This window comes from Aquarana catesbeiana, linkage group LG02 (genome assembly GCF_042186555.1).
Source record: "Aquarana catesbeiana isolate 2022-GZ linkage group LG02, ASM4218655v1, whole genome shotgun sequence".
NCBI lineage: Eukaryota > Metazoa > Chordata > Amphibia > Anura > Ranidae > Aquarana > Aquarana catesbeiana.
This window is the reverse complement of record NC_133325.1, coordinates 182787055-182931233: the sequence shown is the minus strand read 5'-3', so window position 1 is coordinate 182931233 and position 144179 is coordinate 182787055. Positions and strand designations below refer to the sequence as shown.

Sequence of the window (144179 nt, the reverse complement as noted above, 5' to 3'; positions counted from 1 at the left end):
TCCCTGGCAACCATCCCCATTATCAGCTGTGTGCAATCTACTGCGCCAGCTGATTGGGGTCCAGCTCACTCCCAAATCAAGCACTTTGTAGCTGGATGTTGGGATGTGCGGCTGGTCTTTTCAACCTCTCTCTTACTAAGGTAATTACCTTCTCTAGCATACCACTCCTATTCACTGTTAGCCTATATGGTAGCTTTAAGGAACAAATGGGAAATGGAGCGCTGACAGGTGCTAGTATTGAAATGAAAAATGGGACAGTGCAAACCGTTGAGGTGGTCATTAGACCTACAGTACTGGGTTCAGATGGATGGGGTAGGCGGCAGCCGGCTTTTCAGAGCAGAAGGGACTCTGTGGGGAGGACCAGCAGAAAAAAAGAGCAGCGCTGCTCTAAGGGTAGTAGTGTGTATAAAAGACTTTAATAATGTTTAAAATATGCACTCACATTTAGGCTGATAAAAACAGGCATGTAGTGTTACTCTTTAACATCATGAGATCACATCTGGTGGACCGCTGGGCTGTGGAGGAGTCATTCCCCGGCCGCTTCCGGTGGCGTCCGAAGCTCTGAGGTATGTAGTCCCGTCAAACAGTGCTTCAGCTGGTCCGTGGGTGGAGATGACAGATGCTGGAGAGCTGGGGGGCGTGGCCGGGGGCGTGGCCACCTATGTAGCCAGTGGCCAGCACTTTGTCTTAGCTTTCTCTTGAAGACAAATCTAAATTTTTGTATTAAACTTGATAATTATCTTACATTTTATATATATATCAATATATATTTTTTTTGCTTTGCCTAATCTGTCTGCTATAGTGTCTAAGCATTTCCTTTGGCTGTTGCAATCTTACACCATAGCTTAAATAGCATTCATATCAATACACTGCTGGTCACTTTAGCCCCTGGATACATTTCCAGGCACTGATGACAATGTTTTGAACTTCATTCATTTTTATCATTTATATCATAATTATTACTCCTACCTTTAGCTGCACGATCAGCAGGTGTGTGTGTATATATATATATATATATATATATATATATATATATATATAATTTTTTTTTTTTTTATTTCATTGAATTATATGAATACAATCTGGATCTATATTCTCAGCACACTTTTCTTTACTCCCAGGGATTACATTTGCCTCAGTATATTCTTCTGGTCGTCTCGCTGCCGTGGAGTGCGGGGGAGACCTCTTACTCCTGAGGACAACACTATTCAGCTTACATTTATAGATCTCTCTGATGCCCTTTTGCCTTAAGACAGCTATCCCACCGACTCAGTTACTCGCTGCTATCTTAACTGCAAGCTTTTAATGTGATTTAACGAAGCATTGTAAAACTACCTCATCATTCAATATTATGTAAGTGCTTTATTGTAATACTCTAAGCATGTATTTTTGTATCCCTACATGTAATGGTAAGTTACTGATTATATATCTTTAATTACATCTTAGATGAACCTCTCCCATTTTCTGTACTCCTGAAGAAGGACTAAACTATATCCCGAAACGTGTTGGGTGTGAGGAGGTTTTTTCATGTATATACTTTGTATGGTGATAGAAACAAATTGCTTAGATAAATCAATGTTTCGTTACAACTTTTTAACCCTGTTTATTCATAAATAAAATGTATTTACTATTATATTATCTTGTATATTTCGGTACACTTTTTACATAAGATACTACTGAGTGCCTTAAAAGTCCACTTAGGGGAACCTCTCTTGTCTCTGTCTTGAACATTGGATGTGGCACTGTTTCAAACTTAGGTTAGCCATTTGTTTTCTTCTTCCCTCTCCAAGGTAATTTCAATCTGTCGATGCCAACAAACGAGGTCCCCCTAGGGTCCTGTTTGTGTACTTCTAAATAGTGTTTTGAAACTGGGTGGCCTTTGAAGCCTCTCCTGATATTCCCAATGTGCTTGTTTAGTCTGACACACACTGAGCGGCTCTTACAAGCCCCAATATCTGCTCTGTGTTGTGTATCTTCTTACCTGTCCATGTGGCCTTCAGTACATGGGATGTACTGTTCGACCCCTACAGGTCTGACTAAACGAGCATATTGGGAATATCAGGAGAGGCTTCAAAGGCCACCCAGTTTCAAAACACTATTTAGAAGTACACAAACAGGACCCTAGGGGGACCTCGTTTGTTGGCATTGACAGATTGAAATTACCCTGGAGAGGGGGACCTAAATGAGGGGCCATCTCCGATTTAGAAATGGGGTGGATTTACAAAATTAGATGTCTTCGACCCCTTGGACTTAATGTAGACATTGAAATAAATGCGTTTATTGATAATGCATAAATTATGCCTACAGTTCAATCTGGTATTGGTATTTTGTAATCAAGTTGGGAGAACACTACCACGATATGATGTAACCCATCGCATACATGTCTCACGATCTATGCTGACATTATGATGCCTGGTCGTTATCACTTCTAAAAAATATAAATAAACGTGCCTGCGCTGAAAAAACAGATATATCCCAATAGTTGGGAGGTGCATATATAGTGTAAAACTATACTACAAAATTTCAATATAAAAAAAAAAATGCTAGTAATATATAAATTATAGAATGAATACAATCCTTATATAAAAGTATCCCATAAAGTGCCACATGCAAAAAAACAATATATATATGTGGTTATAAATATAAGATCAAAGTGCAAAATCAAGTGTCCACATTTAAAAAGTTCAATTCATTGATATCAACATATAAAGTGCAAGTAAGTGGTGTCCACAAAAAACAGTGTTCCTCATGCTCCTCCTTAATGGTGTTCACAATCCAGAATGCTTCAGTGCTCTCCTGTGACCCCCCACTTGTGCTTGCGCTCACCTCTGAGCGTGTGACACGGTAATTAAACGGTGTCTAAACACGCATTGGAGCCACCCCTTGGGCTCATACAGGGTATGCTGGTATAAACTCCACCACTCTCAGATGTCATCAGATAGTCTCACATACAAGAAAGAAAAAGCTCCATAGTGTGATACAGTAGGGATTTATTTAAAATATATTAAAACTTCCCTCCAGAAGGGTACTCACAATATGTAGGTGCGTGAGTGCACCAATCTTTCCAGAGAGTGTTTGTATAAAACAAGCGTTTGTATGGCGTGCAGTGTGTCGTTCCTCATCTACCTCTGTTGCTGACAGCTCCGTCCTACCCCTCCCCGACGCGTATTCGGCACAGGGATCACGTGCCTTCCTCTGGGGGATCTAATTGGACGGATGCTCTGTGTGTGTGTTTATATGCTGTCGGTGGCCATTTTGCCTAGGACCGCTGACAGCTCTAGTAATAGGCTACATCGATATAAGTATATCCTGTCGGCGGCTGTTTTGCCTAGGACCGCCGACATCTCTAGTGTTAGGCTACAACCGCACACGGCGGCCATTTTGCCTAGAAACGTTATCTCCTATAATCATAGGCTACATCACCATGCTCCTTTATTAAACAGCTGTGATAACTACAAGAAAAATTATAACGAAAACTAGCAGTGATAATTACCATTAATCACTGTCATTATTATGTATATGTTACCTAATTAATAATCCAGGATGGAGCTGCACCCTTCAGATGACGCCACACCACACCTCATAGATCATTAAATCATATGCAGAAATAAAAAAAAATTTTTTTATATACTTCAATAAGCCGCCAAGAAAACAGTGAACATAAATAATATTAAATTAGAATAAAAACTGGATCCCAGCATACAATCCCAATTTTAATGCATACTTAATTAATACTCAATATGGAGTCACATACCGAGTGTTAAAATGATAGGCATGTGCATTTCGTTTAGTTCCGAATCGAAATTCGGACAAATTTTTCATTATTCGGAAATTCGGATGCATCCGAATTTCCGAATTACAAAAGTAAAGAATTTAAACGAATCCGAAAAAAAACGAACGAATTCGAAAACATATTCGAATCGAATTCGAAAACATATTCGAAAACATATTCAAATCGAATTCGAAAACATAATCGAATTCGAAAAAAATAGAAAACGTGTATATATATATCATTTTTTTTTTTTTATTATTCTCTTCTATTGTTTTTTTATGCTTTTCTTTTCTATTATTTTATATTTTATAATAGTCTTTTCAATTCAAATTCAAATTCATTCTATACGAAATTCGAATTTCGGTACATGGCTTCTGAAGTTTGAATTTCGTATAGAATGAATTTGAATTTGAATTGAAAAGACTATTATAAAATATAAAATAATAGAAAAGAAAAGCATAAAAAAACAATAGAAGAGAATAATAATAAAAAAAATTTATATATATATATATCTATATATATATATATATATATATATATATATATATATATAAATAAATAAAAAAATTGGAATTTGGTACAGAATGAATTTGAATAGAAAAGATTAAAATAGAATATTTTATATTTTTTTCTATTCTGTTCTGTTGTTTTTCTATGCTATTCTTTTATATTATTCAAATTTCGTATAGAATGACTTCGCATTCAAATAGAAAAGATTAGAATAAAATAGAGAAGAATAGAAAAGAATAGAAAAACAATAGACCAGCATAGAAAAAAATAAAATAAAATAAATATATAAATATATATATATATATATATATATATATATATATATATATATATATATATATATACCGTATTTATCGGCGTATAACAAGCACTTTTTTCCCCTTTAAATCAGGGGAAAATCACGGGTGCGTGTTATTGCGATCCTGAGCTCGGCTCTTCTCGGCCACTTTCGGCTTCACTCGAGCGCCGCCCGAACCTAGCCGAGTGTACTCGGCTAGGTTCGGATAGCTCCGCTCACAGTCACGCCCATCCCGGACGGGACTACAAGTGGAGCCAAAAGTGAACGAGAGCTGCCGAGAAGAGCCGAGGACCGGCTCTGTGTATTTTGGCTCCGGCGGCACCATTTTCAAATCGCGGTCGGCGATTTTGAAGCTCAGATCGCAGGGGATCACAGGATTTTGCGAGCTGCAAGGCTGCACTGGGGCAAGGCTGCACTGGGATAAGGCTGCAATGGTCACTGGGGAAGGCTGCACTGACAAGGCTGCACTGACATGGCTGCACTGGGGCAAGGCTGCACTGAGAAGGCTGCAATGATGGGCATTTAAATGTAAGTTTTTTCCCTTAAACTTCCCTCCTAAAAGTTTTTTTTTCCTTAAAATTCCCTCCTAAACTTGGGGTGCGTGTTATACGCCGGTGCGTGTTATACGCCGATAAATACGGTACTTTTTTTTGTTTTATTCTCTTCTATTGTTTTTTTATGCTTTTCTTTTTTATTATTTTTAATATAGTATATATTTATTATATTTTCTTCTATTCTGTTTTCTATCTTTTCTATTCAAATTCGAATTCATTCTATACGAAATTCAAACTTCAGAAGCCATGTACCGAAATTCGAATTTCGTATAGAATGAATTTGAATTGAAAAGAGATAGATAGATAGATAGATAGATAGATAGATAGATAGATAGATAGATAGATAGATAGATAGATAGATAGATAGATAGATAGATAGATAGATAGATAGATAGATAGATAGATAGATAGATAATATTTCTTTCTATTCTGTTCTTTTCTATTAGAATTTGATTTCATTCTATTTCTATATAACTATTTTCCGAAATTCGAATTTTGTATAGAATGAATTTGAATTCAAATAGAAAAGATCAGAATATAATAGAAAATAATAGAAAAACAATAGAACAGAATAGAAAAAATAGTATATATATATATATATATATATATATATAAAACCATCTTCCAACATTGGAATGTCGTATAAAATGAATTTGAATAGAAAAGATTAAAATAGAGTAGAAAGAATAGACTAGAAAAACAATAGAACAGAATAGAATAAGATATAATATATATATATATTATATTTTATTCTGTTCTGTTCTATTGTTTTTCTAGTCTATTCTTTTCTATTCAAATTCAAATTCATTCTATACGAAATTCGAATTTCAGAAGCCATCTTCCGAAATTCGAATTTCATATAGAATTAATTCAAATTCGAATAGAAAAGTTTAGAATAGAATAAAAAAGAATAGCATAGAAAAACAATGAAACAGAATAGAAAAAAATATAATATATATATATTATATTTTATTCTCTTCTGTTCTATTGTTTTTCTAGTCTATTCTATTTCTATTATTTTCTATTCTAATCTTTTCTATTCAAATTCGAATTCATTCTATATGAAATTCTAATTTTAGAAGCCATCTTCAGAAATTCGAATTTCTCATGGAATTAATTCAAATTCGAATAGAAAAGTTTAGAATAGAATAGAAAAGAATAGCATAGAAAAACAATGGAATGGAATAGAATAAAAATATAATATATATATTTAACCATCTTCCAAAATTGGAATTTGGTACAGAATGAATTCGAATTCAAATAGAAAAGATTAGAATACAATATATTATATTTTTTTCTATTCTATTTGTCAGGAACTGGTGTGACCAGAACCGTGTGATCTGCGACAGAGGACACCCAAACGTATATAAGTGAAAATATATATTAATTTATTAAGGAAAGTGAGTAATAAATAACAACCAACTCCAATATGACACAGTGCAATAACCAACCACAGACAGAGACCTACAAATAACAATAGACAGATAAATGCAATAAATGGGAAATACCAGGTTCATAAACAATAGCCAGGCCAGGGTCATACACAGCAGATCAGCAGGGAATGTTCCAGAGATGTAAACATAAGCCAGGCCAAGGTCATACACAGGGAAGTCAGTAGATGGGGTATGGAACACAGGACAGGGAGAGGATGGATGGGTCAGACTGCAGGCAGGGACCCAAGGTAACAGGTGGGACAGGATAGGGTCCCAGACAGGGAGACAGGATCAGGGCTCAGGTTCAGGATCAGATAGCTAGCAGGTCAGGAGGCAATGACGAAATCAAGGCAAACATGTGAATGTTTGCCAGGTATTTATAGGCCTGTGATTGGCCTCAAGTGACACCTGATTGTAGGAGGTACTGTCTGCTCCACACTGCCAGGATCCATCCGCTGGTGGACATCAGTACTGCAGCCAAAAGATGACAGGACACCAGCAGGGAAATATTCTCCTGACAGTTCAACACTGCCAGGAGACACCTGCTGGTGGACCCCAGTACTGCATGCCAAATAATATAACTTACCAGCGAATGGACCCTTTCCTGACAGTACCCCTCCCTAAAGGAGCGGCCTCCGGACGCTCCAACTGGTCTTAATTGTCCATGGTCTATGGCATCAGGCAGAATGGTGGAGGAAGGTATGTCAGGCTGGTCATCAGGCACATCTGGGCAGACGGCTGGCATGTCAGAGTCATTAAGCTGGGCAGCAGACGACAGGAACCACTCAAGCTGGGCAGCAGACGACAGGAACCACTCGAGCTGGGCAGCAGACGACAGGAACCACTCGAGCTGGGCAGCAGACGACAGGAACCACTCGAGCTGGGCAGCAGACGACAGGAACCACTCGAGCTGGGCAGCAGACGACAGGAACCACTCGAGCTGGGCAGCAGACGACAGGAACCACTCGAGCTGGGCAGCAGACGACAGGAACCACTCGAGCTGGGCAGCAGACGACAGGAACCACTCGAGCTGGGCAGCAGACGACAGGAACCACTCGAGCTGGGCAGCAGACGACAGGAACCACTCGAGCTGGGCAGCAGACGACAGGAACCACTCGAGCTGGGCAGCAGACGACAGGAACCACTCGAGCTGGGCAGCAGACGACAGGAACCACTCGAGCTGGGCAGCAGACGACAGGAACCACTCGAGCTGGGCAGCAGACGACAGGAACCACTCGAGCTGGGCAGCAGACGACAGGAACCACTCGAGCTGGGCAGCAGACGACAGGAACCACTCGAGCTGGGCAGCAGACGACAGGAACCACTCGAGCTGGGCAGCAGACGACAGGAACCACTCGAGCTGGGCAGCAGACGACAGGAACCACTCGAGCTGGGCAGCAGACGACAGGAACCACTCGAGCTGGGCAGCAGACGACAGGAACCACTCGAGCTGGGCAGCAGACGACAGGAACCACTCGAGCTGGGCAGCAGACGACAGGAACCACTCGAGCTGGGCAGCAGACGACAGGAACCACTCGAGCTGGGCAGCAGACGACAGGAACCACTCGAGCTGGGCAGCAGACGACAGGAACCACTCGAGCTGGGCAGCAGACGACAGGAACCACTCGAGCTGGGCAGCAGACGACAGGAACCACTCGAGCTGGGCAGCAGACGACAGGAACCACTCGAGCTGGGCAGCAGACGACAGGAACCACTCGAGCTGGGCAGCAGACGACAGGAACCACTCGAGCTGGGCAGCAGACGACAGGAACCACTCGAGCTGGGCAGCAGACGACAGGAACCACTCGAGCTGGGCAGCAGACGACAGGAACCACTCGAGCTGGGCAGCAGACGACAGGAACCACTCGAGCTGGGCAGCAGACGACAGGAACCACTCGAGCTGGGCAGCAGACGACAGGAACCACTCGAGCTGGGCAGCAGACGACAGGAACCACTCGAGCTGGGCAGCAGACGACAGGAACCACTCGAGCTGGGCAGCAGACGACAGGAACCACTCGAGCTGAGCAGCAGACGACAGGAACCACTCGAGCTGGGCAGCAGACGACAGGAACCACTCGAGCTGGGCAGCAGACGACAGGAACCACTCGAGCTGGGCAGCAGACGACAGGAACCACTCGAGCTGGGCAGCAGACGACAGGAACCACTCGAGCTGGGCAGCAGACGACAGGAACCACTCGAGCTGGGCAGCAGACGACAGGAACCACTCGAGCTGGGCAGCAGACGACAGGAACCACTTGAGCTGGGCAGCAGACGACAGGAACCACTTGAGCTGGGCAGCAGACGACAGGAACCACTTGAGCTGGGCAGCAGACGACAGGAACCACTGGAGCTGGGCAGCAGACGACAGGAACCACTTGAGCTGGGCAGCAGACGACAGGAACCACTGGAGCTGGGCAGCAGACGACAGGAACCACTGGAGCTGGGCAGCAGACGACAGGAACCACTGGAGCTGGGCAGCAGACGACAGGAACCACTGGAGCTGGGCAGCAGACGACAGGAACCACTGGAGCTGGGCAGCAGACGACAGGAACCACTGGAGCTGGGCAGCAGACGACAGGAACCACTGGAGCTGGGCAGCAGACGACAGGAACCACTGGAGCTGGGCAGCAGACAGGAACCACTGGAGCTGGGCAGCAGACAGGAACCACTGGAGCTGGGCAGCAGACAGGAACCACTGGAGCTGGGCAGCAGACAGGAACCACTGGAGCTGGGCAGCAGACGGGAACCACTGGAGCTGGGCAGCAGACGGGAACCACTGGAGCTGGGCAGCAGACGGGAACCACTGGAGCTGGGCAGCAGACGGGAACCACTGGAGCTGGGCAGCAGACGGGAACCACTGGAGCTGGGCAGCAGACGGGAACCACTGGAGCTGGGCAGCAGACGCCCGGACATCAGGCTGGAGGGCCGACACCCGGACATCAGGCTGGAGGGCCGACACCCGGACATCAGGCTGGAGGGCCGACACCCGGACATCAGGCTGGAGGGCCGACACCCGGACATCAGGCTGGAGGGCCGACACCCGGACATCAGGCTGGAGGGCCGACACCCGGACATCAGGCTGGAGGGCCGACACCCGGACATCAGGCTGGAGGGCCGACACCCGGACATCAGGCTGGAGGGCCGACACCCGGACATCAGGCTGGAGGGCCGACACCCGGACATCAGGCTGGAGGGCCGACACCCGGACATCAGGCTGGAGGGCCGACACCCGGACATCAGGCTGGAGGGCAGACACCCGGACATCAGGCTGGAGGGCAGACACCCGGACATCAGGCTGGAGGGCAGACACCCGGACATCAGGCTGGAAAGCTGGAACGTCAGACTGGAAAGCTGGAACGTCAGACTGGAAAGCTGGAACGTCAGACTGGAAAGCTGGAACGTCAGACTGGAAAGCTGGAACGTCAGACTGGAAAGCTGGAACGTCAGACTGGAAAGCTGGAACGTCAGACTGGAAAGCTGGAACGTCAGACTGGAAAGCTGGAACGTCAGACTGGAAAGCTGGAACGTCGGACTGGAAAGCTGGAACGTCGGACTGGAAAGCTGGAACGTCGGACTGGAAAGCTGGAACGTCGGACTGCAAAGCTGGAACATCAGACTGCAAAGCTGGAACATCAGACTGCAAAGCTGGAACATCAGACTGCAAAGCTGGAACATCAGACTGCAAAGCTGGAACATCAGGCTGGAAGGCTGGAACAGCAGACTGGACGGCTGGAACATCAGACTGGACGGCTGGAACATCAGACTGGACGGCTGGAACATCAGACTGGACGGCTGGAACATCAGACTGGACGGCTGGAACATCAGACTGGACGGCTGGAACATCAGACTGGACGGCTGGAACATCAGACTGGACGGCTGGAACATCAGACTGCAAGGCTAGAACATCAGACTGCAAAGCTGGAACATCAGACTGCAAAGCTGGAACATCAGACTGCAAAGCTGGAACATCAGACTGCAAAGCTGGAACATCAGACTGCAAAGCTGGAACATCAGACTGCAAAGCTTGAACTTCAGACTGCAAAGCTTGAACTTCAGACTGCAAAGCTTGAACTTCAGACTGCAAAGCTTGAACTTCAGACTGCAAAGCTTGAACTTCAGACTGCAAAGCTTGAACATCAGGCTGGAAGGCTGGAACAGCAGACTGGAAGGCTGGGACATCAGACTGGAAATTGGGAGCAGGTTGGGTTACTGGCAGGATTGTATGAGTAGGGAAGAACTTCCGTTTCTTCTTTGGCTTAACTGCTGGAGATCTGTAGGTGGCTGTAGGACTGTAGACAGGAGGTGAGGCATACTGAAAGGAAGGGCTGGGATATGGCAAGGAAGGGGGAACAGCAGCCAGAGGGAGTTCTTGTGGGAAAGTTGCAGGTATTAGAGAAGAGGCAGGTGGGTTAAAGGCAGGATAGGTACAGGAAGGAGAAACAGGGCATTGATACTTGGTGGGGAGCAGGGTATATTGGGCTGTAGCTGAGGTTGCCATGAGCGATGGGGGAATAGATTCTTGGGAAGGCAGGTGATTAATGGCAGGGCTGGGTTGTTGTGGCTTGGCTAAATTAAAGAGATCTGACCATGCCTGTAGCACAGGATGAACAAACATTGATTTACACACAGCCTGACTAACCAGAGATTGCACTGAATGGATGCAATCAGACAACACCTGCGGGGAACAAGAGGCATAATGTTCCTTGAAAAAGGCTGGGTCATCCTCTAATAACCACACCAGAGACTCAACCTGATCAAAACTGAAGGGGGGAGAAAAATCATCCCTGCCCTCTGGAGTACTGGACAAGGCTTGCTCTGCACACAGCTGGATCAGAGGCTGAACATTTTCAAATAGCAATCTACCCTGATCAACCAGAGAATGGGCCAGATGGATACACTCCAGGAGCTGATCCCTGGCCCACTCTTTCAATACCAGACGACAGTAATTGTTATCCTCCAACACCAGTGAGGCAAGGAGAACAACTGTTTCTGATTGCATTTTCATAGCACTACAATGGTTCCTTTGCGCAGTCACTTCTGGTCAGAGATGGCCTTGATTTACTGTCAGGAACTGGTGTGACCAGAACCGTGTGATCTGCGACAGAGGACACCCAAACGTATATAAGTGAAAATATATATTAATTTATTAAGGAAAGTGAGTAATAAATAACAACCAACTCCAATATGACACAGTGCAATAACCAACCACAGACAGAGACCTACAAATAACAATAGACAGATAAATGCAATAAATGGGAAATACCAGGTTCATAAACAATAGCCAGGCCAGGGTCATACACAGCAGATCAGCAGGGAATGTTCCAGAGATGTAAACATAAGCCAGGCCAAGGTCATACACAGGGAAGTCAGTAGATGGGGTATGGAACACAGGACAGGGAGAGGATGGATGGGTCAGACTGCAGGCAGGGACCCAAGGTAACAGGTGGGACAGGATAGGGTCCCAGACAGGGAGACAGGATCAGGGCTCAGGTTCAGGATCAGATAGCTAGCAGGTCAGGAAGCAATGACGAAATCAAGGCAAACATGTGAATGTTTGCCAGGTATTTATAGGCCTGTGATTGGCCTCAAGTGACACCTGATTGTAGGAGGTACTGTCTGCTCCACACTGCCAGGATCCATCCGCTGGTGGACATCAGTACTGCAGCCAAAAGATGACAGGACACCAGCAGGGAAATATTCTCCTGACAGTTCAGCACTGCCAGGAGACACCTGCTGGTGGACCCCAGTACTGCATGCCAAATAATATAACTTACCAGCGAATGGACCCTTTCCTGACACTATTCTATTGTTTTTCTATGCTATTCTTTTATACTTTCTATTCTATCCTAATCTTTTCTATTGGAATTCGATTTCATTCTATACGAATTTCAAATTTCGCAAAATGGTCATATATAGTTTACTTTTCAAATTCAATTATTGTTTTTTTCGAATGCGGTAGAATTTTTTCGAATTTTATAGTTTTTTTCGAATGTGGTAGAATTTTTTCGAATTTGATATTTTTTTCGAATGTAGTAAAATTTTTTTTGAATTTGATAGTTTTTTTCGAATGTGGTAGAATTTTTTCGAATTTGACAGTTTTTTTCGAATGTGGTAGAATTTTTTCGAATGTGGTAGAATTTTTTCGAATTTGACAGTTTTTTCGAATGTGGTAGAATTTTTTCGAATTTGATAGTTTTTTCGAATGTGGTCGAATTTTTTCGAATTTGACAGCTTTTTTCGAATGTGTTAGAATTTTTTCTAATTTGATTTTTTCATCCTGCACATGTCTGTAAAATGAGGAATCTAAATCCTATATTATTTAATTAAAAACAAAATATTGTCCTCATCTACCAGAGGGGCTACTTGTAATAGAATATACCTATCAATAATACATGATGAGATATACCAGCCTATTCCTATACCATCTGTAATACTGGTATATATATATGGGGTATATTAAAAATTACTAAGAAAATTACAATTATCAAAAATTATCACTTCTGCCTGCAATGTCTCTGTGGCATTTTGATTTGGTTTTGTTTTTTATTTATGCTTAATTTTTGCAATTTAATATATCCACACTTTTGGCTGTAATAATATTTACAGATATTTACGCTTTTTCCGTATACACATCGGGGCTTTGTATGGTAATGCAACCCCACACACATCCATATCTGTTTATCTGTCCATATAGTTTTCCTCTTTTCCTCTTCCGTGTTTACATCGTTCTATCCACGTGGGCCACATCAGATCGAGGCTTGGTGTTGTTCCTGCGTGGTTTGTGCTATTGCATGCTGCCTAGCGGCGCCCAGACGAAAACGAGGTCTGGTTGCCGCTTGGTAGTATAAAGGTGATGGTTCAGTGCGTCGCCCATGCCCCTTTGAAGACGTAATTTATGACGAAACATGTAGGGCGTGGCTACGCACTGATGCCATTACGCCCCATGTTCCTTCGGTACACGGGTGTCTGTTCTGTTTTTTACTTGCTGGCTTGATTTTACTTGTATTTTATGGCAGATTTTTGTTTCCAGCCTGCATCTCCCTGAGCAATAAAGGCTTTTTATCGATCTTACTACACCATTAGAGTTTCTTTTCACTTTTTACACTCACGGTCTCCCCGACCAAGGATTGTTATTTCCAGATTGGGATTCCCGTTTTGCCTGCCCTGGAACGCCACAAAAGCTCGAGGCTATAGACGAATAGGAGGTTCACCTGTCCCTGCAGAGGGCTGTATCTTGCTATTAAGGAGATCCACCTTTTCCGGTAAGGGCACAGATTTTTCAACTGGGATTCACCTCCAATCCGGGGACCCTCTTCACATCCCTGTTTCACTCTTTCTTCCCTTCTGGGTGAAGGTTGATGAACTTAGGATGCTCGATTTTTCACATTTGTATTGTCTCCCCTTAGCACAGTGATGGCGAACCTTGGCACCCCAGATGTTTTGGAACTACATTTCCCATGATGCTCCACTACACTGCACAGTGCATGAGCATCATGGGAAATGTAGTTCCAAAACATCTGGGGTGCCAAGGTTCGCCATCACTGCCTTATCAAATAGATTTTTTCTTTGAGTGATGTATGGACATTCTTTTCTTTCTCGTACATCACGGGACACAGAGCCTCAGTAATTACTGATGGGTTATATAGGGTATCACTAGGTGATAGGACACTGGCACACCCTAAACAGGAAGTTCAACCCCCTATATAATCCCTCCCCTTACAGGGATACCTCAGTTTTTTTCGCCAGTGTCTTAGGTGTTGGTCACGTGTAAAGATGTCCTGTGCTAAGCTCCAAAGGGAATATCCTATATCCCATACTGGGGCAAGCCAGGCGAACCGGATCCATTTCAAAGTGTCCTTTCTAGACCGAATTGGATGGTACCCAGGCCTCGTGTCCGAAGAAACGAGGTTTTACCTGTAACGCTTCTCTTTTTAGAGAGCTGGACCCCGCGTTTCAGAATTTGGTTTTTCTAGCCTTATTCTTGGCAGGGTGCTTTACAGGCCCAGAACTGTGGATCCCCCTATCCATAGGGAGCCCCAGTCTCTGAAGGTTTTCCAAACGGAGCCCACCGTGAGAGGTGAAGATTGGGTCTTTATAACAGAACCCTGCAGCTGGATAAGGTAAAGGAGATTCCACAGAATTTTTTAATTCTAGTAGGTTTCTCCTTTAAGTAAATATATGCTATGCCTATTGTCGCCACCGGGGCTGCCAAGAGCACATACCTTCACATGCTTGATTGTCTGTCTCAGTGTTCACGCTGCACAGCTCCTCCAGCCGAGCTCCAGGTAGGATGGGATGGGGGGCTCTTCCTCAGGGATATTCCCCCCAAGATTAGGGGGGCCGCGGTGGTCTGAAAGGCGGTAGTATACCGCACTGCCGCCACCGCCGCCATTACTATTGGCAGATCCCATCATCTGCTGGTCTCTCTCCTCCTCCTCCACCCCAGCCTCCCCTCCATGCTTGTCCCGGAGGGTCAGCTCATGCGGGAAAGCGCACATTTTTAAAAAAAATTTTTAAAAAATGAGGAGAGGGGCGGGAGGGGTGGTCAGAGGAGGGGGAGCAGAGCATTAGCGCGACGTCCGGCGTGCTTAGATGCCCACATCGCCGGCTGCACAGGCTACAAGAAGCACACTCTTTCAGGTGCACTCAGCCTATGGAGGGACACAGAGCTGACGGTCGCATGTTAGGTGGGACACAGGCATTCTCCTAGGCAGCATTTACTTTGAAACATTTGACTGGGCATTGGTAGCAGCGACAGTTGCTGTACTACATTGCTCAGCAGTCAGTGTTTTATTTGTGTGATACCTCCACCTTGTATGCTTTGCACTATGGGTACAAAAGGTACAAATACCCCAAAAACCAGAGGCTCTAGGGGATCTCCCTCAGGCTCTGAGGACCCCCCTTCTGCAGCGCCTTCCCCCCCTGAAGGACCTGGGATGGCCGGCCAGGGAGAGCCATCGGGGTCAGGGGCTGCATCTGCTTCTGGCACTTCAGCCCCTGTATATATTACGCAGGAGGTTTTTTCCTCAACCATTAATGGACTATAGGAAAGATTAATGGCCTTAATCGCATCTTCACTCAGTGGAAGAAAACGCACTAGGTCTTCCTCTGTTACCCAGGACCCTCAGGCAGAGGAACTCTGGGAAAAGGGAGAAGAATCCCTTTCAGAGGATCAACGGATGCCAGTCTTTCGGGTTGGGGAGCAGTTCTGGAGCAGTCTGCAGTCCAGGGGGAATGGTCCGAAATCGAGAGGACCTTACCCATCAACATTCTGGAGATCAGTGCAGCATATCTAGCCCTAAGGGCCTGGACTCTCAGGCTACAGGGTTGCCCTGTCAGGATCCAGTCCGACAATGCCACAGCAGTGGCTTAGATCAGTCATCAGGGAGGCACCAGCTCAGAAAGAGGTGAACCAGATTTTAGTCTGGGCAGAAAAGCATGTGCCATGCATATCGGCAGTTTTCATTCCAGGGATAGAGAACTGGCAGGCAGACTATTTGAGTAGCCAGCGGTTATTCCCAGGGGAATGGTCTCTTCACCCCGATGTCTTTTGGGCCATATGCCAAAGATGGGGGATACCAGATGTAGATCTCTTTGCGTCCAGGATCAACAACAAGGTCGACAAGTTTGTGGCAAGAACAAGAGATCCTCTTGCATACGGACAGATGCGTTGGTGATTCCGTGGCATCAGTTCTCACTGATCTATGCGTTTCCTCTGATTATGCTACTGCCACGGCTCCTTCGCAGGATCCGGCAGGAAAAGAAGTCAGTATTTCTGGTGGCCCCAGCGTGGCCCAGAAGAGCTTGGTATGCAGAGATAGTAAGAATGACAGTGGGTTCCCCGTGGACCCTACCGTCACGTCCAGACCTATTATCTCAAGGTCCAGTATTCCATCCTGCCTTACAAATGCTAAATTTGACAGTTTGGCTGTTGAGACCCACGTTCTGAGGAGTCGTGGGCTTTCAGGTCCTGTGATCTCTACTTTAATCAATGCTAGGAAGCCATCTTTCAGAGTGATTTATCATAGAGTTTGGAGGACTTATGTATCTTGGTGTGAAGCCAGGGGTTGGCATCCCAGAAAATATGTCATTGGTAGAATTCTTGACTTTCTACAAATGGGATTAGAGATGAAGCTGGCCTTGAGTACCATCAAGGGCCAGGTCTCGGCCTTATCAGTGTTATTTCAACGACCACTTGCTTCTCATTCCTTGGTCTGAAGCTTTATGCAAGGGGTGACGCGTCTTAATCCTCCAGTTAAAGCGCCCCTAAACCCCTGGGACTTGAATTTTGTTCTGTCGGTTTTACAGAAACAGCCTTTTGAGCCCATACGTCAGATTCCCTTGGTCTTATTGACAAGGAAGTTAATTTTCCTGGTAGTCATTTCTTCTGCTAGAAGAGTATCAGAGTTAGCAGCCCTTTCCTGTAAAGAGCCTTTTTTGGTCATGCATAAGGATAGAGTGGTATTGCGCCCTCATCCTAGCTTTCTACCAAAGGTGGTTTCAGATTTCCATCTAAACCAAGATATTGTTCTGCCTTACTTTTTTCCATATCCCTGTTCCACGGAAGAAAAGTCACTACATTCTTTGGATGTAGTTAGGGCAGTCAAGGCCTATCTGGAAGCAACTGCTCAAGTTCGCAAAACGGATGTTTTGTTCATACTACCAGAAGGTCCCAATAGAGGGCAGGCAGCATCAAAGTCTACCCTTTCGAAGTGGATTCGACAAATGATTATTCAGGCTTACGGTTTGAAACAAAAGATTCCACCTTTTCAAATCAGGGCACACTCCACAAGGGCGATTAGTGCCTCTTGGGCGGTGCATCACCGGGCCTCCATGGCTCAAATCTGCAAGGCCGCAACCTGGTCTTCAGTCCATACATTCACCAAATTTTATCAGGTGGATGTGGGAAGGCATGAGGATATCGCCTTTGGGTGTAGTGTGCTGCAGGCAGCCAGTACGAGGTCCTCAGGTCAGATTACACCCTACTTGTGTGGTCCCCTCCCCTCAAATAGCATTGCTCTGGGACGTCCCATCAGTAATTACCGAGGCTCTGTGTCCCATGATGTACGAAAAAGAAAATAGGATTTTTTATAACAGCTTACCTGTAAAATCCTTTTGTTTTGATGTACATCATGGGAGACAGAGGTCCCGCCCCTCTTCTAATACACTTATATTGCTTTGCTACAAAACTGAGGTATCCCTGTAAGGGGAGGGATTATATAGGGGGTTGAACTTCCTGTTTAGGGTGTGCCAGTGTCCAGTCACCTAGTGATACCCTATAATAACCCATCAGTAATTACTGAGGCTCTGTGTCCCGTGATGTACATCAAAAGAAAAGGATTTTACAGGTAAGCTGTTATAAAAAATCCTATTTTTTGCACTATACCGTATTTATCGGCGTATAATACGCGCCGGCTTATAACACGCACCCCAAGTTTAGGAGGGAATTTTAAGGAAAAAAACTTTTAGGAGGGAAGTTTAAGGAAAAAAAACTTACATTTAAATGCCCATCAATGCAGCGTTACCGTGTCCATCTGCAGCCTTATCAGTGCAGCCTTGCCCCAGTGCAGCCTTGCCCCAGTGCAGCCTTGTCAGTGCAGCCTTGCCCCAGTGCAGCCTTGTCAGTGCAGCCTTGCCCCAGTGCAGCCTTGTCAGTGCAGCCTTGCCCCAGTGCAGCCTTGTCAGTGCAGCCTTGCCCCAGTGCAGCCTTGTCAGTGCAGCCTTGCCCCAGTGCAGCCTTGCTCCAGTGGTCAGTGCAGCCTTGCCCCCAGTGTACATTACATGATCGCCGCCGACATACACAAGTTTAGTGTGTAGTTTTAAATATGGCACCGCGGAGTTCTGAGGGACTCGGCGGAGCTGAACGAGCGCCGCCGAGAACACAGTGACTGGGCGGAGCCAAGATACACATAGCCAAGGGTTCTCGGCTCTTCTCGGCGCCGTTCACAGTCACGCCCAGTCCCTATGATGGACATAACACAGGTCCAATGGCGGGACTGGGCGTGACTGTGAACGGCGCCGAGAACCCTCGGCTATGTGTATCTCAGCTCCGCCCAGTCACTGTGTTCTCGGCGGTGCTCGTTCAGCGCCTCCGAACTCCGCGGCGCCATATTTAAAACTACACGCTATGTGAATGTCGGCGGCGATCGCTCCGATAGATCACAAAATAGCGGGGATCGACGTATAACACGCACCCAAGATTTTCCCCTGATTTTAAGGGGAAAAAAGTGCGTGTTATACGCCGATAAATACAGAATTTACATCACATTTCATTTGACTTGTGTATGAATTCAGTTCACTTTTTTCTTTATTTGTCACTTTTTTTTATATATTTTATTTTTTATAAGCACTATTCATTATCAATGTATTTATTATCATTGCTGTATGTCATATTTAATTGTGTTTCACTGCAAGCGCACTTATGATTGTATATATGTCTTTTGACAGCACAATAATCCTCTGAGGAAGACTTTGACCACGCATGTTGAAACGCGTTGGTAATTTGCATTTTTAACATTGATAAAACATTGTTGCATGACTGTAATACTGTAAAATAGAATATTCACGTTTATCTCTGACCGGAGCTCATATTTTAAATGTTTGTGTGTTCATGACCTGTTGTTCATAATTCTAAATAAAATCTTTTAAACCATTTAATTTTCTGAGTTTTTCTGCGGAAAAACCCCGCTGGGGGAGACTTTTCCATATTATTACACAACTTTGTTAACAAACATCAGCTTCAGCTGGCCATACACTGTTAACTTTTTTTGTCAGTAAGCGCAAAAAAAACCCAGATTCCTCCATCCATACAAACATAGGTGTGTGCCTGGGCACACACTAATCACCCATGCAGTGTTTCTGTATCCCCATGCTTGCTGTCTCCCGAGATCTGCCTGGGCTGCTGTGAAAGGCTGCAACCCAGCAATGTGTACCCCGCGCTGCCTGTGAGACAGTATCGCATTGAGCAGATATTGGGGCTAGGAAGAGACGCTCAGGGCCCATCAGTGCTGCCTGTCAGTGCCGTCAAATGCTGCCTATCATTGCCACCAAGCAGTGCAAATCAGTGCTACCTATCAGTGCCCATCAGTGCAGGGATGGGGAGATGAACTCAGCAGCTAGGCACATTTTCCATGGGGGGGCTGGCCTGGTGGGGCACAACTGAAATCTTTTGACGTTTATTAATTCCACATGCCGATCCTTAGTTTAATATGTAATCACCACACTACTATTTACAATAAACTACTGGAGGTAAAATTTAAAAAGTGTCATTAAAAGGCCTGCTGGTAAACACTGTTATGTGTTCCCACACCACAAAAAAAAAGTGCAGCACTAACTTACTAATCAATAACTTAACAATAATGGTAGAACTCTCCAATGTATGGAAATCTCAATAAACGTCAATATTACCACAATACCGGTCTCTATGATACGTAACTTCACATATAATACACATCACACTGAAAATAAGACATAACAAATGAAACTTAGCAGGGATGGTGGAAACCCCTCCTATAGATATTTGCCATACAGATTAACCTCAAGTGCAAAAACTTTTTAGTTGGGAGCTTCCCACTATTATAGCACTTTGGAATTTTTTAGATTGTTACACTTAATTTTATATGTTTTATTATGTGAATCTTCCAAAACCCTTGCTAAGTCCATGTCTTTATGGACCTTGCTTTGTGCACTGGTGTGCAGTAGGGATGAGCTTTGTGTTTGAGTCGAACCCATGTTCGACTCGAACATCGGCTGTTCGATCGTTCGCCGAATTGCGAACAATATGGGCCGTTCGCGCCAAATTCGTGTGGCCCATAATTCACTGCGGCATCGCAGTGCATTGCTGGCTGATGATTGGCCAAGCATGCACTATGACCCGCATGCTTGGCCAATCACAGCGCCGTCTGCAGAGAGAGCTGTAATTGGCCAAAGCCAGGGTGGCTTTGGCCAATTATGGCTCATGGGATTCACCCCCCCCTACTATATAAGGCCGCCTGCACGGCGGCCCTGTGTAGTGTGTTCCCGCTTGAGAGAGAGCTAGACAGAGAGAGAGACAGTGTCATTTGATTTAAGTTAGATAGATTAGGCAGGACAGTCAGTCAGTTAGCTGCACTTAGTGTATTGGGTATATATATGCATCCCAGGTGTTGTGTGTGTGTGTGTGTGTATATATATATATATATATATATATATATATATATATATATATATATATATATATATATACACACTGTATTCAGTTTAGCTAGATCCGTTCCTGTTATCTTCCTACTGACAGGCAGGCTTGTGTTATTACAGTATTTCCAGCTGAAGAAAATTGCTGATATTCTTTTGATCCTATTAGTACCACAGTCAGGCAGCTAGACTATTTACAGTTAGTGTAGTGCATCCTCCTCACAGTGTTCAGCTAAAGCTACAAGTTAGTTTAGTGTGACCTCTGCACAGTGTTCAGCTAAAGCTACAAGTTAGTGTAGTGCGTCCTCCTCACAGTGTTCAGCTAAAACTACAAGTTAGTGTAGTGCGTCCTCTGAACAGTGTTCAGCTAAAGCTACAAGTTAGTTTAGTGTGACCTCTGCACAGTGTTCAGCTAAAGCTACAAGTTAGTGTAGTGCGTCCACCGAACAGTGTTCAGCTAAAGCTACAAGATAGTGTAGTACACAGTGTTCAGCTAAAGCTACAAGTTAGGCCCCTTTCACACGGGACGGATCTGTGTTGATCCGCCCCGTGTTTATCCGCTGCTCAGCGGGGATCGCTCCGTTTTCCCCAGCTGAGCAGGCAGATGACAGGGCGGGACCCGCACACTGTGCAGGGACCGCCCTGTCAGATCTCCGCTCTCCCCTATGGGGGATCGGAGGAACACGGACCGTCTGTCCGTGTTCATCCGATCCGCTCTGCAGATGGATAGAAAAATAGGATTTTCTTCCGTCCGCAGAATCGGACGAGAGCGGAGCCGGACAACATCGGGTGTTAGCGGATGTACATCCGCTGACACCCGCTATCCCATAGGGATGCATGTATGTCCGTATTTCATCCGAAAACGGATGGATGAAATACGGACATACTGTCCGCATGTGTGAAAGGGGCCTTAGTGTAGTGCGTCCTCCTCACAGTGTTCAGCTAAAGCTACAAGTTAGTGTAGTGCGACCACTGTACAGTGTTCAGCTAAAGCTACAAGTTAGTGTAGTGCGTCCTTTGAACAGTGTTCAGCTAAAGCTACAAGTTAGTGTAGTGCATCCTCCTCACAGTGTTCAGCTAAAGCTACAAGTTAGTGTAGTGTGACCTTTGCACAGTGTTCAGCTAAAGCTACAAGTTAGTGTAGTGCGTCCTCCGAACAGTGTTCAGCTAAAGCTACAAGTTAGTTTAGTGTGACCTCTGCACAGTGTTCAGCTAAAGCTACAAGTTAGTGTAGTGCGTCCTCCGAACAGTGTTCAGCTAAAGCTACAAGTTAGTGTAGTACAGTGTTCAGCTAAAGCTACAAGTTAGTGTAGTGCGTCCTCTGAACAGTGTTCAGCTAAAGCTACAAGTTAGTGTAGTGCGACCACTGCACAGTGTTCAGCTAAAGCTACAAGTTAGTGTAGTGCGTCCTCTGAACAGTGTTCAGCTAAAGCTACAAGTTAGTGTAGTGTGACCTTTGCACAGTGTTCAGCTAAAGCTACAAGTTAGTTTAGTGTGACCTCTGCACAGTGTTCAGCTAAAGCTACCTGTAGAAGGTTGGTGTTGTTTTCCTGATCCTATCACTACCGCAGGCACAAATCAAATTGGAAAAATTCTGTGAGCCACAATGATCTTATGCCTTGCTTGTGCTACCTCCAGCTGCATTCGCTAATCACGCTTCATATAACGTGCATGGGATAAATTTATAAGTTATCCGCTGCGCTTGGGTGACCCCAAAAACAAAATTAATAATAACCAACTCTGTGCTTACTAGTGCGATAATATTAAATACAAATAATATGAATGTTGAATAAATAATGTGTGAAAAAACAAGTGCTTGTTACACCATAAATTAGTGCTTAATAGTGCTTGTTACACCATACATAGTGTCTTAATCAACATAAAAAGTGCTTAGTGCTCAATATAAAGTATCTTTTTTTTTTTTAAATGAAAAAATTAATAAATAATAAATAATGAAAAAAAGTTCTCTTTGACACTCTAAATGTGCGTGCAAATAATGTCCAGCAGTGATAATAAAACAATGCGTGCAGGTGGTGTTCAGCTGTGACAACAATCCAACATCATGCCGAAGATATCCTGAGTGCTGCAAAACATGCTCCTGTGCTCCTTCGTGACCCCCTTAAGCTAATGTGCTCACCTCAGAGCGTGTGACTCAGCTTCTACCCTGAGTCCAAATACACTTTGGAGCCACCATCAGTCTCAGTGTCTGCTGCACTCCTCCAGCTGGAAACAATGTGGCTCCATACATATAAATGAAAAGGAAACTATATAGTGTAATATAGTCAAAATACTTTTATTAAAAGAAAACGCTCCCCACACTGGGGTACTCACATGGCACTGGTGCGTCAGTGCACCATGCTATAACGGCTTTCTATGCAAAATCACTGGATGTTTGGTGCGGTATGCTGTGCTGGGACAGCGCTGGTGTAAAGTCCGTGTCAGTCTCTCCGTCCTGGCCCCTCCCCTACGCGTCTTCGACACAGGGATCACGTGTCATCATCAGGGGGAGCTAAATTAGGCTAAATTATTTACATGTTAGTGTAGTGCGACCTCTGCACAGTGTTCAGCTAAAGCTACCTGTAGAAGGTTGGTGGTGTTTTCCTGATCCTATCACTATCGCTGACAGCTAAATTATTTACACGTTAGTGTAGTGTGACCTCTGCACAGTGTTCAGCTAAAGCTACCTGTAGAAGGTTGGTGGTGTTTTCCTGATCCTATCAGTACCGCAGGCAGCTAAATTATTTACACATTAGTGTAATGCGACCTCTGCACAGTGTTCAGCTAAAGCTACCTGTAGAAGGTTGGTGTTCTCATACTACAGGCAGGCAGTTGATTTTGCTAGCTGCAGTATCAGTATATACAGTATATATATATATCCCAGCTTAGTGCAGCTACAGGCCATTAGTATGTCTGGAAGGCCAACAAGGAGAGGCAGACAGTCACAAGCCAATAAAAGAGGGCAAGCAGGCTCTGTGTCTAGAGGCAACAGTGTTGGTCGTGGTCGGTGCATCCTCATCAGCACATGGCCGTGGGACATGCTTGGCCTTTTTTTCGGCAGCTGGCCGTGTTGAGCCGCAACATGCGGAATACTTGGTCGAGTGGATGACCAAGCCGTCCTCATCCTCCTCATCCTCTCTCACCCATGCTCAGGGTACTTTGTCTGGCAAAGCAGCTGCCAACGCGGCCTCTTCCCTCGGCTCAATGGCATCAGTGACTCCTTCCCTAGCCCCACCATGTCCTCCTGAGGAGTCTCTCGAACTGTTTGACCACAGTGTTGGGTACATGCTCCAGGTGGATGCCCAGCGTTTAGAAGGCTCTGATGATGATACTGAGCTATATGAAGGCAGTAACGTGAGCACGGACAGAGGGGGTGCCCAAGAAGGACAGTAATCTGGCAGTCAAGCTCCCCCTGCTGCAGCATACTGCCAGGTTTGCTCCAGTGATGAGGAGGGAGGGGATGATGAGGTCACCGACTCAACGTGGGTGCCTGATAGGAGGGAGGAGGAGGCACATCATCAACGAAGCAGGATGCCCTCCAGGGGCCAGCCTAAGGGCAGCACACTGACTGTATCACAACGCAAAGCTCCGCATGTGCAGGGCGCTGCTGTCTCTGCGTGTTATTCTAAAAGTTCTTTGGTGTGGGCCTTTTTTGAGACGAGTGCATCAGATCGCACCGCTGCTATTTGGAACATATGTCTCAAGCGTATCTCACGTGGCCAAAACATCTCCTGCTTGGGCACCACATGCTTGACCAAACATATGTTGACCTGCCATGCAGTTCGTTGACAAGCATTTCTAAAAGACCCACACCAAAGAACAAAGAGGACCTCTCCTTGCTCCTCATCAGCTGAGATCTCCAACCCCACTATCCCTTCAGTCCTCTCTGAGACCTGTACTGAGAGGAATGAAGGTGTAGAATTAGGTGTGTCACAGCCAAGTACTTATGGGAAATCTGCTTTCGGTACACCGACATCAGATTGTACCAGGCAAATTTCCCTGCCCCAGCTGCTGCACCGCCGAAAGAAGTTCGCTCCCAGCCATCCACATGCCCAGCGGTTGAATGCTAGCTTGGCAAAATTGCTAGCACTTCAACTACTACCTTTTCAGGTGGTAGACTCTGCCCCCTTCCGTGACTTTGTGGAATGTGCGGTTCCTCAGTGGCAGGTACCCAAACGCCACTTTTTCTCACGGAAGGCGATTCCGGCTCTCTACCAGCATGTGGAAGGCAATGTTTTGGCCTCGCTGGACAGGGCGGTCAGCGGTAAGGTGCATTTTACCGCTGACTCATGGTCCAGCAGGCATGGACAGGGATGTTACCTAAGTTTCACGGGCGCATTGGGTCACTCTGCTGGCAGCTGGGAAGGATGCAGGACAAGGTGCAGTAGTGTTGGAGGTTGTTCTGCCACCACGCTTCCAAAATGCTACTACTAATGATTGTGACACACCTCTCTCCTCCACACCCTCCTCTTCTTCTTTCTCCATGGCTTCTTCCTGTGCTTTGTCCTCGGAACCAGCAGTGCTCCGTAGGCTTTCAAGGGGCTACGCATGTACGCAGGCCAAAAGATGCCATGCGGTGCTTGAGCTGGTGTGCTTGGGGGACAGGAGCCGCACTGGGGCAGAGGTTCTGTCAGCTCTGCAGGGGCAGGTTCAGAGGTGGTTGACGCCACACCAACTTAAGGCAGGAATGGTGGTTTGAGACAATGGCACCAACCTCCTCTCCGCCCTCCTACAGGGACAACTGACCCATGTGCCCTGTTTGGCTCACGTCCTTAACTTGGTGGTGCAGCGGTTCTTGGGGAGGTACCCAGGCTTACAGGATGTCCTGAGGCAGGCCAGGAAAGTCTGTGTGCATTTCCGCCGGTCATATAATGCCAGTGTTCGGCTGGCAGACTTCCAAAAGGAATTTAACCTGCCCAAGAACCGCCTAATCTGTGACATGCCCACCAGGTGGAACTCAACGTTGGCCATGCTGCAGCGGCTGCACACGCAGCAGAGGGCCATCAATGAGTACCTGTGCGACTATGGCACCAGGACAGGGTCAGGGGGGCTTGTTTTTTTTTTTTCCCCACGCCAGTGGGCCATGATCAAGGATGCATGCACTGTCCTGTCACCATTTGAGGAGACCACGAGGAAGGTGAGCAGTGACAGTGCATGCATCAGTGACACTGTCCCCCTTGTCCACCTGTTGGAGCACACGCTGCGTGGAATAATGGACAGGGCACTTGAGGCAGAACATAGGCAAGAAGAGGAGGACTTCCTTAGCTCTCAAGGCCCCCTTTATCCAGACAGTGTTCCTGCGTGCCCGCCGATCACACTGGAAGAGGACGAGGAGGAGGAGGATTGTGTCGGTATGGAGGTGGAGCCTGGCACTCAGCATCAGCAGCAGTCTTTAAGGGATCAGTCCCAAGAAACACATGGACTTGTACGTGGCTGGGAGGAGGTGGCTGCGGACCATGTCGTCCTTAGTGACCCAGAGGACTCCGGACCGAATGCCTCAGCAAACCTGCGCTGCATGGCCTCCCTGATCCTGCAAAGCCTGCGGAAGGATCCTCGCATTCATGGTATCAAGGAAAGGGATCAATACTGGCTGGCAACCCTCCTTGATCCACGTTACAAGGGTAAGGTTGCGGACCTTATCTTGCCATCGCAGAAGGAGCAGAGGATGAAGCATCTTCAGGAGGCCTTGCAGAAAGGTCTATGCAACGCGTTCCCAGAGACTGGGAGGGTACAAACTCCTGTTTCTGGACAACGTGTTGCTGAGGCTTTGGTAAGTCAAAGAAGGAGCGGTGGAGAAGGTGGCTGTCTGACCGATGCGTTCAGACAATTTTTTAGTCCGCAGCCCCAAGGTATGATCGGTTCCAGCAACCATCGCCAGCATCTGTTTTACATGGTGCAGGAATACCTAGGGGCAAGATCTGACTTGGACACCTTTGCCACCGAAAATCCTCTGGGTTACTGGGTCTTGAGGATGGATCACTGGCCAGAGCTTGCACAGTATGCAATTGAGCTGCTGGCCTGTCCTGCATGCAGCGTTCTTTCGGAACGCACATTCAGTGCTGCTGGAGGCTTTGTAACGGATCACAGGGTGCGTCTGTCCACCGACTCGGCCGATCAACTGACCTTCATAAAAATGAATCAGTCTTGAATCACCACCAGCTACGAAGCACCTGATGCTGATGTAACCGAATCATTTTTTTTTTAAATGCCTGATCCCTTCAAAGACTGCCTATGCTGATGCTGAGTGACTATCCTGTTATGCTGAGTAATTATCCTCTTCCTCCTCAATGATCATGCTGATAGCTTGTAAGAACATTTTTGGTTCTGGGCACCGCCACCAGTGCCTAAGGCCCAATTTTTAAGCCCCTGTTTAACAGGGGCATGTAATTACAATTTTTGATGCAATTCTTTGCAGCAGGGCTCGTTCCTGCATTCAAACTAGAGTATCTGTGAGGGGTTGCAGTGTTGTGGCAACAGAACCAGTGCCTAAGGCCCAATTTTTCAGCCCCTGTTTAACAGGGGCGTGTAATTACAATTTTTGATGCAGTACTTTGCAGCAGGGCTCGTTCTGCGTTCCAACTAGAGTATCTGTGAGGGGTTGCAGTGTTGTACCACCACCACCAAAGGCCCAATTTTTCAGCCCCTGTTCAACAGGAGCATGTAATTACAGTTCTTGATATAATATTTCACAGCAGGGCCCGTTCCAGCGCCCACCAAGAGTAACTGTGATGACTTACAGTGTTGTGCCACCAGCACCACCACCACCACCAAAGGCTCAATTTTTCTGGCCCTCTTCAACAGGGGCATGTAATTACAATACTTGATCGAATATTTCACAGCAGGGCCCGTTCCAGCGCCCATCAAGAGTAACTGTGGGGACTTACAGTGTTGTGGCACCAGCACCACCACCATCACCAAAGGCCCAGTTTTTCTGGCCCTGTTCAACAGGGGCATGTAATTACAATTCTTGATCTAATATTTCACAGCAGGGCCCTGTGAGGGCTTACAGTGTTAAGGCCACAACAACACCTAAGGCCCAAATTTCTGCTGAGTATATAGGGCAGGCCCCTACTTTCAAACATCCAACTTACAAACGACTCCTACTTGCAAATCGAAGGAGACAACAGGAAGTGAGATGAAATCTACCCTATAGGAAGGGAAATTCTCTCCTGTAAGAGTTAATATGGGAAAAACTTTTCTCCTTTCCACTGATGCTTTATCACCAATCCTTGTTTCACTAAAACCCCCAAATTTTCAAAAAACATTTGTCATTGGGACAAAAAGTGAGGTGAAATCTTCTGAAGAGGAGCACAGACAGCAAAACAAATGTCACAGGGGTGATAACCCTTCCCTATGTTTTCCAAAAAGCTTAAAAACAGATTTTTTTGGCTGGAGCTTCACTTTAAAAAATGTACCAGTTCAAAATTACAAACAGATTCTACTTAACAACAAACCTGCAGTCCCTGTCTTGTTTGCACCGCCTGTATACTGGAGTGACAAAACTTCTAATCCCTCTGCAGTCTATCCCCAAGCAAAAATAAGATAAAGCCTAAACCTGAAGGACAGTTACACCTGGAGTGGAAGCCCCCTAAGGATAACCCCATTGGACAACCACATCGGATTCCAAGAAAGTATCGAGGATACCAGATGCTTTTTACCCCTGCAGGGGTGCAGGGAGCGGGTGAGTGGGGACCCTTGAGGGGGAGCACCTAAGTCACTGGATTTCAACTGTCATCACCACAGTCACTTCACGCAGGAATTTTTTGAATGAAATATCTTCAAGATAGAACTTTCACAATATTGATTTTTATCCACAATTTTTTATATATTACAACTGTGTTACAACTGGTATATTTTTGAAACAACGGATCACTTTATATACACATTTTTTTCTTATTTATATATATATATATATATTGGTTGGTCACGTTAATTGTGCACAATGGATATTTAGTGGCAATATGTAACCAGTGGATGGCACTGGATGTGGACGGATAAAAGACTCTATATTAGCCACTGTAGGAAGTATAAGAACGAATTGTAAAATAAGGTTAATCCTTTATAGAATAGGAGAGAGTTGTGTGCAGTCATATTTATTTATTATTTACAATTAATGGTACTGATGATATTTTCTGTCACATTTGTATATACATATACACTTTGGTGGTAAACTGGTTTTCTTGTTACGGGATAATTATCCCATTGGGCGTATATACACTTTATTATACGGGTTTTACCCAAGCACACTTATTCACTACTAGGAGAGCACACAAGTAATTTTGAGCTATATAGCTAATACATAACCGATACGTACCCATATAGGTAGCGCCACTTGCCCCTACCCACACATATCTTCACTTTCTATCTCATCCCTGCGGGGGTGAGCAAGGGGAGGCTGCAAGCCTTGGTCTGTGAGCGCGGAAATCTTAATCCTACTTAACAACAAACCTGCAGTCCCTGTCTTGTTTGCACCGCCTGTATACTGCTGTTCAGAGTATATAGGGCCCGGGGGCTCCACGCCTTTCCTTTTTTTAATTTGGGTGTGGGGTTCCCCTTAATATCCATACAGGACCCAAAGGGCCTGGTAATGGACTGGAGGGCACCCATGCCGTTTGTCTCACTGATTTTCATCCATATTGCCAGGACCCGACATTACATTAAAGCCGCAAGCAGTTTTAAATAACTTTTTTTTCCTTTAAAAATTTCATTTTGTGCAGGGACTGTTTTAAGCACGGGAAACACGCGCCACTTTACAGGCATACTATAGACACCCCCCAGGTACGATATTTAAAGAAATATTTCACTTTTTTTTTTTTTTTACTTTAAGCATCATTAAAATCACTGCTCCCGAAAAAATGGCCATTTTTAAAAGTTTTTTTTTGCATTGATACATGTCCCCTGGGGCAGGACCCGGGTCCCCAAACCCTTTTTAGGACAATACCATGAAAATTAGCCTTTAAAATGATCACTTTTGATTTTGAACGTTTCAGTCCCATAGACATCAATGGGGTTCTAACGTTCATGCAAATTTTCAGTCCGTTCGCAGGTTCTGGTGCGAACCGAACCGGGGGGTGTTTGGCTCATCCCTAGTGTGCAGTCATTTGGAACAGGAAGGGTCAACCCCAAACTTTTCCCTCAAAAAGCATGAAATTGTCCAAAATGTATTGGTATGCTGATGCCTTAAGGCCGTGTACACACGAGCAGACTTTTCGACAGCAAAGGTCAGACAGAACAAATCCGCCGGACAATTCGATCGTGTGTGGGCTTCATCGGACCTTTGCTGTCGAAAAATCAGACGGACTTTAGAAATAGAACATGTTTCAAATCTTTCCGACAGTCTCGAGTCTGGTCGAAAAATCCATTTGTCTGTATGCTAGTACGATGGACAAAAAGGGACACAAGGGCAGCTATTGGCTACTGGCTATGAACTTCCCTATTCTAGTCGTACGTCAACACGGTCGAATCAGTCTGACTTTGGTGTGATCGTGTGTAGGCAAGTCCGTTGCGTCGGAACTCCGTCGAAAGTCCGTCAAAAAGTCCTTTGGAGTTCAGTCTGTCGAAAGTCCGCTCGTGTGTACACGGCATAAGGGTTCCCTTCACTGGAACTAAGGGGCCAAGCCCAACCCCTGAAACACAACCCCACACCATAACCCCTCCACCAAATTATTTTGAACAGTGCACAAAGCAAGGTCCATAAAGACATGGGTGAGCGAGTTTGGAGTGGAGGAACTTGCCTGGCCTGCACAGAGTCCTGACCTCAGCCTGATAGAACAAACACCTTTTGTCAGAGTACCTGACCTCACAAATGCGCTTCTGGAAGAATGGTCAAACATTCCCATAGACCCACTCCTAAACTTTGGGGACAGCCTTCCCAGAAGAGTTGAAGCTGTTATAGCTGCAAAGGGTGGGCCAACTCAATACTGAACCCTATAGAATAAGACTAGGATGCCATTAAAGTTCATGTGCGTGCAAATGCAGGTGACCAATAACGTATGTGTGTGTATACACACAAATACACAGACACACACGTATTTGTGCTTTGGGGTGCACACTCTAATGCAATAGGCTGCGCACGCCTATGCATACAAATGAGATAATTGGAGGAATCTTCTTCACCGCTGTCAGTAAACACTGATCAACAACATTTTTCCAGCATGTCCCTTTGACAGAAGTTAATCAACGTAAAGCTTGGTTCACACCTCTGCATTTTTCTTAGCGCGTTTTCACTGTTGCAGAAACACACTACAGTCCATTTAACATGATTTCCTATGGATGTAGTTCACATTTGTGCATTTTATGGAAAGGGCCAGGGACTTTTTTCTGGTTTTTGGTTCCATAGACTTCAATGGATGAAAAGCATGTATTGAAAAATGCAAACTGCACCTGCAATATGCAAACTGCAACCTGCATAGGTGTGAATCAGGCCTAATAATTCGACTTCGACTTCCGTTGGAACATCAAAACGCCAATTTAAATTTGGCTGGTTCAGCAGGTTTGATTTTAAATGGGCAGCTTAGGGTTTGCTCCCAGAAAGTGTTGGTATTTGCCATCACAAAAAGTTTACAGCTTTCCTATCTCCATTTGTTATTTTTTAATTTTTTTGTGTTTTTTTTTTGTTTTAATGAGAGACTGCCATGTTCTGTTAGACACTTAAATTAAGATTCTATATAGTTAAAAATCCACAAATAAAGCAAGCTTAGTAAAAAATGTTTTATTAATAGTAGAGAACATGCAGGAGGTTTCATGTTTTTAATAGTCCTACTGCACCAGGCAGGGCCATCTTTAACGCGGGGTAAAAGGGGCAGTTGTTTAGGGCCTAGTCATTGTTGTGGGTCCCAAAGCAGCTAAGCTGCCTCTGGAGCCTGCGCTGCCTGCAAATAGTTGAGAAGTGGATTTGGCTAATACTCAGGAGATGAGGGCAGAATTGAATGCTGGGGGTGCTGGTGATTGGTTGGGTGTTATGTCTGCAGCCTATGCAGCGATTGGCCAGCTCGGCAAGGTAAACCTTGTCCATGAAGAGTGGTTGTCCAGGGCACAGTCACACGACCCTTCTGCCTCCCCACGTCTGACAAGCCACAGACCCTTGGCTCGCTGAAGATAGTCTTCGCCGGAGGGTTCGGCGGTGTGTGCTGGTGTTCGCCTGACATCCTCTGGACACTATCAAGGTGAGACTGCTGTGGGGGGGCGCAATGCACAGGCCTGTGGAGGGAAGGGAGGGGGTCTTGTGCAATGATTGGGGTAGTATGGGGGAAGGGGGGCCTGTGTAACGATGGGGGCAGGGCCGTCTTTTAGGCAGGGCAAAAGGGGCAGCTGCCCTGGGCCCTGTCATTGTTGTGGGGCCCAAAGCAGCTGCCTTATACTTGCCAACTATCCTGGTTTAAATTCCCTCGTCCCTCAAGGTTTTAGTCCCGTGCTGTGTCCCAATATCTCAGTGTGAAGTGCTGCTACTAATGCTGCCCAGCTCTGCCCTATTGTTGTGTGCAGATGACTCACCTGCAGACCCTGTGTTTACATGTAAATACCAGCATTCATATGTAAATAGCGGCAGCTGGCAGCTTTGATATGTATATCATGCCCCCCCTGAGGTCATATCCACAGTAATCTCTAGCAACCAATCAACAAACAGAAATAATATGCTGTAACCTCTAGCAACTAATCAGTGAGCCGTAATGTGTGCTGTAACCTCTAGCAACCAGTCAGTGAGCGGTAATGATACTGTAACCTCTGGCAACCAATCGCAATAGCTGCCTGATCTGATTCAGTAAACTGATTTTGAGTCTAGCTGCTATTTATTGTATGTCTCAGAGCAGGTAGAGAGCGAAACTGCATGGGGGGGGCAAGAAAAGTTTTGCCCAGGGTCCAATCAATATTAAAGACGGCCCTGGATGGGGGTAGTATGGCCTATTAAAGTTTTTTTTTTTTTTTTTATCTTTTTTTTTTTTTATCTTTTTTTTTTTTTTTAGATAAGTCTGTGTGTTTGTTTTTTGGGATGTTGGGGTGGAGAGTGAAGTTGCATGGGGAGGGGGGGGCACAAAAAATGTTCGCCCAGCTTCCAATCAATTTTAAAGACAGGCCGGGCACCAGGTGACTTAACCTGAGTAAGAGAGATGCATGTCCTGTTCTGCTGTGTAAGAGGTAAAATGGTATGAGGAGTGCTACAAGAACAAACTTATCTCCCATAGGTATATATATACAACCCTTTTCTATTTTACACTGAGAGAATTATAAAACCTAGTATGTTATGAATTTGGCACCAGTTCACGTTTCCAAAAATGCTATGACTTGGTTAGAGCTTTGAGTTAGGTTTTAGGATAAAGAAAAAAAAAATCCTAAAAAATGTTTGCTGATCCACTTGACAGTTCCTGAGATCCACTGTCCTTCTTTTCTCTATAAATTGAGAAACACCATCTGGTCCACGAACAGGGCAATGCACAGCATAATGCCGCATCCAAACAGGAAGCCAGTACTGTGGAGGACGCAGTCTATTCCTTGGCAAAGGTCGGAGCTCTCGCGGTGTAGCATTTGGGGCAGCTGAATACAAAGATGACACAATGTAGTTACTGTACGATTTGCTTTGCTGGCTACTTAAAATTCATAAAATAGCATTACACATTTTACAATAAGGGTCATTAAAGTGATAGACTAACATTGCTTATTATTACCTTTTTTTGCCAAAAACATACAGGTGGGTTAATCAGATTTCACTCAAAAAGTAGTCCTAGTTTGTGCAGGTTTGCTTAGGCTGGGTTCACATCGCATCCAATTTGCATGACATTTTAAAATATGTCCATCTGAATGAGGCTGGTTCACATATGTGCGTTGCATTCGCACTCCGCATTGCCCAAAAAAGTGTGTGTTTTCTGGGCATTGCGGTGCAAATTGCAAGCACATTCTCTTCTACGGGAACGCATCTGATTCGCAGATGCGTTTAGTTGTGAACAGGATAAAATCCTGACCTGATGTAAACCTGACCTGATACTGATCAAAAACTGACGTGAAATGCTGAACGACTACTTTGTCAATTAGCTGTGAAAATGGAGCTTTAATTCGCACCGCACATGTGTGAACCCAGCCTAAAGATGTAAGATCTGGCACACAGGTGATATGAATGGCTTTATATACTCTGTAAAGTAGCATAGTATTTCTCAGCACGATCTACAAAAATAAAGTTCTAACCCCTCTGACACATAAAATGTTTTGGCCCTCACCAATGCCACCATCCAGAAAACTTTCAGTTCCAGATTAAAAAAAAAAAAAAAGGGAATGGTATATCATACTAATATTATTACAATTTAAAGGCTAAGGCCTCTTTCACACGGATGATCCGTATGTCCGTTTTTCATCCATCCGTTTTCGGATGAAAAACGGACATACAGTCATCCCTATGGAGCGTCGGATGTCAGCGGTGACATGTCCGCTGACATCCGACCCCGCTCCGATCCGAAAAGTGTAACGGAGGAAAAACCTACTTTTCCCTCCGTTTTCGGATCGGATCGGATGACGACGGACACTACGGACCGTCATCATCCGATCCCCCCATAGGGGAGAGCGGCGCTCTGACAGGTCCGTCGCTGCACAGCGTGCAGCGATGCACCTGTCATCTTCCTGCTCAGCGGGGATCGGCGGAGCGATCCCCGCTGAGCCAGCGTGTGTTCACGGGGCGGATCATGACTGATCTGCCCCGTGTGAAAGAGGCCTAAGTAAGTTAATCTTTGGAACAGGTTACATTTTCCACCCTACAAATTGAAAAGCGCACACACCTAGTGCATTACCAGTGACAATTTAATGAATAATAAAATCTATAAAAAGTGGGTACTCACAAAACACAACTCTCAATTGAGCCATAAAAATCACACAATGTATGGACATGTGCAGGACCATAACAGGGTAAAGCTGAAGCGGTTCAGGGGCACACCCCCCTTGCTCAGAGCTTGGCTAATGGATTTTATTATTCATTAAATTGCTGTTGGTAATGCACTAGGTGTGCATACCTTCCATTTTGTCTTTTTTTTGTAGTTTTGATCGGATTACCCCATCTGAGGAAGGCAGCATCCACCCAGTCTTGGAATACCAATGTCCCTGTTGCCTTTCACTTTAGAAGACCCCTTAGCGATGGAAGTGATTGTGTGTCTTTTCACATTTTCCACCCGTTTTTAGGGCAGAACATGTAACATGTTCAAGAATCAAAGTCTCCCCCCTCCATTTCCTCCTCCCTGTGACAGTGGGGGATCCTCACCCCGCACCTGCTGTTATAATTTCAAAACAGCGCAGTTGTGTCGGGCTCCGCCCACATGGCCGTATCATTCATTCACCACTTCCTGTAAATGAATGCCTACAAGTATCCATTTCGGCCGATGGCTTATAGTTCTCAATGAGCTGATGAGTGCTTTTAGTCCATTATTTTCCTGCTCTTCGGTAGCTGCCTGCCTGTATGAGGTATGAGCAGACAGCTATGCTGAGACTCTGCAGAAGCCTAAGGTTGCAGATTGCGGGTGTAATGCTCTGCAGGGTCCTTAGAAAAAAATAAAAATAAATGCAAATTTTTTGCCTGAAAAAAATGTGCATTTATTATTTATTCTTCAAATGGAGAACTTATCCTTTAAGGTCAGACATATATGGGCCACATATAAGCGTAATAAAATTTCCACATGTATGGACATAAAATCAGTAAATAGCATACCATATCTACAAGTGCCACATATAGAAATATCCCAGCAGTGGCAGCAAATATCCAAGGAGTTATATGAGCAGAGCTCCTACTGGCTATAATTCCAACCACCATTCCCAGATATGAGAGAAATGATGAAATCAGACTGAAGCAAAGGACCCTCTTTACTGGAACACCAGTCTGCAGCAAGACAGCAAAATCACCTAAAAAAGAGAAAACAATCAACTTTTTCTGTAGCGAGTAAATGTTTTACACAGATGTCTTAAATACATACATCATTAAAGTACCTAATTCGTCATTCAAAATCTTTCTGATATCTGTTAAAACATCATAGCAGTTTGGGTGGGATAGCAAAAGGTTCAAATGAACAACAAAAAGCTATATAAATACGCAAATAAGTGAGATGTGATACATATGATCCTCCCGATCTTCCTGTGCTGTATGGTATGAGAAGCTTTGGTCATACTTCTCTTGTGGGTAACAGGAATGCACTTTTAAAAATAAAAATAAAGCTACTGAAGCGCTGAAATAAATATTTGAAATAGGTGACTGAAAAAAAAACTAAATAATTAAGCTGCAATCATTCCAAAAGTGATTGGGCACCTTGAAGTGAATATATAGTGTAATAATGTGCTCTAATTAACCTTTCAATCAGTGCATGGATCCTCTACTTAAAAAATACTAAATCCAAGTCCCATAAAATCAAACAAAATTATATGCAAAAAACTATCTATATTAGTGCCGTATAAATAATCTCATGTATAATAATCTCAATATATAGGTGGTGATACTGGTGGATAAAATTGATCGCTAGCAGCAATCATGAACCATATCTAACAACAGCATAAACCAACTCTGTGGGTTCACCATATGTGATGATATCTCAACCAAATTATCTGGTACACAATTAATAAACCAATATTGCTGTAACATAAATTATATTGTCCAACCCAATTCACAGTACAAGTCCGTTCCACATATTTTTATTGCTTGTTACTGTTTATGACTGGGGTCTAATTGCCGCTTTCAGATGCAAGTAGATTCATGCAATAAAGCAAAGGTATACATCATTGCGCAGTGATTAAAATGCACCGGGATATTGCACAGCAAGAATTTCACTCACATATCTCTGGATACTCTGCACTTAGGTAAAAACAATCAGCCGCTCAGTGCGTGATACCTCCTCACACCGCTGCTATCGTGCTGATGACCAGCCTCAATAGTGTACGTCACTGGCTCCTCTTACGCCAGTCATAAACAGTAACAAGCAACATCCCAGAGTGAATAGAAATATTTGGAACGGACTTGTACTGTGAATTGAGTTGGACAATATAATTTATGTTACAGCCATATTGGTTTATTAATTGTGTACCAGATACTTTGGTTGAGATATCATCACGTATGGTGAACCCACAGAGTTGGTTTATGCTGTTGTTAAATATGGTTCACGATTGCTGGTAGCGATCAATTTTATCCACCAGTATCACCACCTATATATTGAGATTATTTTACATGAGATTATTTATATGGCATTAATATAGATAGTTTTTTGCATATAATTTTGTTTGATTTTATGGGACTTGGATTTAGTATTTTTTAAGTAGAGAATCCGTGCACTGATTGAAAGGTTAATTAGAGCGCATCATTATTACACTATATATTCACTTCAAGGAATGCACTTTTGTTCTCCTGTGACCTGGACCCAGCAGACTATAGCCGCTATCAGCAGGAGTGGTGAAACTGCTCTTGGGCTCTGGAACCCAGCTGCCTAATTGACAGCTGGCTGCACCTCTCAGTGCATGGCTGAGAGTCGAAACCAGTTTCGCCCACCACCGCTCCTGCCCAGCACTCCAGTGAGTGGTGACAGACAGTCCTTGCTCCCCACTCCTGACAAAGAATTGAGTGATCAGTGGTCATGTGATCACTCTGTTCTTAGAACCAACGGAGGAGAGCTGCAGCATCAGTGTAAGTATATATGTAGAGGTGAGTATATACCGTATGTTTTTTTCAATCATTTTTTTAAAGCTTAACTCTACTGGAACCCCCCCCCCCCCCAAAAAAAAAATGTAACAGTTGACAGCATGTTTAGTCTAGGGATAGAGAAATAAGAAGTAAAGACTTAGTCCTCACTCCAAGCAGGCCTGCCTGTAAAGACACAGATAAAAGTTTTGCAACGCTAGATAAAAAAAAAATAGCTCTCACTGCAATACTCACCTTCTGCCCAATGCTATCCAAATTGACAGCTCTGTGGTCCAGCACCTCTTCTACATTAAACAATGTTTAGAATCCTTCAAGTCACTTCCTGTGAGTGCAGAGTGTCATCACAGAGCCCTACACAGGTCAGCGATCGGTTCTAGTAATTGTGCCCCAATTATACTGATCACCCTTCCCGTCTTCAATCCTTTCCCAGGCCCCCGTGTGCCCCTTTCCCCTGTAGCGCTGCTGGCTACACCTCCTTTCCCTCCCACTGGCTGTCAGCTGCTTGGGGAACACAGGGGGATCATTTCAGGATAGAGAGGGGGGCTGGTAAATATATAATATATAACTGTGTTTACTTTGTTTCAGTTTGTGAATGAACAGGATGCCTCTGTACAAAAAAGCTCCCTGTTCATTCATCTGGAGTGCAATAAATGCTGCTGAGAGAAAAAAAATTGGGGAACTATATCCTCAGTTCATTTTTCTGTCTCAAAAGTGGGACATTAGGGGTCTGTTTACCCCCTTGGCGCCAAGCCACTAATGTGCGTAATTTTTAACCACTTCCCGCCCGGCCTATAGCAGATTGACGGCTGGGAAGTGGTTCTGTTATCCTGACTGGGCATCATATGACATCCAGCAGGATAACATGCCAGCGCGTGCCCCCAGGGGCACGCATCGCAGCAATTGCGAGTGCAGCGTGTCAGTCTGAAGCGCCGCATCTACGATCGTGGTAAGAAGCCTTTGACAGAGGCTTCTTACCATGTGATCAGCTGTGACCAATCACAACTGATTATCGCGTGAACCAGGAAGTGCCGGTAAACTGCATTTCTCGGTTCGCGCTGACAGGGAGAGCCGATCTGCAGCTCTCCTTGTCAGAGGGGGGGTCTGTGCTGATAATCAGCACATTGATTATCAACACAGCCCCATCAGATGTGCCATCACAGCTGCCAAAAAGGTGCCCCATCAGAAACAGCTGTAGGTGCCCATCCCAGTGCCAGTCAGTGCCCACCACAGTGCCAATCAGTGCCCTACATTAACACCTGTCAGAACCTCATCAGTACCTCATCATCGGTGCTGTCCATCAGTGCCGCCAATCAGTGCCCATCAGTGACGCCTGTCAGTGCTGCCTATTGGTGCCCATCAGTGCTACATATCAGTGCCCATCAATTCTACATATTGCCTTATGAGTTTATGTGAAATCTCCATTAATAGCTGTAAAATATTGTAATTAGGAATATTTATAATTTATTTTGTATCTATGCAGGCCGGAAGATATTATCTTCATATATATCTCAGAGTAGACCAGATAAGTCAGTGCCCAGGCTTTTGTGTACAAACAATGGGAGTCAAACCTCATTGTTTTTACACATACTCACTTCAAAGGATCCCATGCTGGGATATGCAATGAAGGAAGGCCAATACTTAACTTCCCGGGAAAGTTCAAGTCAATCTCCTGCCTTAATAGTCACAAGGATTTGCATTAAAGAGGGCTGACTTATGCAAAGTATAGGGAAGCTCACCAATCAGAAGCCATGCTATGCCAACGAATGAGGCATCAGCCTGTATTGATATACACCGACTAGATGGGAGGAAACTTTCTCTTTATGGGAGAGCAGCCATCAGAATGGAACCTTGGTGGAACGGGTAATTATGGGAAAGGTCTGCCCTTTACTAATTATTATTATTAATCTACAATTATAGTAACTATGTTTGTAAATTAATGTTTTAAGGAATATACTCTGTATTCCTTCATGTAATTCTCTTATTTTACCTCATATTTTCTTCCTTGGTGTAAACTATAGATAGATGGATGTGTATTATATAGACTTTCAACTACTCACCAATAAATGTTGTTATTGTGTTAAAGCTTTCACTCTTGGTCAAAGAGCTCTCATTTAACCCACATCATATCTTTGAGATATTAAATCTTAAATATAATAAACGGGTAATAATATCAGTGCCTCCTCATCAGCGCCATCTCATCAGTGCCGCCTCATCAGTGCCCGTCAGTGAAGGAAAAAACTAAATTTTATAACCAAAAACTAAGAAAACCGTTTTTTTTTTTTAAATTCGGTCTTTTTTAGTTTTTTTTTTTTTTTGCTAAACAAACAGTGGTGATCAAATACCACCAAAAGAAAGCTCTATTTGTGGGAAAAAAATGGTAAAAATTTTGTTTGGGTACAGTGTTGCATGACCATGCAATTGTCATATAAAGTGCAACAGCACTGAAAGCTGAAAATTGTCCTGGGCAGGAAGGGGAGAAAGTGCCTGGTATTAAAGTGGTTAAAGCTTGACATGTGACGTATCTATTTACTCATAACATCATCTTTTATATAAAAAATGGATTATATATTGTGTTTTTTTTAATTCATTAAAGTGTATTTTTTCCCCCCCAAAAAGAGTGAGTTTGAAAAATCACTGTGCAAATACTGTGCGACATAACAAATTGCAATGATCGCCATTTATTCTCTACAGTCTCAGCTAAAAAAACATATATAATGTTTGGGGGTTCTGAGTAATTTTCTAGCAAAAAAATACAGATTTTTGCACATAGGAGAGAAATGTCAGAATTGGCCTGGGTGGGAACTGGTGAAATATCTTTTTCCTCTTGTACTTCAGTGAAGGCAGGATTTATGTACAGAAATGTCACTATTACCTTCCGGGAAATCCTGCACCTAAACTGCGCGATATCGATGTATTGTCATACTGCGCATGCGCAAGATGAAGCCCATGATGTCATGTGTTTCACCTCGTGCAGGTATTATACAAAATAACATTAATTTGCTGGGGGAAAAAAATCTACTCTCCAAGATCTCGGCAAAAGGACTTTTTTCCCACCAGATGCCAGTAGTGTCGTATGGCGCATTCCCAAGATGAAGCAAATTATGTCATGCTCTTCATCTCCCATGTGCTCTGTATCATGGACATTTTAAAACTGGCAATGCAAGAACAGGGGAGGACCCAGGCTGCACAAAGGCAGGAGAAAAATAGAGAAGTATGAATGTTTATTTACTGCCTATACAGCAGGGATATGCAATTAGCGGACCTCCAGCTGTTGCAGAACTACAAGTCCCATGAGGCATAGCAAGACTCTGACAGCCACAAACATGACACCCAGAGGCAGAGGCATGATGGGACTTGTAGTTTTGCAACAGCTGGAAGTCCGCTAATTGCATATCACTGCTATACAGGTTTATACAGCACTTTAACAACACTTTAGGAGAAAGTTTCCCAATGGGAAACTGACAGCAAACCTTACCTACTCTTCCCAAAAAATATATAAATAAATAATGTTTTGAGTTTTAGGCTGAACTCTGAAAAAAAAAAATAAATAAACAACAAATTTTGAAATTTGCAACATAAGAATAAGCTAACAAACTTTAAATAGGTTATCAGCAGACAAAACAAATATTCTAACTAGAGATGACGGATAGCCCCAACAAATGTCCATATTTGGTGAGAAATAGTAAAAAACCCTGGGGTTGCTTAAAGAACCCCAAGGGCCAGAAAAATATCTTCAGGAATGAGTCACCAAAAAGACCAAATGTACGAATATTATAACAGCTTAGAACTGGAGATGATATCTCACACAGTTACAAAAGAGAAAAAAAGGAGGGTAAAGAAAGGGTGACAAAATAGAGGGTGGGGGAGGATCTTTCGCCCAGGGTCATAGTCTAGCTAGTGCCAGTAGTTCAACTGGGTTGCAAAACCTCCTGTAGTTAGGCATCAGTGTATATAAAATGTTACCATGGCCTCCAAGTGTCACAAAAGGTCTCCTCTCGATTGTATAAGGTGGCCGTAAGATCCTCCATGTCCCTGAGTTCATTAATTTTGGAATGCCAAAGAGACCTCGAAGGTGGAGTCACAGATCTCCAGCGCGAAGGAATACAAGCCTTTGCAGCATTCAACAGCTGGATCGTGCAAGAGGCCTTATATTTATTGATGGACTGTTTTGTGAGGTGCAGCAGGCACGCCACCGGGTTTCCTACTAGATGAAAAATTGGTCAGATCTTTGATGGTACAGGCTACCCCCTGCCAAGCAACACAATATATAAATATATTGTACCATACTAACTGTACCTAGCCTGGGGCTGAAATACACCCAGTAATTGTTTGGGGACGTATTGTACCCTAATACCTCTTTTTTTTATTCCAGCTCTGAATGAGCCCAAAATACAGACAGTACTAGTTTCATTACTTACCAAGCTCATGGGGCAATTCATGGCAAAACACTGCAATGGTTGTGCTGAAGCCCCCAGATATCCCTGCAGAAAAAGCAGCACCTATAGAGAAAAGTATATATTAGTTCTGTTTTGGCAACTTCATTTCACCACAGCAGTCCACAGGAAAAGAAATAATTAACTTTTTCTTCCCTGCCCTGGCACATGAGCTCTTAATCAGCTTAGCAGTGGAAGACTATACTGTGAATTAACTAAAAAAATTGCAGGTATAGAGATTCTGTATGACATTGCCCTAACCCAGGAGCATAACAACAAATTATGGGGTCCCATATCCAAACTTGGATGGAGTCCCTTGGCTAATTCTTGCTCTGTCACAACTTACAACAATGTAGGGGGAGTTTACTAAAACTGGAAAGTGCAAAATCTGGTGCAGCTGTGCATGGTACGCAATCAACTTAAAGCGGAGTTCCACCCAAATATGGACGTTCCGCTTTAAGGACTCCTCACCCCCTTACAAGCCACATTTGACAAGTCACTTTTTTTGGGGGGGGAGCGGGTACCTAGTTTTGACAGGTACCCAGCTCCCACTTCCACTTCAGCCGCTTAGGCAACTCAAGCAGAAGTTCTCCTCCCCCCTCCTGTCACAGCCGGGTGCCCACACTTGTGATGCCGGCGATGGCTGGAACTCCATTTTAAGTTTGTTCAATTAAAGCAGAGTTCCACCCAAAAATGGAACTTCCGCTTTAAGTGATGGTGACCCCCTGACATGCAACATTTGGTATGCAATTTTTTGGGGGGGAAGCGGATACCCTCTTTTTAGAGACATTCAGTTCCCGCTTCCTCCCGGGGCTCCACGGCACCGGAAGTTCACCTCTCCCCCCTCCCTCCCTGCAATCTTCTGGGACACATCACAGGTCCCAGAAGATTACCTGGCCATTCACAGCACGCAGAGTGGGTCATGCATGCGCCCAGTAAAAATGCCTACACCGTTGAGAGGAACAGGGCTTCGTACGCCCGCATCGCTGGACCGTGGGACAGGTGAGTGTCCGATTATTAAAAGTCAGCAGCTTCACTTTTTGTAGCTGCTGACTTTTAATTTTTTTTTTTCGGTGGAACTCCGCATTAAGCTTTGACAATAAAACCTGGAACCTGATTGGTTACTATGCAGAGCTGTGCCAGATTTTGCATTCTCCAGTTTTAGTAAATCTCCCCCTATGTGTCATTGATTTTAACATAACAATGCCTAAATCAAGGACAGGCAGCAGGAATGCTGTCAGCAAGGTGGGCCCAGTGCTGGGGACAAAATGTATTAGCAGTAATAACTATAATGATTGCAGTCCTGCAAGGTTTTAGCTGATAAAAAAAAAAACTCTGGGATTTGTGACTGAATTAGGAACACATGGATCATATCAGTCTGCATTGCGTATCACTATATTGCAATAAACAGTGCAATGTACTGAAACATGCATGCATCAACATACTCCTTCCTCGCTGCAGCGCGCTGCAAGGAAAAATCTGACAGCAGTGTGAACAAACAATTAAGCATAAACTCCAGGGACGTGCAGTCAGGGGAGGCAGGTAAGGCAGAGCCTCACCTGCAGTGAACATAAAAAAAAAAAATTTGGTTGGTAGCTGAAGTTCTACCCCACCAATGGTCAAAATTTAGGGCTCCTGCCACCTATAGTTTCGGAAATACAGGGCTTCTTGTGGAGTCTGTCAGAAGCTACATACAGAGCCGACAGTTTACGGTAAATACAAGCTGGCACACTCTGTATGCAGCAGACTGAGAGGATGAGCTCACAGTGCCTCTCCTCACTTCTTGCCAGAGGCACTAAGCTTAATGGACAGCTTGGAGCTTTGGACCAATGGTAAAGCACTGTTGGAACAAGCTGTCCAATAAAAATGCTGCATTGGAGGTTCGCCTCTCACTGCAGTGTCATAGAAGGGGGCATGTGTCTGAAAGACACATGCCCCCTTCCAGCCCAGCCCAGCCCAGCCCTCTAGAAGGAAAAAGCATGGCTTTATGGTATAAGATTTACCCATAATCCCATGTTTTTCTCACAGTTAAGAGGGAGAATGAGAATCTGCTGCCTGCTGAAAAGGTACTGTTTTAACTTATAGCATAATAATATATGATTTATCTATTTACTGTGAAATTACTGGTTTGAAGTTATAACTTCAAGCTTCGGTAATTTGTACGTTAAGCCACCTGCTTGAGTACAGTTTTTGAAAATATAGTAAACTACCTTAAAAACAATATATAATAATTATTTGTATATTACTTTCTTATGGTAATTAACCACTTGGCACCCAGGCCAACTCTGACACTTCTCTCCTACGTGTAAAAATACTCATTTTTTTTGCTAGAAAAATACTTAGAACCCCAAAACAATATATATATATATATATATATATATATATATATATATATATATATATATATATATATATATTTTTAGCAGACACCCTAGGGAATAAAATGGTGGTCATGGCAAATTTTTATGTCACACATTATTTGCGCAGCAGTTTTTCAAATGCGTTTTATGGAAAGAAATATTCATGAATATAAAAAAAGAAAACACTAAAGTTTGCCCGATTTTTTTGTATATTGTAAAAAATGATGTTACGCCAAGTAGATAGATACCTAACATGTCATGCTTTAAAATTGCGCACACTCGTAGAATGACGCCAAACTTCGGTACTTAAAAATCTCCATAGGCGACACTTTAACATTTCTTACAGGTTACATGTTTAGCATTACAGAGGAGGTCTAGTGCTGGAATTATTGATCTCGCTCTAACATTTGCGACGTATGTAACCTGTGTGTATCTGGCTCTGATACTAGCCAGTGCCTCACCAGCCACTGACCTCTCCATACGTCCCTGATAAGTGCCTAGCAAAGGCTCAGCCCTGGTTCACACCAGTGTGGCTTTGAAATCGTGCTACTTCGATGCATTTTCAAAGCTGCAGATCAGTACGGTTTGGATCTCCAATTTAATTGCGGCTTGCAACTTCATTTAACAGAAATCAATGAAAGTCGCAATGAAATCACAGAAACGTAGTGCAGGAATCTTTTTCAAAGTCACTGCGACTTGAGTCACAATGATTTGAATAGTTCCATTGCTGAAAATAGGGTGCGACTTGCCATGTGATTTTGAACTATCAAATCGCATGACAAATTGCATTGTGAATGAGGGCTTAGGCAGTTGCGGAGTTCATATCAGCTCACCTATTGCCAAGCCATCTGTGAAGTTGTGTATTCCATCTCCGAGTAGAACCATCCATACAAACTCTGCAATGCCTCCACTGGATGCACTGTGTGAGTGTCCTGAGTGACCGTGATGACTGCTTCCTATTTCTTCCACCAGAATGTCGTGTCTTTGCTGACAAATAGTCTGCACTCCAGAAGACTCACAAAACGCAGAGTCTTAAGAGAAAAAAAAAAAACATATGTAAGCCATTAATTCTAAAATTACCTTAAAGAAGAACTCTGGAATATGTTTAAATGATGAATGCATATTTTAAATTGATCCCATACACCAGTTATTAACCAAAGTGGCACATAATTGTGAAGAGGAGGGAAAATGATCATTTTCAATTTTTTTTACAAATAAATATGTGAAAAGTGTGGCGTGCATTTGTATTCAGCCCGTTTTACTCTGATACCCCTAACTAAAATCTAGTGGAACCAATTGCCAGAAGTCACCTAATTAGATTACAGAGTCCACCTGTGTGTAATTTATCTCAGTATAAATACAGCTGTTCTGTGAAGCCCTCAGAGGTTTGCTAGAGAACCTTAGTGACCAAACAGCATCATGAAGGCCATGGAACATGCCAGACAGGTCAGGGATAAAGTTGTGGAGAAGTTTAAAGCGGGGTTAGGTTATAAAAAAAATAACCCAAGCTTTGAACATCTCATGGAGCACTGTTCAATCATCACTACAAAGTGAAGGAAATCCCTAGTTTTCAACAGGGTTACTAGAACTAGTGTCCCATTGGAAGATTTTCCCTATATTCCCGTTCAGGTGACAACCCATAATTTGGAATTTTATTTTATATTCACTTTTAGTGAATAATGGCAGCTGGAGAAATATTCCTGGCTCCAACCTTTTGGCGCTACTGTGGTTAACAGCTTCAGACAGATGGCCTGATGGGAACATGCCTTCTTCTCCCTCTTCCTCTATTGAGAAATGTTCTTTCATTGACTACTGCTGTTCTGTCTGAAGACCTAAAGCCGTTAACCATTGCAGCACCAGAAGTTCAAAAACATCAAGAGGACCAGCATCCCTGCAGTGACATTTTCTCCAGGATCCAGATACTTGCACAATGTCCAGGTAAGTGATGTAAAAAAAACAGTTTTTTTTTTTTTAATGTAAACTTCAGCTTTAATATTAACCACTTAAGGACCGAGCCTCTTTCTAAGATTTGTTGTTTACGAGTTAAAAAAAATATTTTTTTCTAGAAAATTACTTAGATCCTCCAAACATTATACATTTTTTTTTATAACAGCCTAGAGAATAAAATAGCAGTCATTACAATACTTTCTGTCACACTGTATTTGCGCAGCGGTCTTACAAGCACACTTTTGGAAAAAATACACTTTTTTAAATTAAAAAATAAGACAACAGTAAAGTTAGCCCAATTTTTTTTATATTGTGAAAGGTAATGTTATACAGAGTAAATTGATACCCAACATGACACGATTCAAAATTGCGCACGCTCATGGAATGGCGACAAACTTTTACCTCTAGAAATCTCCATAGGCGATGTTTAAAAAAAATTCTACAGGTTGCATGTTTTGAGTTACAGGGGTCTATGGCTAGAATTATTGCTCTTGCTCTACCAATCGTGGTGATACCTCACATGTGTGGTTTGAACACCGTTTTCATATGCAGGCGCTACTCACGTATGCGTTTGTTTCTGCACGCGAGTTTGGCGGGACAGGGCGTGTTTAAAAAAAAAAATTTGTTTTCTTTTTTTTTTACCTTTTACTTTTTATTTTTACACACAAAAAAAAAATTGTGTAACTTTAATTCTTATTACAAGGAATGCAAAATCCCTTGTAATATAAAAAAGCATGACAGGACCTCTTAGATATGAGATCTGATGTCAAAAAGACCTCAGATCTCATATTTACACTAAAATGCAATAAAAAATAAATACATTTTGTCATTTGAAAAAAAAAAAAGGCCCTTTAAGAGCTATGCAATGGTATGGAGACGGGTGGGGGCCATCTTCCCCTCACTCGTCTCCATACCACACACGGAAGAGGACCGGATCGCCTCCGCCACTGCCGACGGCTCCAGTAAGTGGCGGAGGGCACCGGAGAGCAGCAGGGGGGCCCTCTCCCACCACCGATAAAAGTGATCTTGCGGCGAATCTGCCGCAGAGACCACTATTATCGGAAACCAGACCACCCGCTGAAGAAGAGGATACCGGGGTTATGGCAGCTAGCTGCTGCCATAAGATATCCCTCTTCAAACAGCCGACTTATATCGGCGTGCGGTGGTCCGGAAGTGGTTAACAGGCTTGTTTAATAATTACAAGATGCAACAACTATGTGCAAAGACCCACAACAATCAGATGTGATCTTTTTTATAATATATGATGATTATAAATATATGATGATTATATATATATATATATATATATATATATATATATATATATATATATATATATATATTTATATTTATTATATGATATCTGACTGTGATGAATATATTACACTTTGCAGTCAAGATAATAAGATTGGTAGGCAGAGCTTAATGTAATTTTGGTATTCTGTTTTTATAGATTGCAGTAATGTAGCTATTCTGCATAACACTGTGTGCAATCAATATTTTTAGAATATTAATTCAATTATATCTATTTAACTGCCCATAGAAGCTACATCTAGCACAATACTCAAAATCAACCAAGTTTTTAAAATATTGTCATTTTATATTCTCACCAAACACTAAACTTATGACACCTACCACAACCGCAATTCTAAAAAAGTTGGGGCGCTGTGTAAAATCTATATGAAAACAGAATGCAATGATTTGCAATTAGATGGTTGATGGATATTGTACTCTACTCTTTATTCTTACTCTATTAACTACGGTAAGTTGCTGTGCTAATTACAGTATCTGAAGATTATACAATATCCTAATTAATGTGCACTGTGCTAAGCTACTTTGCAAAGAAGAATGGGCAAAAATGTCACTCTCTAGATGTACAAAGCTGGTAGAGAAATCCCCAAAAAGACTTGCAGCTGTAATTGCAGGGAAAGGTGGTTTTACAAAGTTGGCTGAATACAAATGCACACCGCACCTTTTCACATATTTATTCACAAAAGAAATTGAAAAACATTTATTATTTTCCTTCCACTTCACAATTATGTGCCACTTTGTGTTGGTCTAGCACATAAAATACATTTACGTTTTTGATTGTAACATGACAAAATGTCAAGGGGTATGAATACTTTTTCAAGGCACTGTAAAATACAATCTACCAAAATGTGTACTTTTCCTGGGTTTAAACAAAGCTTGCGTGTGTTTCCTTCAGGTACTCTTGTTTCCTCCCACACTCCAAAAACATGCTGGTACGAAAATTGGCCCTAGTGTGTGTATATATGGATGTGAGATAGGGACCTTAGATTGTAAGCTCCTTGAGGGCAGGGAATGATGTGAATGTACAACATATGTAAAATGCTGTGTAATTTGTCAGTACTTTATAAATACCTGTAGTAAATAAATAAATAAACAGGCCCTTTGGGTCTGGTATGGATTTTGAGGGGAACCCCATGCCAAATTTTTTTTTTTTAAATATGGTGTGGGGTCACCCCCAAAATCCATACCAGATCCTTATCCAAGCATGCAGCCTAGCAGCTCAGTAAAGGGAGAGGACAAGCTAGCGCCCTCCTCCCCTTCCTGCTTCTAAACCACGCCAGGTCACATGCCCTCAACAGGACCTGGTATGGATGGGGGGGACCCCACGCCATATTTTGCAGATTTTTTTTTTAGCTGGAAATTCTTGTTTTTACATTCAGTTGTCAGTGAGGAAGCCTGCTGGCAGCTGATGACTCATCGATTGGTAAGGATGCAGTGGCCGGCTTCCCAGACCCACTTCTTAACAACTAGCCATACACAGTTTGCTAAAGTGGAAACCAATGCAAAAGGCATCAAAAATGCATGTTTCAAAACGCCCTGCAAAACATGTCTGAAAACCGCATCAACCGCATAGATGTGATCCTAGGGTTAGTTATAAACTAACCTAGGGTTAGTCATAAACTATGAACTCAAAAAATACACTGTACATTTCATTTAGTTCACATAAACCAAAGCAAGTCACCTGTTATATGATGTGTTTGGAAGTGTGTTACTTACCAACAGGTTTTCCAAATTCACATAACATGGTGGTGCATCCTTCATCCTGAGCAAGCTTTTTCACATGGGGAGGTTTCTAGTGATGGAAAGGCACTTAAATGTAAATGAATGAATAACTTGCTTACTTAAAGGGAATTACCAGCTTACACCATGTTGTCTGTAAACAACACAAAAGGGAAAATTTGTCCCTTTGTGGTATACACTTACAGTAACTCAATCTTGGAGTTAACCGGTTGGAAATATATAAGAAAAGACAGACAACTGCATTCACCCAGAAAAAAATTATGTTTCCTAAAGATAAACAGTGCGTTCTTGTGAAGATGAATAGCATGTATAATACTGCACTTGTGTTCCACTGAGATTTACAAGTCTGTCTTTTGCGGAGGAAGACAGAACTTGTAGTTCATTCATTCACAGAGATCTGTAAATAAATGACACGGCTGTGTGGGTGGAGCCCCACACAACCGTGCCAATTTAAAAAGTGACATCTGCAGGGGAGAAGAACCCCTACATGCTGTCAAGGGGCGGGGGATTTGCACCATGTTACACCCTGAATACAGGTGTAACATGGTGCAAAAGGTGGAGTTAGCCTTTAAAGCTCAACTCCAGGCACAAGCTTTTAAATATATTCCTCAGTAGTTGCAAAGGATGGAAGTCCACATGTGTGCACCAAATGTTAAGAGAAATAAACTTTATTTTGCATCCAAGAAGTGTCTGGCGCCCAATAACTTTTAACAGCTATACACCCACCATGCCTCACAACCCACTACATAGAGAAGGATGTCAGCTGGCCCTGGAGATTCTCTGGGACCTTGCTACACAGGATACTGACTTAGCAGGTAAAATGATGAAGGTAAAGGATATTATGTCTGAGGAAATTATTTTTACTAACATATTGATAAATCAGACCAACCAACTGTGAGAGTTATCAGCTGTGAAATATACAGAATAGTAGAAGGGCATTTTAGCAGATGGGATGCCATGAGGGTCTGTTCAATTAGTTGCTAAAGCTGCCCATACACTGATCAAAATTCGTCTGGTTCAGCAGGGCCTGGATGATTCAGTCAGTCATTTTTTTTACTTCTGTTGAAGGGACAAGTTGGAATGTTTTCATCGATTAGCTGATCGGCCAAATAGCTGCAGCCACATATCAGTGAATACAATGTCCCCGGTAAGGGGATTCCTCCATTCACCTCATTTGTGTGGATGGAGGTACAAATAAAAAGTACAGTATATGGGCACCTTAAAGTGGTTGTTAAGCCACTCTAACCTGTATACACCATTAGCACGGCCTCCTATTGTGGTATCCCCCTCTGTGTGTGATTTATAAAAATAAATGCTGCAAATACCTAATTTCACTGCTGAGATTGCAATCACATGATCGTCCAGCTTCCTCCTTTCCTCCTCTGAGAGATGCAGTGGGCGGGGCTGAGATTCCCCTGATGTCAGTCTGGAGGGGAGGAGGAGAGAGCTGGCTGGTCATGTGATCGCAATCTCGGCTCTTAAATGAGGTATTTCCAGCATTTATAGTTATAAATCATTCATGGGGGGGACACTGCAATAGGAGGCAGTGCTGATGGTGTATACAGGTTAGCGTTATGAGAGCAGCAGCAGGGGGGAGGGGCGGCTCACACACACACAGACAGGGAGGGGGGAGGAGGACACAGGAGTAGAGAGGAGAGCAGATAGCAGGCTGCTGATGACGGAGGCACGTAAACTGACCACGATGTCTGGTTTCAGCAGCCATGATACACCGTGGTCAATTTACAGTGGGGTGGGGAGAAACTGGCAGGATCAGCCAGGTTTTTTAGGTGTTACAGGGGGCCAAATGAACAGAACAAGCACTGAGTGATATAACATGCTTTAAAAGAGCAGGATTTTTTATTTTTATTTTTTTGGGGTTAACAAACGCTTTAATACTGAAGTCCTTAAATGTATGGCTAGTTTGAGTAATATTTAAAAAGTTATATTTATAAAATAAGTCACCTCATGTCTTCTCTGCTTCAGGAGTCCCAGGAGATTTTCAATAAGGAACAATACATAGATACCTCCAAGCACACACAACCCTTTTAGTACTGGTTCAATATGATGATCAGGCTTTGTGTGATCTTCCTGAGACTGCAGAAATGATTAAATAAAAGTTCATGGACAATATAGGCACAACAGTAAAGTCAAGCCAATCAAAGCACACACTCAACAAGCATACTCCAAAAACAGAGAAATGCACATGCGACGTGCATTAATTTCACTTACCACTCTCATCCTCCTGCTCTCCTCCCTCCTCCTCTGCCTACCTTCCCATCCACCAACTTTCCTGATACTTCACATCCCTTCCTTCTACTCCTCCGCCTACCTCTCTCATCCTCCACTCCCCTATGTCCCCGACCAACCACCTCTGTCATCCTCCACTCTCCTCTCTCATCCTCAGCTCACCTCCCTCATCCCAGCTCACCTCTCTAGTCCCCAGCTCACCTCCCTCCCCCTCTATTCACTTCCTTGTCTTCCACTAACCTCGCTCCTCCTCAAATCACCTCTCTCCTTCTCTACTCACCTCCCTCTTGTTCCATTTATCTTCTTTGCCCTCCACTTACCCCTCTTCTCCTCCATTATCCTCCTTCCTCAGCTCACCTCCCTTGTGTTCCTTTTACTTTTACTCAGCTCCCCGTAACTCCACTTGGCTCCCTTGTGCTGGACTCGCTCTCCTTCCACATACCTCTCTTCTAGTCAGTTCCCAACACCCTATGCCAAAATATTTTACTGTAGATTGTCTAAGGGCTTGTCCATATCAGATGCATTGTCGTGAATTGTGGTACAATTTCAAACACGAGCATAATGCACAGACAAAAAAATATCCATTGTTGTTAAGAGTCTGCTCATATCTCTATTGAAGTGTGTGGGGAAAAATTAGCTGTATTCGGCACTTGAGGTGTGTTGACCTGCAGTTTCCCATTCAAGACTATTTAAATTGAATCTTTCATATATAACACAACACATCTAAAACATGTCAATGCACAATAAAGCAATGCACATAGCCACACCTGTTCTGACGTAAATACCAAGGACTGATCAATAAGCAAGAAAGACCATATCAGACCTTCTCCAGGTTTTTGACAACTATTATTGTCAACAGATATCTACTAAGATACAGAACAGCCAGCAAAGAAGATAGAGTTCTACAAACAACAGTCACTAATCTCAGTCATATTTATTCATTATTACAGGGGAGGAATACATTTGCTGGGCTTTCCTTAGTTTTTTGGGATTTCAAAAATTCTGTAATTCAACCTAACATTTATTTTTAATTATTCAACACTTCTGAAATATGTATACTGCCAATATCTCACAAAGTAGAATCTCTTTAGTAGAGTATTGGTGGAAGAACTTCATCCACCAATAAAGGAAGACTCTCTACAATAAATGACCATGAGCTTGATTCCTAAAAGCATTACGTAGGCATATGTAGGTTACTTTTGCTTTTCAGTTTCCCCCAAGCTGGCCTTTTCAGAGGGGCTTGAGTGTGGAACAACCGTACCTAACAGTAAACCACACTTAGAACCAGAACTCAACCCTCCTATCCTTTACAGCCAAGGGAGCTGCCATCTTAGCCTCTGTTTGATCTGCAGTTGCCATGGTGCTGCACAGTGCTGCCAACCGCAGTAAATGCCAGTGACAGGAAAAGATCAGTGTCACTGTGAGTGTCAATTTCATCTGTGCGTGCCCGTCCATTCCAATCCCTTGCCTTCCACTGTCCCTGAGCTACGTACTTTCTTATATGAAAAATAAAATAAGAAATAGGTTTTAAATAATAAATTTTGCTTTAATATCTACCTTAAATCACACTGCTAATTGCATATTGTAATTGATTGTAGCCTAAATACTGAAATTTGCATCGAAAACTGTAATTTTGTAACCTTTGATAATGCCAGTAAAAAAAAAATGGCTGTGACAAACATTCCCATAGACAGACATACTCCTTGAGCTTGTGAACAGCCTTCCTAAAAGAGTTGAAGATGTTATAGTTGCAAAGGATGGGCCAACTCAATATTGAACCCTACGGCTTAAGCTCGGGATGCCATTAAAGTTAATGCTGTTAAAGTGTGCGTGTAAAGGCAGGCATTCCAATACTTTAGGTAATATAGTGTATTTTAGACATTCTATGACAAATGCTTGCATCTATACATAATGATGTACCACTATAAAATACTTTTTCCTACATGGGGCAGGAGGTGCAATAAAGCATCACCGCAGAGCGTCCCCACAGCCAAGGCCACCAGGAACCTGAGCAGGTAGCGGAAGAGTGGACGCCTCAGAAGTGGGACAAAAGCTACTGCAAGGAGTGTCGGGGCGCTGATCACAGTGACAGCAAGAGTCCCCCAGCCCAACACTGAAAAACAAAAGAGATTGTTATCAAACAGTAGAACAAACAATCACACCAATTATACAGTTTTTATTATATAGAGGACAGAAAATAGTTAAGAAGAGTGTTTATTATATGCATGTGTATATGGTTGTGCACCAACTATTTTCTATCCCTTCTGCCTTCAAATTCTGCTTCCAGAAGATACAGGGATAGATACATACAGGGCTCGAGTCCTGAAGGAACGCATGGGAACGATGTTCCTGTACTTTTTACACAGCAGGAACGTCATTCCCATTAGCAACCGCATCCTGCAGGATTGGCCTCAAGTATGCGAGCTGTGGTAGGCAGGCAGTGTGGGTCTGCAGGAAGGGGAGGACTTCCTTGCCAACTTGGGAGCGGTCCGCCCCATGTGCCACACATTGGGGCAGTGTCATCCCGGCGCAACTGTCTTCCCCTCCCTCCTTGTCCTGGCAACCAATAACATCACCTGTGCTCCCTGCCCTCTTCAGCAAGTTCCTCCGCCCAGCTCCTGCCCCCTGCAGCAGGCTCCTTCTTCAAGCTCTGCACCTGCCCCCTGCCTGCAAGGACTTATGGTCAGGGCTCGGGTCCTGCAGGAACGCATAGGAACAACGTTCTTGTACTTTTTATACAGCAGAAATGTCGTTCTCGTTAGCAACCGTGTCCTGCAGGACTGGCCTCAAGTATGCGAGCTGTGGTAGGCAGGCAGTGTGACTGTGCGGGAAGGGGAGGAAGTCCGTGCCAATGGGGAGGCGGTCTGCCCCGTGTGCCACACATTGGGGGCGGTGTCATCCCGGCATGCCCGTCCTCCACCAGTGGCCGCTATACTATACAGGACCGCGCCTGCCAATCTGCCGTGCTAGATCTCGCTGCAATACTGTCATTGGCTCCTAGAACTGCCATTGTCATAGCAACCAATCACATCACCTGTGCTCCCTGCCCTCTTCAGCAAGTTTCTCTGCCCAGCTCCTGCCCCATGCAACATGCCCCTTCTTCAAGCTCCGCACCTGCCCCCTGCCTGCAAGGACTTATGGTAAACTTTTCTACTTTGTGATGGTTCACAACTCGGATGGGGACACTCTGACAGCTGATGGGGACACTCTGATGGGGGCTCTCTGATGGAAACACTGATGGGGGCTCTCTGATGGGGTCACTCTGATGGGGACACTCTGATGGGGACACTCTGATGGGGACACTCTGATGGGGGGAACGCTGATGGGGAAAATCTGATGGGGGAACTCTGATGGGGACAATCTGATGGGGGAACGCTGATGGGGACAATCTGATGGGGTCACTCTGATGGGGGGAACTCTGATGGGGACAATCTGATGGGGACAATCTGATGAGGACAATCTGATAGGGGCACTCTGATAGGGTCACTTTCATGGAGGGAACGCTGATGGGGGAACTCTGATGGGGACAATCTTATGGGGGCACTTTGATGGGGTCACTCTGATGGGGGGAACTCTGATGGGGACAATCTGATGAGGACAATCTGATGGGGGCAATCTGATGGGGTCACTTTCATGGGGGGAACGCTGATGGGGGCATTCTGACGGAGACAATCTGATGGGGTCACTCTGACGGGGACACTTTGATGGGGTCACTCTGATGGGGACAATCTGATGGGGGCACTTTGATAGGGGCACTCTGATGGAGACAATCTGATGGGGTCACTCTGATGGGGACAATCTGATGGGGTCACTCTGATGGGGACACTCTGATGGGGACACTGATGGGGACACTCTGATGGGGGACACTCTGATGGGGACACCTTCTCTCTATGCACTGATGAGGCTGCATTTGATGGGCACAGGTAAGGCTGCATTGATGGCCACTGGTAAGGCTGTATTGATGGGTACTGGTAAGACCGCATTGCTGGGCACTGATAAGGCTGCATTTGATGGGCACTGATCAGACTGCATTTGATGGGCACTGGCAAGGCTGTATTTGATGGGCTCTGATCAGGCTGCATTTGATGGGCACTGATCAGGCTGCATTTGATGTGCACTGATCAGACTGCATTTGATGGGCACTGGCAAGGCTGCATTTGATGGACACTGATTAGGCTGCATTTGATGGGCACTGATCAGGCTGCATTTGATGGGCATTGAGGAGTGAGCGTCCCTGGGCCCCACTTTGCACAATCAATACAGGCAGCCTGAGGAGATTTTATTTTGTTGTTACATCTGTTCTATAATTGTTTAATGCATGTGAATTTTGGAGGTGTCCCCGTAAACTGGCACTTTACAGTAAATGTTGCACTTTATTTGTTAAATAAAGGAGTACGTACTATATACAGTTGTGCTCATAAGTTTACATATCCTGGCAGAGTTTATGATTTCTTTGCCATTTTTCAGAGAATATGAATAACACAAAAAACATTTCTTTCACTAATGGTTAGTGTTTGGCTGAAGCCATTTATTATCAATCAATTGTATTTACTCTTTTTAAAACCTAATGGCAACAGAAACTACCCAAATGACCCTGATCAAAAGTTTACATACCTTGGTGATTTTGGCCTGATAACATGCACACAAGTTGACACAAATGGGTTTGAATGGCTATTAAAATGTAACCATTCTCACCTATGATCTGTTTGCTTGTAATTAGTGTGTGTGTATAAAAGGTCAATGCGTTTCCGGACTCCTGACAAACCCTTGCATCTTGTATCCAGTGCTGCACTGACGTTTTCTGGATTCTTAGTCATGGGGAAAGCAAAAGAATTGTCAAAGGGTCTGCGGGAAATGGTAGTTGAACTGTATAAAACAGGAAAGGGATATAAAAAGATATCCAAGAAATTTAGAATGCCAATCAGCAGTGTTCAAACTCTAATCAAGAAGTGGAAAATGAGGGGTTCTATTGAAACCAAACCACGGTCAGGTAGACCAACCAAAATTTTTCAGGATGCAAAGAAAAACCCACAAATAACTTCAGGTGAAATACAGGACTCTCTGAAAACATGTGGCGTGGCTGTTTCAAGATGCACAATAAAGGAGGCACTTGAAGAAAGATGGGCTGCATGGTCGAGTCGCCAGAAGAAAGCCATTACTACACAAATGCCAGAAAGCATCCCGCTTACAAAACGCCAAACAGGACAAAGACAAGCCTCAAACCTTCTGGCACAAAGTCATTTGGAGTGATGAGACCAAAATTGAGCTTTTTGGCCACAACCATAAACGCTCCATTTGGAGAGGAATCAACAAGGCCTATGATGAAAGGTACGGAAGTGGATTGCTGATGTTTTAGGGATGTGTGAGCTACAAAGGCACAGGAAATTTGGGCAAAATTGTTGACAAGATGAATGCAGTATGTTATCAAAAAATACTTGAGGAAAATTTGCATTCATCAACCAGAAAGCTGCGCATGGGACGTACTTGGACATTCCAGCATGTCAATGATCCAAAACACAAGGCCAAGTTGACCTGTCATTGGCTACAGCAGAATAAAGTGAAGGTTCTGGAGGCCATCTCAGTCTCCTGACCTCAATATCATTGAGCCACTCTGGGGATGATCTCAAACGTGCAGTTCACGCAGGACAGCCCAAGAATTCACAGGAACTGGAGGCTTTTTGCCGAGAGGAATGGGCAGCTTTACCATCTGACAAGATAAAGAGCCTCATCCACATATACCACAAAAGACTTCAAGCTGTCATTGATGTTAAAAGGGGCATTACACGGTATTAAGTACTGGGGTATGTAAACTTTTGATCAGGGTCATTTGGGTAGTTTCTGTTGCTATTATGATTTAAAAAGAGTAAACACAGATGATTGATAATAAATGGCTTCAGCCAAACACTAACCATGAGTGAAAGAAAAGTTTTTGTGTTATCATTCCTATTCTCTGAAAAATGTAAAAAAAAATCATAAATTCTGCCAGGGTATGAAAACATACGAGCACAACTGTGTGTGTATGTATATATATATATATATATATATATATATATATACACACACACACACACACACACACACACACTTGAGGTGGGGGGGCTTCTTGGGTGAGTTCCCACACTTTTTTCCCAGGACTTGACCCCTGCTTATGGTACACTTTTCTACTTTGTGATGGCTCACAACTCGGATGAGGACTCTCTGATGGGGGATACACTGATGGGGGCTCTCTGATGGGGGACACTCTGATGGGGGACACTCTGATGGGGGCTCTCTGATGGAGATAATCTGATGGGGGCTCTCTGATGGGGGCTCTCTGATGGGAATACTCTGATGGGGGCTCTCTGATGTGGACAATCTGATGGGGGAATTCTGATGAGGGCTCTCTGATGTGGACAATCTGATGGGGGATTCTGATGGGGGCTCTATGATGGGGCACTCTGATGGGGGAACTCTGATGGAGATAATCTGATGGGGGAAACTCTCATAGGGGCTCTCTGATGGAAATAATCTGATGGGGTCACTCTGATTGGGGAACTCTGATGGGGACAATCTGATGGGGACACTCTGATGCTCTGTAGGGGACACTCTGATGGGGACAATCTGATGAGGGAACTCTGATGGGGACACTCTGATAGGGGCACTCTGATGGGGACTATTTGATGGGGGCATTTTAATGGGCTCACTCTGATGAGGACACTTAGATGGGGACACCTGATCTCTGATGGGGACACTCTGATGGAGAAACTGTGATGGGGTCACTTTCATGCTGGGGACATCTGCTTTCTGATGAGGGCACTGTGATGGGGTGACTCTGATGGGGGCACTAGTAAGGCCGCATTGCACTGAAACGGCTGCATTTTCGTGCACTGGTGAGGCTGCATTGCTGGGCTCTGGTGAGGCTGCATTGCTATGCACTGATGAGGCTGCATTTGCTGTGCACTGGACCGGTAAGGCTGCATTGATGGACACTAATAAGGCTGCATTGATGGGCACCGATCACACTGCATTTGATGGGTACTGGCAAGGCTGCATTTGATGGGCACTGGTAAGGCTGCATGTGATGAGCACTGGTAAGGCTGCATTGATGGGCACTGAGGAGTGAGCGGCCCGGGGCCTAGGCCCCACTTTGCACAATCAATACAGGCAACCTGAGGAGAGGGGCCCCGGGCTGGCCCACTCAGCACTCCTGACCTCACTCCTCTGCACAGACCAACACATGTGTGCAGACACCTTGGGACAGGAGGGGCCCCACATATCGGAGTCTGCATAGACACATGGTGCAGAAGGGGCCCCCAGTCATTGCAACTTGTTTTAGAAATTCCCTGCAAGGGAACCATTATCACACATTGTGTTTTTTTTTAGTATAGCATACAGGTTAAATTATTTTGTTGTTACATCTGTTCTATATTTGTTAAATGCATGCGAATTTTGGAGGTGTCCCCATAAACACACAATTTACAATAAATGTTGCACTTTATTTGTTTAAAAAAAAAAGAGTATGTTATATATATATATATATATATATATATATATATATATATATATATATATATATATTTTTTTTTTTTTTTTCACACACACAAACACTTGAGGTGAGGGGTCTTGGGTGTGTTCCCACACTTTTTTCCCCAGGACTTGACCCCTGGATGCATAGAATGATTTAAATTTGTTGGCAGCTATTTTGTTCTGCAGACATTTAGAGTTACCTACAACTGTCAAAGCAATACTCTTATAGTCATGGCAGGTTATATATGGAAACATTCTGTCGTCAGCTGCAGGCTGTATCTAATTGTTCACAATGGAAAAATACAAAAAAGACGTACTAAACACCACCCAAACAATTAAGCAGTGCACACAGATGGACAAACTGGCTTTCCAAGGATTTTAGCCATACACTATTCGATTTTGTTTGTTTAGCCTCCTTGCTGGACTATTGTATTCTGACAGCTGCCACAGTCTGTCCCAATACCTGCACAGTAACTGAACCTGATTGAATGCAACCACTGGGCTCTTTCAATTTTTCATTCAAAGAATGTCAGGGAACCTATAGGGCCACTCACTTAGTGAATTTCAGCCGGTTTATCAGTAAGGCCATGTTCACACTGGTGCGGCACAAAAGTCGCATGACTTCGGATTCGACTTTGCCCTGTGACTTCGGATCTGACTTCCATGCAGCTTTAATGAACAGGATCCAATTTTGATCCGACTAAAATGAGTGTGACTTGTCCTTTGACCAATCAAAACAATTCCTTTGGCTCTGGAATGGATGAAACCTCACGCCAAGTTTATAAAAATGTATGCCCCCCGATCCATACCAGGCCCATTGGGTCTGGTATGGATCTTGAGGGGGAACCCCACACCAAAATGTAAGAAAAAAAAAAACGGTGTTGGGTCCCGCCCAGAATCCATACCAGACCCTTATCCAAGCATGCAGTCTGGCAGGCCAGTAGGGGGGGCGAGCGAGCGCCCCCCTCCATATCAGGCCACATGCCCTTAACATGGGGGGGTGGGTGCTCTGCCCCCCCACCACAAAGCACTTTATCCCCATGTTGATGGGAACAAGGGCCTCTTCCCCACAACCCTGGGCTGTGGTTGTAGGGGTCTGCCGGCTGGGGGCTTATTGGAATCTGGAAACCCCCAGATCCTGCCCCTCCCCCCCAAGTAAATGAGTATAGTACCCCTACCCATTCACCCAAAAAACACTTTTTGACAAGCCCTTTATTAAAAATCACTACTGTCCCCTGTGGTTGCTCCAACGTCAATCACAATGTCTTCCTCCGACCCGCTGGAAAAAAAACCGCGGACTCCGGTGTCTGACAGCTCTTATATTACTTTGGGGCGTGGCCATCTGGTGACCCCACCCCCTTGTGATGGCTCGTCATGCCTGGGGCAGTAATGTCACAAGGGGCGGGGTCTCCGATTGATGTCACCTGATGGCCACGACCCATAGTTATATATGAACTGTCAGACACCGGAGCTGACAAATGGTGGGAGGATCTGGTATGGATCTTGGTGGGGGACCCCATGCCATTTTCTTTTTTTCGCTTTGGCGTGGGGTTTTCCCTTGAAATCCATACCAGATTCGAAGGGCCTGGTATGGATTGGGGGGACTCCCACACCATTTTTTAAAGTTTTTAAACACATTTTGCATTGCTAACATTGCCTCTGAGCACAAGTCACATGTCACAAGCGGGATCAGATAAGATGCTGATCCAACTTGGATGTGATTTCAATTAAATGCAGTGGTCTGAAATCGAACCCAAGTTGGACCAAGGTAGTGCAGGAACCTTTTCTAAAGTCAGACTCACAAAAGTCAGACCAGTTAAGACAGCTCTCATGGGGAAACATTGATTTTTACATGTCATGCGACTTGTGCTCTCTAAGTCGGAGCGATTGTCGCACCATTGTGAACCGGGCCTTACTGGCTAAAATTCAAACAGTGTATGGCCAGATTTAGTAACTAGGGCTGAATATTCAATTAAAGATGGAGCCCCATTTTCCTCTTGCAGTTCTGATTGCTTATGTTTGGTTGCTGTTAAGGAAAAGCTATTCAAAAGGTCACGCTTATAAACCCAAAACCACTGCACTATTGCCACAGCATACATGGTGTGGTGGGCTTTGAAAGTGAACTCTTTACTGGTTTCCCATAGAGCGTTAAGTAGAGACCAAAGGACTGTGGAAGGCCTTTCCTCAGATTTTCTTTTGTAAGTGCACTAAGGAAGGATCCGGATTAAATTCACTCAGGGGTTGTCCTGTTAGTAGGGTTGCCACCTCATCCCTTTAAAACCAAACACCTTAATCAGCCATGTAATTAATATGTGTTCGGGTTTTAAAGGGATGAGGTGGCAACCCTTCCTGTTAGCCCTGCTCAGTTCACCCAAAGTTGATCTAACAATCGAGTTTTATCATAGAAGTCTGATGGAAAATTTTTGGTTGAACAGTGGCTGCGTACAGGTATTTTGACATCTGTGAAAATATAATAGCTGCAGAGGGAGATTGATTTGTCTGTATAGTGTGGATGAAGGAATCAGTTAATTTTTTTTTATCTATCAGTGTATGGGCAGCTTAAAGTGAGTGTAAAGGGTATTTTTTTTAAATAACTAACATGTCTATACTTACCTGCTCTGTGCAATAGAATTGCACAGAGCGGCCGCAAACCTCCTCTTTTTGGGTCCCATGTCGGCACTCCTGGCCCCTCCCATCAATCCAGTGCCCTCATGGGAAGCTGCTTCTCATGGGGGCACTTGTGCCGGCTCGCACCTGAGGTCCACTGCTGCATCCATTGACACAGACAATGGGACTAAGCCCCACCTCCCCTTGCTCCCTCGTCATTGGCTTTGATTAACAGCACTGGGAGCCAATGGCTCGCAATGCTCCAGCAAAGCCAGCGAGACCTGGAAGTGAGAGGAGAGAAGAGCTGCACATCGCTGAATCGAATTAGGGCTCAGGTAAGTAAAAGGGTGAGGTTACATGGGGTGAGAGGGGAAATGCTGACATCTAAACATTTTTTTACCTTAATGCAAGGAATGCATTAAGCTAAAAAATGTTTAGGCTTTACAACCACTTTAAGTCTTTAACATTATTTGTTTGTTAAAATATATGGCACTTTGTTGGTGCACTTAGCATATATTTTAGACAGTAGATTGAAACTATGGGGAAAAGTTTACTAAAACTGGGGCACACAGACTATGGTGCAGCTGTGCATAGTAACCAATCAGCTTCTAACTTCAGCTTGTTCAATTGAGCTTTGGCAATAAAATCTGGAAGCTGACTGATTACTATGCGCAGCTGCACCAGATTCTGTGTTCCCCAGTTTTAGTAAATCTAAAATCTAAATCTAAAATCAGATCAGGTTTTAGATAAGATTTTCAAAGCACCTTCAGCTTTAGTGCTTTTGAGAGTAATGTGAGAACATTAAATACTTGTACAGGAAGAAAGGAATTTACTATATACGACACCTTTTAGCAGGGACTGTTGGAAATGTGTTTCATCTAGGGTTAGCTGATCCTTGTGTTTGATGCACACACGGCTGTCAATCTGATAGAGAAGTGCTGGGCACAACAGGGTGAACTGCTCTGGTGTGATTTCTGACACCCCACCAAGGCCAAAGTTCTGCAGCAACTGTGTTACGTTCAAACACTGTAAAGGAAAAAAACACACTGATTACTACAATAAGGAGAGAAATATTAATTCTGCACAGGAGCATATTTCCTTATGCATGAAATCCACACACGTAGGACAGTATGAACAAAAGGAATAAGCGCAAAGATTTTCTATATTTTACAACATCAGTATATTTTGGTTTATAAAAGTCAAAACTAGAACCTTCAGGGCCCCGGTGCAAGAGACCATGAAGGACCCCCCCCACCTTGGGACCCTTTCCATTCGTCTTGGGCCCTTTCCCCTGGTCCCAGGGTCCTTCCCTCTGAGCCCGGAGCCCTTCCCATTGATCCTTTACCCCCCCCCCCCCCCCCCCCCGTTGCAGAGCCCTTTGTTACAGTACTGCAGCAACCTTTGCAACCCTGGTAGCTCCGCCACTGTCTATCACTATTGGTGTCCATTGCATTGGAGAGTTCTGAGGACTTCTGAGGTCTCCTCCACTGATTGCTCTTACGTGGTGGACCTTCTTGTCTTATATCAGCATCTGTGACAGTATACTCCTATCTGCAGAAAACACTGCTTCCTGCTTTGTGGAGGCACAGCTGCCCTTGGCTTGCATTGCCTGTGTGTTGTAGTCAGTTTATATCAGCACATGTGACCACCATGTATATCCTCTGCAGTCCTCAGGCAGCTCACCTCATGCAGAGTCTGAGCTCCTTTCGCAAGATATAGAAGTCTCCCTCTCTGCTGCCTACACATTTCCCCAAAGAACTCAGCACTTCCTGAGCTCCGGAGGTTGCTCTCCACTCTGCCTGCACCTTGCGCTGCATCTTATGACTGTACACCCACACAAAGCATCATGGGAATTGTAGTCCATCCCCTACCACAGTGTCCTGTCCTGTCTGCAGGAAAAGACTACAACTCCTGGCCCGGGAGGAACAGAGTTTACTTTTCCCCAGTGGCACAATGTAATAGGGACAAAGTGCTTGCAGAACATCAGGGCCCAGTCGCAAGTGCAACCTTTACGACTGGTAGTTCTACCACTGGGTCAAACACATACAACATGCCGTGTCATACACACGCACACACACACACATACACGATTGAATGAGTATCCTGGTTCTGCCATCTATCCTAAAATTAGGACTAGCCCGACCTCCCCCCTTTGTTTATTTTCTCAATTTGAGTTGGTAAACCATTGTTTGAAGAAGTCATTACTAAACTTTCTAACATTAAAATGACAAGGGTAGACAGTGCACATAATCTTTGACAGTTGGAACATCTTTTGAATTAATAAAATAAAAAAAAGGATTGCATAGATGCAAGAAAATTGTCAGTAATATCCCTCCAGCAACATACTCATGGAAATGAACAGTAAAAGAAGACACAGATAAAAAAAAAGGAAATGGAAAAGGAAAAAGGAGAAGGCTGTTGGCTGGTTTCGTCAGTCCGATCAAAGATAAAAAGTAATAAACAGGATTCGGAGCCTAGTCCCCAACCAGGCTGCCACAAGAGCTTGGGGGCAATTGGACTATCGCAGTACAGCAAAGCAATACAATTTTGAATGATAAAACAGATATAAAAATATATAAGAGATTTTATTGATGCATGAGAGAAAATCAACAATTACAAATTAAAACAAGGTAGTAGTTCATACATATCACCAGAGAAATAATTTAACCCCAGAGGGGGAGAGAATCACAGTAGGACAATTGATCACAGATGTCATCTTTCTCAACTAGTTTTGCGGACAATAGCCGCTTCGTCAGGAGGGTATCTGCAATTTAGTTAACAATTTATTCAGAAAGACAGTGTAATTGGCGGAAGGCATAAACAATGCAAAAAACAATAAGAAACTTACAATACAACATCTGGGTAAACAATATGATTATATGGATAGAAAAGGGGAAAAAGAGCCAGGCTGCTTACCCATGTCCCGGCAGGCAACAGGCACAGGGCGCCACCATCAAGGGTACAAGTCTTTAATAATTCCTATATTCAGTAACTCATTACAGAGGCCACACTCAACTTTCCCAAAGATAAAAGGAGAAGGAAGCTGGCTGGTTTGGTCAGTTTGATCAAACTGATAATAGCTCTTGAGCTTGTAAATTTGTTTCTGGGGTAATTTAAATTCTAAAGGTCATGCTCCCACACGCCAAAGACATGCTGGTAAATGGCCCTAATATGTACAGTATATGTATGAATGTGAGTTAGGGACCTGTGTGAATGTATAATACTGAACTGAAAGAAATGTAACATTTGTAGTTTAATTGATTATTGGGTTTGAATTGCATAAACCATATTTGTATATATATTTTTTTTGGATCATGTGACTGAACTAAGTAATACTAGTGGAAGCTTTTTGGATTTCCAGTAGAGAGTCAAGTGACTTTGCAATATTGACTAAAGGGATGATTAAAGCAACCCTGTCAGGGTGAAATAAAATCCAGAAGACGTGTCCCTGTTACACGCTTGTACTCAACATTAATCAAGGTCTTCACATAGTGTTTTTAGTCAGGGGACTTTCAGGGACTTTCTGTCAGCAAGTTCCTGGGTAAACATAAGGAAATTATGATGCCCATGTGCAAGGGGCTTAATAGAAGAACTTTGTACCTCTCTGGTGACCCATGTCTTCTACATTCCCTCTGTGTAAATGCTACTGTAAAGGGAGCGATCAAGGTGTTGTCTTTGTCCAATGGGGAGTTGTGTCACACAATGAGAAGTGAATGAAGATCTCCCCAAATTAAGAGAAGTCCTCTCTTAGACAGCTGTTGAAAGCCCCGTACACATGATCAGAAAATCATACGAAAAATACTGCTTTCGAAGCGATCGTACGATAATCTGATCATTAGTATACAGCTTTCGAGAGCTGATCACGACAATTCATGCGAAATTATCCGATGGGACAAGCATGAAAATTTTTCTTGTATGATACCGGAGTGTACAATTTTCTTTTAATCAGTACAGTTTTCGTCCCAAAATACAATACATTACATCACTTCCGCATTTTTTTTCTGTCGTACAAGAATTTTAGTAAGTTTAGTAACTTCTTCATTTTCGATATGAGACTAGCATGCAAAAAAAAGGACAATCATTCGTCTGATAATCTCATCGTGTGTACTAGGCATAAGGAATAAGTATCCCCGCTGGATGATTTTATCTCCATTTCTGTTCCAGTGGCAACTTAAATTTTGCAGTTTCCCTAACTTTTTGTCTTGATGACAGTGGTCACCAGCACAAATAAAGCTAGAGAACACAGACAGCAAAAAAAAAAAATCCCCAGAGAGGTTTTAAAACATTTGCTACTCTTTCCAAAATGGAGAAATGGCTTTTGATAAAATTTAAGCAACCGACCACAACATACAGGGATATACAAAGTAATATCGATATAAAAGCTCACACACACAGGTTGGACTTGATGGACTTGTGTTTTTTATTTTCAACCTTACCAACTTTGTAACCATGTAACTTGAGTATTTGTGATATTTAAAAGCATGGAGATTAAAATAGATAAGCTACCAATGGTCTAGTGATCAATTTGCCAAGCCAGTATCATTTAAAACACAATTTAATACAAGGCATCAAGGGAGGGAATCTTTTTTATTATTTATTTATTTTGTGTATTATATAGCGTCATTAATTTACACAGCACTTTACATATATATTGTACATTCACATCAGTCCCTACCCTCAAGGAGCTTACAACCTAAGGTCCCTAACTCACGTTCATGCACACAGTACACATACTAGGGCCAATTTAGAGAGGATCCAATTAACCTACCAGCATGTCTTTGGAGTGTGGGAGGAAATCAGAGTACCCAGAGGAAACCCACACAGGCACAGGGAGAACATGCAAACTCCAGGCAGGTAGTGTCATGGTTGGAAATCGAACTAGCGACCCCTTTTAGAGTAATTTATTGAAACTAATGTAATTTTCTTAAATAACCAATTACTGTTCTTTAAATCAGTGGTATGACTACGTTTTGCGGTAAAGGTATCTAACCTGGACTACAACTTTAAAAATAAATCCACCAGCTATCTAAAAAAAAGGAAAAAACAAACAGCAGCCTAAAGCAGCAATTCCATTAGCAGTAGATTGTGCAAGAGACATTCCTGGAACTAGCACTGCTTCCCACGTTTGGCCAATCAGCTGTCTGGACAGGCCCATTTTAATGCATTATACACGATTAAAGGGTAACCAGAACAGCATTATATCAGGGGTATAAAAGGAAATGAACATAAGAAGTACCAGCAAAAACCAAAAGCTCCCAAGTAATAAAATATTTTACTGCAGTTCAAAGTCTAAACAAGTAAATAAATCATTATAACAAGAGGCAGGACTACAACTTTCTGTTAAATTTTTTGCTTGTGTCAGATCTCAAAGCGGTTTAATCTACTATGGATTTTGTATTACTTTTGCAAACAATATCTGCTATTCTGCTCTATGATGGAGCCTGAATGTATGGAGCCCAGTTTTAAACATTGCAATATATTACACCATTCTTATTGCTAGTGTTTGTACTGTAGCCCTTTGGATATGTTTAAGGCCCCTTTCACACGGGCGATCCAAGCAGATCAGCCTGTTAGTTTTCCAGGCAGGCCTGATTGGACCCTCTAGTCTATTCTATGGAGCGGCGGATGTCAGCAGGACACATGTCTGCTGACACCCGCTGCCATCCAATCTGATCCTGTCAGCCAAAAACAGACAGATAGGGGATCGGATGGCATCAGATGGAAACGAACAGGAGGTCCATTTCTACCCGATTGCCCCATAGATGAGAGCGGGCTGTGTCCGTGTATGCTCTGCATAGCGGAGTGGACACAGGCCTGTCATCTGCCTGCTCAGCAGGGATCAGCAGAGAGATCCCCCGCTGAGAAAGTGGATCCTGCTTTACAGAGGTGAAAGGGGCGTTATAGTTAAAACATACACTATATTACCAAAAGTATTGGGACACCTGCCTTTACATGCAGAACACCTTTGGGATGAATTAGAGTGGAGACTGCAAGCCAGGCCTTCTCGTCCACATCAGTGTCTGATGTGTGCTTCTGGAAGAATGGTCAAACATTCCCATAGACACACTCCTAAACCTTGTGGACAGCCTTCCCAGAAGAGTTGAAGCTGTTATAGCCGCAAAGGGTGGGCCAACTCAATATTGAAAAAAGAGAGAGAGTGAAAACAGCGCCTCTGAGTGTGGACTGTAATATTTAACCACTTGACATCCGCGATAAGGCCGAATGACGGCTACAGCGCGGACCTGAATTTCCGGGAGGCCGTCATATGACGCCTCCCCTGTGCACGCGCTGTCACTGAGACTCGGGTGATCACCGATCCGAGTAAGGGGTCCAATGACAGCTGATCACATGATCAAAACAAAATCTCTGTGATCGTTTTTTTTTTTTTTCCCCTCACACTGACAGCGCGAGGAGAAAAAAAACCTGATCACCGGCCTATCAGCAAGGGACATCGGTCCCGAAGAGGAAGAGGCAATTCTGCCTCATATGTGCCACCAGTACCCTGCAGCCAGTGCCACCTGCCATTGCCACCTGACAGTGCCCACAGTGCCCACTAGTGCCACCTATCAATGCCCATGAGTGCCACCAATCAATGCCTACAAGTGCCACCTATCAATGCCCACAAGTGCCACCTATCAGTGCCCACCAGTGGTGCCAATCAGTGCCACCTAGCAGTGCTGCCTATCAGTGTAACCGATCAGTGCCCATTATTGCCACCCATCAGTGCCCATCGCTGCCACCCATCAGTGCCCATCACTGCCACCTATCGGTGACCATCAGTGCCGCCTCATCAGCGTACATTAATGAAGGAGAAAAATTACCTTTTTTAAAATTTTATAACAAAATATAAAACAAAAAAAAATATTTTTGTTTAAATTTGGTCTTTTTAAATTTTTTTAACAAACAATAAAAACCGCAAAGGTGATCAAATACCACCAAAAGAAAGCTCTATTTGTGGGAAAAAAATGACAACATTTTCATTTGGGTACAGTGTTGTATGACCGCGCAATTGTCATTCAAAGTGCGTCAGCACTGAAAGCTGAAAATTGGTCTGGATAGGAGGGGGGTTTAAGTGCCCAGTAAGCAAGTGGTTAATAATACAAAGTGCATTAAAAACTCACACTGAGGTATCTGTGTACAGGCACATAGGGGTCCAGTCAGCCACACTATCGATCGTCCATGCTGTGCACAGTGCATGCTCCTTTCTCAAGCGCTTGAGAAAAGAGCGTGCACTGTGTACACCTTTTCAGTGCGCATGCTCCGAAATGCGTCACGAGCACACCAGGGACGCCATTGCACCCAGTCCTGCATTCCAGCCCTCTCCATCAGATCTTAGCTGCGCTCCAACCCTCGGTTTGGATCCCGCTCGAGCACCTCAGTATCCTGCTGGCCAGGACGCTCAAACCATCTGGACATGCGAGACATGGTTCCAAAACAAAGCATGGATGATCGATAGTGTGGCTCACTGCAGTGGCGTTGCTATGGAGGTGCGGGCCCCACCTGGGTGACACTGGCCAGAGGGGTGACACCCATAGGTAGCGGCACCACTAACAGCGCCCGCTGCCCTGATGAACTGTGCCTCATGGCTGTGTCCCTCAGCAGAGCAGACCGAAGCCGCCTCCCCCTCCTCTCTGTTTACATCCACAGAGGATGTGTGTATCTGTCCGCTCTGTTCTGAGGCCTTTACTAAATGTAGAAGATGGACATGTCATGTGCAGGGGGGCGTCTATACTGATGGGGGGGTTTGCACTGGGGGGGTCTATACTGATGGGGGTATGGAACTGAGGGGGGTGTCTATACTGATGGGGGGGTCTGCACTGAGGGAAGTGTCTGTACTGGGGGGGTCTGTACTACTGGGGGGTGTCTGTACTGATGGGGGGGGTCTGCACTGAGGGGGGGTCTGCACTGCTGGGGGGTCTGCACTGCTGGGGGGTGTCTGTACTGCTGGGGGGTCTGTACTGATGGGGGTTCTGCACTGATGGGGGTTCTGCACTGCTGGGGGGTCTGCACTGAGGGGGGTGTCTGTACTGCTGGGGGGTCTGTACTAATGGGGGTTCTGCACTGGGGGGGTGTCTGCACTGCTGGGGGGTCTGCACTGATGGGGGGGGTCTGCACTGAGGTGGGGGTGTCTATACTGATGGAGGGGGGTGTGCACTGAGGGGTCTGCACTGAGGGGGGAGATCTATACTGACGGAGGGGGGTCTGTACTGAGGGAGGAGGGTCTATATTGATGGAGGGGGTCAGTACTTAGTGGGGGGGTCTGCACTGAGGGAGAGGTCTGTACTGAGGGGGAGGTTTATACTGAGTGAGGAGGGTCTATATTAATGGAGGGGGGTCTGTACTTAGGGGGGGTCTATACTGCTGTATTTTTCTGCACTGCAAATGCAGAGACCGCGGTACAAATGCACTTCAAACGCACCGCGCCCCTTTAAGCCAAGAAAGCCAAGCCCAAAAACGTATAAAAAAGTGCACTGCAAACACATTTGCACTGCAATAATGTAAACTATTTCCATAGGATTACTTTGATTTTGAGCTGTCTATGCAGTTGGAGTGCAGTTCAGAATGCATCCAACTGCAGCAAATTGCATCCAACTGCGTTCAATGTGAAAGGGCCCTTAAAGCAAAACCTAACCCAAAAGGGGAAGTTCCGATTTCCCTCCTCAGCTTTTGGCATATTTTTTTGGGGGGGGGGGGGGGGGGGGGGGGCGAATTCTTTTTTATATGTTTTTTTCCCATCATCTTCACCACAGTGTGACAACTCTTATACTAAACTGCAAGGTCAGCCGGCTTTCCAGACAGACAAGTCACATGACTCTCTCAGACGCGACCAATTGCTACTCCTCCCACCCCCACCGTTTCCAACAAAAATATAAAAGTGTGGAAACTTTTTGAAGACCCTTCATAGTTCGAGGTTTACATAGACTTTAGTATGATAAAAAGTTATTTACTTGCCATTCTTTCTAGCAAATAATGGCATCCATATGGAATGGGTTAGTGCCATGTCTGACGCTATTTCCATTCTGTCTTTATTTTGCTACAAATTATACATATGGAATTCTAACCACCTAAATTGAAAATCAGAAAATGAATATCAGTTGGGTTAAAATGTAACTTTTGCAGGAGTTGAAGATAAAGCTAGCAGAACTGCTGGATGTAACTTACATCTTCGTGCTGGTGGGTGTTCTCGAACTCATGAAGCTCTGGGAGTTTATGCAGTATGTCGCTGTGTGACCACTCTCGGTGCTGTGGATTTACGTGCTCTATTTTGCCATCTGCCACTGTGAGTTTGCTGTGATCTATCTCAGATTTTGCAGTATTTTGCGTATTATGTGTTTTATCTGAGCCGGTGTTCACTCTGTCCTCCCACAGAAAAAAAGTGACAATGTATACATTAGTCATATCAAACAGTTTAATGCAGTTCAAAATAGAAACCGTATAAACGTTGACTAGATACCCATAATTATTATAATGATAAAAGGGCTAGCAATAATCTGTGCCTCACCAGTCAAATGTGGGCAGACTCCTTGGCTGCTAATTAGGCTGCGCTCACATTTCAGCTGTGGTGCATCGAGGTGACGCTGGCATTACTGCAAATAAATTTAGCATGGGGGCGTAGATAAGGAGGGGTCAGGGGTGTTCAAACCCCCCCAGAGCATCCTGGCAAAATGCCCAAACAGTGTCCCTGCTGTTTAGCCTCAGCGTCAGCACAGTAAAAGCAATCAGAGTTTCGGAGTGCAGCAGCCAGCCCCCCTTCAATTGTGGCCCATCCCCTCAGTTTAATAAGGGGTCCCCCTGAAAAGCATGAAATTACTGCAGGGTCTCAGATGCCGGCAATTGACAGTGCACAGTTGAGGGAACTCCTAGACTCCTCCTCGAGGTATCATACAGCCGAAGGGAGACTGGGTATGCAGAAGTTTTCCTACTTCTGTGCCATGCTGAATCTCAGGTCTGGTAAGTGGGGTGGCATCAATTTTCTGTTTTAGGAAGGAGGAAGTAAGTATTCCATTCTGAGGGAGTTTCTTTTGGTGGGGGGGGGGTTAAGGAAAGGGGGGTGGGTTTGCTTTTGGAGAAGGGGGGGGGGGTTCTTGTAGAGAAGTTTACAGGGGGTGGTTAATGGCAGGGATTTGCTTCTGGGAGGGAGTATAATTGGATGAAGGGAGATTTTCTTCATAATTAGAAATCTTTGCTGGGGGGGAAGGTGTTGACTGAGGGAGATATTTTTGCTTTGGTGGGTCAGTTTAGAGATAGAGGGTTTAATTTTTGGGGGGATATTTTAGGGAGGGAGATATTTTACAGTGGGAATCTTTTCTTGGGGAAAGAGGGTTCTTAGGAGGGAGAGGGGGATTTTTTTTCCTTTAAAAGAGATGTTTTTTTTTTTAATTATACTTACCTAGGTGGATGAAGCATCGATCCAATGTTGCATCTGTCCCCAGCTGCTTATAAGCCCAACAACAGAGCGATAAAAGACCGCTGATTACTCAGTTCTCAGCCTTCAGTGAGCAAAGAGTAATGACTGCCAGTCCCTGGCTCTGCCCCCCTCCCCCAAGCTCACTGGAATGACAGGCTGTGGAGGGGGCAGGAGCGGCTGGCTCAGGGTCTCAGCGGCTCACTGAGAGGCTGAGCGAGCTGCTGGTCCAGGCATCTGGGTGAATCCTGACTTTAAAGTAAGGATCTTTTCACAGCCTGGACCTGCTGAGCGATTTTAGATGACAGCGGGCTATAGCTGGCTGTCGGCTAAAAATGGGTCACAAAAGTGCAGAGCAAACTCCGCTCCTCCCCAGGAGAAGAACAACTAAGCGGTATGTCATCCCTTCAGAGCACATGCACTGGTGACATCACTGGCTGCTTTCCAACGTTTTTTTTTTTTTTCAAAATTTTTGGTCTTTCTTTATTTTGCAAAAAATAAAAAACCCAGTGGTGATTAAATATCACCACGAGAAAGCTTTATATGTGTGAAAAAAATGATAAAACTTTTAGTTTGGATTCAGTGTAGCATGACTGTGCAATTGTCAATCAAAGTGTGACAGCGCAGAGAGCTGAAAATTGGCCTGGGCAGGAGGGGGGGTGGGGGGGTAAAAGTGCCCAGTAGGCAAGTGGTTAGAGTGACAACGAATTTATTACTCTCAGAGTTCTCCAAACTTTTGTTTTCTGCTGTGATCTCACTTCCTGTTAGAGAGAGTGGCTACGAGGCTTCATTCTCCATGGTCCCACTATATGAGGAACATAGCCATGCTCTCTTGCACACTCCTGCGATGGACTATGAACTATGAGATTTGCAGGGTGCATAGACCACGATCGCAACTAATGTGCACTGTTCATATCAAACAAACATAAGTGAGAGGAAAAAGGAGAGGTTCAGGAGCTCACAGAGGACATTATAAAGAGGCAGAAAAAAAAACAGTAAGAAACATTTTCTTGAAAAATAGATTACAGGGCCATTAAATAGTGGATGTATATGGATCACTTTTGAAGATAAAGGATACAGTTCAGTGTTGTCAGTTTACCACTTCTTGCAAAACGACATACCCGTACGTCGGTACTTTGATGCTAAATACCGGGGTTATGGCAGCAGCCAGCTGCCATAACCCCAGTATTTTTGGGAACGCTGTGAGTTTCTCTTTCAGATAAAAGTGGTCTCTGCGGCAGATTTGCCGCAAGATCACTTTTATCGGTGGCGGGATAGGTAACCAACCCCCTCCCGCTGTGCTCCGGTCGCCTCAGCCGCTTAACGGACCCGCTGTTAGCAGCGGAAACAATCGCATCCTTTCCCATGGATGCCTGGCTGCCGATTGAGGGGAAGATGGCCCCCGCTCGGCTCCATAGCATGGGAAGGCGGAAGCAACATCAGACGTCACTTCCGCCCATAGCTCTTAAAGGAGAGTTTTTGTGACATTTTTTAAATTTTTTTTATTTTGCATTTTAGAGTAAATATGAGATCTGAGGTCTTTTTGACACCAGATCTCATATTTAGGAGGTCCTGTCATGCTTTTTTTCTATTACAAGGGTTGTGTACGTTCCTTGTAATAGGAATAATAGGAATAAAAGGGACCCTTTTTTTTTTTTTAAAGACAGTGGGGGTTATTTACGAAAGGCAAATCCACTTTGCACTGCAAGTGCACTTGAAAGTGCACTAGGAAGTGCAGTTGCTCTAAATCTAATGCCGCGTACACACGGTCGGACTTTTCATCTACAAAAGTCCAACGGACGCTGACGGACTAAAGCTGGCTGGTAATCCGATCGTGTGTGGGCTTCTCCGGACTTTCAGCAGACTTTTTCAGCCTCAAATCCGACGGACTTTAGATTTGAAACATGCTTCAAATCTTTACGTCGTAACTACGACGGACCCCGAAATCCGCTCGTCTGTGTGCTAGTCCGACGGACAAAAACCCATGCTAGGGCAGCTATTGGCTACTGGCTATGAACTTCCTTATTTTAGTCCGGTGTACGTCATCACGTACGAATCCGTCGGACTTTTGTGTGGTCGTGTGTAGGCAAGTCCGTTCGTTAGAAAGTCTGCTGCAAGTCCGCCGAAAGTCCGCCGGAAGTCTGTCGGACAGGCTGTCGGACTTTTGTAGACGAAAAGTCCGACCGTGTGTACGCGGCATAAGGGGTAGATCTGAAATGAGTGGAAGTTCTGCTGATTTTATCATCCAATCATGTGCAAGCTAAAATTTTATTTTCCTTCCTTTATTTTCCCCCTCGGAACTACAGCGACTTTACTTCCAAGTGCACTTGCAGTGCAAAGTGGATTTTTCTTTAGTAAATAACCCCCAGTGTCAAAATAAAAATTTCAAAAGTAAGTAGTGCTCTCATATGAAAACAGTGTTCAAACCAAAAATGTGAGGTATCGCCATGATCGTTAGAGCGAGAGCAATAATTCTAGCCTTCCTCTGTAACTCAAAACTGGTAACCTGTAGAAATTTTTAAACATGGCCTATGGATTTTTAAGAGTAAATGTTTGTCGCCATTCCACGAGCGGGCGCAATTTTGAAGCATTACATGTTGGGTATCATTTTACTTGGCGTAACATTATCTTTCACATCCTAGATTCCCTAAGAGGTTTACTGGGATGAGAACCTCTGGGGGAATCTAGGATGGAAAAGGACCTGGGGGTCCTAGTAGATGACAGAATATGGGCATGCATTAAAAAGTGGATTAACTCAAGAGATAAAGCGGTAATTCTCCCGCTCTACAAGACTCTGGCCCGGCCGCACCTAGAGTATGTTGTCCAGTTCTGGACACTAGTTCTCCAGGAGGATGTACTGGAAATGAAGCCAGTACAGAGAAGGGCAACAAAGCTAATAAAGGGTCTGGAGGATATTAGTTATGAGGAAAGGTTGCGAGCACTGAACTTATTCTCTCTGGAGAAGAGACGTTTGAGAGGGGATATGATTTCAATAAACAAATACCGTACTGGTGACCCCACAACAGGGAGTTTAATAAGACACGTGGCCACTCATTAAAATTAGAAGAAATAAGATTTAACCTTAAACTGGATGTGGAATTCCCTTCCACAGGCGGTGGTCTCAGCGGGGAGCATCGATGGTTTCAAAAAACTATTAGATAAGCACCTGAGTGACCACAACATACAGGGATATACAATGTAATACTGACATATAATCACACACATAGGTTGGACTTGATGGACTTCTGTCTTTTTTTCAACCTCACCTACTGTAATAAAAAAAAAATTGGGGTAACTTTACTGTTGTCTTATTTTTTTATTAAAAAAAGTGTATTTTTTCCAAAAAAGGGTCTAGGGTATTAGAAAAAATATATAATGTTTGGGGTTCTAAGTAATTTTCTACCAAAAAAAAATGATTTTAACTTGTAAACAACATCCTTAAGTGGTTAATGTCTCTATCTACAACCTATCTATAATGATCTTTCCACAAACTCATCAGTTAGAAAGTCAGTATATAAGAATATATATCTGTAACAATGCAGGAAAGGTACAAAATAAAACAAATGTAAATGTTCACCTGTCGTCATCATCCTCTACTCTCTCTTTTACCCCGGCAGTGGAAGAGACTAGTGAATGTTCGTGGCTGGAGTGGACATGTTTATGTCGATTTTCCTGGACATCAAGAATATCCAGATGAGAGACATGATCATGTCCCAGCTCAGTATGCTGGATCTGTAAAACCTGCAGGAAAATAGTAAACCCAGCTATTGATTTTTTTTAACAATGCGCTTGTAGTAAAGCTTTTCAGTCAATAAAAATGCCATGCAATTTAGTTCAAGTGAACCACCATTCTAACCACATGTATACCTTCCTCTTGAATGGCCTTGTCCAGAGAAGCCTAGGCATTAGTGTTGATTTACTAAGGCTGGCCATAGATGGGTCTATTTTTTTTTTTTTGCCTGCAAAGTATGTGTTCTGACATCGGGGGGGATAGCCCCACTGTCAGAATACACAGATCAGCATTGCAGACTATAGTTTGCAGTGCTGATAAAACGGGAGAAATCCAACAAGGCGTTTGTACAGTCAATCGGTAGATTGACTTCTTACAACCTTCATGCCCATACATGGATTGCAATTTGGCTGGTCCCTGCTGAACTGGCCAAATTCCGATTCATGTATGGCCTGCTTAAAGCAGAGTTCCACCCAAAAGTGAAACTTCCACTCATTTGTCATCTCTTTGACAGGTATCCTGTTCCTACTAATGGGAGCCACGGCCACGGCTATTGATGTCACCGTTTGGCTCCCTCCTCGTTCCCCTGTTGCTGGGCCAATAGGAGAGAGGAGTGGAGCCTCGCGCATGCGCAGTAGGGTTCCCGGCGTGAAGCTGTAAGGCTACTTAAACTTGGTTAAAGATTGCACACTGCATTTTTCTTGACCTTTCTTGCACTAAAAAGTGCCAATAATGACCAACAATAAATCTATATCAATTTAAATTGGTGATATTAAAAAGTCGAGTATAACACAATGCTATATAAAAATATAAATAATTTTACAAAAACTGTCATTTTTGGTTTCGGTTTTTTGACGAAGTGCATCCTGCATTTTTGGTTTCGGCAAAAGTGGTTGCCTTAAAGTGGTTGTAACCCTAAAAAAAATAAAATTTATCCTGTTCCTTTAAAGCATGAATAACAGCACAGTGCTTGTGCTGTGTAATTTGGCCCACTGTAAAATCTAAAATACCTGGCTGCTGCTGCAAGGTGGTGCCCTCCCCTTTGTAAACTGACCACTTTTTTTTTTAATAGCTGCTGAGCCCTGATTACTGTGGTCAGTTTACGTACCTCTGTCATGCTGCTGTCTCTCCCCTCTCCCCCTCCCTGCCTGACAGCTAGTGTCAGTGCCTGCCCCTCTCCTCCTGCTGCTAAAATAACTTTGTGTACTTTATAGTTTCCCCTCTGTTGCATAATGTTATGTGCCCCAGTTTATGTTCTACATAAAAAAATACATATCTGTATACCCTGTTTCAGAGCTCGCGTGACCGCCCGCCGCTCTCCTCCTCTCCCCTGGGCTGACATCAGCGAGGGATTCTCAGCCCCTCCCGCTGTACTTCTCAGATCGGGAGAGGAGAGCAGCAGGCAGTCACATGAGCACCGAGTGGTGCTCTGAAATAAGGTGTACAGATACATATTTTTTATATAGAACATACGCTGGGGCACATAACATCACGCAACAGAGAGAAATCTATGAAGTACACAAAGTGGCTTTATAACCAATTTAAGGGCTAAGTTCATCTTTTTTTTTCTAAAATCCAGTTCCCAATTCCAATATACCATTAATGTTCTCTCGGTTGCAGAACAATAAAAGCTTTCTTTGATTTTTATAACAAGGCCTTACCTAAGCCCCTGCTGTGTTCATAGAAAACTTCATGACTTTCTGGTATGTAGATTTGGGATGGGAGAGCCAGTAAGACAGAGGAAGCAGTTTACCAGCTGATCTCATTAGCACACACAGCCTGCACCCATTAAACCAGGTTTGCATGGCATCCCTGGCATCCCTCCACATGTGCAATTGTCTGGCTTATCAATGTAAGCTGTCACAGCTGCTATGTGTGCACGGCATCCCCATCGTCTCTCCAGATGGGCCTGGGCCGCATGCTAAACTCTCTGGGGCCAGGAAGTTTTCTATGAGCACAGCAGGGGCTAAGGTAAGGCCCCTTGTTCTAAAAAAAAAATAAAGAAAGCTTTTAGTTGTCTGCAACCGAGGTACATTAAGGGTATTTGGTACATAGGGGAGCTGGATTTTAGAAAAAAAAGTGAACTTAGCCTTTAAGGAACTGTAGGATCACTATAGCATTAATTACAAATTTCTGTTATCTGGTTTATGTAAAAGGGTTTTTATAACATTGAATGATAAATATGTAAAAAAAAAAAATAATTTTATCATAATAAATAAAGGAAGTATCACAAGGACATAGTGACCCAAGGCTTTTTGTGTGATGTCCCCCCATATAACAATAGATTAGATAGATAGATAGATAGATAGATAGATAGATAGATAGATAGATAGATAGATAGATAGATAGATAGATAGATAGATAGATAGATAGATAGATAGATAGATAGATAGATAGATAGATATTGCTGATAATTACCAAATAACCAAAAGCCATATTAAACCCAAAAGAAAACATTGTTTATATTGCAGCTTACAATTTTTTAGATGTGATGGCTGCATTTGTTTTTTATTAGGCTTCAAGCACACAGGGCATTTGCTTTTCTCCTTTAAATGTAAGAACTCCTGGCAGGAAAAAAGCTGTTTAAAAACGCACCTAAAGCCACATATTGCACACACATTTAGGCGTTAATGGATTCTACTAGCCAAAATATTATTTTATTCTGGCCATAGGAATGCATTAACGTGCAAATGCGCCTAAACACACCTTGACATGCATTTAGGCATGTCAAGCGTTTTTTCTGGTCAAAAGCTTTGCTCTGATGATGGGGTATTTTTTCAGCCTGTAAACACTCCTCTTCTAATACCCGTGTAAATGCTTGTTTGTGCATGGACACAAAGGCTAACATAGAGAACGAGGTGCTTTTACAGGCTGAAAAAAAAAACTCAAATGACTGTAAAGTAGTGTTTTTAAGCCCAGTGTGCATGAGGACTTATGCCGCGTACACACGATTGGAATTTTGGTTGGAAAAAGGTATAATGGCTTTTCCGTCAGGATTCCGCTCAAGCTTGCCTTCCATACACACGGTCACACAAAAGTTCTCTGAACTTTCGACCGTCAAGAACGCGGTAACGTACAACACTACGACGAGCCGAGAAAATGAAGTTCAATGCTTCTGAGCTTGCGTCGAATTGTTTCCGAGCATGTGTGATTTTTTGCACTTCCAAATTGCATGCAGACGAATGCATTTTCAGATAGGAACTTTCCGACCGAAAAATAGAGAACCTGCTTTCAATATTTTGCTGGCTGGAATTCCGCCAGCAAAAGTCAGATGGAGCATACACACCTCTCATCGGAGTTTTGCTGGCGGAATTTCTGATCGTGTGTATGGGGCATTAGGTTTTCTTTCTTTCTGTTATTTTCACCTGGTGATCTTATCAAAGCTCATTTAGCTGTACTTCTCCTATGGTTCACAGGAATGCAGTTCTTTCTAAACTCCTGTGACATGTTTTCAGCAGACAGCGGGCTGAAACCCGCTGTCACTTGATGTCACAGAGCCAGTCCAGGATGGGGAAAGATCGAAACCATATGGTCGGGATCCGTCCATGTGCCTGGACCGCCACCAGGCTCAGCCTCTCAGTGAGCTGCTGAGAGCCTGAGTCAGCCACTCCTGACCCCTCCACAGCCCAGCGCTCCAGTGAGCACAGGGGGGGGGCAGAGCAGAGAGCTGGTGACTGACAGTCACCAGCTCTCTACTTATGGAGATCTGAGAACCGATCGATCAGCGGTGTTTGATCACTCGGTTCTAAGTCTTAGAGCCGACGGGGGACAGATGCAGCATCGGACCACTCTTTTAAACAGTTTGACCTAATGTTGTTAATGTAAACTGGCCATACACCAGTAGAATTTAGTTCAAACATTCTTACAAAAAAGTAACTACAAGTTAAAATAAAACAAGCCATTTTTTTCATTTACCTGCGTTATATTTATTTTTGCCCTGACATAAATATTCATTTTCCTTATGTTATAATTTACATTGAGTGATTCACCTGTACTTTTCCAAGCCCAAGATTTCTCAGTAAATGTGTGAGCCCCTGGTAAGTCAATGTGTTATTTTCACCATAAAAGTGAAAGAGCTGCTGAAGGTAGTACCCTTGTTCCCGCTCGGCCTCCTCCAGAGAGGTGACATTATTCAAAATTCCTTGTTTAGGGGGCTCTTGTTTGCTTGAAGTGACAATCTGATTGTGTAATTTGTCCTGACATGCAAAGGGTGTGCAGAATATCCAGAGGATGGAAGCAAGCACAAGCCAGGCCCTATGGAAAAGCATCTGAAAACAAAGAAAAAAAAAACAAGTAATGTAAAAAGAACAATTAGTTCATTTTTATGATCAGAACTTAAAAAATAACATTTAAAATGGTACTTTTTTCTTTTTTGATGGGTATATATTAAATACAGATATTGCATATTTATATCATGGCTGATCGGTGAATGTCTACAGTTATTGTGGCAAACAAAAAAGGAAGAAAAGCAGCTAAATGACTCAGAGGAGGTACACAGCCTGTCCTTTAGTAAAGGGATCAATTATACCCAGGCTTCTAACTAGCATGTTGGCAGTCCTGGGCTTTCTTATTAAAAAGCTCAGCATACTTTGTAAAGTGCCATTAATGTAATTAATTCATAAATGTTTATTTGATAATAGTAACATTTGCTGAGAGTGAGGAGGCTTCCATTGCTGACTTCTACATCTGAAATCAGTAGTATTAATTCTATCTGATCCAATGACCTGTAAAAATAATGTAGATCAGAAGGTCTGACCTAACTTTTTTTAAAAAGTTAGCGACCCCCCTTATTGAACCCAGAGAAAAGTCATTGACATAAAACAAGTATGCCAATCAGGAGCTCTAATGTCATTTGTGACCCAACTTGATGCATACTTGTGAGTGATTCAGACAATCCTGAAGCCAAAGATAGCCAAGCAAATAGCATGCTCAGTGAAAGGTCTGCTCTAGTAGTCACCATCTTATTACAAGATTTCTGTATTACAGGTACTTATATAGCGCTGTCAAATTACGCAATGCTTTACATATTATGGGGTTGATTTACTAAAGGCAAATAGTCTGTGCCATCTGCAAAGTGCAGTTTCTCCAGAGCTTAGTAAATGAGGTATAGGTTCACATTGCAAAGAATACCCAATCACATGCAAGGAAAATTTACAAAAACAGCATTTTTGCTTGCTAATGATTGGATGATGGAAGTCAGCAGAACTTCTGCTTAATTACTAAGCTCTGGAGCAACTGCACTTTGCAAAGTGCACAGTCTTTTTGCCTTTAGTAAATTAACCCCTATGCATTGTGCATTCACATCAGTCCCTTCCCTCAAGGAGCTTGCAATCTAAGGTCCCTAAAGCCTTTTACACACAATGAGATTATCGGACAAATTTTTACATGCTAGTCTCCATATCGAAAACTTATAGGTTACTAAAGTACAAAAATTTTCATGTTTGTCCCTTTGGAAAATTTCAGACGAAAGCTGTGTATTAACAATCGGATTATCGTACGATCGATTTGAAAGTGGTATTTTTTGTACAATTTTCTGATTGTGTGAATGGACCTTTACTCATATTCATATATACACATACTAGGGCTAATTTAGACAGGAGCCAATTAACCTACCAACATGTCTTTGGAGTGTGGGAGGAAACCAGAGTACCCAGAGGAAACCCATGCAGGCACAAGGAGAACATACATATTCTTTGCAGCTAGTGTTGTGGTTGGGATTCAAACCAACAACCCTAGTGCTGCTAGACAGAAGTGCTAAACACTTAGCTATTTATTTTATACAGATGATTTAAAAAAAGTAAAAAAATATCTGCAAACATCCATTAATGAATGTAAAAAACATGTCAAGTTTGTAAATGTAAGATGAGAAAATGAAAACAAAAATAACTAAAAACTATTATAAAGAGAGCACTAAACACATCTCCATAGTGAAAATAGATAGCCGCAATAAACCTGCAGATGTTCCACACTCAGCAGCAAGATTGATCACTTTTATTTTTATGCCACCAAAAAGACAATTGTCCATTCATGGAAATCCCATACAATAAACTTCTCTGAAGCTCTTTTCTGACTAAATGTAACTATGATAAATTAGACATTATCGGCTATCTCATCTGATACATATGAGAAATTCCTGAAATTCTGGTCCTCTTCATTCTCAACTTCTTAATCTGACCTTAGAGCACTAATGGGGCGTACACACGGTCGGACTTTTCGACCGGACTGGTCTAACGGACGCCGACGGACCAAATCCGGCGAACAATCTGATCGTGTGTGGGCTTCACTGGACTTTCAGCTGACTTTTCCAGTCGCAAATCTGACGGACTTTAGATTTGGAACATGCTTCAAATCTTTACGTCGTAACTCCGCCGGACCCAGAAATCCACTCGTCTATATGCTAGTCCGACGGACAAAAACGGACGCTAGGGCAGCTATTGGCTACTGGCTATCAACTTCCTTATTTTAGTCCGGTGTACGTCATCACGTACGAATCCGTCGGACTGTGGTGTGATCGTGTGTAGGCAATTCCAGTCATTAGAAAGTCCGTTGAAAGTCCACCAAAAGTCCGTCAAAAGTCTGTCGAAAGTCTGTCGGACAGGCTGTCGGACTTTTGTAGCTGAAAAGTCCGACCGTGTGTACATGGCATAACTCTTTGAACTGCTACCATACTCACCCTGTCCATGGGAGGGGGGGCTGGAGAGAGGTAATTTACCTGCCTAACCTCCATCTTTCCTCCCTTTATCCCTTACCCCTTTACCTCCCCCCTATTTCTTTTCCTCTGTCCCCATAGCCGATTAAGCCCTGGAAATGCCATACAGTAATGATAATAATGAATACTCAGTGGACACTTTTCAATTATATTTAAATTTCTTTAAAGACATTTTTTGTGTGGCACATATCACTTCCACTTAAATAGGTCTGTAATTTTACACACCTTATATTTTTTTTACATTCTTGTAATGAGAGAACCTGTTCTGGGGCCTTTACCCCCCCTTTTTTTGTATTTATATTAAAAACCTAATAAAAACAATTGAACAAGAAAAAAGAAAGCCGTTTTAGTACAGCAGTAATCTCACATCTGAAGACTAGGCCACAATGGACAATAATTTCATATGGATGTAGCACCCTCTTAGTTAGAGAGAGTATAGTTTTTGGGTTTTCCTGCCTAACAGGGGGGCTGTTAAATTAAATTTAGGTAAATTTAGGTGCTCTCTACCTACCAGAGAGCAGTGATCCATTGATAGGGTCTACTCAGTGGGAGGAAACCTGACAAATGGGAGCATAGGTGTAATTACAGCCCTGGCCATTGGCAGAAGAAGGTGACCCAAGGCATGCTGGGTGACTGTATATATGCCTAGGGCACATGTGTTCAGGGTCTTCAGCTGTACAGCTAGGTCCCGTAGGGAGGGGGGCTGCTGCCCCTCCTCTGTACAGGCAGCCATGTGATAACAATGGTAGGAGGAGAGTAAAGGGATTATAGCGGTGCCCTGAAAAATTATTAGAATGCTGTATACTGACACAAAACTATAAAAAATATAATATTTTATTAATAGACAGATTAAAAATGGGTATGCAATAAATATATTCAACAAGGGTGTGAATAAACACTAAGGGGAAAAATACAAAACCATCATATACAGCAATATAGCAGAAACCAGCCATGGCAATAATTTTTCAGGGCACCGCTATAATCCCCTTACTCTCCTCCTACCATTGTTACCAAATTTACTGGGATGAGGTGCTGTATTACATCGAGGACTATCTAGTCAAAAATCCTCTCTTTTCCAGGCAGCCATGTGGCCTCAGGTAGTCGACCTGAGGGTCAGAGCTACAGAAGCTGCAACCCAGATGTCCAGTAGAGCTGACTAGGAGAGAGACGCGTCTAGAAGGCTCTTTTCCTGGCTACTGTAAGTACAGATCTGCGTCTAGGGGCTTGTTCTGAGCCGACCATCCCTTCTGGCTAGTGATGTCAGTGAATGAGTGTCAGCTAAACTGTTTACCAAACCAGGGAAACTTGCATTTCTGAGGTACAGTGCACCCAAATAGTGGAGGCCAGGCATTGGCCACAGGGTGCAACGGTTGCAGTCGCAGCAGCTGAAAGTCCGGCTCTAAAAAGGGCAGAAGGGGCTCGGTGGATCCAGAGACTGGGGGTCTTCAAGCTCCTCAGGAGAGGAAGAGCCAGGGATCATTGATGTGGGGTCACCCAGGTTTGAATGCCGTTTTGGATCCCTGGAAGGGGGAATCAGGGAGTGGGCATCAGAGGTGGAAACGGAGTAGAGCTGGGGAACTGTGGAAAGGAAAAGCCCCCCATGTTCAAGCTTGCACAGCGATGAAACAGAGGCAGCAGTCATTCATATTAAGTGTGCAAGAAACCTTGGGTTCTGTGAGGCCTATGCAACTAGGGTCCCAAATTTGTCCCGGCTTCGTACTTATGCTCGGGCCCGAGCTCAGAATGAAGCCTACTCCAATCTTATCTCCAAAGTGGAGACCCCATATGCCCCACCTGGGAGAAGCAACAGGCAAAAGCTCCCCAGATTCTCTCGCTTCCAGAGATATGTGCAGCAAAAGGTGGCCATGGAGTATGGGTATGATTACCCCTATGCTCCTAGAGAGATAATGGAGGAAATAGAGAGCAAGACAGAGGCTTGGTGTGAGGAAGCTGTCTGGGACTTCCTATATGTTACCAAGCCACATCGTAACTCAGCCAAGCCACAGCTCTGGGAAACATTTCTGTCCATTAAGGAAAATTGGAGTCTGGTGAGATCAATACACATTGATTGTGTGATGGTTAACCACTTCTGGACAGCCCGTTGTTGTTATATATCTGTACTTTGACGTTGAATACCGTTGTTATGGCAGCAGATAGCTGGTATATTCTTAAATGGCGGGCGGTCCATGTTCAGATAAAAGTGGTCTCCACAGCGGATTCGGCACAAGATCACTTTTATTGGCGGCGGTAGAGGTGCCCATCCCCCTCCCAGTCGTCTCCACCGCTCTACCGGAACCGTCGGTAGCAGCGGACCCTTTCCCCTCTGAGGCACAGTGAGGAAATGATGGCCCCCACTAGACTCAATGATGTTGGATGATGGAAGCGACGTCAAACGTCACTTCTGCCCAACGGCCTTAAAGGGACTTTTTTATTTTTTTTTTTATTTGAGTGTAAATGAGAGATCAGAGATTTTTTAGACCCCAGATCTCATAAAGAGGTCCTGTCATGCTTTTTATTAATGTTTACATTCCTTGTAATAGGAATAAAAGTGATCCAAATTTTTTTTAAAGGGACAGTGTAAAAATACAAAGTAAAAAGTAAAATAAATAAGAAAAAAAAAATTTAAAGCGCCCCGTCCCTCCGTGCTCGCGCGCAGAAGCGAACGCAAACGTAAGTCGCGACTGCATATGTAAACGGTGTTCAAACCACACATGTCAGGTATTGTCGTGATCATTAGAGCGAGAGCAATAATTCTAGCAAAAGACCTCCTCTGTAAGTTAAAACTGGTAACCTGTAGAAATTTTTAAACGTAGTCTATAGAGATTTTTTAAGGGTCAAAGTTTGTCGGCATTCCACAAATGAGCGCAATTTTAAAGCATGACATGTTGGGTATTAATTTACCCGGTGTAACATTATCTTTCCCAACATTAAAAAAAATTGGGAAAGTAATAAAATTCCTGCTAGCCTCAATCAACCCAAAGCCTGAAAGCTAACTGAGTCAGCCACTCCTGACCCCTCCAAAGCTCACTAACCAGCTACAAGCGTTACACACGTCTCATAAGCTTGTGCACATAGACAAAAATAGTAAATTATACGCTGCGCTTTAGAATATTACATAATAAATGCGTGCTGAAGATTAAAACAAACACGTGTAGTGTTAATGTGACGTAAGTGACATATGTGACATAGAATATGACCAAAATAAAAACAATAAATATGTCAATTAAAACATTAATAATAAAGTGCTCATGTGCATCCAAGTGCTTTGTAACACAGATATAAGTGTCAAGTGGTATATAGGGAACAACACTAGTCCCACTTTAAATAGCAAAAAGTGCTATTGTGCAAAAACAAGTCTTTTTATAAAACAATGCTGTGATAGCCCTGTTCAAAAAAGTGCATATGCATGGTATATAGCACTGCTGACATGCTTATAAATCCATGCATCTAAAAATGATTGACAGGTGTTGCAGATCATGCATTGGTGCTCTTATTCCAGTGACCCCCTAGGTATTAAATGCTCACCTTGGAGCATGTGACTTAGCAATTACGCTCAGTCAATGCACGCTTGTGAACCACCCCTGGGTTCTATAAGGGTAACGGGATCCTTGGCTTCCCACGCAGTATCTCGGAAATAATGGGGAATAAAAAGCCTCGATAGTGTGATATCGCTTTAAAAGGTTTTATTAAACAAATAAGAACAATCCCCCAATGGGGTACTCACATGTACCAGGTGCGTCAGTGCACCACTCTGTGTATGGCATGAAATATTAAAGTGGCTGGTTTTGGAATGGTGCATGCTTCCTCCTAGGCGGATAGACTGCCTGTCATACCGTCCTGGCCCCTCCCCTACACGTGTTCGATACAGGGTAATCGTATCTTCATCAGGGGGAATTACTATTAAAAAAATTGGACTAACTTTACTGTTTTCTTATTTTTTAATTTAAAAAAGTGTATTTTAAAAAAAAATTGTGTTTGTAAGACCGTTGCGCAAATACGGTATGAAATAAAGTATTGCAATGACTGCCATTTTATTCTCTAGGGTGTCTGGAAAAAAATATATAATGTTTGGGGGTTCCAAGTAATATCCTAGCAAAAAAAAAAAAAAAATGATTTTAACTTTAAACAACAAGTTTGAAAAATAGGCCTGGTCCTTAAGTGGTTAATCACCCAGACAGGAAGAGTAATGCCCCGTACACACGGTCGGACTTTGTTCGGACATTCCGACAACAAAATCCTAGGATTTTTTCCGACGGATGTTGGCTCAAACTTGTCTTGCATACACACGGTCACACATAGTTGTCGGAAAATCCGATTGTTCTGAACGCAGTGACGTAAAACACGTACGTCGGGACTATAAACGGGGCAGTGACCAATAGCTTTCATCTCTTTATTTATTCTGAGCATGCGTGGCACTTTGTCCGTCGGATTTGCGTACAAACGATCAGAATTTCCGACAATGTATTTTGTTGTTGGAAAATTTTATATCCTGCTCTCAAACTTTGTGTGTCGGAAAATCCGATGGAAAATGTGTGATGGAGCCTACACACGGTCGGAATTTCCGACAACAAGGTCCTATCACACATTTTCCGTCGGAAAATCTGACCATGTGTACGGGGCATAAAGTGTGTGGGCTATCGGTCTTTAGGATCCTGATGGAAGGATGATCTGGATACCACATTCTGATCACTACTACTAAACAGTGTCAAGTTCCTCATCTGTTTGAACTGAACGTATCGTTTGAAAGGGGCTGTTAAGCCTGAAGAACCCTTTTTCTTACAATTGCTGTTGGGGCTAGAGGGCCTTTTCCCAAATTCTCCTTCTCTTCTATCCTTGCAAGGGGGATAGAGGGGACAACTGAAGCTTAAACTGAAAAAATAAATGAAGTGTGCGCAAACCAAAATAACAGCTGCTAGCAAAAAAGGCAATATATCCAATCCTCCAAAAAGCAATATTTTATGTTTTTTGACAACTGCAGCGTGTTTCATCATCTGGGGAAAAGAATCTTCTGCTGCAGAGGACTTCTCCTATCTGATCCAGGGGCTGCTACTTGGAGGGGGTAAACCTTTAGTTGCTAAGGACACTTTGTGAAGATACTCCGTTAATCACTTCAGCCCCGGAAGATTTTACACCCTTAACCACTTAAGCCCCGGACCATTTGGCTGGCCAAAGACCAGAGCACTTTTTGCGATCCGGCACTGCGTCGCTTTAACTGACAATTGCGCGGTCATGCAACATGGCTCCCAAACAAAATTGACGTCCTTTTTTTCCCCACAAATAGAGCTTTCTTTTGGTGGTATTTGATCACCTCTGTGGTTTTAATTTTTTGCGCTATAAACAAAGAAAGAGCGACAATTTTGAAAAAAAGCAATATTTTTTAGTTTTTGCTATAATATCCCCAAAAAATATATAAAAAACATTTTTTTTCCTCAGTTTAGGCCGATACATATTCTTCTACATATTTTTGGTTAAAAAAAAATAGCAATAAGCGTTTATTGATTTTTTTGCGCAAAAGTTATAGCATCTACAAAATAGGGGATAGTTTTATAGCATTTTTATTAAAAACATTTTTTTACTAGTAATGGCGGCGATCAGTGATTTTTATTATGACTGTGACATTATGGCGGACAGATCGGACACTTTTGGCGCTATTTTGGGACCATTCACATTTATACAGCGATCAGTGCGATTTAAAATGCATTGATTACTGTGTAAATGTGACTGGCAGTGAAGGGCTTAACCAGGAGGGGGCGCTTCAGGGGTTAAGTGTGTCCTAGGGATATGTTCTAACTGGGGGGGTGGGCTATGTGCGACATGACACTGATCACCGCTCCCTATTACAGGGAGCGGTGTTCAGTGTCCTGTCACTAGGCAGAATGGGGAAATGCTTGTTTACATCAGCATTTCCCCGTTCTTCCTCTCTGTGAGACGATCACAGGTATCTCCGCGGACATCGAGTCCCAGGGACCTGCGATCACACTCATGGAACTCGCGGCAGGGTCACGCACGCGTCAACACGGCGGCAAATTTAAAAGGGACATACCTGTACGCCCATTTGCCTGTCCGTGCCATTCTGTCGACGTATATGTACATTCGGCGGTCGGCAAGTGGTTAATGACCAGAGCATTTTTTGCGATACAGCACTGCGTTGCTTTAATTGACAATTGTGCGTCACTGTACAAAAACAAAATTAACGTCCTTTTTTTCCCACAAATAGAGCTTTCTTTTGGGGGTATTTGATCAACTCTGCGTATAAGCAAAAAAAGACTGACAATTTGGAAAAAAAGCAATTTTTTTTGCATTTTGCTATAATAAATATCCACTAAAAATATATAAAAAAACGAATTTCTTCCTCAGTTTAGGCCGATATGTATTCTACTACATATTTTTGGTAAAAAAAAAAAAAAAAAAAAAAAAAAAAAATCGCAATAAGCGTGTATTGATTGGTTTGCGCAAAAGTTATAGCGTCTACAAAAAAGGGGATAGATTTATGGGCCCGCCCCCTCAACCGGCTCTATTAGAAGCTTTCCTCGTCTGCCATCCTCCTTCACCTGAGACTGAGTGACTGCTGCGGACACACACGGCTGCAGCATTCTCTCGTGAGACCTTCACCCTCCTCCATCCTCCATTTTTTGGACAGCACCCCACCAGGAGTTTACAAGTCAAAAGATCTCCCCTCCACCCAGCCAGAGACAGAACGCTTGAACGTGGACTGGTATGGAACACAGAAAATCGCATCTTCCATTTCAGGCCGCTTTTTCCAACTAGCCATCAAGATGATGTACATACTTTTGGCCTACTGGCATATAGAGACTGCACCCTGGTTCTAAAATAGGCTCTGATGAAGAGGTCATCCTCGAAACGCGTTAGCCAACTCTAAATACTTGCCTCAACATGGGCTCATGATATTCCTAACCCATTTTTAATTTTTCATGTTTTTTATATTTTGTCACCTGTTTGCATGATACGTAGTATTGGTATTATTCAACTGCTTTTATTTGCTCTTTATTTCCTCCGAAATAAATTTTATATGTTTTGATGTAAGCTTGATCACGCGCCCTTCATCCACCACTCTCCACTACACTGTTACCTCTGAATGAGGAAGTGAAAATTGTAACACGATGTGCACTTTCTAAACAGTATATAAAGCGGAAGACAGCAGATATACATGTAGAACTTATGTAGGGAGATTTGTTTCATCTCTGTGTATCATCTGAGGATGTTCACTTGACTGGATATATGTAAAGGTTTACATACACTAAGGACACATTGCAAAGATCATTTGGCCAGTGGGCCACCACAATCGCCAAGTTAAGCTTGTGTGAGTTGCTGCTGTGTCAGAAGGTAGCTGCTCATTGTCTCTTTACGAAGGAGGTGCCAGAGAAAAGGACTTCCTTAAAGAGTTTCTACAATTTTACACCAGTAGGCAAGTCATTGCTATAAAGTAAAAGATTACAGTGCACACATACTAAAATGACTTTTAAATCCTGCAAAGCTATTTAAAACACCTGAACATATTCAGCAAATAAGCCACATAGTGCTTAAGCCCACTACTGCGTCAAAGTACCCCATTATCAGTGGGTCAGTGGGTCCTGCAGAGCTATTTAAAAACACCTTGCAAATAGCCTTGCAGGATTTAAAAGTAATTTTAGTATGTGTGCACTGTAATCTTTTCCTCTGTTTGTCGGTCTTATAGCTGCACTATCTTTAATGTTATGCATTTTTAGGGTGTGCCCCCCCAAGTCTCTCTTTGGAAGCCATTTCTATAGTGAAGTAGGAACGGGGGTCAGTTTATATGGCCATAGTTATGTGTGTAGTAAGACTGATTTAGAATTTCAGCTAAGAAGCCATTCCTATATACTATGCTAAGAACATTTTATGAGATCTGTAATATTTGCTACAGGCTGTGGTTAAGACACTGAATTCACCCTTTCACCCCCCTTAACACAGACACCTGTGTTTAGCACACTGATACACACTTTCCTATAGCTAGCAAACGTCAAGCTGATTAGTAAGAAAGATAAGGAAACCGCAAGAACAAAAAAACCTGCAAACTTTGCAAGAGTACAAGAAGAATTTACTTTGCTAAATTGCTTTGCACCAATAAGAGTAGGTTGACTGCTTAAAAGGGTTAAAAGGTTAGAATGTCTGTTAAAAACAGAACCGCCTGTTCGCTTGTGACGCAATATGCTGAAAATATATATGTACACTGTATTCACTGTATCTGACACTCTTGACGGGTAGACACGAGTCGGGTCAGGAGTGTCCATTCTTTCTGGCCGGAAAGATGGAATAAAATCTCGCATACCAGAGTTCATTGTCCAGCAGTCATTTTACCGATATTCTTCTACTTCAATAGGCTCCGGCAATTATGGCTGGCCGTCAAGGGAAGATGTGTTGCCTCAATGCTGCAAAAGAGGGTGGCTGCAGGCATCAGTCAGATGGCCTCCACACTTCTTCATTTAACTTGTGGGTTGGCTAATAGAAAAGAGTCAGTACCCTGGTATATGAGAGGGACTTTACCTATTACTAGCCATAATGGTTCCCGTTTGGAACACTACAGAATGTGTTTAGCCAGGTAGAATTGTAGGTTGTTCAGTTTGTCTTTTACAAGAACACAATGGAACAACGTTTCAAGAGTTGCCCTTAGAGGGCTGGACGCACCAAATATTTCTATGTGAAAGTTAGTGATAGGTGCCTGTGCGGGTGAGAAAGTCACCTCTGAGGAGAGGATAGTCTCACTGTAAGCATGTTAGGTCATACAATTGCAACATATTTGTGTACTTTCTTTGCAGGCTCGCAAGAAGTCCTTATGCCTCGGTTGAGGTAGTCCATGGAAATGTATTGTACATATGTAACGATAGTAGTATAGTTAGTTTTGCCAATGGCCAGGGCTGTAGCTACACCTGTGCTCCAGTTTGTCAGGTTTCCCCCCACTGTCCAATATGCCTTGTCCTATTGGACCAGTGTGAAACAGGCAGACAACATGAGCAGCGTCTGAGCACACTGAGCAGACCCTATCAATGGATCACTGCTCCCTGATAGGCAGAGAGCAGTCAAAATGTACCTGTTAGGCAGGGAAACCCAAAAACTATACTCACTATACTCTCTCTAGTACCTACCTATTGGCCCAGGGGAGACTATACTCAGCAACCCCTATGGGGGCAGCGCTACATGAATAAATATAAGATGTGGGGATTAATCTCCTGTCCCCATTGACATGGGGACATGGTGCCTTGCAACGAAGAGGGAGCCTTTTTGTTTTATTTTTTTCAGGGCAGCATAGTGGCCAAGTGGTTAGCACTTTCACCTAGCAGCTCAAGGGTTTCCTCCAGGCACTCTGGTTTTTTCCCACATTCCAAAGACATGCTGGTAGATTAATTGGCTCCTGTCTAAACTGGTTCTAGTAGATTTATGACTGTGAGAAAGGCACCTTAGATTGTAAGCTCCTTGAGGGTAGGGACTGATGTGAATGTATAATAAATATGTAAAGCACTATGTAAATTGACAGCATTATATAAGTACCTGTAATAAAAAAAATTAAGTGACAGTACGCATTTTTGTAAACAATGTGTGCTGTTCCTTTAATAAAAATACAAAAAACATCAAAGTATGGAGTTTTCCTAAAAATTCACAAAAGACCCTAATACAGGTATGCAGCTTGGATGTCTAGGAAAGGGGGGCAGCAAGCGTGCAGTCCCTCTCTCCAGAACATTACCATAACACATGCCCTCAACAAAAATAGGGAACCTAACAAGGAGGGTGGCCAACCTCCCACCTTTGCAAATCACCTTGTTTTCATACTAATGTGGAAAAGGGCCTCATTCTTGTCATTCACCAGGACTTCACATGCTGCTGCTCCCATCGCATTACACATTTCTAGACAGCTCCAGGGATGCTGGGTGACTATATTAGGTCAATGACGTTACTTAGGATTCCCGCCATTTTCTTTACTAATAAAAACAACCTGACTGATGTAACAAACATCAGCTGGAGGTTCGAGTGTGTGAACTGGGCAAACACGGCCAGTTTGTTTGCCTGTTCGCCAAACTGTGAACAGGCTGGCTTCATGGCGAAGTCATATTCAACTCAAACCTGATCCCTATAAATAAATGATAGGGTTCAGCAACTAGAACCCTTCAACCACCCAAGTCCCATCATGCTGTGGTAAAAATATGCGTATTCCCACTGAAAAACCCCATCCAGTCATTCAGGGGCAGCAGTATTGTCTCATGAATGCCTTCAGCTGCACCTGTACCTTTCTCTGAAAAGTGATCCACTTTTTCAGAAATCAATGCAGGTGAAAACAAATGCCTGGTACACACTATGAGTTTTTTTTTCATTCAACCCAGCCGACTTTTTTGAGCTTGGGATGAGCTCACTGTACTAACTATCTAATGTTAGTACATTGATCTCCCCGCTGAGCTATTGCATTCTGCCAGAACACACCAGTCAGCACTTGCAGCCATTGGCTGCCACTGGTGATTGGATGATGGTTTTCCAGCATGCCCGTTCATTCGGCCAGCTTCTGTTGGACATGGTGGTGTACACACGGGCCAAATATCGTCCGGTATCGGCCAGTTCAACAGAAACCGGCCGATATTCAGCCTGTGTGTATGGGGCTTACGCCTAAGTAAAACTGGCTGTAGATGGATTGAAATTAGTCTGGTTCATTGGGGAAAGGCTGAATTTCGACCCATGTGTAGCCATTCCTGTTCGACTTAAGTCGATTGTTAAATTTACTTCTGTCGAACGGGAATGTTGGAAACCTTTTGTTAACCGGCTAATGCAGTCACTGATCAGTGTATTCTAACATCATACAATGTCCTGGCAGGGAGGGATACTTCCATCCAACTCATTTGTGTGTATGGCGAATCCATTACGTTTTTTTTGGTTCAACCCACTGCCTGAACAAAAAAAAAAAACAATAATTTATGGACAGTTAAAAAGAGAAGTATGGGTTTTGTTTTTCAGAATCATACTTACCTAGGAGGATGCAGCATCAGTCCAATGGTGCATCTGTCCCCCGCCGGCTCTAAGACTGAGATCAAACACTGCCGATCACTCAGTTCTCAAGGCTCCCTGAACATAGAGCTGGTGACTGCCAGTCACCGCTGTCTGCTATGCCCCCCCCCCACGCTCAATGGAGCATTGGGCTGCCGAGGGGGCGGGGGCAGCCGTCTCAGGCTGCCAGCGGCTTGCTGAGAGGCTGAGCTAGGTGCTGGTCCAAGCATGTGGGCGGATCCCGACTTCATTATTGGGATCTTGCCCGAGCCCGCTGTCTGTTGAAAACAGGTCACAGGAGTGCAGAACAAACTGCACTCCTGTGATTAACAGGAGAAGTACAGTCAAACGAGCTTTGGCTGTACTTCAACTAGAGTGCTTTGTTTATGGTGGAACAGATGTGTATTACAATATAATGCCAGCCATAAACCTTCCTTTTTTAACTTTGGATAGAGTAGGGAAGAGTTTTTAAAGGATAAGTTCACCTTTGTAAAATAAATAAATAAATGTACATCTTTTGGGCTGTGGAGGGGGTGGGAGCAGCCAGCTCAGGCTCTCAGTGGCTCGCTTAGAGGCTGAGCCGGGTACTGGTCCAGGCATGTTGGCGGATCCTGACTTCATTTTCGGGAACTTGCCTGAGCCTGGACCAGCTCTGTAACGTCAGCTGACAGCGGGGCTTCAGCCTGCTGTCTGCTGAAAATGGGTCACAGGAGTGCAGAACGAACTGCACTCTTGTGATCCACAGGAGAAGTACAGCCAAACAAGTACTTCTCCTTTAAGTAACTAAAGAGCTATTTTTATGGCGCAATGGATGTGTATTACAATAGAATGCCAGTCAAAAACTTTCCCTTTTTTGCTTTGGATAGCGTAGGGAAGAGTTTTTAAAGGATAAGGTCACCTTTGTAAAAAATAAAATAAATAAAAATAAAAATAAATGTACATCTTTTTGCAGGTAAAAAAATGCATTTAATATTTTTTTACTAGTAGTCTGCAAAGCATTGCACCCACAATCAGCAGATCACAGGTGCAATGCCTGCCACTTGCAGACTGTCAGTGTATCTGTCTTCTTTTATGGGCAGGAGTTACATACTGACAGGAAGCATCAATGAAATACCTAGAGCACTCAACAGCGCCCTGATAGTTCATTGAGAACTACAAGCCGACAGCTGCAAAGTAGGGTTGGCACCTCATCCCTTTAAACCTGAACACATATGAATTACACAGGTTCTGAGGCTAATTAAATGCAGATAAGGCACCAAGTGAGTTTAATTACCATCTTACTCAGCCACAGAACCTGTGTAATTCATATGTGTTCAGGTTTAAAGGGATGAGGTGGCAACTCTACCGCAAAGGCTGTTGATCTTGTAGTTCTCACATTCACAGAGCTCTGTGAATGAATGATGGGCGGAGCTCCGCTTGGCTGCATTTAAAAAAAAAAAATGTGACAGGAAGTAATACATAGAGATTATAAAACACCGCTCAATTCATATAAATGGCACCATAGAGAGAGTCTGGCATGTCCTAGATGTGGAGGTTCCTCTGCGGACCTTCTGCATATGCTTTGGAAATGCCCCCAGTTAGTTCGCTATTGACAGGGTATTGTTACTAAGGATGAGCTCTGGCGTGTTCGCACAGCCAATGTGCAGAGCCCGCCAGGAAGTCGGCACGGCGCTGCGCTAATCACAGGCAGTGAGACATTGTCCCAATGCGCAGCTGCATAGATCGGGTAAATGTCTCACTGCCTGTGATTAGCGCAGCGCAGTGCCGACTTCTTGGCGGGCTCTGCACGTGGGCTGTGCGAACACGCCGGAGCTCATCCTTAATTGTTACCAATAATCAGGCTTTTCAGTCTCTGTTACATAATGACCCATTGACATATGTACTAGGTTTCTTAGACAAGGAATTATTTACTCCTCAAGCTCGGACCTCTATCTCTAGGTTGCTGTTTTTGGCCTGCAAATGTATTTTTATTAGAGCAAGTTCATTCTAACCTGCTGAAAGAACGACAAATTCTGTTGAATAGAGGTACCCCTCCCTCATAAATTTAATAAGCTGTGGGATCCATGGCTACAGGTTCGGGGATTAGAAGATCCCCGCTCGCTGTCACAACGGGGTATGGGGTGGGGTGGGGGGGTTGCGGGGGCTGCTGCAACTAGAGTTGCCACCTCATCCCTTTAAAGCCAAACACCTTTGAATTACACAGGTTCTGAGGCTAATTAAATGCAGATAAGGCACCAAGTGAGTTTAATTACCACCTTATTCAGCCACAGAACCTGTGTAATTAATATGTATTCCGGTTTAAAGGGATGAGGTGGCAACCATAGCTGTAACAGTATTATCTTACATATTACACCCTGAATATGGGTGTAACATGTTATGAAAAATGAACTTATCCTTTAATGCTCAGGAAGTGACAGTGGTCACTAAGCAGGAGTTCTGCTATAAAGATGCGCAGGATTAAAAAAAAAAACTTTTTTATACTATATATATTTTTTTATTTTAGTTATATGAAATATAAACTAGATATATGCATGATAACATAAAGATCTACAGGAAGAATACTAGACAATCACTTCAATTATACCAACTCGGACAAGCGGTAAAAAATTTGGATTGATCCACTTTAAAGTGATCTTAAATTGTAAGCGATTAAAAACACACAGACAAACAAAAGACATAACATAGCAGGATTCTATGTCTGCACTATTACTAGAATATATACTATAGTATGATACTTGCCAGTTTTGGTGTATGCAGTAAGGATTTATCTGCTGTAGATGCTCCTTCCTGCTCCACAGGCAAGCTGTCACATATCCCACTCTCATTCACATCAAAGCTGTGCTGGCCAATGTAGTTTGCTTTTCCATCCCTACGTTTGCCCATTGGAATACAAATTAAGCCTTGGATGGATGGGGGGAAGGGTGCAGAAACTTGGCTCTGACTTCCATAGACAAGTTAATGTTTAATTTATTCATCAAAATATTTTCTAATTTTAGATTGCACAGCTGCAAATTTATTTTTTTCCCAGAATTAGTAGAATATGTTTTTAGACCTAAAGACTATGAAGAGGATAATTCAAATTATAGACAGATCAATGACTGATGATGACTGCTCTGCCTGCACTCTGTACAGCTGTCAAAGGGTATTTGACTAGGAGCCCAGACCTGTTTGGCTTTTGCATGGTCGTGGCATGATAGATAACATTATAAAATAATTTTTTTTTTTGCCATTGTATACATACAACAAAAAATACTAATTACACTTTACAACAATTAAAAAAAAAAAATCTCAACGCAACAACACAAACATACTCCAAACACATGCCCACGTGCTTAAATATAGCTAAAATATAACTTTTTTTTAACCACTTAAGGACCGAGACTCTTTTTGAGATTTGTCTACAAGTTAAAAACAGTTTTTTTGCTATAAAATTACTTAGAACCCCCAAACATTATACATTTTTTTTCTAACACCCTAAAGAATAAAATGGCGGTCATTGCAATACTTCCTGTATAACCCCCTATTTGCGCTCTTACAAGCGCACTTTTTTTGCAAATAATACACTTTTTTGAATTAAAAAATAAGACAAAAGTAAAGTTAGCCCAATTTTTTTTATATTGTGAAAGATAATGTTACATCGAGTAAATTGATACCCAACATGTCATGATCAAAATCGTGGAATGGCGACAAACTTTTACCCTTAAAAATCTCCATAGGCGACGTTTAAAAAATTCTACAGGTTATATGTTTTAAGTTACAGAGGAGGTCTAGGGCTAGAATTATTGCTCTCGCTCTACCAATCGCGGCGATACCTCACATGTGTGGTTTGAACACCGTTTTCATATGCAGGCCCTATTCACGTATGTGTTTGCTTCTGCACACGAGCTCGGCGGGATGGGGCGTGTTTAAAAGAAAAATTTTCTCTTATTTATTTTATCTTTTATTTTTTATTTTTACACTGTTCTTTAAAAAAAAAGTGTAAACATCCCTTGTAATAGAAAAAAAGCATGGCAGGACCTTTTAAATATGAGATCTGGGGTACCAATAAGAGAGCCGCTGCTCTAGTGCACATCACTGGATCGAGATTGGGCTTGGGTAAGTATAAGGAAGGGCTGGGGGGAGCTGCATGCAGAAGGTTTTTTACCTTAATGCACAGAAAGCATTAAAAGGGTTGCAAACCCTTGTGTTTTTCACCTTATTGCATCCTACGCATTAGGGTGAAAAAAACACCTGGCAGTGACCGGCCCCCCAGCCCCCCCCCCATTTTACTTACCTGAGCCCCGTATTTCTGTCGGCGTAGACACGCTCTCCCTTTCTCCACGGGGTCCTGGCTCTTGATTGGATAGATTGATAGCAGCGCAGCCTTTGGCTCCCGCTGCTGTCAATCAAATCCAATGACGCAAGCGCCAGGGGGGGCGGGGCCAAGTCCGGCATTCATGTCTATGGACGCAAATGCTGGACTCGGCAGAGCGCCTGCAAGGGAGAGCGCTTCTCCTAGGGAGTTATCTGATGTGGGGGGGAGCCGCGAGAGTCTCCGGGGGACCCCAGAAAACAAGGTCTGGGACCACTCTGTGCAAAACGAGCTGCACAATGAAGGTAAGTATGATATGTTTGTTATTTATAAAAAAAACAAAAAACGAACCCTAATGCCATATACACATGGACGTACTTTGCGACCGGACTGGTCCGACGGACCGAATCTGGACAATCCAACCGTGTGTGGTCTGCATCGGACTTCCGATGGACTGTTTTGGTCGGAAATCCGACGGACTTTAGATTTGAAACCTGCTTTAAATTTTTCCGTCGCAACTCCGCCGGACTCAGTTCCTAACGGAAAGCCCGTTCGTCTGTATACTGGTCTGACGGACCAGATAGGACGCAAGGGCAGGGTACTGCCTCTCGCTGCAATAGGAAAAACAAATTTTCCTATTGTGGCGAGCGCGAAGCGACGATGTCCCTTAGGTCTGGTATGGATTTTAAGGGGAACCCCCTATGCCAAAAAAACAGCGTGGCGTTCCCCCCAAAATCCATACCAGACCCCTATCCGAGCACGCAGCCCGGCCTGTCAGGAAAGGGGGTGGGGACGAGCGAGCGCCCCCCCCTCCTGAACCGTACCAGGCCGCATGCCCTCAACATGGGGGGGTGGGTGCTTTGGGGGAGGGGGGCGCCCTGCGGCCCCCCCACCCCAAAGCACTTTGTCCCCATGTTGATGAGGACAAGAGCCTCTTCCCGACAAAGCTGGTCGTTGGTTGTCGGGGTCTGTGGGCGGGGGTGCTTATCGGAATCCGGGAGCCCCCTTTAATAAGGGGGCCCCCAGATCCCGGCCCCCCCACCCTATGTGAATAAGTATGGGGTACATCCCCACCCATTCACCTAGGGAAAAAAGTGTCAATAGAAAAAAACGCACTACACAGGTTTTTTAAGTAATTTATTAGACAGCTCCGGGGGTCTTCTTCCGACTTCGGGGGTCTTCTTCCAACTTTGGGGTCTTCTTCCGACTTCGGGGGTCTTCTTCCGACTTCGCCGCTTTGCCTCTTCTGCCGGTGTCCGGTTCTTCTCCTGCTCTCCGGCCTCTTCTCCCAGTGTTTGACCTCTTCTCCCGGTGTCCGGTTATTCTGCCGGCTCCTCCGCTATCTTCTACCACTCTTTTGCTAGCGGTGGCCCGGACTTCTGCGTCGTCTATTTCCCTCTTCTCTTATTCTGATGTTGACACGTTGCTCTCTCCCGCTGTAATGGTGTATGATCGCTCCGCGATGACTTATATAGGCGGTGACCCCGCCCCCTTATAACATCACAGTCCCTGGGCATGCTGGGACTGGTACATCATAAGGGGGCGTGGTCAACATCACCCTGTGACCACGCCCCCTTATGACATCACAGTCCCAGCATGCCCAGGGACTGTGACGTTATAAGGGGGTGGGGTCACCGCCTATATAAGTCATCGCGGAGCGATCACACACCATTACAGCGGGAGAGAGCGTCGTGTCAACATCTTAAGCAGACAAGAGGGAAGAAGACGATGCAGAAGTCCGGGCCACCGCTACCAAAAGAGCGGCAGAAGATAGCGGAGGAGCCGGCAGAAGAACAGGACACTGGGAGAAGAGGTCGAACACCGGGAGAAGAGGCCGGAGAGCGGGAGAAGAACCGGACACCGGGAAAAGAGGCTGGAGACAGCGGCGAAGTCGGAAGAAGACCCCTGAAGTCAGAAGAACACCCCCGGAGCTGTCTAATAAATTACTTAAAAAACCTGTGTAGTGTGTTTATTTTTATTGACACTTTTTCCCTAGGTGAATGGGTAGGGGTACAATGTACCCCATACTCAATCACATAGGGTGGGGGGCCAGGATCTGGGGGCCCTTATTAAAGGGGGCTCACAGATTCCGATAAGCCCCCCCGCCCGCAGACCCCGACAACCAACGGCCAGGGTTGTCGGGAAGAGGCCCTTGTCCTCATCAACATGGGAAAAGGTGCTTTGGGGTGGGGGGGCCGCAGGTCGCCCCCCTTCCCCAAAGCACCCACCCCCCCATGTTGAGGGAATGCAGCCTGCTACGGTTCAGGAGGGGGGGCGCTCTCTCGTCCCCACCCCCTTTCCTGACTGGCCAGGCTACGTGCTCGGATAGGGGTCTGGTATGGATTTTGGGGGGACTCCATGCCGTTTTTTCGGCGTAGGGGGTTCCCCTTAATCCATACCAGACCTAAGGGCCTGGTATGCCCCGCAACGGGGCTCGCAAGGCGTCAATCTCGCCGATAAAAGCGGCGAGATTGACTTCCTTTTCTAGTCCCGTCGTACCCAAGTCACGTTCAAAATTAACGGACTTATTCGTGTATGGGCAAGTCCGTTCATTTGGAAAGTCTGCCGTAACTCCGTCGGGAACTAGGTCCGCCGGAAAGTCCGGTTGTGTGTAGGCAAGTCCGTCCATAGTCCGGTCATGTGTAGGCAAGTCCGTTCGTAAAAAAAGTCGGTCGAAAAGTCCGCCTGTGTGTACGCTGTATTACAGTCACTTTAATGTAAAACAAATTCTGCCTTAAGGCTAGGTTCTCACTTAGGGTTGCCACCTTTTCTTCAAGCCACACCCAAACACTTTAGCGGCACATGGTTTTTTTTTTGTAGTACAAACTATACATTTGTGATGAAATAAACTTTGTAAAACACTATTTGTGCATTGATCCATGTAAGGGAAGGCTGGTTGTACCAAGATTGACCTATCGATCAACTTGGGTACAACCAGCATGTCAGATTTTTCTACATACAGTTACTACCAGGCGGCTATAGCCACTAGCAGTAACCATTGTATTCTGCCAAATGAGAATGCAGAATACAATAGTGTATCGGGAAGCATTTCCCCATCAACACTGCGTTGATGGGGGAATGAATTGAGCTATTTTCTTTCCTTCCAGCCATGCTGGAAGGAAAGAAAATTGTATCAATTGTGACCAGCATAACTCCAACCATTTTTTTTTTAGTTTTAAATAAGGGCACGGAAAGGTTAGAACCTCTATTAGATAGAATAAGACTTCCCTTATTATGTGTCTTTGGATAGGAATAGGAAGGCACACACCAAAAAAAAACTATGCTTCCCACTGAAGTTTGCAACCAATCATATTTGACCTTTTAATCGCTAGTAAATGTAACATGGAATCTATCTGATTGGTTATTGTGATATAACAGCTGCAGTTCTCCAGATTTCAAACATCTACCACGTTTTCACTGTTAAAAAAGGAAACTCTGCAGTCTGCCATGTACATTTGATAGGCATCATGCCTTTGGTTGACAAACAAAAAAAGTTGATAAAATACCAGAAATAAATTTGAACTTTTTGTCACCAGTGATACACCAGTGCCAGGGCTCACATATCTGAAGTCACAATCCATAGAAAATCCAGCACATTGGTACCTTATCCAATATACAAAAGAAAAGCCAGATTAGGCTAGCTCCAAAGTGGGTCCCTTATGTATGGAATGGCAGGGGACTGCGAAAAAAGTGCTCTGTTAGGCCAAATGAGATGAGCAGCATTTTGACAAATTTACGCCATCGATCAATAACTAGTTCTTATTTCATTATCACATCATATATACAGCACAACAAAATTCTGGTCAGCACTGGAAGAAATATTCATGTTCATGCAGTGCAGCAGTCCTTATAAACAAGCTTTAGGATTTTCTCCCCACACTCTCTATTTAAAGCCATTACCCACTTCCTCACCACACACATATTCTTTAAAAATGCACTTTACAAGTCCCTTAAATATAGGGTGGTCCTACTCCTGCACACAACGCAGAATTTATGTAATGACATAAAAGCCACATCCAATTTGCATGACAGACGAGTGTGACCAGCTCTCTATGGAGCCAGTTCACACAGGCCTGGGGTGGCCGCAGTCCGCATACAAAAAGGGTCCTGTGCATCTTTTGGTCTGGTTCAGGTGCGAATTCAGGCTGAAATTCAGACCTGATTTGCACCTGAACCAGTGAACAGACACGTCTGGACCCTACGAACAAACATGCGGCCGCGCATATGTGAACCCGGCCTCAGGGGTTGCACCTTTGACAACCTGGGCTCAGTGGGTTGAATGATGCTGGGTGTCATTCAATGGTGTAATTTTTTCATACAAAATAAAGCTCTATTTGTTAAAGCCCAAAAATCACTTTAATACTGGACACCTTTCACCGGACTCTAATCTAATGGGGGCCTGTAAGCGGTGGGTGCTGATATAAGGTGACTCTGATATAATGGGGTCTTTAATGGGGGGTGCTGACTGCTGATCTAATGGTTGGTCAGCAACCATTAAATCAGCAGTCAGCATCCCCCCATTAGTTCATCTTATTAGAGTCATCTTATATCAGCACCAGTGGCAACTATAGTGTGAATGACCCCCCCTGTAGTGACGCCACTGATCAGCACCCCTCCTTACAGAGTAACCCCCATTAGATTAGTGTCCCTTTATGTTAGCAGCATAGACCCCCCCGTCCCTTTATATTAGCAGCATAGACCCCCCCTGTCCCTTTATATTAGCAGCATAGACCTCGCCCTGTCCCTTTATATTAGCAGCATAGACCCCCCCCTGTCCCTTTATATTAGCATCATAGACCCCGCCCTATCCCTTTATATTAGCAGCATAGACCCCCCCCTGTTCCTTTATATTAGCAGCATAGACCCCCCCGTCCCTTTATATTAGCAGCATAGACCACCCTGTCCCTTTATATTAGCAGCATAGACCCCCTCCCCTGTCCCTTTATATTAGCAGCATAGATCCCCCTGTCGCCTTATATTAGCAGCATAGACCCCCCCTTAGAGACCCTGTTAGCTCTGAGTCCCTTAAATATCAGACAGTGCCTGTGCCCCCCCCCCCCCCCCAATTGAGACCTCCATTAGAGCAAGACTAAACCCCCTTACCTTCCAGGAGCCACTGCAAAGATGTGAGTGCAAACCTGTTAGGAGTCTGTAATACTATGCTTCCTCCTGCAAAAGCATCCCTGGTTGCTAGAACACCAGTCCAGTGGCCCTCCATTCACTGTCTCTGGCATTGGCATTGGCATCGGTGCCTGCGGCTGGGTGGGAGAGAAAGCACACAAACAGACAGTGCAGTGTGACCCGGCCGCAGGACATTAGACCCGCTGGAGCGGGGGAAGAAGGGGGAGGGTGCTGCTGGCGGTAGAGAGAGTTTAGCAACTTATGCACCTGCCTGATCAACACATTGCGGGGGGGGGTGTTATTCTTCTAGAGGGGGGTCGGGGGTGCTGGCGGGAAAGCCTGGAGAGAGCGCATCTATTCTAACAAAGAGGCAGGGTGGTGATGGGGAGGGAGGGAGCCAGGAGTAGGCACTCATCACTGAAGCCACAGGAGCAGGTGGGTATGGAGTGCTGCTGGCGGGACTCAGAGAGCGCATTGGGGGGGTTGGGAAGGAAGGCATGGTGCTGGTTACGCCGGGGTTGCAGGTACTTCCCACACTGGGGCTGGGAACTGGTCTGGAGCCTTTGCTGCTGTGTCTGGGTGTCAGAAGGACACAAACCTGGGCGGGTGACAGCAGGGGTCCGGTGCGTCCCTGTTCTCTGTTTTAGGGGTGAATCAGGCCCGAGTTTTTTCCTGAATTCAGACCTGTAACTGAGCCAAAGACACACAGGACCTCTGTGCAATTTGCTCCGCAGCCGCCCCGGAGGTGTGTGAACGGGCTCCATTGGGAGCCAGTCACAATCTTCTGTCATGCGAATTGGATGAGGAAAAAATGCATCCAATTTGCACTATTGTGAACCCAGCCTTAAGATCCATCTCAAATAAGTCATAAATCATATTCCGTGTATCACTTAACCAAATGTTGATTTTCCTGAGTGAGTACACCCCACACATTTTTGTAAATATTTTATTATATGTTTTCATGTGACAACACTGAAGAAATGACACTTTGCTACAATGTAAAGTAGTGCGTGTACAGCTTGTATAACAGTGTAAATTTGCTGTCCCCTCAAAATAATTCAACACACAGCCATTAATGTCTAAACTTTTGGCAACAAAAGTGAGTACACCCCTAAGTGGAAATGTCCAAATTGGGCCGAATTAGCCATTTTTCCTCCCAGGTGTCATGTGACTCGTTAGTGTTACAAGGTCTCAGGTGTGAATGGGGAGCAGGTGTGTTAAATGTGGTGTTATCGCTCTCACATACTGGTCAATGGAAGTTCAACATGGCACCTCATGGCAAAGAACTCTCTGAGGATCTGAAAAAAAGAAATGTTGCTCTACATAAAGATGGCCTAGCCACTTGACCACTGGGTACTTAAACCCTCTTCCTAACCAGACCAATTTTCAGCTTTCGATGCTCTCACAATTTGAATGACAATTACTCAGCCATGCAACACTGTACCCATTTGAAATGTTTGTCCTTTTTTCCACACAAATAGAGCTTTCTTTTGGTGGTATTTAATCACCGGTGGGTTTTTAATTTTTTGCGCTATAAATCAAAAAAGACTGAAAATTCGGTAAAAAAAAAAATATTTGTTTCTGTTAAAATTTATTGCAGAGTATTGGCAGAGTATTGGAGAGTATTGGCAGAGTATTGGCATAGTATTGCAGAGTATTGCATAGTATGGCAGAGTACTGGCAGAGTATGGGCACTGAGCAGCGCTGTGGGTTGGATCTGTAGTGCCCACAGCGCTGCAAACGAACTCTCCCTCTCTCCTCTCACACTGTACCGATCGGTACAGAGAGGGGAGGGAGGAACCGGCGTCATGACATGAGGCCAGTTTGTTTACAAGTGATGCTCCGTCATTTGACGGAGCGATCACGTGGTAAACGGCTGCTAGCAGCAGCCATTTACCGTGATCCATGATGCACCAGTTCCCCCAGACCTGGCGGTCACAGATGTTCCCGGGTGCGTGCCCTAGGGGGGAGCGTGAATTTTGTGAGGACGTCCATGGACGCCCACCCAGAATAAGCTGACTGCACTGTAGCCATCTTTCAGCTATGGCCAGGTCGGCATGTGGTTAGGCCAGTGATGGTGAACCTTGGCACCCCAGATGTTTTGGAACTACATTTCCCATGATGCTCATGCACTCAGCAGTGTAGTTAAGCATCATGGGAAATGTAGTTCCAAAACATCTGGGGTGCCAAGGTTCACCATCATTGGCCTAGGCTATAAACAGATTGCCAAGACCCTGAAACTGAGCTGCAGGACAGTGGTCATGACCATACAGCAGTTTAACAGGACAGGTTCCACTCAGAACAGGCCTCGCTATGGTCAACCAAAGAAGTTGAATGTAAGTTCTCAGTGTCATATCCAGAGGATGTGTTTGGGAAATAGACGTATGAGTGCTGCCAGCATTGCTGCAGAGGCTGAAGGGGTGGGTTGTCAACCTGTCAGTGCTCAGACCATACACTGCACACTGCATCAAATTGGTCTGCATGGCTGTTGTCCCAGAAGGAAGCCACTTCTAAAGATGATGCACAAGAAAGCGCCCATACAGTTTGCTGAAGACAAGCAGACTAAGGACATGGACTACTGGAACCATGTCCTGTGGTCTGATGAGACCAAGATAAACTTATTTGGCTCAGATGGTGTCAAACGTGTGTGGCCGAAACCAGGTGAGGAGTACAAAGACATGTGTGTCTTGCCTACAAGCATGGTGTTGGGATTTTCATGGTCTGGGGCTGCATGAGTGCTACCGGCTCTGGGGAACTACAGTTCATTGAGGGAACCATGAATGCCAACATGTACTGTGACATTCTGAACAGGGCATGATCCCCTGCTTTTGGAGACTGGGCTGCAGGGCAGTATTCCAACATGATAATGACCCCAAAACACACCTCCAAGACAACCACTGCCTTGCTAAAGAAGCTGAGGGTAAAAGTGATGGACTGGCCAAGCATGTCTCCAGACCTAAACCCTATTGAGCATCTGTGGGGCATCCTCAAATGGAGAGTGGAGGAGCGCAAGGTCTCTAACATCCACCAGCTTCGTGATGTCATCATGGAGGAGTGGAAGAGGAATCCAGTGGTAACCTGTAAAGCTCTGGTGAACTCCATGCCCGATATGATTAAGGCAGTGCTGGAAAATAATGGTGGCCACACAAAATATTGATGCTTTTTTTGCCAGCAGTTTAGACATTAATGGTTGTGTGTTGAGTTATTTTGAGGGGACAGAAAATTTACACTGTTATACAAGTTGTACACGCACTACTTTACATCGTAGCAAAGTGTAATTTCTTCAGTATTGTCACATGAAAAGATATCATAAAATATTTACAAAAATGTGAGGGGTGTACTCACTTTTGTGAGATACTGTATAAGCTGTCTCGTCATTACCTCGTATGAGTCCAATTAAAGTGGTGTCATCAGCAAACTTCACTAAGTGTTTGACTCGTGTATGGGAGTACAGTCATGTCTAAACAATGTAAACAGGACAGGACTCAACACACATACCCGTGGTAGCCCTTTATTCAGAATCATAGTATTAGACACCTGATCTCCTATTCTCACCATTTGTGGTCTATTTGTTAGGAAATCCATAATCCAACAGCACAGCAGTGGGTATATGCCCAAAGAAATAAAATGGTTCTAAAGGCAGAAGTTTCTTTTTTATCTTAATGCATTCTATGTGGGGGCTGTGTAATGTAAAGGGGTCCAGAGGTGCAGGGGGCTGTGTAATGTAGAGGGGGCCAGAGGTGCAGGGGGCTGTGTAATGTAGAGGGGGCCAGAGGTGCAGGGGGCTGTGTAATGTAGAGGGGGCCAGAGGTGCAGGGGGCTGTGTAATGTACAGGGGGCTGTGTAATGTACAGGGGGCCAGAGGTGCAGAGGACTGTGTAATGTAAAGGGGGCCAGAGGTGCAGGGGGATGTGTAATGTAAAGGGGCCAGAGGTGCAGGGGGATGTGTAATGTAAAGGGGGCCAGAGGTGCAGGGGGCTGTGTAAAGTAATGGGGACCAGAGGTGTGGGAGCTGTGTAATGTAAAGGGGGCAGAGGTGCGGGGGATGAGTAATGTTATCTTCATTTATTAGCAAGTGAATGCGGCCCCCCTCCATGCATTCACATACATTGAATCTGGCCCTTAAGTGGAAAAAGGTTGCTGACTCCTGCCTTAATAGGTTTTGTAACTAGTAAGATCCTCATACAAAAGTGAATTAAAGCTAGAACAAATTAAGCATATTCTTCTAAATTTGCATCCTGTGCAAATACATTCCAATCTGTCAATTCTAAGCACTCTTACAAAAGTGAATTTGTCTTCTTACTCCAAACCTGTATAGTTGTATTATCTGATCTTGTTCTTCAAACAAGGGGCTTAAAGAATATGTTACCCCAACATTTCATATTCCTGATATGTGCCTGATGTACCATGTAAACCGCTGACAGCTGATGACTCATCCGTTGTTAAGGACGTGTCGGTCGGCTACCCGGCCCACTGCTTAACAACCAGCTTATTCACTGGTTGTTAAGGACACCGGTGGCCTCCACTTCCATAAAAAAAAAAATGCTATGCTAAACCCTGGGCACTAGCACTTAGCAGAGTGTAGGAGCCGTCAGCGATTTTTCTGCAAAAACACTACTGCTCCAGAACATGCTGGCAGAGGGTTTTTTTTTTTCTGCCACTAAACTCTGCCAAAAAATGCTGCTAAAATGTGTGCATGAACACATAGGATAACATGCAGGGGAGTTCAGAGGCATTTACAGAAAAAAGTCTGACGCCCAAAACAGCAGCCGTAAAAATGCTCAGTGTGCACGAGGCCTTAAACATGGAATCATCATTACAGAGGCATGATCTGATAGACCAAGATGTGGCAACAAAGTAGCACTGAAAAACAAATGTATACACCTTATCTAAAACACTGTTCTCCCTTGTTGAAAAGTGCACATTACTAAGAAATTTAAAAAGAACAATTTCCAGCTCTACGTGATTGAAATCTCCAGCCACAATCACAACTGGATGCACATTTAGCTGACTGTTAATAGCGTCATATAATTTCTCCAGAGCCAGCTTAGAATTTGCCGTTAGAGGTATGTACACGGCCACAATTATAACAGTAACTTTTTTTGGTATAAAATATGGTCTACATTTTAAGATATTCCAAATCAGGTAAATAATATGGTTGGTGGACATTAGGAGGGTGGCAAGCGCCCCATCCCGATGCCTATATTTACTGATTTAAAGCACACCTGTGCCATTGATGACCTCTTTATGAAAATGCTAGCTGCCTAGTCATGCTGATCCTTTACCTTCAATACACATGGAATCACTGATCTGTCACAAGCATGCAGAAAATTAAGTCAGAGATCCTTACAAGCTTGTTCTAGGTTAGTGACCCAAAGTATTGAACCCATTAATCACATTGCCAGTTAAAGAACTATCAGTAACAGCAGCCTCCATATGTCTCTGATGACATGTTTCCCTCAGAGCACTACCTACATACACAATTGTTGAAAAGATCCAAAAAGACCAACTGCTAACCCATATTCACAATATTTACCATTGTAGGTAGTAGAGATCAACTCTGCAAACTTCTCTCCAGCTGCATTGGCATCATGTACAGTCCAGGCAAATATGACAATCACATCAGGATTTACTTGTTACTCCTCTTATACAGGTAAAGTGAAACTGCCCACATTCCAAAAGGTCAAATTTCGCCTTCCGGGAGTTACAACGTGTGTGACACTGCTGCCACTCACTGGGGAAACTGGCTCTATCCATCAGTGTCAGGTCTTGATAACATACACTTGAATAGCAGTGTTGCCAACCCCCAATTGCTTGACAAAAATTACAGATGGCGCACATTTTTCACTGACAACCTGAAATATGACAGAAACTCCTATTATAAACGATATTTAATTATTAAAATATAGTGCTGGCTAGATGGTACCGTAGGATACAGCACCTCATCCCCGAGATAATCAAATAACTAGTGGATATGAGGACAGGGGATTATAACGGTGCTAGGTGAAGGAATATAAAGAGAAAAGGAAAAATTTTTTTAAAAGGCACAAAATTACAAAGTTTATTAATAATAATACATACATAGAAAAATACACTTAGATCGATTAACATTTAAAATGAATATGTATACTGCATATGACCCAGGGTATGATGGAATAGGCCAGATGGAAGTGGCCGGCGAAGTGGGGGCTCAATTTCCTACATGTTTCGCCAAGGCATTGGCTTCCTCAGGGAACAAGAGCTCGAAATTGAAAATATGAAAGGGTCTGTATATGGAGATACGGAAAACATCAAATAAGCAAAACATTTAAGCAATGCAGTATTTTAGTACAAGCTCGAATAAATCTATATTGTGGCTGGACAATCATGCACCCAGGCGGCCCCACCAGTCACGGCAGCGCAAACGTACCTGAAACGCCGACACCCAAGGAGGGGGCGCGGAAGGCGTCACCACAGGGGAATGACGGGCAGGCCGCGCCGTGTATTGTGCCTGCAGGGGGCATACAGTAAACCTGACAAAGGAATGTATTGAGAATATGTGAGTAGATGTAAAACATTACATGTAAGGGACTAAAAATGATGCAATTATGCATCAATTGCATAAAGCGAAAAAATATATATATATTTGTGTCTATTTTAAGAGGGTATATCAAAGACTCACACTTTTCTTTAAAAACACTAAATTGCAGTGGGCACAGAGTGCCTGTAGATGGATGTATGCACACAGCAAAACAATTAGCGGAATCCGCAATCAAATGGAAGAAGGGCCTAAATGAGAAAAAAATAGGTTGCTTTAAAGGTAAGACTAGTGATCGTTATAGGTTTAGCAAAGGAGAAAAAATCAGAAGGGAACTTACTTAGTGGAGTACACTGCCAGATGGAAATCTCATATTGGTGCAATCAAGTGCGTAAGATGGAGTATATTTAAATTTATTTTATTAGAAAGGCGGCAGTTGCAGTGCGTCCTAGGCAAAGAAGGGTATAAAGGAAAAGATTGAGGCGGCCCGGACTATATTGGAGAAAATAATAAAACTGGTAGGGAGACAGGGAACACATTTACCTGATACGCCAAATATCAGAGAGTGACTCATAGACAATCAATGTTGAGGATTGCCGAGAAATAGATAGTAAATCCAAAGTGACTCCTACAAAGAATGATTGGGGACTCAGTAAATAATGGACTATGGAGAGAGAAAGTTTAAAATAGTGCTGAGTGTCATGAAGAAAAAAAGGGGTTACCTTATTGCTGTGTGTAGAGAGTTTACAGGCACGTCCCTCGTCCAACGTGTGGGCTGAGGGACTGGCCGGTTACTAATATACCCCCCACACCTGATCAAAGCATGATCAGGTGTGCGGACGCGGGTATGGGGCGTCCGTGCTTGCGCACAGTGCGGCGTCACGGAACTACAAGTTCCAAGATGCACCGCGTGCGCATGCTCAGAGCAGGCGGGCCGCGTGGCGAATGGGAGGGTCAGACGCCAAGGAATGGGAGGTACCAAGGCGTCATCACCTCCCATCAGCCGATGGAAGGGAGGGGACCAGAGAGTCCAAGTACGGCGCTGACACCCAGGGCAGACTCTTTTTTCTTTTACGGCCCTTTTTCCAGTCCGCGTCATTTATGGTTTTTTCTTTTGCTCCCCCCTTTTCCCCTTTTCTTTGTCCCCCCTTTTTTCTCATTCCCCCCTCCCTTTGTCTGTCTCACTCTTTTCTTTTTCTTTTTCACTCCAATCTTTCTGGCCTTCACTCCTCTGCCATGGCTCCCCTTGTGGTCTTCTCTACAGATCCCTTATGGTTTGTTATATCATCATGATTGCTATTTGTCATTATTGCATTTCTCTCCATACCAATATGTTTATACATCAATATCGATACCTTGATTTTCACTTGTCTCAATTTTATTTCTGTTTGTACCCATAGATATGCGAAGGTTTCTGATATCTGTATCCACATACCTTCTTAATCCATATGTCTTTTTGTTTTCAGTCCATGTTATACAAGTATGTTTCTTTGTGCAACTAGGACCCTGTGGTCCTCTATGTATGTTATACACTTTGTGGCTGGACATGGTGTGCCGACACACAGGTAATTCCCACTGTCCTCATGGACCCATATGGATTGCGGGGTTAATGGGGGTGATGCTCCCCCGCCCTGTGCCTCCGCCCACCGCCTTTCCTGCACTTGGTATGCTCCGCCACCGGATCGCGGCGTTCCCTGGCCCCCCGGTGCCTCGATGGGGGGGCGAGGTGTTGGCTCCCCCCTCGGGTGGTGCAAGGTCAGCGCCGTTCGTGCCTGTACGGATGCCCGGGGCAGATCATTCTATGTCTGCCCTGGGTGTCCGCGCCGTACTTGGACTCTCTGGTCCCCTCCCTTCCATCGGCTGATGGGAGGTGATGACGCCTTGGTACCTCCCATTCCTTGGTGTCTGACCCTCCCATTCGCCACGCGGCCCGCCTGCTCTGAGCATGCGCACGCGGTGCATCTTGGAACTTGTAGTTCCGTGACGCCGCACTGTGCGCAAGCGCGGACGCCCCATACCCGCGTCCGCACACCTGATCATGCTTTGATCAGGTGTGGGGGGTATATTAGTAACCGGCCAGTCCCTCAGCCCACACGTTGGACGAGGGACGTGCCTGTAAACTCTCTACACACAGCAATAAGGTAACCCCTTTTTTTCTTCATGACACTCAGCACTATTTTAAACTTTCTCTCTCCATAGTCCATTATTTACTGAGTCCCCAATCATTCTTTGTAGGAGTCACTTTGGATTTACTATCTATTTCTCGGCAATCCTCAACATTGATTGTCTATGAGTCACTCTCTGATATTTGGCGTATCAGGTAAATGTGTTCCCTGTCTCCCTACCAGTTTTATTATTTTCTCCAATATAGTCCGGGCCGCCTCAATCTTTTCCTTTATACCCTTCTTTGCCTAGGACGCACTGCAACTGCCGCCTTTCTAATAAAATAAATTTAAATATACTCCATCTTACGCACTTGATTGCACCAATATGAGATTTCCATCTGGCAGTGTACTCCACTAAGTAAGTTCCCTTCTGATTTTTTCTCCTTTGCTAAACCTATAACGATCACTAGTCTTACCTTTAAAGCAACCCATTTTTTTCTCATTTAGGCCCTTCTTCCATTTGATTGCGGATTCCGCTAATTGTTTTGCTGTGTGCATACATCCATCTACAGGCACTCTGTGCCCACTGCAATTTAGTGTTTTTAAAGAAAAGTGTGAGTCTTTGATATACCCTCTTAAAATAGACACAAATATATATATATTTTTTCGCTTTATGCAATTGATGCATAATTGCATCATTTTTAGTCCCTTACATGTAATGTTTTACATCTACTCACATATTCTCAATACATTCCTTTGTCAGGTTTACTGTATGCCCCCTGCAGGCACAATACACGGCGCGGCCTGCCCGTCATTCCCCTGTGGTGACGCCTTCCGCGCCCCCTCCTTGGGTGTCGGCGTTTCAGGTACGTTTGAGCTGCCGTGACTGGTGGGGCCGCCTGGGTGCATGATTGTCCAGCCACAATATAGATTTATTCGAGCTTGTACTAAAATACTGCATTGCTTAAATGTTTTGCTTATTTGATGTTTTCCGTATCTCCATATACAGACCCTTTCATATTTTCAATTTCGAGCTCTTGTTCCCTGAGGAAGCCAATGCCTTGGCGAAACATGTAGGAAATTGAGCCCCCACTTCGCCGGCCACTTCCATCTGGCCTATTCCATCATACCCTGGGTCATATGCAGTATACATATTCATTTTAAATGTTAATCGATCTAAGTGTATTTTTCTATGTATGTATTATTATTAATAAACTTTGTAATTTTGTGCCTTTTAAAAAAATTTTTCCTTTTCTCTTTATATTCCTTCACCTAGCACCGTTATAATCCCCTGTCCTCATATCCACTAGATATTTAATTATTGTAAATTAGATTTAAATCTGTGCTAAGTGATGAGTGCACTGCACCCCACGTGAAGACTTAAATCATGGCGCTATCTCTAAAAGACTCTTCCCACCTCCTGTGGTGAAATCATAAATCTAACGAATACCCCTTTACTGGTGCAAACCTACATATAGAACAAATAAACATAAAAATAAGAGTGTATAAATGTGTACAATAGATATATAGTGAAAATACTCTATTGATAAACCCACATCACAATAAAACACCAAAATAGCTAATACATAACGTGACTTAGTGCCAATACTACTCAGATGCTAGTAAACTTCAGTCCCCATGTAATGGTTACATGAGGACTGTGCACACCAACTCAGTTGATGGCAATCTATAGGTGTCATAACATGCCTCTGTACATACAATAAGAAAGTAAATTGAGAAAAATGTACAGTCTCTAAATAACACACATATGCGCAAAAAAAAGTGTCCGTGATCGAAAACAGCTTAAAATGTGCAACAGCAAGTCCCTCTATTTCAGGAGTGTAAATTCTTCCAATACAATCTTCCACCACACCTCTGTGTTCAGTGACCACTCTCCCTATGGACAGCCACTCACCAGCTCCTCATGCCTCCACTTTCGTGTGAGGCTAAAAGGCATAGATAACTGCTGCTACTGGCAAGGGTTAAACCATATCCATCCGGAGGATCGTTCCATATGAAAATTAGAAAAAAAACTCCCAATAGTGTAATACCGTAAAACACTTTAATGATTCACACTGCAAATTACACTTCAACAGTTCCACTCACATTGTGTATAAAACAAAATAGCACAGCAAACTCCACAGCAATCTGTCCGATGTAATATCAACCAAGCAGCTAAGATTAACCTCCTAGGGGGTATGCGGTCACGGCGGACCCTCTAATAGCCAGCGTTCAAGAAGTATCTCTCACCCTCTCCCCGCCTGCTTCCTAGATGGGTCCAACCGTCTCCCCCGCTTGGTAAACCGTGCAGCTAGCTTCCTTCTGTCATTTGTACGTGGTGTTATCCTTCACTCGGCCACGCCCCCGACATGTTTCGATACGCCTGTACCTTAATCATGGGATAGGCCGCTCTAGACATCCATCACTCCTTATATTTCCTCCTGTCTCCAATCGAATGGGGACATCTCAGTGCGCTTGCGCACCTCTCTGCTCAGCGCCTGCGCTCTACGAGTGTCCCCGTGAGCGCAAACCCCCGCTGATCACAACAACAAGGCATGTGTTGTTGCTATATCTCCTAGCGCTGTTAGATTAACCCCTCCACTCCTATCCATCACTACTTACATAGCGACATCTCGGAATGGTGGGTCATTAAACAGCGCTATTACACCCTGACATGTCAATTATAAAACCCAGACTGTGCTTTTCACACATTAAAGCGGTTTATGCATATAAAATCATATATTGTACTTGACACCTCAATACTTATTAACACAACTTATCAATATGAATGGACTAAATATCCACACGATAAAATATAAAGAACCATCTAGACATGGCTAAAATCAAGAAATCTAATAAATTCTGGAATAACTGTAATATGTAAATATGGAAATGGCTGAAATATAAAATTCTATTAAAATCATCAAACCTAAACCCTTAGTAGAGGATGGAAATTACTCAATCCTGAATGAAATTAACTGCCGACTAATCTACAATTAAAATCAACAGTTAATCACTATATTATCATACCTTATTAATTTTTCATACAACATCAAAAGCATGATTAAAATCTATAAAAATATTAAAATAATGACCTTACACTCATAGCAGCATGAGTGCGTATATAAAATAGAGAACCCTGTAATCAGCATACCTACAAAATCTGTCTAAAAATCATTTAAAAAACAGTTTAGGTCCAGTTCAATATTGAGGCCTCTCGGAGTTAAACTCTTAAATAGGAATATCCATTCCGTTTCTCTCCGTGACAGGTCTCTTACCCTGTTGGAACCCCTCCAGGACGAATAGACCACATCGATGCCACAAAATTGCAGCAGCGAAGGGTCTTGTTGGTGTTTAACCTTAAAGTGCATAGATACACTATGATACTTATATCCGTTTTTTATGTTGGTGAGGTGTTCACTAATACGGATCTTCAACTGCCTTTTAGTCCTCCCAACGTAGTACAAACCACAGGGACACCACATAAGGTATACCACATGTGTAGTGGTACAAGTACTAAATTCTTTGATCTCAAAACTTTCCCCTTCTCTGTTAGTGACACTCGTAATACCTCTGTTTCTGACCTTCACTGTTTTACAACAAATGCATTTCCTACAACAGAAAAAGCCTTTAAAATTAAAGGATAAAGCTCTCGGTTTTGGTGGATCAAGAATTTTCTTCACTATCTGATCACCTATACTTGGGGCCTTCCTATAAATGAACTTTGGACATGTTGGTAATATTCCTCCCAAGTGTTTATCTTTACAAAGAATATACCAATATTTTCTATAAATGTTCTCAATCTCTCTATACTGGTAGTGGAAACCAGAGATGAAACTTAATTGGTGTTGGGTATCCCCTCTTTGTACTTCTTTTTCCTTCAGGCAATGTTCCCTGGGGATTTTTGCTACTTGTACAATTTTAGTCAGATCTTCATTTCTATATCCCTTCTGGATGAATTTCTCCTTCAAAGTGTTCGATTGGATCAAGTAATCCTCCATCTGGGTGACTCGGTTGGATTGATGATAGGCAACTCCTATCCTCATATTGATTAGTGGTTCCAAATTAATAATAACTACTGCAGTAGGGAACAGACACAAAAGATACGCTCAGCATCTTTCCAAATTACTGTTCTGCTTTATTATGACGCAATTGAAGGTTTTTATGCACATGATTACGTAGGTATCACATTAATATTACAATTGTACATTTATGGTAACAAGGGGCGTTACATAGGCAGGCTAATTCTAATCAGGACTCGAAAGAATGTAAACATTTACTGAAAACATTATTAGTGCCGTGTGCACAGTGAGGGCAGTGTGCAATACATACAAAATACAATACAATTATATACAGAACGTACAAATTTCCATTACAGTCTCCCCTCTTTTGATCAATATTTTGATCACTAACCATACCTGCTATCACCTTTAACCTGGAACCTCCACACGCTTAGGTGGAGGTAGTCCTGGCCAAAGAGGCAAAAAAACTCCATTGTGGAGAAAATAATAGCTGAGCAACTTTTTCATTACCAAATGACTTTTCATTGTGAAAAACAAATGATTGATAAGACATATTTACAGAGTACTGGCTGTACACTCCTGTGGCCAGAATGGCCTTCTAGCTTAATTGTTGGCATGCTGACTTATCAGCATATGTAAACACAGACAATTCTACATAAAATGGAAGACGTACAAAAGACAAATATGACTTCAACATGGCTAAACTATTTTTCAAATATATATATCCCTTACAATTAAAGTAACTGAATCAAAAAGTACCCTAGACTGTGATCACAAGAGGGAAACAAATCAAACAGAGATTTCTTTAATTTAGTCATTTTTGCAGTGTCTGGTGTAGATCCAGGTGACTTTTCCTTCAAGTTTTGCAAAAACTGTACATGAAATAGATGCTGTATTGAGTCTCCAAACATTTCCTTATATATAAATGTCTCTTAAAAATCCACAAGTCACCTGGCTTTAGTTTTAGATCCTTCCAAACTTTTAGGATCTGGAATTGGGGAGAAAACACATAAATGAGTTTGTCAAAAAACCTTAAAAGATCAGTAACATTCTCTGTGAGATCCGAATGGAGGACTTCAGCTGCTGAGACAAAATATAAGCAAGTGAGTAACACACTCCCAAACCAAATCCCATAGGGAGAGAGTCCACCATCCCCCTTAGGGGCTTCATAAAATATAAGAAAACATTCAGGCAAAAGTTTTCTAGTTTCTTACTCTACTTTGTCCGCTACATTGTAGACAGTAAGGGGTGTAAAAATAAAACCTCAAAACTTCTATTAAGGACTCTCCTATAAAAAATTATTTCCTCTGTTACTCTCTGTACTCCCTGGCACTCCGTACTTACAAACTACTTCTGATAACACTTTTTACTGTGGCCTTTGCAGTAGCATTTGCCACTGGACATCCAAAAAACATGTCCATACAGACAAAATGCATACTCGTAAGATCCTAACTTGGGCATCTGGATATATCTTTTTGTAATCTCTGGGAGGGATGTTCAGCTTTTGGTAACACCTTTGGTAACAGGTAAAACAAGAAGTGGTATGTTATAAAAACAACTGTGGAGAACCCTGGCTCTATCCCACGCTCATTTACTAAGGCAGCCATAACTACTTGTGACTCATGACACGGTCCATGTGTCAAGCTGAAGGGAAAAGAGTGGCTGGCAGACATAAATGATCACCTTTTCCAAAGTCCTGTTTCATAAGAAGTTGCCCCCTGTGGACCACTTGTTCTTCTCGTTCTGGGGTCCTTAAAGTTGAATTATTAATCCCAGCTATACTGGGCCAGAACTAGGGTGGAATCTGTGAGTTGCACAGACCCATCAAGTGTCCAGGGCTGTAAATGCAGCATCCTTAGTCACCTGGTCTGCTTCCATGTGTGAAAGTTAATATGGCTACCTCAGCAAGAACCTGGAAGGCTGAAAACAGCCGATCAAATTAACTTAGCATGCTTTATTGGTTTACCTGCTGAAGTAAAAACAAACTTCTGGCCCTTTAAATGGAACCAAAAGCTCTCTATATCTCGACTATCTATATAAATATACACTCTTTTTACAGCTCACAGGCTTTGCTAAAACATGGAGCTCTGTTTCTTGAGCTGGGGAAAAAGGATCCAATGACTTTGAATACAGAGTATCCTTCTGGGTGATAAACTGCATACTCAAATCTACAAAAAATTAAATATCTGGGTCTTCAGGGAGTGTGTCCTGCACTGGGCTCACAGCAGCTGATTCCTACACCATCAATTTAACACATGTGTCTTTTCCTTTCTTTTGAATAAATGTACGCATTTTTCATTGTTAGATTTGTACATAAACAAACTCATATTTTAAACCTTTCATTAAACAAACATTTAGTTAGCTGTATATTTGCTGCACAGAATGTCGGACCATTAAAAAAAAAATAAATGTTTGACCAAAACAATATCTAACTTTGTCTAATAGCACCTTTGCATAAAAGCTGCAGCTCTGATATATCGGGATGAACCCTTCATTACTGGGTCCAGCTTGCATAAATATATTACAATAGCTTGTTTTCTATCATGCTGTTTGTGTAAGAACTCCAGTTTCATGTTTCAAAAGACAACTTTTTCCTGGCAATATTATAATAAATGATAACAATACCCTGCGGTCATGCAGAGATGCCCATAAATCCAAAATATTCTTCTGCTTATACCACAGTACTTACAAGAAAAAGGGGCACATCATTTCACAATCCACACATTCTGCTTTGGATTTCAAAAATAAAAATAAATAAAAACAAAAGGACCAAGAATCTGTATGATGGACCAGAAAGCATCAAAAACTATAAAACAACTGGCTGCAGGTGACATCTATCCTAACAGGGTGTGTGGACTTGATGTGATGGGTCTGTTATATTTAAATTTTATTTATAACAACTCTCACATCATGGACTGACATCAAGTTATTATCAAGAACCTTGAAATTTCATTTTTATAGAAAAACTTCTTATGTATTCCATCCATCTTGGCTTTGTTAAATATTATGGCAGCTGTATTCCAAATAACAACCTCATCTTAATCTTTTTTTTCTCTCAATAAGGGCTTATTGAATAAATGTAAAATCACAAAATTGTTATCTTAATCTAAACTAATCTCATTCGTTACAAATTTCCCCATTAACCTCGACTTCATTTCCAACCAAAGGTTGTCTAAACCAGTTTCAATATATCTATATTATTAATATAATTGTTAAACTCATATTAGAAATTAATACTCATTACTACTTAATTTTACTTAATTTCCCTTTTTTAAATGCAGTGTTTCCACTATCAAAGGATATTCAATTTGTGTAATGCACGGTTAAATGTAACCTTCATTTTACCATGTTTGGAAAACAGATTCAAAATAATTGTGATCACATTGTTTACCATTAGATTCGTTAACCCGGCACATTTTGTTATAAATGTTTTGTCTAAAAAACAGAAATTGGCATGGTGTCCTTCCAGCTTATCACTGACCACATTCTTTCAGGAGAGCACAAAGGAGGGTGTCACATCTGCGTACATGACACACACAAGCAATAGAACTAAAGGTCCCAGCATTCGCACACACATACACCAATATCTCTCTAAAATCGCTTACATTTTTCCCATTTGTACACAACACATGCATATCATTCTCTCAATTTCTTTTAACTCTCATTAATATTTTCCTGTCTAAATTCTACTTTCTTTATTTTGTTCAGATATCTTTTATATCTAGCTTCTATGATCAGACGGTCAGCCAGAGTGCTCATCCCATCTTCCCTCTCTGACAACATATAAAGTATTCTGTTTTAATTCTCATTTCTCTGTTTCTGACTCTAATAGTTGTAGTGCCTGACCCCAAATTCATCCCACAACTTAACATGAAAGGTCCCTTTCTGTCTAGTGTTAATGTCACCCTTGATCCATCCTGCTCACATAGATAGCTGTTTCTCTAGCTGTTTACTCTGCATGATTCTTAGTCCCTGTGGACCTTGGTAACCCAGTTACCCATTGTGGATCCCTGTCCACTCTAACCATTAATCTAGGGGCTCAGTATAGGCGGAACCGCACCTTTGGTTCATATATAGCGCTCCTCTTGCGCTGGGCATTTTTGAGGGTCTCTTACCCTTCATTCCCTTACTTAATTTAATGCCCATAATGACTGGCCAGTCTTCTCTCTCTTCTCTACTTGTGCCTATACCCTCTTGCCTCTAAACTACTTTATCTAGCAGATTTACTACATATACCTGTGAACAGCACTATTCTTCCCTTTCTTATCTATAACACTCCGATGGACAATAGACAGGGACAACATAACATATAACCACCAATCAATACAGTTCGATTAAGGGGAGTAAAATAGGTACCCTTTGTCCCGAAAATGCCTTACCGATCAAGGAAGTCTGATAACTCAAATGTAAGCAAAAGGCTTACCTCAGCCGGCTGATTATCAGAAATTCCCGGATCGTCTCAAGCTCCTCGTTTCGGATACTCAGGGTCACCTGGAATCCCCTCCTAAGGCAAAGCTCGCCATGCTGACTTGGTTGAATTGATGATAGGCAACTCCTATCCTCATATTGATTAGTGGTTCCAAATTAATAATAACTACTGCAGTAGGGAACAGACACAAAAGATACGCTCAGCATCTTTCCAAATTACTGTTCTGCTTTATTATGACGCAATTGAAGGTTTTTATGCACGTGATTACGTAGGTATCACATTAATATTACAATTGTACATTTATGGCAACAAGGGGCGTTACATAGGCAGGCTAATTCTAATCAGGACTCGAAAGAATGTAAACATTTACTGAAAACATTATTAGTGCCGTGTGCACAGTGAGGGCAGTGTGCAATACATACAAAATACAATACAATTATATACAGAACGTACAAATTTCCATTACAGTGGTACAATTCCGACGGATCCGCAATAGCTGGCCCTACGGAATATTTTTTATCCATGATGGATGATGGCCGCTAGCTACGGACAAATAGCTATTGCGGTCCGTCGGTTTAAAGTACACCTTAGTTTTTAATGAGTTATTCATTTCTTCGATAGTGACATCTAAGAAATTAATTGATTCGTCACTAATAAGGTATTCTAACCTGATATTGTTAGTATTCCTATTCAACTGTTCAAGGAATGTTTCCAAAGTTTCCTTGGATCCCTCCCATATCAACAGGATATCATCAATGAATCTTCGATAGAAGATCAATTGAGGTCTACTGATGTTGAACACTTGTCTATCCTCCCATTCAGACATAAACAGGTTGGCGAGGCTGGGGGCATATTTAGCCCCCATTGCCACGCCAACCTGCTGGGAGTAGAACTGTCCATCAAACCAGAAGTAATTGTGGGACATGCAGAAATCTAGTGCATGTCCCACAAATCTCTTCTGTATAAATGGGATGTCGTCCCTTTTACTTAATGCCCAATTCAGGGCTAATGACGCATCCTCATGTTGCATACTTGTGTAAAGAGAAGCTACGTCTGCCGTTACCAAGTAAGATGTTATTGCAGGATTAAACTTCACTTGTTCTAACAGACGCAGCAGCTCTGAGGTGTCCTTCAGATATGCTCTAGTAACCTTTACACTGGGTTGGAGAAATTTATCTAGATATTCGCCAAGCCTTGCAGTTACGGATCCAATCCCATTTACTATAGGACGCGGGGGAGGGTTCTGGGTATTTTTATGCACTTTGGGTAGCGTATATATCACTGGTATGCGATTCGCACTAGGTACGAGGTATCTTTTTTCCTTAGGGTTTAGGGCTTTCACCCCAAAACCCCATTCCACTAGTGCAGCCAATTGGATACTATATGAGTCTGTGGGATCAGATTTCAATTTTTTATACGTATTTTGATCACTTAATAACTCCACCAATTGTTCATGGTAAAACTGCTTCTCCATGACTACCACCCCTTCACCCTTATCAGCTGGACGAATAATAATATTTTTCCTATTTTCCAAGGATTCTAACCCCTCCTTGATGTACTGAGGGTTCACTCCTTTCCTTACTGGAAGATCCTCAATGTCTTTCAATACCAAGTTCTTGAACACCTCCACATAATGATTATTTTGGATCTGGGGATTAAAAATTGATCTATTTTTTAGGCCACTATCTATTTTATCCGGTGCCATTGAAGCTCTCATTCCTGCTTCCACCGGATGGCTCAAAAAATGTTTCTTTATGTTCATCGAACGAATAAACTTATGTGTATCGATATACACCTGAAATTTATTCATTCTTTTTTTCGGAGCACATTTAAGGCCCAAATTCAAGATATTGATTTCTTTGTGATCCAACTCAATTCCACTCAAATTGTAAATTCCCGTGTTTACATGTCCCTCAGCCGTTTTTTTGGGTTGCTTGGATCTTCCTCCCCTGCATCCCCTCCTAAAAAAGAATGGTTATACGACTGTTGGTCATAGTAACCTCCCTCTTCCAAACCAGTGTATCTGTTATACAGTGGAACCCCATTTCCCTCTGGATAGTGGTTCATAGGGGGGTATTGTCTCCACTGCTGGTATTCCTGTGGAGGGGGGTATCCTCGTGGGACATCCCCTCTATATGGTGATTGATAATCGTGGCCTCCCCTTCCTTGGGGGGTATTACCCCTATAAGGTCTAGGTGTTTGGTAGTCATAATCTCCTCTTCCCTGTCGAGATGGTCTGGGGGAGTGGGCATATCCACTATTATGGTTAGTATTCCTCACTTGGTTTTCCCCGTTATGGGAGGAGTTTGTAGATCCCTGTTCATTTTTCTTCACCATACTCTTTTGCCCATATTTCTTCTGGGTTGTTTTAGGCATAGGTTTCTTTACAGCGGATTCCACCTCTTGACTTGGGTCTCCAATGGTCACCCCCTGATCACCACCATTTGCATTCTGCCACGTATATATCTTATTTGCTCTGAAGTCATTTGAATCCCTCGTGAATTTCTTCACTTTCTTTTTTTGCGTTTCACGATCCACTTTCTCTAACTTCTTTTTAATGTTAATATTGAAGTCTTTCATTTGGTTGGATTCCTTGATGGGTTCCAATTTCTCCTGTATCTGTCTAATGTTTTCATTAATCCTTCCCAATTTGATTTGTTTTCTTTTTAAAACCAGATTTTGCAGTTCCCTTCCAGCTCTATTAAAAAATGTCAGCCATTCTTCCATAAAAACAGGATCATTCAATCCATCCTGCGGGGGTACATCCCACCTTAGGCTTCTGAAGATCAAATTTTCCTTTTGGTAGTGTTCAAAGGTGAACACATCCCACCACGCCTTAATTTGCTTTTCTAGAAGGTTCTCTAGTGATCTTAATGTTACTGAGAAATCCTCCTCATCAACGGTCATTTCTAAACTATTTGAAAAAACATGTTCAGGGTTCATCTGTCTGTTAGACAGATAGTTGAAAGGGTCCATGGCTGCTAGTGGGTGAATATAAGAATCTATGAATGTACGGTTTTTCCTAGGTAAAAAATCCACCCTATACTAGGTCAACCCCCACTGCGCCTTGAATAGTTAACCTTGATGATAATATACACCAGGTTGATAGCACCTACCTATAGCTGCCACTTAATATATATAAGACAATGTAAATTAGATTTAAATCTGTGCTAAGTGATGAGTGCACTGCACCCCACGTGAAGACTTAAATCGTGGCGCTATCTCTAAAAGACTCTTCCCACCTCCTGTGGTGAAATCATAAATCTAACGAATACCCCTTTACTGGTGCATACCTACATATAGAACAAATAAACATAAAAATAAGAGTGTATAAATGTATACAATAGATATATAGTGAAAATACTCTATTGATAAACCCACATCATAATAAAACACCAAAATAGCTAATACATAACGTGACTTAGTGCCAATACTACTCAGTAGTATTGGCACTAGTAGTATTGGCACTAAGTCACGTTATGTATTAGCTATTTTGGTGTTTTATTATGATGTGGGTTTATCAATAGAGTATTTTCACTATATATCTATTGTACACATTTATACACTCTTATTTTTATGTTTATTTGTTCTATATGTAGGTATGCACCAGTAAAGGGGTATTCGTTAGATTTATGATTTCACCACAGGAGGTGGGAAGAGTCTTTTAGAGATAGCGCCACGATTTAAGTCTTCACGTGGGGTGCAATGCACTCATCTCTTAGCACAGATTTAAATCTAATTTACATTGTCTTATATATATTAAGTGGCAGCTATAGGTAGGTGCTATCAACCTGGTGTATATTATCATCAAGGTTAACTATCCAAGGCGCAGTGGGGGTTGACCTAGTATAGGGTGGATTTTTTACCTAGGAAAAAACGTACATTCATAGATTCTTATATTCACCCACTAGCAGCCATGGACCCTTTCAACTATCTGTCTAACAGACAGATGAACCCTGAACATGTTTTTTCAAATAGTTTAGAAATGACCGTTGATGAGGAGGATTTCTCAGTAACATTAAGATCACTAGAGAACCTTCTAGAAAAGCAAATTAAGGCGTGGTGTGATGTGTTCACCTTTGAACACTACCAAAAGGAAAATTTGATCTTCAGAAGCCTAAGGTGGGATGTACCCCCGCAGGATGGATTGAATGATCCTGTTTTTATGGAAGAATGGCTGACATTTTTTAATAGAGCTGGAAGGGAACTGCAAAATCTGGTTTTAAAAAGAAAACAAATCAAATTGGGAAGGATTAATGAAAACATTAGACAGATACAGGAGAAATTGGAACCCATCAAGGAATCCAACCAAATGAAAGACTTCAATATTAACATGAAAAAGAAGTTAGAGAAAGTGGATCGTGAAACGCAAAAAAAGAAAGTGAAGAAATTCACGAGGGATTCAAATGACTTCAGAGCAAATAAGATATATACGTGGCAGAATGCAAATGGTGGTGATCAGGAGGTGACCATTGGAGACCCAAGTCAAGAGGTGGAATCCGCTGTAAAGAAACCTATGCCTAAAACAACCCAGAAGAAATATGGGCAAAAGAGTATGGTGAAGAAAAATGAACAGGGATCTACAAACTCCTCCCATAACGGGGAAAACCAAGTGAGGAATACTAACCATAATAGTGGATATGCTCACTCCCCCAGACCATCTCGACAGGGAAGAGGAGATTATGACTACCAAACACCTAGACCTTATAGGGGTAATACCCCCCAAGGAAGGGGAGGCCACGATTATCAATCACCATATAGAGGGGATGTCCCACGAGGATACCCCCCTCCACAGGAATACCAGCAGTAGAGACAATACCCCCCATTGAACCACTATCCAGAGGGAAATGGGGTTCCACTGTATAACAGATACACTGGTTTGGAAGAGAGAGGTTACTATGACCAACAGTCGTATAACCATTCTTTTTTAGGACCACGGGAGAGGGGAGGGAAGCGGGGTACTCCGAGAGGGTATCCCCGGATACAACAACAGAGAGGTGGAGGGAGGCTTGGACCCCCACACGCGCAAAATATGAATACAAAGCCCCCACCAAAAGAAGGAGGGGATGCAGGGGAGGAAGATCCAAGCAACCCAAAAAAATGGCTGAGGGACATGTAAACACGGGAATTTACAATTTGAGTGGAATTGAGTTGGATCACAAAGAAATCAATATCTTGAATTTGGGCCTTAAATGTGCTCCGAAAAAAAGAATGAATAAATTTCAGGTGTATATCGATACACATAAGTTTATTCGTTCGATGAACATAAAGAAACATTTTTTGAGCCATCCGGTGGAAGCAGGAATGAGAGCTTCAATGGCACCGGATAAAATAGATAGTGGCCTAAAAAATAGATCAATTTTTAATCCCCAGATCCAAAATAATCATTATGTGGAGGTGTTCAAGAACTTGGTATTGAAAGACATTGAGGATCTTCCAGTAAGGAAAGGAGTGAACCCTCAGTACATCAAGGAGGGGTTAGAATCCTTGGAAAATAGGAAAAATATTATTATTCGTCCAGCTGATAAGGGTGGAGGGGTGGTAGTCATGGAGAAGCAGTTTTACCATGAACAATTGGTGGAGTTATTAAGTGATCAAAATACGTATAAAAAATTGAAATCTGATCCCACAGACTCATATAGTATCCAATTGGCTGCACTAGTGGAATGGGGTTTTGGGGTGAAAGCCCTAAACCCTAAGGAAAAAAGATACCTCGTACCTAGTGCGAATTGCATACCAGTGATATATACGCTACCCAAAGTGCATAAAAATACCCAGAACCCTCCCCCGCGTCCTATAGTAAATGGGATTGGATCCGTAACTGCAAGGCTTGGCGAATATCCAGATAAATTTCTCCAACCCAGTGTAAAGGTTACTAGAGCATATCTGAAGGACACCTCAGATCTGCTGCGTCTGTTAGAACAAGTGAAGTTTAATCCTGCAATAACATCTTACTTGGTAACGGCAGACGTAGCTTCTCTTTACACAAGTATACAACATGAGGATGCGTCATTAGCCCTGAATTGGGTATTAAGTAAAAGGGACGACATCCCATTTATACAGAAGAGATTTGTGGGACATGCACTAGATTTCTGCATGTCCCACAATTACTTCTGGTTTGATGGACAGTTCTACTCCCAGCAGGTTGGCGTGGCAATGGGGGCTAAATATGCTTCCAGCCTCGCCAACCTGTTTATGTCTGAATGGGAGGATAGACAAGTGTTCAACATCAGTAGACCTCAATTGATCTTCTATCGAAGATTCATTGATGATATCCTGTTGATATGGGAGGGATCCAAGGAAACTTTGGAAACATTCCTTGAACAGTTGAATAGGAATACTAACAATATCAGGTTAGAATACCTTATTAGTGACGAATCAATTAATTTCTTAGATGTCACTATCGAAAAAATGAATAACTCATTAAAAACTAAGGTGTACTTTAAACCGACGGACCGCAATAGCTATTTGTCCGTAGCTAGCGGCCATCATCCATCATGGATAAAAAATATTCCGAAGGGCCAGCTATTGCGGATCCGTCGGAATTGTACCCAGATGGAGGATTACTTGATCCAATCGAACACTTTGAAGGAGAAATTCATCCAGAAGGGATATAGAAATGAAGATCTGACTAAAATTGTACAAGTAGCAAAAATCCCCAGGGAACATTGCCTGAAGGAAAAAGAAGTACAAAGAGGGGATACCCAACACCAATTAAGTTTCATCTCTGGTTTCCACTACCAGTATAGAGAGATTGAGAACATTTATAGAAAATATTGGTATATTCTTTGTAAAGATAAACACTTGGGAGGAATATTACCAACATGTCCAAAGTTCATTTATAGGAAGGCCCCAAGTATAGGTGATCAGATAGTGAAGAAAATTCTTGATCCACCAAAACCGAGAGCTTTATCCTTTAATTTTAAAGGCTTTTTCTGTTGTAGGAAATGCATTTGTTGTAAAACAGTGAAGGTCAGAAACAGAGGTATTACGAGTGTCACTAACAGAGAAGGGGAAAGTTTTGAGATCAAAGAATTTAGTACTTGTACCACTACACATGTGGTATACCTTATGTGGTGTCCCTGTGGTTTGTAATACGTTGGGAGGACTAAAAGGCAGTTGAAGATCCGTATTAGTGAACACCTCACCAACATAAAAAATGGATATAAGTATCATAGTGTATCTATGCACTTTAAGGTTAAACACCAACAAGACCCTTCGCTGCTGCAATTTTGTGGCATCGATGTGGTCTATCCGTCCTGGAGGGGTTCCAACAGGGTAAGAGACCTGTCACGGAGAGAAACGGAATGGATATTCCTATTTAAGAGTTTAACTCCGAGAGGCCTCAATATTGAACTGGACCTAAACTGTTTTTTAAATGATTTTTAGACAGATTTTGTAGGTATGCTGATTACAGGGTTCCCTATTTTATTTTACGCACTCATGCTGCTATGAGTGCAAGGTCATTATTTTATTTTTTTAATATTTTTATAGATTTTAATCATGCTTTTGATGTTGTATGAAAAATTAATAAGGTATGATAGTGATTAACTGTTGATTTTAATTGTAGATTAGTCGACAGTTAATTTCATTCAGGATTGAGTAATTTCCATCCTCTACTAAGGGTTTAGGTTTGATGATTTTAGTTGAATTTTATATTTCAGCCATTTCCATATTTACATATTACAGTTATTCCAGAATTTATTAGATTTCTTGATTTTAGCCATGTCTAGATGGTTCTTTTCTATATATTTTATCGTGTGGATATTTAGTCCATTCATATTGATAAGTTGTGTTAATAAGTATTGAGGTGTCAAGTACAATATATGATTTTATATGCATAAACCGCTTTAATGTGTGAAAAGCACAGTCTGGGTTTTATAATTGACATGTCAGGGTGTAATAGCGCTGTTTAATGACCCACCATTCCGAGATGTCGCTATGTAAGTAGTGATGGATAGGAGTGGAGGGGTTAATCTAACAGCGCTAGGAGATATAGCAACAACACATGCCTTGTTGTTGTGATCAGCGGGGGTTTGCGCTCACGGGGACACTCGTAGATCGCAGCCGCTGAGCAGAGAGGTGCGCAAGCGCACTGAGACGTCCCCATTCGATTGGAGACAGGAGGAAATATAAGGAGTGATGGATGTCTAGAGCGGCCTATCCCATGATTAAGGTACAGGCGTATCGAAACATGTCGAGGGCGTGGCCGAGTGAAGGATAACACCACGTACAAGTGACAGAAGGAAGCTAGCTGCACGGTTTACCGAGCGGGGGAGATGGTTGTACCCATCTAGGAAGCAGGCGGGGAGAGGGTGAGAGATACTTCTTGAACGCTGGCTATTAGAGGGTCCGCCGTGACCGCATACCCCCTAGGAGGTTAATCTTTTTGCTGCTTGGTTGATATTACATCGGACAGATTGCTGTGGAGTTTGCTGTGCTATTTTGTTTTATACACAATGTGAGTGGAACTGTTGAAGTGTAATTTGCAGTGTGAATCATTAAAGTGTTTTACGGTATTACACTATTGGGAGTTTTTTTTCTAATTTTCATATGGAACGATCCTCCGGATGGATATGGTTTAACCCTTGCCAGTAGCAGCAGTTATCTATGCCTTTTAGCCTCACACGAAAGTGGAGGCATGAGGAGCTGGTGAGTGGCTGTCCATAGGGAGAGTGGTCACTGAACACAGAGGTGTGGTGGAAGATTGTATTAGAAGAATTTACACTCCTGAAATAGAGGGACTTGCTGTTGCACATTTTAAGCTGTTTTCGATCACGATCACGGACACTTTTTTTTGCACATATGTGTGTTATTTAGAGACTGTACATTTTTATCAATTTACTTTCTTATTGTATGTACAGAGGCATGTTATGACACCTATAGATTGCCATCAACTGAGTTGGTGTGCACAGTCCTCATGTAACCATTACATGGGGACTGAAGTTTACTAGCATCTGAGTAGTATTGGCACTAAGTCACGTTATGTATTAGCTATTTTGGTGTTTTATTATGATGTGGGTTTATCAATAGAGTATTTTCACTATATATCTATTGTACACATTTATACACTCTTATTTTTATGTTTATTTGTTCTATATGTAGGTATGCACCAGTAAAGGGGTATTTGTTAGATTTATGATTTCACCACAGGAGGTGGGAAGAGTCTTTTAGAGATAGCGCCACGATTTAAGTCTTCACGTGGGGTGCAGTGCACTCATCACTTAGCACAGATTTAAATCTAATTTACATTGTTATATATATATTAAGTGGCAGCTATAGGTAGGTGCTATCAACCTGGTGTATATTATCATCAAGGTTAACTATCCAAGGCGCAGTGGGGGTTGACCTAGTATAGGGTGGATTTTTTACCTAGGAAAAAACGTACATTCATAGATATTTAATTATTATAATCAATATTTAAAGTCTAAATTCAACATTAATGAAAAAATAATAAATGCGCATATTTTCACAGGAAATAAATGTGTATTTATAATTTTTTCCCACAGGAGCCCACAAAGCATTGCACCCTTGACCAATGGACCAGTGGATTACGTGTGCAGTGTTGGGCTTCTGCGGACACTTCTTCCAGGTTTTTCAAGTTGAGAGCTGGAGGAAGTATCAAATGACGAGTGCTCTGATCAGGGTGTGAGGTTTGGGGTGCTTAGCAATATGTTATACCCTAAATACAGGTGTAATATATAACATGTTCCTAAAGGCGAACTTAGCCTTTACACAGTACAAACAATATGTAATCATTAGCAATACTCATAACATGTAATCTGCTTGGCTTTACAATTAAAAATTATAAACAGCATGACAAAATGTGAGCAAGACTAAGATTACGAAAGACATGGGGCATCCTGGAAAAGAACAGAAAAATAAGTTTGGGCATGCACTGCACACATATACCACAGTCCTTGTACCCACAAAATACTATTTACTGCATCAAAACTGACATTCCTGGCCCATCTCATGTCAGAACACAATGGGTTAACACTTCCTCCGGAGCCCCAGATGACCACCGGTTCCAAGCTGAATAAAAGATAGCCCCTCCCCCAACTAAGATGTTCTTCTTTTTTGGTCTGCTCCAGGCCACCTATTGATAAGTAATTTGTTTGCTGCATCCCCCCCGCCGAACCTACTCCTCCATGTTCAGCCTCTTATGTAGTTGGAAGACGCTGAATGCTGAAGGTAAATCCTTCTAAAAACTGGGTGCTCTTTTTGTGCCAGGGCCGCGGGTAAAATGATGCTTAAACAGCATTGACATTGCACAGGTGTGGTATTATAAAGGCTCTGCAATGTCATCATTGCCTCTCCTTTTGGGTTTTTTTCCCTGTCTTTTTATATGCAGTGCACGACACTGCTCTCCTGGCTTTATTGTCAGTCTGAGAGCAGCTGTGAATCAGGTCACAGGGTGCAGGGAGATGGGCAGCACAGGATGGGCCAGTCGCCATTCTATGGTGTATATGGTCCGGGAGGTCTGCAGTTGAGAGGTCTTCTCTCCCTCTCTCTCTCTCTGCAGTCCTGCCAGGTAAAGGACTTACCTCTGATTCTGACTGAATCTCCTGTCTGCCTCTGGATGTGCTGTCCTGGCTCCCCTGCTATTCTGTGTACTTCTGTGGGTTTAACGGTCTGACTGTTTTTTGTCTCAGACGCTATGTCTTCTGTCTGCCTTTGGAAATGCTGTCTGAGCTCACCTGTGGCTGCTTTTGAAGTGAGTGATGGAAGGCAGATGGCTCTGAAAAAGACAGGGTACCATGTTTTTTAGTGAGAGGTAATATGCTTTCTTTTCATATATTTTGTGCAAATATGAGCTTGCAACACCTCTTAGTGGCACAGAAGATTAGCAAAGGTAGGAGGGGACAACGTGGGACATGGTTTTTAAAAGAGTGCTCAAGGAAATTATGCAAATTAAGGTGTTTTGCATTATTTTAGGAGCAGAAACCCTGAATGCAATGCTCCAAAAAACATAAGACCCACCAACGATCATCTTATCCTGACACCTAACAGGTTGTCACATTCATTGAACGTATGGTCAATACACTCTAAAGGAGTTGTTTCCACTTGTCCTGTGAAGGGACAGGGTCCAGGAGATTGGCACATGCATTTATGTCAGCATGATAGAAAATGTCTTGCCAAGCTCAGGGTGAATTTTGGGCCTGCATGCAGTGGCAGAGAAATTAAACTGCACACGTTGCCTCACAAGGATGTGGTTGTGCAAAATTCTAAACCCTATTAAAGTGTCTATAGCAGAAACCCTATTAAGGCGTCTATAGCAGAAAGTTGGAAAATGTCCAAATTGGGCCCAATTAGCCATTTTCCCTCCCCGGTGTCATGTGACTCATTAGTGTTACAAGATCTCAGGGAGCAGGTGTGAATGGGGAGCAGGTGTGTTAAACTTGGTGTTATCGCTCTCATTCTCTCATACTGGTCACTGGAAGTTCAACATGGCACCTCATGGCAAAGAACTCTCTGAGGATCTAAAAAAAAGAATTGTTGCTCAACATAAAAATGGCCTAGGCTATAAGAAGATTGCCAAGACCCTGAAACTGAGCTGCAGCATGGTGGCCAAGACCATACAGCGGTTTTACAGGACAGGTTCCGCTCAGAAAAGGCCTGCAGACTAAGGGCATGGATTACTGGAACCATGTCCTGTGGTCTGATGAAAGCAAGATAAACTTATTTGGTTCAAGCTTGTGTGGTGGAAACCAGGTGAGGAGTACAAAGACAAGCGTGTCTTGCCTACAGCATGGTGGTGGGAATGTCATGGTCTGGGGCTACATGAGTGCTGCTGGCACTGGGGAGCTACAGTTCATTGAGGGAACTTTGAATGCAAACATGTACTGTGACATGATCCCTTCTCTTCGGAGACTGGGCCGCAGGGCAGTATTCCAACATGATAATGACCCCAAACACACCTCCAAGACGACCACTGCCTTGCTAAAGAAGCTGAGGGTAAAGGTGATGGACTTGCCAAGCATGTCCCCAGACCTAAATCCTATTGAGCATCTGTGGGGCATCCTCAAATGGAAGGTGGAGGAGCGCAAGGTCTCTAACATCCACCAGCTCCATGATGTCGTCATGGAGGAGTGGAAGAGGACTCCGGTGGCAACTTGTGAAGCTCTGGTGAACTCAATGCACAAGAGGGTTAAGGCAGTGCTGGAAAATAATTGTGGCCACACAAAATATTGACACTTTGGGCCCAATTTGAACATTTTCACTTAGGGGTGTACTCACTTTTGTTGCCAGCGGTTTAGACATTAATGGCTGTGTGTTGAGGTATTTTGAGGGGACAGCAAATTTACACTGTTATACAAGCTGTACACTCACTACTTTACATTGTAGCAAAGTGTAATTTCCTCAGTGTTGTCACATGAAAAGATATAATAAAATATTTACAAAAATGTGAGGGGTGTACTCACTTTTGTGAGATACTGTATAAGATTTTAGGTAAGAGAATCATTTTGATTACATTTATTCGTCCCATCACTCCCAAGGTTAGTCTAGACCAGGTTTGAGTTTTAGATTTGAGGACTGTAAACAAGGGTTCCACATTAAGAGGAATATAATCCCTGAGGCTTCTTGTAACCATCACTCCCAGGTATTTGATCGGTGATGCTCTAGTTAAGGGTAGTTCGGGAAAAACGGGGGTGGGGGGAATTGATCCAAGAAAAGGATTTGAGACTTATCCCAATTAATGCGAAGTCCTGAGTACCCACCCATCTTTTCAATTATAGCCAATGCAGCTTGTAATGACGGTCCTTGATCTGCTAGATAGAGTATAGTATCGTCTGCATGAAGGCCTATTTTTTCCCAGGAGTCTCTCCGTCTTAAGCCTGTTACATTCCGGTCTGACATTATGGCTATAGCTAATGGTTCTGCTGCAAGGGCATAAAGTAATGGTGAAAGGGGGCATCCCTGTCTTGTGCCCCTTTCAAGGGAAATTTGGTCTGATAACCAACCATTTATGAATAGCCTCGTTTTGGGTGTCTGGTATAGGAGCTGTACCCACTTAATAAAGTTTGGTCCAAATCCATAGCAATATAGGCATTCCCACAGATACAGCCATTCGACAAAATCAAAGGCCTTGGCCGTATCTAGGGCCACCACCACCCTAGTGCCTGCGTTATTGTGTTGGGCCTGAATGTTCATGAACAATCGTCTAATGTTCATTGCTAGATTCTTCCCTGGCAGAAATCCGGTTTGATCCGGGTGTATTAGGGAAAGTATTACTGTGTTTAAACGAGAGACTGGAATTTTAGCCAGTATTTTTATATCCACCAGCAGCAGGGATATAGGACGATATGATTCTGGGTAGTGAGGGTCTTTGCCTGGTTTGGGGAGAACTATTATTTGAGCTTCCTGCATGGAGGAAGGAAGTATTCCCAATTTAAATATGGATAATACAAGGTCTTGAGTTTAGGGGTAAGCGTTTCTGAGTACGTGGTGTAAAATTCTAGGGGGAAGCCATCTAATCCAGGTGCTTTGGATTTAGCTAATTGGGAAAGCACTATAGAGATATTCTGGGTAGGCTTTTAGCATTTTGACTTGTTCAGGGTTCAGGTGTGGGAATTGTATTGTATGCAGGTATGTTTGAATTTCCTGTGGAGTGTGATTACTTTGCGACCTATATAGGTTGCCATAAAAATGTAGGAACTTATCTGCGACCAGGGGGGGTCAGTGACGATTGTCCTGTCAGGTTCAGCTAATGATACTATTACTGGTGGTTTATCGTCAAGGTGGGCCAGTTGTGCTAAAAGTTTCCCTGCTCTCTCCCCGTGTTCATACACTCGCGTTTAACAAAAGAACAAACGTTGTCTAGCTTTTTCAATACATAGTTGGGAGACCGTGCGGGCCTGCAGTTTAACTCTATTGAGGTTTTCAGGGGAGGGATGTGTATTGTACGCCTCCTCTAGCTCCTGCAGTTTGTTTGCTGACAGTTGCACTATCACTTTAGATGACTGTTTGAGCCTATTTATTCTTGTGTCTAGGATCCTGCATGCCTGTAATTTAAATGAGTCCCAGTTTGAATTGAATGAAAAGGAGCTTTGGACCTCAGTAAGAAAAATTGCAATTCCCTCTCTATAGTGTCATGTTATGTTAATGCTGATAACCATTATGGGTTAAGCCTCCACACTTGTTTAGGGGCTGTTGTTAAAAGCGATGCCAACATCCAGCATGGAGAGTGATCTGACAAGGCTCTAGGTGCAAATCCCACCCCTGTAATTTTGGGTAGGAGTGTTTTGGAGACTAATATGTAGTCTATTCTGGACTTGGTACCATGGCTAGTGGAGTGACATGTATATGCCCTGGCGGTAGGGTGTTGATGCCGCCACACATCCACCAAAGCAAACTCAGTGTGTGGCTCAACCTAGTTTGTCGTGACTCATTGACCTGATTTCCAGGCTGTACCGGGCAATCAAGGAAGGGGTTCATGGTCATTTTGAAGTCCCCCATCCACACAGCAGGGATCGTCGGATGCTGAGCCATAAATGTCAGGCCATCTGTGACAACCTCCGAACTGTACGGGGGGGGGGGGATATGGCTGATGTATGCTTATGCACTGCACTTCCAGGGGTGGATGATGCCCTCTAGTGTCTGGGGCAGCAAGTGTTTTTGCCTTTTAAAAACTTTGGTTTCCTTCAGAGATCCTATGGATGAGAAAGTGGACTTGTTCACACCAGATGCAGTCCAATGTGTTTTTTATTCTGCATCCAGAATGCGTGGACAGTGTCTAACTTTGATTCCAATTACCTAGTTCACACCAGTACAGCAAATTCTAGTGCAGTCGAATGTTGCATTGTTTCTGTATGAAACACATCTGGAAAGTGTCAAAACCCATTGAGAATGCATCAAAAACACTCAAGCGGAAACACATCTGGAACACAGAAATTGTGGTGATCTGGCCTTCAGGCTTGCACAGAATCTATACAGTGACAGATTTTGCCTGCCGATCAGCAATAGAGTTAACTTTGCTATATAAACTTCAGAAATGGCATTACATTCAACACTGGAAACTACAAGATTTGGCACAGTTTCTGGAAAGAGTGGAACCTAGCAACTGACATTTGGTTGATGCTTTTGATAGACCTAGTACAAGCGCTGGTGCACTTAGTCACTGCTATGAGAGCATTGTGGTTACGCCACTGGAGGGCAGGCAGAACTTCTACACAAGCCTTCTAAATTTCCAATAAATGGGAGGTTATTGTTTGGCCAAACCCTGAACAACGCAATTAAGCAAATGACAGGAGGAAGTCTGGACTGTGGCCACAGACTAGTAAGAGGAAGCCGCCATCCTTCGCTCAAACCTACTGAACTGCAGAAGGTGTAGGAGGCTAAATCTTATAGGACAGGCTGCAGATTTAACAGATCACAGTGGAGGTGTCTCAAAGTTACTTTTGACATGAAATTAAGTCCAGAGCAGGCTGCTACGATGACTGGAAAGTCTTTTTGAAGGTGCGGCCAACCAGTCTCTTCCAGTTGGGGCCAGGGGGCCTAAGTGAAGTTTATGATTATAGCCTCCTTCTGGAGGGTTTGGATGGCCATCATTAAAGATCAGTGGGTCCAGAAGACAGGTGGGAGTACAAGAGAGAATTCCAAAGTTGGCCACTCAATTAATTTATGTTCAACAGATCTCAGAAGAGAAAATGTTTGCAAGATTTTTATACTGCTACAAGGCCATCATGCCAATGATGCCGGAAACATAGAATCATCTGGGGGCATTTCTCCCCAGTTTTTCTAGTACTTAAGGCAGGAGCCTTCTGGCTTGTTTCAATTTGAAGGAATCAAATGTATTCATACACACCAAGAGGTTCAAGATGGAGTCCATGCAGACAATCACAGGGACAGTTCAGCAGGAGAACCAATTGGTATCAATCAACCGGCCAACTCATGCTTCCATGTACCAATAAATGCCGAGCACCAGAGGCGTGTGAGATTTGCGGTGGCCAGATGTCGCTTACAGTTCAGGTGTCTGCCTTTTACAGAATTGGCACAGCCCCAGGAATCTTTTTTGAAGATCTTGTTGGCAGTGGTGGTACCTTGGGCCAGGTGGCACATGAGGGCATTTCAACTTGCCTTCTTTAGTCTATGAGCTGGGCTGTCTATGGATGAGAAAATCTTTGTGATTATAAAAATTCAACAAGAACTGGAATTTTGGACATCGCCACTGTGCTTCTTTCAGAGGCATGCCTCTCAGCCCAGAAGATAGGATGATTCTGATGCCATTCTCTGGGGCTGGGGAGTCCACAGTCTGAAGAAACAAGTGCAAGGCCATTGGAGCGTGGTGAAGCGCAGACTCCCCTAGTATCTTGAATGGAAGGAAGCCGTTTTCTAGCATTGCAAGCCTTTCAGGATCTTCAAGGAGGCCTGAGTAAGGTTGACAACAAGACAGAGAACCACTTGCAGTCAGGTAAGGTAGGTCTTCTTGCCAAGGAGGCAAATCCAATTATTGGTTCGGTTAGGCAGAATATTTTTTCAAAAAGTGCCTCATACCAATATTGGCCCTATGGGGCATTCCAGCAGTAGTTCTCATGGAGACTTCACTGAACATGCAGCTTCAAATATTTGCAACAGGATACCAATGCAAAGATTCCGTCATACAAGATAGGTTCACAGTGCCATCTTTGTCTCCGGTCAAATGAAATCTTTTATGGCAAGGTCAGTAACAGCACCCCGATCCGATAAAACTACTTTTGGTGATCATGGGCGCGCCGTGTTGCAAGGACACAGCGTGACCCCGATCTGTGTAAAGAGCCGTGGCTCTTTAACCATGTGATCAGCTGTGTCCAATCACAACTGGTCACATGTAAACACGGAGATCCCAGTAAACGGCACTCCTCGCCTCACACTGACAGAGTGTGAGGAGAGGAGAGCCGATCAGTGGCATATCCTCACAGGGGACAGCTAGGTATGTAATCAGGGCACTGATCATCAGTGCCCTGATTACAATTAAGTGCCCACCAGTGCCAGCAATGATTACCCACCACTGCCAGCAATCAGTGCCAACCAGTGCCCACAATTGCCACCAATCTGTGCCCACAAGTGCCAGCAATCAGTGCCCACAAGAGCCAGCAATCAGTGGCCATAAGTGATGCCAGTCAGTGCTGGCTATCAGTGCTGCCCATCAATGCCCATCACTGCTGCCCATCAGTGCTCATCACTGCTGCCCATCAATGCCACCCATCAATGCCCATCAGTGCCGTATATCCATGCTGGCTATCTGTGCCTACCAGTGCTACCTATCTGTGCCCACCAGTGCCGCTTATCTGTGCCCAGTGCCCACCAGTGCCAGCCATCAGTGCCACATATCAGTGCCACCTATCAGTGCCCATAAGTGCCGCCTTATCAGTGCCCATAAGTTCCACCTCATCAGTGCCCATCAGTGCAGCCTATCAGTGCCTATCAGTGCCGCCTCATCAGCGCCCATCAGTGAAGGAGAAAAATTACTTATTTACAACATTTACTGACAGAAACTAAGAAAAACTTTTAGTTTTTTTATTCAAAATTTTTAGTATTTTTTTTTTACTTTTTAGGAAAAAATAAAAATCTCAGGAGTGATTAAATACCTCCAAAAGAAAGCTCTATTTGTGTGAAGAAAATGGTTACAGTGTAGCATGACCGCGCAATTGTCATTCAAAGTGTGACAGCGCTGAAAGCTGAAAAATGGCCTGGGCAGGAAGGGGGTGTAAGTGCCCTGTATTGAGGTGGTTAAAGAAGATCTTTATTAAGTATTCTCAGGAATGCTACCAGTACATCGAGCCACACCAGAAAGGCAGAGGGAGATTAGGGAAGTAAACAAGTGGCTGAAGCGCTGGTGTAGTAAGGAGGGATTTGGGTTCCTGGAGGACTGGGCCGACTTCTCAGTCGATAACCGGTACTATAGAAGGGACGGACTGCACCTAAATGAGGAGGGTGCAGATCTGCTGGGAATGAAGATGGCCAAAAAGTTAGAGGGGTTTTTAAACTAGGTGATGGGGGGAGGGTCCAGAGGTAGAGATAGTCAGCGTGGAAGATATTCCAGAGGGTAGTATTGGGGGCATTAGTGGTAGGTTGACCAAAGCACAAAAACACAAGGTAAGTATAGTAGCAAGCAGGGCCGGTACAAGGCAGGGGCGGAGAGGGCACGTGCCCTGGGCGGTACCATTTGGTATAGGGGGGGCGCAGCTGTGCGCTCCTGCATGATCCTCCCTTCCCTTCCCTCAGCGCACAACTACACTGTTTACTCCCCTACGGAGGAGTCCCGTAGTGTCTGCCAGCGCCGTGACGTCACTTACAGCCGGAGGCGAGGTGGGAGGACGCAGAGAGGAGCGCAGGGAGGCGGGAGCTGTGAGCTGAGAGCTGAGCTGTGTCGTGTCGGCGCGCTGTCTGTTATCTCAAGCGGAGCCGAGCTAAGAAGCTGCTGCCTGGCTGGCTGGCTCAGGCTGGATTCAATCTGGAAGGTAGAAGAGCGCAGTGCCTGTGTTCTGACTCAGATATTCAGCAGTGGTGGTAACTGGTCATTAACCTCGCCTCAGCCTCCTCCCCTCCCCCCAATCCAGACATTTATTAATCTGTTTTTTAGTGTTTACTTACACAAGTTCAGACTCATAACTTCTGAGTCTGAACTTGTGTAAGTAAACACTAAAAAACAGATTAATAAATGGCTGGATTGGGGGAGGGGAGGAGGCTGAGGCGAGGTTAATGACCAGTGACCACCACTGCTGAATACCCCACAATACTCTGCAATACCCCACAATACTGTGCAATACTCTGCAATACCCCACAATACTGTGCAATGCTCTGCAATACTCTGCAATACCCCGAAATACTCTGCAATACCCCACAATACTGTGCAATACTCTGCAATACCCCACAATACTGTGCAATGCTCTGCAATACCCCGAAATACTCTGCAATACCCGCAACACTGTGTAATACTCTGCAATACCCCGAAATACTCTGCAATACCCCGCAACACTGTGCAATACTCTGCAATACCCCACAATACTCTGCAATACCCCGCAATACTTTGCAATACTCTGCAATAGCCCCCAATACTCTGCAATACCCCGCAACACTGTGCAATACTCTGCAATACCCCACAATACTGTTCAATACTGTGCAATATCCCGCAACACTGTGCAATACTCTGCAATACCCCACAATACTGTGCAATACTCTGCAATACCCCACAATACTGTGTAATACTCTGCAATACCCCACAATACTGTGCAATAGCCTGCAATACCCCACAATACTCTGCAATACTTTGCAATACCCCGCAATACCCTGCAATACCCCGCAATACTTTGCAATAATCTGCAATAGCCCCCAATACTCTGCAATACCCCGCAATACTCTGCAATACCCCAATATTTGGTATAAAAATACATATTAAAATGTGTGAGTGAACTCTGTTTCTATCGCATTAAACATAATTGAACTTGTATTGTTTTAAGTATATTCTTGTTTTGAAACGACATTGATTCTTTATTAAAACCGGGGGGGGGGGGCGCAGTTTGCCATCTTCGCCCTGGGCACCAAATGGCCTTGTCCCAGCACTGGTAGCAAGTCCTAGTTGCAATCTCGAAACAACCCAACGAGGACAATATGCGACCGGTCTAAACTATGTGGCATGTTCACCAATGCCAGGAGCATGGCAGACAAGATGGGTGAACTAGAGATACTGTTGTATGAGGAGGATTTGGATTTTGTGGGAATTTCAGAGACCTAGTTCAACAGCTCTCATGATTGGGTGGCAAACATTCAAGGGTATACCCTTTACCGCAAGGATAGAAAGGGTAAAAAAGGGGGAGGGGTATGCCTATAGATCAAGAATAATGTACAAGTGAATGTGAGAGATGACATCACTGAGGGAGCTAGGGAGGAGGTGGAATCCTTATGGGTAGAGCTCCAAAGGGATGAAGCTAAGGGGAAAATAATACTGGGAGTATGCTATAGGCCCCCTAACCTGAGGGAGGAAGTGGAGACAGATCTCATATCACAATTTGGATTAGCAGCAAGGATGGGAAGTGTTATCATAATGGGGGATTTTAATATTTTAATTATCCAGACATAGACTGGGCGGAGGGAACCGCGCATTCATTTAAGGCTCGCCAGTTCCTCAATCTTGCAGGACAATTTTATGGGTCAGATGGTAGACGCACCAACTAGAGATAAAACATTACTAGATCTACTGATTACCAACAATACAGACCTGATCACGGATGTGGAAATACGGGGCAATTTAGGTAACAGCGATCACAGGTCAATTAGTTTAAGTATAAATCACACAAATAGGAAACATAAAAGACACTGAATACAAAGACACTGAATTTCAAAAGAGCCAACTTCCCTAAACTACAAACCTTGCTAAAAGGCATAAATTGGGATAAAATATTAGGAACAAAGAATACAGAGGAGAGATGGGTTTGCTTTAAGAGCATATTAAATAAGGGCATTAGCCAATGTATCCCATTGGGTAATAAATTTAAAAGAGCGAACAAAAGTCCTGGATGGCTTAACTCCAATGTAAAAATGCATATAAAAGCAAAGGAGAAGACCTTCAAAAAATACAAGGTTGAGGGATCATCCTCAGCATTCAGTCTTTATAAAGAATGCAACAAGAAATGTAAGGGTGCAATTAGGACGGCTAAGATAGAACATGAAAGACACATAGCGGAGGAGAGCAAAAAAAATCCCAAGAAATTCAAAAAGTATGTAAACAGTAAAAAAGGAAGGACAGACCATATTGGCCCCATAAAGAATGAGGAAGGACATCTGGTTACAAAGGATGGGAAGATGGCGAAGGTATTGAATTTATTCTTCTCCTCAGTCTTCACAAGTGAATCGGGGGGCTTCAGTAACCAAAACTGCAGTGTTTATCCTCATGACACAACACAGGAAGCACCTCCATGGTTAACAGAGGACAGAATTAAAATTAGACTTGAGAAACTTAACATTAATAAATCACCGGGACCAGATGGCTTGCATCCGAGGGTACTTAGGGAACTCAGTCAAGTGATTGCCAGACCGTTGTTCCTAATTTTTACTGACAGTCTACTGACTGGAATGGTACCAGCTGACTGGAAAAAAGCCAATGTAGCACCAATATTTAAAAAAGGCCCAAAATACATCCCTGGGAATTACAGACCAGTTAGCCTAACATCAATAGTATGTAAACTCTTGGAGGGGATGATAAGGGACTATATACAAGATTTTAGTAATGAGAACAGTATCATTAGCAGTATTCAGCATGGATTCATGAAGAATCGTTCTTGCCAAACAAATCTACTAACCTTCTATGAGGAGGTGAGTTGCCATCTAGATAAAGGAAGGCCCGTAGACGTGGTGTATCTGAATTTTGCAAAAGCATTTGACACAGTTCCCCATAAACGTTTACTGTACAAATTAAGGTCCGTTGGCATGGACCATAGGGTGAGTACATGGATTGAAAACTGGCTACAAGGGCAAGTTCAGAGGGTGGTGATAAATGAGGCGTACTCGGAATGGTCAGGGGTGGGTAATGGGGTTCCCCAGGGATCTGTGCTGGGACCAATCCTATTTAATTTGTTCATAAATGACCTGGAGGATGGGATTAAACAGTTCAATCTCTGTATTTGCAGACGATAGTAAGCTAAGCAGGGCAATAACTTCTCCGCAGGAAGTGGTAACCTTGCAAGAAGATCTGAACAAATTAATGGGGTGGGCAACTACATGGCAAATGAGGTTCAATGTAGAAAAATGTAAAATAATGCATTTGGGTATCAAAAATATGAATGCAATCTATACACTGGGGGGAGAACCTCTGGGGGAATCTAGGATGGAAAAGGACCTGGGGGTCCTAGTAGATGATAGGCTCAGCAATGGCATGCAATGCCAAGCTGCTGCTAACAAAGCAAACAGAATATTGGCATGCATTAAAAAGGGGATCAACTCCAGAGATAAAATGATAATTCTTCCACTCTACAAGACTCTGGTCCGGCTGCACCTAGAGTATGCTGTCCAGTTCTGGGCACTAGTCCTCAGGAAGGATGTACTGGAAATGGAGCGAGTACAAAGAAGGGCAACAAAGCTAATAAAGGGTCTGGAGGATCTTAGTTATGAGGATAGGTTGCGAGCACTGAACATATTCTCTCTGGAGAAGAGAAACGCTTGAGAGGGGATATGATTTCAATATACAAATACCGTACTGGTGACCCTACAATAGAAATAAAACTTTTTCGCAGAAGAGTGTTTAACAAGACTTGTGGCCACTCATTAAAATTAGAAGAAGAGAGGTTTAACCTTAAACTACGTAGAGGGTTCTTTACTGTAAGAGCTGCAAGGATGTGGAATTCCCTTCCACAGGCGGTGGTCTCAGCGGGGAGCATCGATAGCTTCAAGAAACTATTAGATAAGCACCTGAATGACAATAACATACAGGGATATACAATGTGATACTGACACATAATCACACATAGGTTGGACTTGATGGACTTGTGTCTTTTTTCAACCTCACCTACTATGTAACTATGTAATATATATAGATATTAGAGTAACACACTGCCCTTTACTCAAAATACCACCACTGCGCCACCAATACCATTAAAAACATTTTAAATTTTAAAATTGAAGTGAAATAAGCTGCCCCTATATATAAAAAATATCACATAAACAATATTCTATCCGATATATCCATACACCTAAACCACTCCCTGCTGTAGATATATAGGAAGAAATAGTGGCGCTCTAATATACAACAGTGTAAATCAGTGTCTTAAAAACAGTGTATGAAATGTAAATAACATATAATGTTCACCAAGTGCTAACCTGATAAAGACATAAATACACAGTGTCCATATATAAATAATAATAATATAAACAGTGTATATCAACTAATCACACCATCATGTGCTGAATGTGAGTGAATAGATAAAGTATATATTAAATTAACAGTCCATAAGTAAATAAAAGTGAACAAATAAAAATAAAAATAAAAAATAAAAGTACATATATAAAGGTGACAAAAAATAAAGGAATCTCGATGATTGAGTAACTTTTCTGTGTCTTCCACCACACCAAAGTGTTAGGTGAACCCACTCCCTTCAGAAACGCACTCACCGACTCCAATTGCCAGCACTTTCATGCAAGGCAAACGCGCTTTTTACCACACACCAGGGTAATAAGATCAACCTGATATCCAGCAATGTGTATAAGGATCTCTCCACATGTAAAATAATAAGGTGCTCCAATAGTGTAAAACAGCAAAGCCAATTTATTAAAATGGCTTTGCTGTTCTTTAAAAGATCCACTCACATTTTACATGATTCAAACCAGCATAAACAAAGTGCAAATCACAGTAACTCCGAACACAGTGGATAACACAGTTGACAGTGGACCCGAGGTGTGCTAATGCTAAATCTTCCGATCTCACCCCCTCCTCAATGGTCTTCCGCTAGATTGAATCACCTCTTCTGTAGTGCGGCTTCCAGCGTCACACGTCACGCATCACAGCCAAGCCCCTGACATGTTTCGTCACAGATTGACTTAATCATGGGATTGGCTGTGCGGGATGACACTCATCCCTTTTATCCCCTCCTATCTCACGTCTAATAGGAAAACTACTGCGCATACGCACACCTCGTGTCCCCGCAGTAGTCAAATTAGCGATCATACAGGGAATACAGAGTACAAAGTAACAGGGATAAGGACAAAAGTATTTTTTAAACCAACGGACCGCAATAGTTATTTGTCAACAAGAAGTGGTCATCATCCAGCTTGGATGAGAAAAATCCCTAAGGGACAAATATTACGAGTACATCGAAATTGCACACAGATAGATGATTTTTATGTGCAGGCTGATATCCTAAAAGACAAATTCATACAAAAGGGATATAATGATGGTCTTAGTAAAATTATTCAGCAAGTAGCACAAGTCCCAAGAGACCAGTGCTTTAAGAATAAAATCGCCCAACCAAGTGATAATCAACATCAGCTTGGTTTCATTTCAGGTTTTCATTGCCAATATAAGGATATTGAAAATATATACAAAAAGCATTGGCATATTTTATGCAAAGATAGACACTTAGGAGAAATTCTACCGAACCAACCAAAATTTATCTATAGGAAGGCCCCGAGTTTTGGGGACCGTGTAGTTAAAAAGATTCTGGACCCTCCAGGACAGAATGATTTGAGGATAAAACTTAAGGGATTCTATTGCTGCAGAAAATGTATCTGTTGTAGAACTGTTAAAGTGAGTCATAGAGGAGTGATAAGTGTGACCAATAGAGAAGGGGAATCCTTTGAAATTAAGGAATTCAGCTCTTGTAACTCCTCCCATGTAGTCT

General features: G+C 43.4%; 1 protein-coding gene across 2 annotated transcripts; it reads right to left on the bottom strand.

Annotated features, from left to right (window-relative positions):
• Positions 1 to 28520: 28520 nt before the first annotated feature.
• SLC39A5 (solute carrier family 39 member 5) lies at positions 28521 to 108467 on the bottom strand. 2 transcript variants are annotated; one of them, XM_073613995.1, is made up of 12 exons: positions 108332 to 108467; positions 79660 to 79938; positions 75518 to 75681; positions 70698 to 70890; positions 62381 to 62561; positions 53366 to 53535; positions 51138 to 51269; positions 49152 to 49227; positions 45011 to 45208; positions 41803 to 41883; positions 35417 to 35607; positions 28521 to 33267 (listed from the first exon to the last, which is right to left on the bottom strand). In XM_073613995.1, the coding sequence occupies exons 1-12, from the start codon at positions 108332 to 108334 to the stop codon at positions 33124 to 33126; spliced, it is 1812 nt and encodes a 603-aa protein (XP_073470096.1). In that variant the 5' UTR covers positions 108335 to 108467; the 3' UTR covers positions 28521 to 33123. The 2 variants fall into 2 exon arrangements, with proteins under 2 accessions (XP_073470096.1, XP_073470097.1); XM_073613996.1 differs by lacking the exon at positions 108332 to 108467 and adding an exon at positions 96123 to 96248.
• Positions 108468 to 144179: the final 35712 nt, after the last annotated feature.

What these genes read in the sequence shown, in the direction of transcription:
- SLC39A5 (XM_073613995.1), bottom strand. An exon ending in CACAGATGGCTTGGCAATAG is followed by an intron (nt 41,884 to 45,010) that starts GTGAGCTGATAT and finishes TTTTCTCTATAG; the next exon opens with GTGCTGCTTTTTCTGCAGGG. An exon ending in ATGTGGCACTTGTAGATATG is followed by an intron (nt 33,268 to 35,416) that starts GTATGCTATTTA and finishes CTTTGTATTCAG; the next exon opens with CTGCCCCAAATGCTACACCG.